Source organism: Gopherus evgoodei, chromosome 6 (genome assembly GCF_007399415.2).
Source record: "Gopherus evgoodei ecotype Sinaloan lineage chromosome 6, rGopEvg1_v1.p, whole genome shotgun sequence".
NCBI classification, from domain to species: Eukaryota; Metazoa; Chordata; order Testudines; family Testudinidae; genus Gopherus; species Gopherus evgoodei.
Window position 1 is genome coordinate 131,376,931 of NC_044327.1, and position 144,179 is coordinate 131,521,109.

General features: G+C 47.6%; 2 protein-coding genes and 1 long non-coding RNA gene across 5 annotated transcripts in view; 1 reads left to right on the forward strand and 2 right to left on the reverse strand.

The window, feature by feature from the left end:
- Positions 1-220: 220 nt before the first annotated feature.
- On the reverse strand, positions 221-64,843 carry NOL6 (nucleolar protein 6). 3 transcript variants are annotated; one of them, XM_030566216.1, is made up of 27 exons: positions 64,586-64,843; positions 62,130-62,351; positions 60,401-60,517; positions 59,721-59,900; positions 58,632-58,800; positions 57,441-57,575; positions 56,698-56,861; positions 55,859-55,979; positions 55,324-55,382; positions 54,932-55,033; positions 51,490-51,605; positions 50,766-50,943; positions 50,000-50,122; positions 48,697-48,845; positions 47,691-47,766; positions 45,627-45,767; positions 44,619-44,736; positions 44,230-44,384; positions 38,103-38,266; positions 36,303-36,455; positions 34,665-34,762; positions 28,050-28,174; positions 27,528-27,617; positions 11,207-11,407; positions 9,164-9,283; positions 3,002-3,103; positions 221-737 (listed from the first exon to the last, which is right to left on the reverse strand). In XM_030566216.1, the coding sequence occupies exons 1-27, from the start codon at positions 64,619-64,621 to the stop codon at positions 585-587; spliced, it is 3,567 nt and encodes a 1,188-aa protein (XP_030422076.1). In that variant the 5' UTR covers positions 64,622-64,843; the 3' UTR covers positions 221-584. The 3 variants fall into 3 exon arrangements, with proteins under 3 accessions (XP_030422076.1, XP_030422077.1, XP_030422078.1); XM_030566217.1 differs by lacking the exon at positions 9,164-9,283 and having other exon boundaries at positions 64,586-64,809; XM_030566218.1 differs by lacking the exons at positions 221-737; positions 3,002-3,103; positions 9,164-9,283; positions 11,207-11,407 and adding an exon at positions 19,623-20,582 and having other exon boundaries at positions 64,586-64,810.
- Positions 64,844-76,562: 11,719 nt separating this feature from the next.
- On the reverse strand, positions 76,563-90,208 carry LOC115653254. The gene is made up of 5 exons (XR_004000891.1): positions 90,125-90,208; positions 89,930-90,039; positions 85,449-85,677; positions 77,002-77,127; positions 76,563-76,929 (listed from the first exon to the last, which is right to left on the reverse strand). It is a non-coding gene; the product is annotated as an uncharacterized LOC115653254 (long non-coding RNA).
- Positions 90,209-107,910: 17,702 nt separating this feature from the next.
- UBE2R2 (ubiquitin conjugating enzyme E2 R2) overlaps positions 107,911-144,179 on the forward strand; it is a 109,721-nt gene continuing 73,452 nt past the window's right edge. Inside the window, exon 1 of the mRNA XM_030565761.1 lies at positions 107,911-108,120. Within this exon, the coding sequence (XP_030421621.1) occupies positions 107,944-108,120 (177 nt within the window). The 5' untranslated portion in view covers positions 107,911-107,943. The remainder of the gene's footprint in view (positions 108,121-144,179) is intronic.

The window sequence follows — 144,179 nt, forward strand, 5'->3', positions numbered from 1 at the left end:
TTTGTTCTTGCATTGTAAGACAGGGAGAACAGAGGCTCCCAATCCACGTTCTCTATCCCATTCATTATTTTATATACTTTTATCATGTCCCCGATTTCTCTCTTTTCAGTACTGTAACTCTGGATAATCTTACTCCCTATATAAATGCACAGTTTGGCAGTGGGGAGGAGACGGAGTATGTGAAGTGATCTTATCAGAGAAATGCTATTGGAGACAAAAATAAAAGCAGTTATTATAAATACCTCTTTATTATACTAGGAAATGCCCTTCTTGTTTTACATCCCAGCAGATATTTAAGACATGGAAAATGTATATAAACATTCACCATGATGAAAAAATAGGAACGTTTATGAACAATTCATCTCACCTTGAGATGATTTTGGAGAAGGTATAAAGAGGGGGTGTCTTATGTCTATAGAAAATACTATCCCTTTTCAAGTGCTGCAATGCTTCTATGAATGAGATGTGTACCACATTAACAGGATTAGAGATATTGCTCAAGAATTTTCTTCCCCTGAACAGATTTATAAACAGAAAGGGTTACAGATATGGTACAGGAGGCCTAACAAGAGCTCTTGATGGTCTTAGATAGTCCATTTCTCTGTACGTGCCTCCACTGATCCGACCAGACCTTCGCCCAGGATCTCAAAGTCTTCCAGGATGGCTTCCACATTGGGAACGGTGACTAGCTCCTCACTGCTTAGAGATGCCATCATTCTTCCTTTCATGTTGGATGCCTGTAATACACATGCATATGGGTTGGGCTAACTGACATCTGCATTTTTTTGCCCAGCAATGCTGTATTCTTCTCCGGAAGTTAAATCTCTAATGCAGGTCTGCACAACATACAGCCCGCGGGCCGATGCGGCCTGCGGAGGCTTACTGTGCAGCCCGCGGCGGAGAATCAAAGGGCTCTGGGCTGCCTGCAGCCGCGGGGAGCCCAGATCCCTTTAAATCCCAGCCACAGCCGGGATTCAAAAGGCTCTCGGCTGCCGGCAGCGGTGGGGAGCCCTTTAAATCTCAGCCGCGGCTGGGATTCATAGGGCTCTGGGCTGCCCGCAGCAGCGGGGAGCCCAGAGCCCTTTAAATCCCAGCCGCGGCCAGGATTCAAAATGCTCTGGGCTGCCCGCAGCGGCAGGGAGCCCTGAGCCCTTTAAATCTCAGCCGCAGCCGGGTTTCAAAGGGCTCTGGGCTGCCCACAGAGATTCCTGGCCGTGGCTGAGATTTAAAGGGCTCAGGGCTCCCCGCTGTCACGGGCAGCCCAGAGCCCTTTGAATCCCGGCAGCGGCTCCAGCGGATGGGCTGGGGCTGGGATTTAAAGGGCTCGGGTTCCCCTCAGTGGCAGGAGCTCTAATGCAACCCCTACCCACTCCTACTCTTCCGCAGTGAGCCCAACGTGACAAGTAAATGCTACCACTGTCCGGTCCCACCACTTCTCTTCCAATCCTGTCCCCTTTTGCTAGCACTGCATTCACTTTTAACAGCTCCTGTTATAGTGTAAACCAGAAGGCTGCAAAAGCGTCCCCTTCAGAGCATACACAACCAAGCAGCCCGTCAATATAGCAACAATGCAATTTCCAATCACAATTACCCCTAATACGTGCATGCTGAACACTGGAAAATTACTCACTGACCATCCTAGGAGGTGGGGACAGACGCAGGCAACCAAAGCATAGAGGGTGCCTTAAAGGTCAATGGGTCAAAGACAACCTGTCTGATCTGCCTTTGCTTTGATCTGTTACTGGGAGTTAAGAACCCGACCCAGCAAGATGGAATTATCTCCCTTAAGTCAATAGAGCTATTCAGATGTGTAAAGCTCGGCATGGGCTTGGGGGCATCATCTCATTTCATGGCAATCAATGACCAGATTTCAAAGCAGCAGCACTGCAGGGCAGCAAGTGCCCCAGGCGCAGAGAGAGGAGCTACACAGGCCCTACGAATTAAAGGGATGGCAGAACAGGCAGGGTGGTTGCCAGAAGAACTGTGGGCCATTAATCACAAGTTTCTTTGCGTCTTTGGTGAGTTCCTCATATAAAGCAGCATGAATCACATCCACGCCTGTGCATCAGACCCACCTTTACCATCCCCCAGGCACTCTTCAAGCTACGCCCTTGCTCCCAAATAGCTGTGCATGTTAAACTGTGTGGTGCAAACTCAGCATGAACTCTGGGATCCCAGTGCTACCATCCTGGACTGGTCAGTGGGGCTACAGACACTTGGCACTTCTGAAAAATCAGGCCCGGGGGTGTCAAATTGGGCAGCCAAAAAACACAGGCTTCCTTTGAAAATGACGCTCTTTGCCTCAGTTTCCCTGTCAATGGAGACAACACTCACCTACTCTCCACGAGGGCTAAGGAGGGCATGTGTGTTAGTGTTGATCAAAGGATGTGTGTATTGGGGGATATTATTGCCTATCGCAGTGTTCAGCAACCTTTCAGAAGTGCTGTGCCGAATCATCATTTATTCACTCTAATTTAAGTTTTCACATGCCAGTCATACATTTTAATGTTTTCAGAAGGGATCTTTCTATAAGTCTATAATATAGAACTAAACTATTGTTGTATCTAAAGTAAATAAGGTTTTCAAAATGTTTAAGAACCTTCATTTAAGATTAAATTAAAATGCAGAGCCCCCCGGACTGGTGGCCAGGACCCAGGCAGTGTGCATGCCACCGAAAATCAGCTCATGTGCCGCCTTCGACACCCGTGCCATAGGTTGCCTACCCCATGCCTAGTGGATAGAGCTCTGGACTGGAACTCAGGAGACCTGGGTCCTGTTCCTGATTCGGCCATTGGCTGGATGGCCTTGGGCAAGTCACTTCACCTATCTGTGCCTCAGTTTCCCCGAGTGTGAGATGAGAGGATACTGACCGCCTTTGTAAAGCATTTTGAGACCTGCTCAGAGACACTAGGTGACACTATTGTTACTACAATCCCCTCCAAACTTCCCACAGCACTGCAACAAATAACAAGAAACTAAAAGCAGAGGGTCAAAAACTCACCTTGAAAGGCTGGGGCTCGAAACTGGAGGGTTTCCACAAAACTCCAATCACCTCCCCGCCGTGCAAGTCATAGAAGAACAAGGCCAAGTCTCCAAAGGCCTCCTGGAAGAGGATTTGAAAGGGAGTCATGTCAGGCGTCACAAATTACATGTCACAAATCCTGTGTAATGCTCCCCAGGAGGGAGATACACCAAGGACACTGGCTCACAGCCAAGTAGGATCCGGTGAAAGATTCTTGCAAGTGCAGATTCTACAACTGTTTCATGGATCACCACATCCCAACTTCAATTAAAATGACCTGCTTTCCAGGGACTGGCCACCATGCTCCCCTGCACCTGTCCCACAACAGAGCCATACCAACTCCAATGCACTGGAGCTTGTCATGCAGGAGGGGGGCGAGATCTGCTAGCCACCGACTGCCGTAATAAATGTCACTACGAGGCAGCCACACCAGGGAAACCACTACAATATGTAATAGCTCCCTGCAGCGTAGGGAAGGAAGAGGGGACTGCATCCAGCAAGCAGCCCCCAACTATCAGGGTTTTCCTTTGGCTTCCCACAGCAGCATAAGGACAATATAAAAGGCGTTTAGAGCCCAGTGAAAGATCAATATGAGACTTCAACCTGTCCCAGAACTAAGACCTATCTCCTACTCTCTGGGCTGGACATAATAGAGAGATGCAGTCCACAGGGAGTACAGTTCCCAGCAGGCCGTGCTCCCCTGGATTGGAGGGAGGACCATATTGCAGAACCACATGGTTTGCAATTAGCCTGCCTGCCATGCACTGGCCTTCCTTGCTACCAAGTTTCTGCTCTAGTGAGGTTAACTTCTTTCTGCTGCAGATCACTCTAGAAAGTGGGGTGGGGAAGCCAGCTCATAAATGGACACAAATCAGACATCAGGAATTGTAACATTCAAAAACCAGGAGAGCATGTCAATCTCCTTGGACACTCAATAACAAGACTTAAAAGTGGCAATTCTTCAACCAAAAAAAACTTCAAACACAGACTCCAAGGAGAAACCGCATAAATGGAATTAATTTGCAAACCAGACATCATCAAATCAGGCCTGAATAAAGACTGGGAGTGGATGGGTCATTACAAAAATTATTTCCCCCCTGCTGATACTCGCACCTTCTTGTCAACTGTTGGAAATGGGCCACCTTGATTACATTGGCCTGATTAGCCCTACAAAAGTGATTTTTTTCCCCCTGCCTTGGTATTCACCCCTTCTTGTCAACTGTTAAGAATAGCCCACTTCCACCTTAATTGAATTGGCTCGTTAGCACTGACCCCCCCCCACTTGGTAAAGCAACTCCATCTTTTCATGTGCTGTGTATTCATAACTGCCTAGTGTATTTTCCACTCCAAGCATCCGATGAAATGGGCTGTAGCCCACGAAAGCAGATGCCCAAATAAATGTGTCAGTCTCTAAGGTGCCACAGGGACTCGTTGTAATCACTAGATCGGTGCACTAAACCTAATGCAGCTCCTTCCTGCAGTTCCTGTCCCCCCACAGCCGAACTCCCACACCAATGCTCCAGGTGCCCTGCCAGTCCTACACTGAAATTGCAGAACAATCACAAGGAAAGACTCATCCCCAGCAACACAGCGCCTTGGCTCACGGTAAACAAGACAATTTAGTTTCCTTTTAAAAGTCTGCCACCAGAACTGCCGTAATGCTCTGTGGGGCTCTGCAGGGACTTGCTCTCATGGCATGAATACTTCAACAATGTGAATGACCCATCAAGCCCATCCTCCCCCAAGCCTCCTCAGGCGGCTGCCTGGAACAAGGGTTCAGAAAGAACGCTCGCAAACAATGATAAAAGCCCCAGCTTGATCGCCCTGGGCCCATACAACCCAACTCTCACTGCAGCAGGCGTGAGGGGAGAGGGTCGACAACTGAGCTAAGTAAACAACCTCACGTGAGAGTCTACCTGAACGCATGCCACCAGACACGTGGGGAACAGGGATCAGCTCTCAGACACAGTGACAGGAGGAATCATAGAATATACTGAGAAAGCAGGACAAATCAGCGAGTTATCTTAAGTGCCTACACACAAATGCAAGAAGCCTGGGAAACAAGTAGGGAGAACTGGAAGTCCTGGCACAGTCAAGGAATTATGATGTGATTGGAATAACAGAGACTTGGTGGGATAACCCACATGACTGGAGTATTGTCATGGATGGATATAAACTGTTCAGGAAGGACAGGCAGGGCAGAAAAGGTGGGGGAGTTGCATTATGACTGCTCAGAGCTCTGGTATGAAACTGCAGAAAAACCTCAGAGTCTCTGGCTACGTAGACTCTCTCCTCAAGCCCTATTCTACCAGCACTCCTAGAGACACCACTGATTTCCTGAGGAAACTACAATCCATTGGTGATCTTCCAGAAAGCACCATCCAAGCCACTATGGATATAGAAGCCCTCTACACCAACATTCCACACACAGATGGACTACAAGCCATCAGGAACAGTATCCCCGGTAATATCACAGCTAACCTGGTGGCTGAACTTTGTGACGTTGTCTTCACCCACAACTATTTCACATTTGTGGACAATATATACCTTCAAGTCAGCGGCACTGCTATGGGTACTCACATGGCCCCACAGTATGCCAACATTTTTATGGCTGACTTAGAACAACACTTCCTCAGTTCTCGTCCCCTAACGCCCCTACTCTACGTGCGCTACATTGATGACCTCTTCATCATCTGGACCCATGGAAAAGAAGCCCTCGAGGAATTCCACAATGATTTCAACAATTTACATCTCACTATCAACCTCAGTCTGGACCAGCCCACACAAGAGATCAACTTCTTGGACACTACAGTGCTAATAAGCAACAGTTATATAACCACCACCTGCTGACCACTATACTTACCTACATGCCTCCAGCTTTCATCCAGACCACACAACACAATCCATTGTCTACAGCCAAGCTCTAACATACAACTGCATCTGCTCCAACCCCTCAGACAGAGATAAACACCTACAAGATCTCTAGCAAGCGTTCTTACAACAATACCCACCTGCTGTAGTGAAGAAGCAGACTGACAGAGCCAGAAGAGTATCCAGAAGTCACCTACTACAGGACAGGCCCAACAAAGAAAGTAACAGAACACCACTAGCAATCACCTACAGCCCCCAACTAAAACCTCTCCAGCGCTTCATCAAGGATCTACAACCTAGCCTGAAGAACGATCCCTCACTCTCACAGATCTTGGGAGACAGGCTAGTCCTCACTTACAGACAGGCCCTCAACCTGAAGCAAATACTCACCAGCAACCACACACCACACAACAAAAACATTAACCCAGGAACTTACGATTGCAACAAAGCCCATTGCCAACTCTGTCCACATATCTATTCAGGGGACACCATCATAGGACCTAACCACATCAGCCACGTCATCAGGGACTCGTTCACCTGCACATCTACCAATGTGATATATGCCATCATGTGCCAGCATAATGCCTCTCTGCCATGTACATTGGCCAAACCAGACAGTCTCTACGCAAATGAATAAATGGACACAAATCAGACATCAAGAACTATAACATTCAAAAACCAGTCTGCAAACACTTCAACCTCCCTGTTCACTCTATTAGAGACCTAAAATTCGCAATTATTCAACAAAAAAACTTCAAAAAACAGACTCCAATGAGAGACTGCAGAACTGGAATTAATTTGCAAAATGGACACCATTAAATTAGGCTTGAATAAAGACTAGGAGTGGATGAGTCACTACACAAATTAAACTATTTCCCCATGCTAATTTCTCCCCTACTGTTACTCACACCTTCTTGTCAATTGTTTGAAATGGGCCATCCTGATTATCATTACAAACAGCCTGCCGACATACTGTTCTGTGTGTGCCAACCACAGAAGGAAAGCAGCCATGTTCTTTGGGCTGCATTAAATAAAAGGCTGCCAAATTGTTGGGGTAGGATGTTACATTTGTATTAAAAGGTCATAATATAGTATATATCAAATGTATTAATGTATGTTTTAAGTTCATCCTGCCAGCCATCCTTTTTAAATAGCAAAAAGAAATGACCCTCTGGGGCACTAGTAGAAACACATCTGACAGACTGCCAGTGTCTGTACTGAATAAGGCAGGGAAAGACCAGAACAGTCTTTATGACTGATTATGGTCCCCTTTTGTTTTAGAATAAGTTCTATTATAAAAAAATGGGGTCTTGTTTCCTATATGCATTACAAACTAGACCCTCTAGTCTTTTGTTTTCTGTTTTAAGATCTAATAAATAAAAAATAGGATTCTAAATTGTGTTTATGTTAGTTAAATTTAAAAAATGCTGAAGATCCGAGCCACAGTGTAAACTATTTTAATCACAAAACTTAGTGAGATTTACTTTATAATGCCTTTCTTGCTCAATATACAAACACTGCTGTTTGTAAATCAAAAAATAACACCAATTAAAAAGTAACCCGTCAAACTATCAGCAAAATCCATTGACTTCAAACAAAAGGACCATTAAAAACAGGGTGCTTTGCCATGGGGCTTTGGGTTAGTCTTACCACAACTCCAAAAGCATAGGATCACAATCGACAGAGCCCAGCTCCCCATTGCGACCAATCTGGCTGGCCACTAAATTAATGCAGACTCTGGACTGGTAACGATAAACATCGACTGGCGGGACTGTGTGCACAGTGTGTATGTGTATATGCAACTAAAAAGGATATGCTAACTGCTGTATTCTCAATAAATGCAGTGTGTTGCCTTCTCCCCTATAAAAAAATCTAGAGTACTTTGTATGAGCATAGCAAAATGAATCAGCGAATCACACAAGACAGAGGTGGAAGAGCCCCATTGGACCATCTCCCTGACAAAGAAAGAGCTGTTCCATATAGTATTGCTTACTGGTGCACTGTTTTGTCTTGCGAATATCTTGCATGACTGAATTTTCACTCCTTTCTTTGGAAGATTGCAGAAAAATGGTCTGTCTCCCTACAGAGTCTGTGGAGCAATTTCTAGGAGGGTGTTGCAAACAGTGGAGAATAAAGAGTATATCAAGTGACTAATACATATCCTCTTAGCTGAGGTTAACCTCAGAGAGAAAGTGGGAGAAATATTGGAACTATATATGGGCGAGTATGTGTACATGCATACACGCACCCATCGGCACATCTGCCAGTATACTACAAGTCACTGACTTGTTTTGCAACGTGACAACAGAATTTCCTAAAGCTACTTGCCAGATTCACCAGTCAGAGAGGCCTTTATTCAGAACAGAAATATTTCCTTTCTTCTAGAGGGAAGGGTCCACAGATTCCATCATATCCAGGACAAAAACCTTCTTCATCCCCAGAAGTCTATTTTTTTCCTCCTCTCATTATGCATGAGCACATTTATTTGCCCACCATTGCTTTAAGGCAGAAATAAAGTTGCTTTGCAGTAGGAAATGTTCTGATTAAAATTTCTGAATCTCACTATGTTCAATAACTGTTAGTTAATTCTTGGAGAATTTAGTGCATGGAAGCATCTCAAACCTACCAGGATCTTCAAAGGGCTGGCCACGCCTATCCTTCCCTGAGAGTTCTGGTTCTGCCGCTTGGCAAACCGTTACAAGAGAAGACGCACTGCCTGGGGGTCTGTGGACCTGCCCACCAGAAGAAAGGTTTTTCCTTTTTTTTCCTGCACACAGAAGATCCACAGACCCCTTACAGTGGGCTGTCCAGGAGCAGTCTGCAGTCAGGGAGGGTTTGATATAACAAAACTCTATGCAGCTGAGTAAATAGACTTTTAATCCGTGGAACCACAGCATGCAGAATCCTTTGCTCAAATACTGCTTTTGAGAAGCTTGTAATACTTTGTAAACTTATGCACGCTACAAAGAGAGTCCATAAAATCTTTCAGTCCAGGAGGTAGCCACTGAGGAGCTCTGAGTTTCTGGCCTTGTAAACTTCTGTTTTGCACCATTGTATCCACCTGGACATGAATGAATGGAATAAAACAATGACCTTTCACCAACAGATGGAATAAAAGAAAAGGAGTCAATGATTTTCTGAACTCTTCTGTATCTTTGATGTAGATCTTCAACTCTCCCCTAACATCCAGGGTTTGCCAAAGGTTTTCAGTCGGATGTGGACAGAAAGAGGGGAAGGACTCTTTTGTGACCTCTGGAATACTGAATTTACCTTGGACATGAAAGATGCATTGCTTCTTAAAACTTTGTCCTGATGGAAGATGCAGCACTGTGGTTCTACTGATGAGACTCCCAGTTCTGAAACTCTTCTTGCAGAAGTGAGGGCTGAGTGCTATGAGGAAAACCACTTTTAAGGAAACAGGGACATTTATCACAGAGGTTCAAAGGGTTCTTAGTAAGCCATTTAGCACTAAGTTTAGGTACCAAGGGGGAATCCTGCAAACTGGAGTGGGGCTGACACGAGACGCTGCTCTAAAAAATCTGGCTGGGATATGATCTTTTGTTTTCCTGTTGTCAGAATCAACCTCTGCCCTCTGCTTTGTAGCCTCTGAACTGCGTTGGGGAGCACTGCAAATTGTGGAAAGGCAGACAGCAGCAGCCCTTCCAGCCACAGAAAGTCTGCATCCATGGCTACAGGTCAGTGAATCCTTCACCTGGGGCAGAAAGTGGGAATCTCTGCATTGAATTGGGAAGCAAATGGGTGACCGAGGGTTCTGAATATTAAGTCAAAGACCTCTGGATGAAGACTCCACTTCTCTGGCTCTCTCCTCTGTCTGCTCAACCACTCTGCCTTGGTGTTTAACTCTCCTCTTATGCCAAGAGCTCAAAAAGGGACAGAGGATTCTTTTCTGCCCACGAACATAACAGGCTGGTTTCTCGTAACATGGCCGTGGATCTGGTGCCTCCTTGTTTGCTGACAAAATCTACTGTAGCTGTGCTTGGACATAGTTAGAACATCTCTACTGCTCAACTCTGCGGCTAGTGCTTTCAGTGATAGCTAACTATGCTGAGCTCAAGCCAGTTAATACTACGTCAAAGCTCCTTCTCCATCCGTGCCTGTATGAATCTGTTCTTTGAACGAGCTCCCGACATCGACTGGAGAGAACTGCGGTGACCGCTCCGAAATCTTGGGGACGTATGAGTCTCTTGACTTCCAGACACCAGGAGAGGGATTTCCCAAAAAAGCCTACCCCCTGGATAAGCAGAAGAGGCTTCAAAGTCCCTCCTTAAGAAGGGGGTCCATCTTACCATCCATCTGGTCTTTGAGGAGGAAAATCACCCTCAGCTGGGATCACCATGTCTTGTACTAGGGATGGATCTATGAACATTATTGTGCCTCTGGGCCAGTCTCCATTGCCAGGAGACTGGTGTCACACCTGCTAGTCGCATTCTGCAACATGATCTTCCATGCAAAGCTGGGAGCCATTCACATGCCTGTCCCAAACCAGAGTGCTTCTCACACAGCAGCTGACGAGACAGGGCTGCATGCCCACAAAGCACTTGCTGCCCAGATCGAATGCTGCTAAAGCTGCTGCCACATGCCCACTGGGTGGCTGACAGGTGAAGTGACAAGGGCTTTGCCAGCGTGCACTGGTGAAACATGCTGCACTGTTGTTCTCTGTTTATGCACAGAGCAGGCTTCCCCTCGCTAACATGCCTGAAACCAACCCTGGAGAGACCATCCTCCATGAGCGAATAAGAACTTCAGTTCCCAAGGCTGGTTCAATCCTTAGTTTCCCTGCTGAGACTACCAAGGAGCCAATTAGTGCCAGCTGCAGTGGTTTCCACGTTGTGGACACCTGTGGCATCAGACTCATGTCACATAGGCTACCCAACAGCCATCATGTGCAGAATCACCTAAATGTGGACACAGCCATTCCCCTGTACTCCTCTTTTCTATCAGGCGCTCGAAGAGAGCTCTCTTTAGTGATCCCACTGTTCCAGCACCCACCATGGCCAGGTCAGGCGGCCAGAAACATTAAATTAACTGAACCACGAAGACATGGTTAGGGTCATCATTTGCACTGGAATTGCGAGGTCCCTACGCAGGGCTCCAGGTGCTATCTGCTATGGCGATTCTTTCACCAGGTGACATCCCCACTCCAGTGGAATAGAGATGCAGTCACTATATGCAGAAGATGGAGAGGTTCCAGTATCCAATTCCTGCAGTGAAAGCAATCTGCACACAAGATACCCACCCAGAGCAGCTGAGCATGCGTGCACACCCACCCCTGAGGCCTGCAGCCACACTTACCCTCAGCTCCTGGAGGTAGTACTGTACTGGATCATAACCCACCACTGGGAATGCAAGGGTCCTGACCAGAGCATCACTCCTCAGCATTCCCCGGCTGAACGACTTCGCCGGTGGGTCCACGCCCTCCAGGTGCCTGGGGATCTGCTTGGCATTCAGGTGGATAAGGATGTCATAGAAATCCAGCGGTGGGCGGAAGATCATCTGCAGCAGAGAAGGAGAGGGAGATAGGGGTAACACTGCTTGCAATATGCAGGATACAGTATAGGAGCCGTGGATCTCATGCCCAGGTATCCCGGAGGAGGGAATGATACCCCACCACGTTCTCAGCATCATTAACTCTTCAATGTCCCACTCCGGGCCAGCATCTGTTTCAGTACCTTTGCTGAAAGGGCTTTTTAATCAACCCAAGTGGTTACAGTTAGGGATGCAAATAGCGTTTTAAAAAAAGTAACTGTAGAAACTATTAAAATTATTTAACCGTTAAGGAGTTCACACCAGAGGTGGGGAACTAGGAGTGCGGTTGGGAGAGGGGTTTGCTGCAGCATCCCCATATTTGATGTGGGGCTTCCCTGCCAGCCCCATGTGTGCCCCGGGTCCCGGTTGCCAGGAGTCCTGGGCATAGGGCCCGCAGCCGAGTTCAAACGTTAACATGTTACCAATAAAACCAAGGCGTATCAGTTACCCGGTGAACATTTTACATCCCTAGTTAGAGTCGGGGACTGGGAGTGTGATCTGGGGACTGGAGCAGGAAGGAGGAGTCAGGACTTCTGGGCCCAACTCGCAGCCCAGCTACTGACTTGCTGAAAGACCACGGACAAGTCACCGAGGGCATGTCTGTGTCAGCCGACTCAGGCTCAGGGGGGCTCAGGCTGCGGGGCTGTTTCACTGCTGTGTAGCCAAGCCAAGCTCTGGGACCTTCCCACCTTGCAGGGTCCTGGAGCCCAGGACCCAGCCCGAGCCCTGAAGCCACACTGCAATGAAACCGCCCCATAAGCCCGAGTCAGCATGGACCAGCAGCAGGCGTCTAGTTGTGCAGACACACCCTTAAATCTCTTCTTGCCTGGGCTTCCCCATCTGGATAGTAGAGTTAAATTTTATCTACCCCATAAAGCATTTTGACAGCCCCAGAATGAAAGATCCTAAGAGCCACAGACTATGGTTACAAAGCCCGGGTCAGCGGCATGCAAGATAGTAACTCCATGCATGTCACTGCAAACGAACCAGATTTACATTACAGGGGGGAACAGAGCAGCCCTCACTAATAGGTGCAACCAGGGCCGGGAAAACCCTCCAGCAGAGTCAAGCAATATGTGGATAACGCTGATGGAAAGATTTAAATCCAGTGTCTCAAACACCATGGGAAGCTAAGTCAGGGTTTCTCTCGGTGTAGGACAGCCGCTGTGCTACTTGCTCAGGACATGTCTGTGGGAGTCATGACAGATTAACATCCTTTCCATTCCCTCTCCCTTTAGATTATTCGTCAGCAGGCCAGGGAAGAAACCCCAGCATCCTAAATGCATTCATTTCTGGTGGGTTGCATGCTGCAGCCTCCTCTCTGAAAAGGGAATCAGAGGTTTGTGCCAAGTTCAAACAGAGCGAGCAGTAAACAATTGAAAAAGAGGATTCCTGGAGCCATGCTCAGTGTCGCCTCCTACCTCTCATCAGCCTGGGATTTTCTCTCTGCTGCAAGGTCACTTGAAGCCAGCCACGGTGATGGGAATAAAATGCACTGCCTAGCTGCTCTTGTGCAGTCTGAACTCTCTCACCCACCCACAGTTTGCGAAGAGCCAGTCGCAATCTGGTCACATCGGTTGATCAGAGCAGGGGAGAGGGCGGCTGCTTTCCACACCAATCTGGGCTCCCAGGCCTGCTGAGAGACCAGGCCACTGTGTGCTGGCCAGGCGGTGGGAAGAGGCCAGCTGGGCTCTGCTTCTCACTCCCCAGCCCATTGAAGCCCAGGACCCTCAGGCAGCCCTGGCCAGAAGATCTGACAGTAGCCTTCTTAGGGACCAAGCATATCCTCTCCCATCCTGGCTAGGAGGCGGGTGGACCCCACGGGGCTTCCTTTGTGTGTGAGACGAAGGTAAGGCCCAGGAGACAGAAAACTGATTGGGAGAGGGAAAATGTCAGGGACCTTCAGGGGTGCAGTAAGGAGGCACCCAAAGATCATGGAGGTCAAGGGTGACATTGGCTAGGGAGACAAAGAGGATGTAGAGTGGTGCAGACTCCCAGCATCAACAGGCTCCCTGCAGACGGCATGTGGAGCTGAACTAAACTGAAGGGAATCTCTAGGGCTATGTAACACAATGAGACATTCCCCACTCTCATAACTCCCTAGCCACTGTGCCTGGGGACGTGGGGATTCCATCTCCGGCCTTCCACCGCCCCAGTGCTGCAGCCAGGCTGTCAGAGGACAGTTGAGTCTTCAACCACGCAGACGGGTTTATTATTAACAGAGCAGAGCGATGCTGGACGGATAAATATTTGGACAGAGAGGAGATGTGGGGATTTGGCCGCTGCTGCGTTAAAATGGAAAAAGCAACTCATCTGTGGAATAAATGATGTCGCCAGCCACTGCCCCATCAGCATAGGAACACACAGGTTGGGGAACGCTGCTCAGGAAGGCGTGGATGCTGGTCAGCAGCCAGGCTTTGGGGAGGGTAACAATCAGACAGCCCAGAATTCTTAGCGGCTCTGTGGCCTAGCCTGCAGGGCCAGGCGAAAGAGTTATTCAGACTCAGCCTCCCCCCGGCCCCGCGAGAAGCTGCTGCAGAGCATCTGCCAAGGTCCCTTTCCAGGTGAAGGGCCTCCAGGCCTTTGGCTTGCTCCATTTGGCCTGCTCTGCCCTTAGGGAGACGGAAGATAAGAGAGAAAGAGCTTGGCGAGTGGTCCTGTCTAGAGAACAGGGCCCTGGGAAGATTTGGCTTCTGCAGGAGCAGAGATATGATGGGCAGGAGATTTTGTTCAGTGCTACCTTGCAAAGGAGCCTGAACAGCTAGGATGCTAATGGAGAAAAGCAGGGCGCTGCCCTGGCACAGTCCAAGGCAGAGTGAGACAGAGGAGGTGGTGCTCAGCCTCACAGACCAGTCTGAACCACAGCCCCAAGTGTCTCAAAAACATGAGAAAGGTCAGGCTGCAGCACGGCCTGGTTACTGCAGCCACTCCCTGCTCTGCATTCCATCCCTTCTGATTCAACCGAGAAGGCTGCAGCTCACAGCAGCATTTTACAAGGCGTTTTTCCTCCACGGCCCTGGAAACCGTATCCTCTGATCTCCCCAGAGAATGTTACAGCTCCAAGGGTAGACGAGCAAGCGTCGCCCACGCTGCCCTGCTAAAGTACCTCAGGGCTGGAGGGACCACCTCTAAGACAGAGAGATGAGTTCCATTTTCATAGCCATTAGATCCTCAACTTTCCTGTTGAAACTGCCAATGAAGGAACCAACTAAGGTCAAGCCCCATGGCTGGGGCATTGTGATGTTAAGACCCAGCCACAGGGAACTCAGTTCCACCAGTTCCTTTCACTAGCCACAGCTCCGGTTACCTCTCTGCTCTGTCCTCAAAACATGCAGCTGAAGTTTTGGTCTGAGAGTCATATCAACCACACACAGCTAATTTTCAGGTACTGCCAGATCCCTCCAAGCCACTGTCCAAAGTAAAGGAAGCTAATTTAAGCCAGTCTACACACAAAGTTGCACCGGTTTAACATAGTACAACATCACACTTTTAGTTGAAATAGCTTCAATTCTGGTGGGCAGCCAAGCCATTAGCCTGATGAAACAGATTAGCCACACTCTGGCTCTACCTTTTTGTACGGCTGCCCTGTTCAGTAATGGAGAAGCCAAGCTACAGGAAGTTGGCAACTATAGCAGCCAGCTCTGCTAATCTCTTTGGGGATGAATAGTCCTTTTGATCCACTCAGAAGACCACATCATCCATCCACGATCTTCTCTTTTTCTGCCTCATGTTCCTCTGCCATTAACTTTCCTTCCAGTGCCGATAAATATGCATCACGCACTGAACCTCTTAAAAATATGCCCTGCAATTCAAATCTCTCTTTTCATAAGATTTCTAACTAGCATTTCCTGATTTCCAACCATCTCCGATACTTTTTCCCTGGTTGTGCGGCCTATCCAGGATATTTTCAGAATTTTTCTATAACACCATAAGTCGAAGGATTATATCTTCTTTATTCACGATTATTTGAATGCCCATGTTTCACAGTCATCATTTAACACAGACCAAAAGTAAGTTTAAAAGTCAGACTTCAGTCTTCAGATTTCTCTCTCTCATCAGATGTTTATTTTTCCAGGATGTCTTTTTTTCTCTTGCTATGTCTGTGCTAACTTCAGTATCCAATCTTCCATCTTCTGTAATAATGCTTCCTAAGAAGTAATATAGTTTCTCACTTGCTGTACGGTTGTGTCATTCACTGGAACACTGCATGTTTTCCCAGGATCCTTGCATATCACCATAGTTTGTCTTGTTCAGAATTCTTTGAGGGGGGTCAATAAGCATGTGGAGAAGGTGGAATCCAGTGGATAGATTGTATTTAGATTTTCAGAATGCCTTCGACAAGGTTCCTCTCAAAAGCTATTAAGCAAAGTAAGCTGTCATGGGATAAGAGGAAAGATCATGGATTGGTAACTGGTTAAAAGAAAAGAAACAGGGTAGGAATAAATGGTCAGTTTTCAGAATGGAGAGAGGTAAATGATGATATCTTCCAGAGGTCTGTACTTGGCCCACTCCTATTCAACATATTCATAAATTATCTGGAAAAAGGGATAAACAGTGAGGTGGCAAAATTTGCAGATGATACAAAACTACTCAAGATCGTTAAGTCCCAGATAGACTGCAAAGCGCTACAAAAGGATCTCACAAAACTGGGTGACTGGGCAACAAAATAGAAGATGAAATTCAATGCTGATAAATGCAAAGTAATGCACCTTGGAAAACATAATCCTAGCTATACATATAAAATGATGGTGTCTAAATTAGCAGTTATCACTCAAGAAAGAGATCCTGGCGCAGTTGTGGATAGTTCTCTGAAAAACATCCACTCAATGCACAGTGGCAGTCAAAAAAGCTAACAAAACGTTGGGAATCATTAAGAAAGGGATAGATAATAAGACAGAAAATATCATATTGCCTCTATACAAATCCATTGTACTCCCACATCTTGAATATTGCGTGCAAATGTGGTCACTCCATCTCAAAAAAGATATATTGGAATTGGAAAAGGTTCAGAAAAGGGCAACAAAAATTATTTGGGGTATGGAGCATCTGCCATATGACAGGAGATTAATAAGACTGGGAATTTTCATCTTGGAAGAAAGACGACTAAGGAGGGATATGACAGAGGTCTATAAAATCATGACTGGTGTAGAGAAAATAAATAAGGAAGTGTTATTTACTCCTTCTCATACCACAAGAACTAGGGGTCACCCAATGAAATTAATAGGCAGCAGGTTTTAAAGAAACAAAAGGAAATATTTATTTATACAACGCACAGACAACCCGTGGAACTCCTTGACAGAGGATGTTGTGAAGGTCAAGACTTTAACAGGGGTCAAAAAAGAACTAGATAAATTCATGGAGATTAGGTCCATCAATGGATATTAGCTGGGATAGGAAGGGATGGTGTCCCTAGCCTCTTTGACAGAAGCTGGGAATGGGCGACAGGAGATGGATCACTTGATGATTCCCTGTTTTATTCATTCCTTCTGGGGCACCTGGCATTGGCCACTGTCGGTAGACAGGATACTGGGCTGGATGGACCTTTGGTCGGACCCAGTATGGCCGTTCTTCTGTTGTCCACACTAAACTCTAGATCAGTGGTTCTCAGCCATGGGTCCAAGGCCCCCTGGGGGGCCACCAAACAGGGCCAGCATTAGATCTCTGGGGCCCAGGGCAGAAAGCCAAAGCCTTGCAGCATGAGGCTGACGCCCATACCCTGAGATCTGCCACCCAAGGCTGAAGCCGAAGCCTGAACAATATAGCTCTGCAGGGGCCACTGTGGCATGAGGCCCCAGACAACTGCCCTGCTTGCTACCCCTTAACGCCAGCCCTGGCTTTTACATGCAGAAAACCAGTTACTGTGACACAGGTGGGCCATGGAGTTTTTATAGCATGTTGGAAAGGGCCTCAGAAAGAAAAAAGATTGAGAACCCCTGCTCTAGACTATACTCCCCTGCTATATTCATTTATCATCTCCATTAACTTCATCAGACGTTCTGAATCCCCAACAGCACTGTGTCAATCTGCATAGCAAATTTTAACAACCCATTTTCCATTCATCTTAATGCCCTTTCCTGTTTCTCAATTAATTTAATAAAACAGTCACTATAAAATGTTGAATAAAGTTGGTGACATTATACAGCCTTCTCTCAATCTCCATTAGATTTCCATTTCCTTCTCCCATTACAAACACCTTCTGACCCCAGTATCACCGTTGTATCACTCAGCATTCATTTCCATCAGTCCCTACAGCTCTTAATAGCCTGAGCTATTTGTAGGGGAAGATTCTGTCAAATGCTTTTTGGAACTCAATGGAAGACAAGTATACTGGCTTCACCATTTCAGCTGATCTTTCTAAGATGAACTTCCAGTTCATAATGGTGTTTATCGTGTCCTTTTCGTGTTTGAAGCTGTATTGATGTTCACTGACTTAATCACTCATTCTTTGTACTCAGTCTTGAACAATTCACAGGAGTATCTTAGAGGCCTGTGATACCATGCTGATTGTTCTGTAGTCTTTACAGTCCATAGCATTGTTCTTTTTGGGGATGTGGATATACAGTGAGGTTGTAAAATCTTCTGGAAGTTTTCCCCATCTCAAACATCTTTCATAACCTCTGGAAGGGGTTTCAAACCTTCACCGCTTATGGTTTTTAATAATTCAGTCAATATTACATCACATCCTAGTGTTTTTCCATTCTGAAGTCTTTTTACTGCTTCCATGATTTCTTTATCCATTCCTGGTGGAGTTGGTTGATTTCTACTCAAGGTTTTTCAGGCCTATCACCAGCATATAATTCCTTGATATATTCTCACCATCTATCGTTCTTATCTTTAGGGTCTGTCAAACATTGTCCATTTATGTCCTTAAGGATCATGTTGATCGCTTTTCTTCTGTAATTAAAGGCTCTTATCTTCTGATGCATCTTACTTTATCTTCATCCAATTGTTCAATTTCTTTGCATTTCTCATTCAGCCATTCAAACTTTGCTAATCTGCATTTATGCTTTATCATTGTATTAAATCTTTGGTATTCTTTTTCTGTTGTCAGTCCTTGTGCTTCTACTTTCCCTCTTTCGACCATCAGAGCAATAATTTAATCTGTTACCCATGTTTTTTTATTAGCTAGTAACTTCTTCCCAACATGTTTTTTTGCAACTTCTTTTAGAGTACCTTCCAGATACCCCCAGTCGTTTGATGCTTGGTTCTGCTGAGCCACAAACATTGCTTTATGGGGGTCATTTTGCTCAAGTCTTTGCACCACGGATATACTTAGTCCCAGCATCAGAAAGAATTTAAGAACGTAAGAACAGCTGTACTGGGTCAGAGCAAAGGTCCATCCAGCCCAGTATCCTGTCCACTAACAGTGGCCAATGCCAGGTGCCTCAGAGGGAGTGAACCTAACAGGTAAGGATCAAATGATCTCTCTCCTGCCATCCATCTCCACCCTCTGACAAACAGAGGCTAGGGACACCATTCCTGACCCATCCTGGCTAATAGCCATTAATGGACTTAACCTCCATGAATTTATCTAGTTCTCTTTTAAACCCTGTTATAGTCCTAGCCTTCACAGCTTCCTCAGGCAAGGAGTTCCACAGATTGATTGTGCGCTGTGTGAAGAACTTCTTCCTTTTATTTGTTTTAAACCTGCTGCCCATTAATTTCATTTGGTGGCCCCTAGTTCTTGTATTATGGGAACAAGTAAATAACTTTTCCTTATCTACTTTCTCCACATCACTCATGATTTTATATACATCCATCATATCCCCCCTTAGTCTCTTTTCCAAGCTGAAAAGTCCTAGCCTCTTTAATCTCTCCTCATATGGGACCCGTTCCAAACCCCTTATCATTTTAGTTGCCCTTCTCTGAACCTTTTCTATGCCACTGATATAGTGAAAAGAAAGCTGAACTGGCAACTAGATAAAAATTGACTAAATAAGACTATATATTAGAAGGAAGCTGCCACTTCCAACCGGCCCCAAAAGAGTCCTTATTAAAATGAATTTTCACAATACCAAAGACCAACAGAAATGTTTCTTTTTTGTTTTTTTGGTGTTTTTTTTTTTGTTTAGTTTAACAACTAAAGCGATAGGGAATGGATCACTTGATAATTAGCTGCTCTGTTCATTCCCTCTGGGGCACGTGGCACTGGTCACTGTTGGAAGACAGGATACTGGGCTAGATGGGCCCTTGGGTCTGACCCAATAGGGCCATTCTTATGTTCTTAACAAACAGGGTATTTTAAACATAACAACACTGAAGAGACCCCAAAAGGAAAGTTAACTAGAAACTTATTAAATACAAAAATGAAACGAACTAGTCTATTTTCATTGCACAAGCTGAAAGATATAGAGAAGCTATTAATGTCAAAAATACATTTGACTCAGCGTTAATATCCTAAGATGTTATTTCCAACATTGGCAGAGGATATTTTCCTGGGTTTTTATTTTCCTTTAATACATAGATTGAGATTTTCAAAACCGTCTCAGGGCTTCAGACACATTTCTTCAATTGATATTTATGGTGAGTTTCTCTACATTCCTTAACTTACTTTTGAAAAATCTCAGCTGTGGATTTTTAACCTGGCTGAGGCCTATTAAGCAAAACAGGGGTTTTCAAAATATATGCCCCAGTTCCTACTCCCTCTGTACCCATGAACGGTGCAGACATTTCCCGCAATGGAAGTTAATATTTTATTGATCATTCACCGCACTGAAACTGCTGGGAAATGAATGGTGGTACCAGCATTGCGGAGTCTGGGAAAGACACAGACTTCCAGAATTGCTGTTAGCTCCGTTCTAATGGCAGCAGCTCAATTTCTTCATTTTAAAACTAATACACTTCCCAGCACCCTGGAAGTCTGGATTTCATATCCCAGTTTGATTTGCTAGGCACTGCCAACCCACCCAAGAACATAAACCAGGTCAGCGCAGGTGTATCATGACAGATTTGTGGGGTCAGGAATTTGTTTTTTCTCAAGCTACTATGAAAAATTTTTTGCTCTCAAGTCTTTGTAGTTCCTGCCTGTTGACCTTCACAAGTCGACATGGCCCATTGGTTAGAGCCGAGAATTGAAGGATTCAGCTTTGCCAATGACCCACTGGGCGAGTGAGTGCATCTTTCTTTGCCTCTGTTTAACCACCTGTAAAAGGGGACAAAAACCTCTTTCAGGTTTTGAAAGACTTAATTTCTGTTTGCATGTTGCTCTGTTGTTATTCATTACAAGCTACGCAGGCAAGACAGGCAAAGAGCAGGAGGGCAAACAGCGTCACACAGAAGGGAAGTGACAGAGCTGGTGTCATGAACATCTCCCCAGTGCCCAGAATGAATGGGTGACATGCAAAAAGCATCACTTAACTGTTCCACAGTTGCTGAATAAGACACGGTGGTGACATCTCTGTGGTGACGGCAGCACAGCCTCCCCTTTCTATCCTTATCCCCACCTTCCAACCACTCCTATGGTCTTAATACAACAGTTTGCCCTGCCTCCTCGCTAGCCCATGTGTGGGGCTTGTCCTGACTCCTGTCAGTACAGGGCGCCATCACGAGCCTCTCTCAGGGAACCAGCCGCAGAAGCAGGGGCCGGAGCAGAACTGGCATGGAGCCAGGGGCAGCCAAAGAGAGTCAGGATGGCAGGGAGCCTACACGGAGGAAGGAGGCAAGGGGGGAGAGGGGTTACATGAGAGAAAAGCAGGTGAGAAAGCAGAGAGGGGGCAAGGCAATGGCTGGTGCTTTATCTCAGCTGAGTCCCTCTTGGTAGGGCCCTAGGACCACGCCTATATAGCCCAGCATGTCAGAGCTGGGTGTGTCCCTTGGGCAGCCATTCTGGAAACCACACCACATTCAGACACAGATTTATGAGCTTAGAAAAAGCTCTACCCTCGTGCCAGGCCTGAGGAGCTCAGGATCCACATATCCCTACCCCGCACGCTGCTCTCGGCAGTGCCAGAGTCCCACCCTGGAAAGACAAGGCAAGCTTCACAGGCACTGCCATGCCCAACTCCTTTTCCACGATGCCTTTTCTTTCCAGCTGATTAATTTAAGATAAAAGCCAGCCCAAGCCAGAGGCAACCTCCTCATGGAAACAAAACAGCAGCTAACAAAGGTGGCTACTGAGAGTTATTCTAGGCAGCTTTCCACCAAGCTCGACAGGGAGAGACGTCAAGACACACGAAGAACCAAACTCCCCCGTGAGAGGGGCCCAGGCTGCACAAATACCCAACAGCAGCTGTTAATCCCTGACCCAGTGGAATGCAAGGCCTCGCCCAAGCTGCCGGGAGCCCTGCCAAGGGCTGGCTCCATGGAACACCTCCACCTGCCTCTGCAGCAACACAGGCCAATGGAGTAACACAACCAGCTGTTGGGAGGAGGGGGAAATAAGGGGTATGTACACAAGGGGATTACAGATGGAGCACGAGTGATAGCTGGAGTCCCAGCTGCCCGAGCCTTCCCACATAAACATCAGTGTGAGTCACTCATGACTGTCTGACGTTTCCACTGCCCAGGGTGGAGCATCCCAGGCTTGGCTTCTGCCCCACGGCAAATTTTGTGTGTGTGTGTGTGTGTGTGTGTGTGTGTGTGTGTGTGTGTGTGTGTGTGTAAAAATTTCAACAAGAATTCTCAAGAGTACAAATTCCCCAGTGTTTAAAAAAAAAGGGGGGGGACTGGTTTTTATTCCCTTTTAATTCTCACCCCCACCAGCTCTAACATCAAAGTAGATGAGGAGCACAATGACAAAATTGTGGGAAGGAGATGGCCAGCCCTCACGCAGAAGGCCCTTTGGTGATCCAGCAAAGAATGGCCGTCCAACCTAGCAGTCAGCAGTCCAGTAAGTGACTTGGCACTTTCAGCCATTTTTTCCCCTACACTTCCTCTCCCCTCCCCACCGCCCAAACCGACAAGGAAGTTAAGTGTAAACCTAAAAAAAAAAAAAAAACGTTTTAAAAGCAGCCTCTAAGTTTGGGCATCTCCAGAGGCCCAATTTCAGAGGTTCTGAGCATTACACCTTCAACAAGAGCCACTGGTGCTCAGAATCTCGGAAATACCTGGCCTTGTACGTCTCAAGTTGGGCACCCAAAATGGAAGTGCCCCAAATTAGCAGACCCCTGGAAAAGTGCAGTGTCCACAAAACACCAGGGACTGAGGTAGGAAACGTATAAGAGTCAGAAGTTCACAGACATTGATGCCACAAGTTAACATAACCCCATACAAAAGTCCATGGGATCACAGATGCCCCCTTGCGCGCACACACAAACCTGGCAGTCCTTACGAGCAGTGAAGTCAGAAATAACTGGGATATACTTATATACAGCTTAAGAGCACAGACAATAAGAAAACAATATGTATGCTCCAGGCTGCTGGAGCTGCTGTTGTCACGGGAACCAATTCCCATGCTTTACATCTCCATTCTGCTGTGTTATTAACGCTATTATTTTGCACTTAAAGCCTGTTTCCCTTGCGGTTTCCTATTCACTGCAGAAGTAGACTGCCAGCTCTCACGCTACCATTTAGAAGAGTAAGAGGAGCAGGCAGGATTAAACAAAAGCCACTGTTTGCGAGAGAATCCTTGGAACTGCATGCTGTCCCTGACCTGGTTCAAAAAACAAAATTTAATTTAAAGCTTTACCACAGCTTATTAAAATCCAAGATCAATTTGCACTCAGGAAGAGGATTCCCCGAGCCTCACATGGCGGCTACAATAATGCAGTCTAGAAAAACAAGCAACATTTGTTATTCTTACATAAAATTAAGCCGCAATCAGATAAACGCAGACACCTATGTCTATGTAAAGCTTTTTGCCTCCCAGTGAGTTCACAGACTCTGGGCCGAAGTCCCTGACCACCATGGGCATCCTCAGCCACAGAAGAATCATTTATTTTTGCTTTCATATTTAAAAAGCTTGGTGTCTATGGTCTACCAATGCAAGTTTGTGAGTGTTTTGCCAAAACAAACCTGTAGAGCCCAATCCTACAAGGTGCTTAGGGCCATTAATTACTCCTTGTTTGGACTGCAGTAGTGCGCAGAGGTTCCATCTCAGATCAAGCTAGGAGCTGTACAAACACTTAGTAGCAGACAGACACTCTCTGCGCTGAAAAGCTGACAGTGCAAAGTGGCAGGACAGGCAAAGTGCTGGAGGGAGAAAGAAAGCGCTGCCGTCCTCATTTTACTGAGCCCAGCTAGAGATTAAGGCCCAGGTTTTTAAAGCTGCTCAGGCGTTGCGGCACTTAACGCGATGCTGATTTTAACGACACCTAAATAACTTTACAAAAAACTGGGCCCAAGGCCACCCAGGATGTCTGTGGCAGAGCTGGAAACTGAACCCAGATTTCCTGAACGCCAATCTACTGTCTTAACCACAAGGTCAGTCCTCCTCTTAAGCCCTGCTAGCTTCAATGAGAGCTGGGGGTGCTCAGCATCTCCTAGCACTAGGCCCTGGAAGCTTGTGCTCCAGCAGGCACACAACAACATTAAAGAGGAAAAAAAATAGAAAATGGTTGGGGCCAGGTCCTGCTCACAGGCACAGGCTCAGACTTCCAGAGGTCCTCAGGGATTGCTCCACTCGGGGCTGCAACACCAACAAACTGAAGTCCCACTGAATCCCCGTGACAATGCCAATTTTGAAAATGAGACTTGGGGCTTGCAAGAATTAAGAATCTGGGCCTATTCTTAGCACTGTGACCAGTTTCGTCAGAAAAGTCATTAAAGGCTGCTCATGATCAGATGCCCAATATCTTCCTCCAAAATAACAGCCTGCCGGCTCAATTAACATTCTCCCTTTACACCACGGTATCCAAAATGCAGGTAATTCTACCGGGTAAATCTCTAGATAAAGCACTGGCAACCAACAAATTAACTTACTTTGAAAACAAGAATTCAAGGAATAAGCAGCAACTAACGGGGCTTCCCACAAGGGGCTGCTCTGAGACGGGATGTTTAAAAACAGACCTGCTCTGGAAATGGAAAGTAGGGAGAAGGGACCAAACGAGAACTCACAGCGTCAGTAAAGGACTGCAGGGTAAAAGGAAGGGCTGCCAAGAGAGCATCATGTGTTTAATGTTAATCCAAGCAGGCTATGATGTGGAATAAACCAGAGGGTTTAGACGAACCTCAGCAGAAAGAGGTGCTGGGAAGAAAACAAGTGCGGATAAATGATGAAGAGAATGGAATTAACAATTCAAGTTGGTGAAGACACTGAACCACATTTTCGATCTATGCCAAGGAACAAAATGACATCGCTAACACAGGCAGGGAGTCCTTATAAAAAAATAGCTCCTATTCTCCAGGACATTCCGGATGGGTGGACCCATGTGCCTGCACAGACCCCATTGACTTCAACAGGGATCTCGCCACACAGGGAAACCAGAAGGATTGGGGCCATAGCTCTTCACAGTAGTAGATAAGAGGATCTGAGCCAATCAGTGACGTGCACTCTAAGAGAACGAGCGAATAAACGTATTGCACCACGGATGGTGATATTTGAGGAGACAAGGAACTATGGACGGTAGCAGCATAAAAACAGAAAAAAGGAGACTCGGACCAGATCTTCAGGAGAGAGAAAGTGCGACTCTGGCTATTACTATCATCTCGGTCTAATCTGTTCTCAGCAACTGTTCAATTTCTTAGCGTAGACAAGACTTTAATATCACTGTTAACTAATTTTGCTGCTGATCATTCTAGCAGAAACAGACAGCTCCTCTGGGCTTGTAGGAGGAGTTCAGAACTGTGGGCCGAGCTTAGGGCAGAGTTTCCCCGCTTCCCACACATACATGGGCACAACCCAAAGCTCAGATCTCCCTTAGACTTCTCTCGCTGCACTCAGCTGTACTGATCTCAATCTGTACCTACAGCATGGTGCGCTGTACTCCAGTCTTTCAGGCTAAGCACGGTCCAGTGAGACAGGTATCTGTTTAAGTACTGTTTTGGCTGGGACAGTCCCTCTTTTAAGCCCTGCCCTGGCCGTCCTGACTTTTTTGACAAAAGCAGGCACTTGTCCCGTTTGCTCTTGCCAAGAGTAAATGGAACAAATGCCCACTTTTGTCAAAGAAGTGGTTTGCGGAGGAACATGGGAGGGGGTGGTGACCGTGATGCCAGCTCCGTGCAGAGCTCAGGTATGGGGTAGGCACAGCTCCAGCGAGCAGCAACATCAGCCTCCTGCAGGGAGGGGGGCTCAGGTGAGTGGCTCAGGTCAGCCCTCTATGGGAGTAGGGGGAGAGAAGGACTCGGACCACGACGGGGAGAGGAAGCTCAGGGTAACCCCATGCAGTGGCCCGTTTTCTCTTTGGGAAATATGGTTAGCCTATGTTTAGGAACATTTGATTTCTGCAGGAAGCGACACTGGCCATTGAGCGAGGGGTGCTCCTCTTGCCGAGTCATTCCCAGACAAATGCCCAAGCCTGGTCTGAGGGGGTGCTATTTTTCTGCTAACAGGTTAAACCTGAAATCCTTTTGTAAGAGTCAGTGCATGAGCCCAAAGTCCGGGCCACATTGTCACTCCGGTCATTACATTCTGCCTCCCAAAATTCCACTTGCCCTTTCAGTTAGAGGCACCATCCTTCCCTTCCCGTTCTGAACAGCAGTGTCACGCTGCTGTGCTCGAACGTTAAACTGTTGCCACGATGCGCCCCAGAGGTGGTTTCATTTCAGTGGTGGAGGAAGCAATTCTGTATTTTCCCTGCCTACCACACAGGAATGCTGGTGGCTTAATCCTCACCTGAGGCACTTCAGACTCCTCTGAGCAATATTAAGCACCTCAAACACATCAGGGAACAGCTATGAAAGATCATTACTGACCCCACATGGCTCTGGCCTAACATGAAGAGTTTTTCATTTACGGAACAGCTGTACGGTACATGTAATCATCCTCACTTTCCCAAATCCTTGTCTCGGAAGAGGATCAGCAGCCTGAAGCAAGCGTGCCCTCTTCTGGGCTCTCTGGAGAACGCCCACTTCCACAGCAGTTAGTTTTCAAAATACAGCCCCCGCTCCACGATGCTAAGTAACTCAGACTACAGCATAATGAGGAGGAAGAAGGCGGGGGAGAGAGAGCTAAGAGGCTACCATTAAAGAGGCCCAGCACCTCTACGGGGAAACTCTACAGAGCCCAACAGAGATCAGACTTGGCTTTCTTTTTCTCAACAATATCTACCCTTGTCTTGGGTCTAACAGCAGGTGGAAATTTTTCAACCCAGACAGATTTTCATACAAAAACAGACCTTTCCCAATTTTTGGCTAAACATTGTTGACAACTATTTTAGGGGTTTTCCTCCCTCCTGCCCATAAAACATCACGTCACCCGATGAAATGAACAGGAAACAAGTTTAAAACTAACAGAAGGAAGTACTCCTTCACACAAAAAGCACAGTCAACCTGTGGAACTCAATGCCAGGGGTGTTCATGGAGGATAGGTCCATTAAGGGCCATTAGACAAAATGGTTGGAATGCAACCCCAGGCTCTGAGTCATCCCAGAAGCTGGGATGACAGGGGATGGATCACTCGATAAATTGCCCTGTTCTGTTCATTCCCTCTGGGGCACCTGGCATTAGCCACTGTCAGAAGACAGGATATTGGGCTAGATAGACCATTGGTCTGATGCAGTATGGCCATTCTTATAAAGCACAGGGAGGGGGTTCTCAAACTTAGGATCACAACCCTGTTTTAATGGAGTCGCCGTGGCTGGTGTTAGACTTGCTGGGGCCAAAGCCAAAGCCCGAGCTCCATCGCCCAGGGTCAAAGCTGAAGCCCGAGGGCTAAATCCCTGAGCAGCGAGGCTCAGGCTTCAGCCCTGGGCAGAAGGATTCAGGTTACAGGCCCCCTGCCTGGGGCTGAAGCCCTTGGGATTCAGCCCCTCTGCCTCGGGTGGCAGGGCTCGGGTGGGCTCAGGCTTTGGTCCCGTCCCCCCGCTACTCTGGGGTTGTGTAGTAATTTTAGTTGTCAGCAGGGAATCGTGGTGCAATGAAGTTTGGGAACTGCTGGCATAGGGAAAGGATCTGGGCAATAACCCCAGCTGCAGAAACAGCTAGCGGCCACTCATCCCTGTGCAGCCCCTCCAGGGCACGGGGAAGGCTCAGGCACACGCTAAGGAATTACCTTCACATCCTGGCTCCCAAGCGGGTCTGTGAGCTGCTCCTCCAACACCCGGAGCGATTCCAGCGCCAGCACGAGAAGGCGCTGCAGGATCTGAGGAGGGGCAGAGAGTTGAAGGGTAGAACCAAGGAGGACCCAGACATCACACAGCCCCTGCACTGAGATACGGACACCTCACTAGCTGCAGGGTGAAGTGCCCTGCTTTAATGGGGGCAGGGAAGACACTGTCCTCAGCCATACAACAGTGCTACAGTGAGGGGCATGAGGAAGGGAGGGACAAGGGCACAGGTACTGGGGACACTGCTCAGGTGCAGGGGGTAAACAGAGCCTACACAATACCTGCCTCCTGGGTAGTGGCAGCTCTACAGCAGACCCAGCAAAGAGGCACATCTGGAATAACCCTGACAGAGAAGGGAGATGGGAACCGGAGCACCCCAGTGCAGGGTGAGCAGAAGTTACCCGTCTGGTTGCAGGCAGGCATCCCAGCGTAGCAGGAACAGCTGGGCAGGATGATGCCTGGCTCACCTGTGCAGAAGGCCGTTCTTTGGTCCACACTGACCTCCGCTTGTCTCTGGGGGTGGCGATGAACATGACGGGGAGGTGAGGCCGGGCAGCCACAAACTCGTTCCTGATCTCGGTGTAATCTGCATCTGGGGAACAAACCCAAAAGCAACATCCAAAACTCTGTCCATCAGCCCTGCCTGGGTGCCCCCCACGTCCCCCTTCACCCCCAGCAGCCCTGCCCAGCACACACAGCATGGGAAGCCACCGCTCTGCGCTCTCACCATAGGAACGTAGGACTGGCGGGTCATAGAACCCAGTCTAGTGCTATCACGGACAACCCAATTCCACAATCCCCTGGATAAACTTACCAAGCTTCATTTTAAATCTAGGTTCCAGAACCTCCCTCCTCTGTTGGTTAGGAACCTTCTTCTCATTTCCAGCCTAAATTTACTCAAAGACAGTTTATCCCCCTTTGCGACTTGGCCAACACTGTCCTTTAGCTGACACAGCTCTCCTCTCACCCTAGAGTTTTCCCTCCCTGATGTATTTACAGAGGCCCCATGGCCTTAGTTTTGCTGAGCTAAATAAGCCAAGCTCCTTCAACCTCCTCTAGTAAGACAGGCCTTTCATCTTTCTTGAACATGGGTCTTCAGAACGGGTCACCAAACACAAGGCTGAGCAGGGAACAGTCTGGGACGCGGAGCAGGGAACAGTTTGGGATGCGGGCAGCAGCCTAATCTGCATTTTCTGATGCGCTTAAATTGGTCAAAGCCAACAGATGAAGTAGGGAAGCAGAGTGAGGAGATTGTGGTGGTGTACAGAGCAGCACCAATTAAATATGAAGTCCACAATCCAGGTCAGGATGATTCCACTGACAAGACCCCAGGATCACTCGCTGCCTGTCTGAGGTCAGGGATATGCACAGCATTAACACACACTAGCACTGAAAGCTCCAGTACCCCTGACCCCACAGTCAGTGTCTGATGCCAGCTGAAATAGTTTAAGAAATATAACAGCCTCAGCCAGCACTCCGTGCCGATGACTAGGGGTGCCACTGGCTCCCCTGTCTCTGCATCCAATGACTCTGCTCAGCAAAAGGACCTGGTTACAAACCTGCCCCTCCCAGGCTCACCAGACTTTGCATAAGAGGTTTCAACCCAACACACATTAAAACAACCTTGTAACAAGCCCCAAAGCAGACACTAAACTCTGAAATATCGAGAGTCTTTCAACTACTGCAGAATTGCTAACTAGGAACAGAGGCTTGGGAGCAGGGGAGATCCCCTGTGCTCCCATCAAGTGCGTCTACACTGAAAGGGAAGTCTGCGATTGTAGCATAAGTAGGAATGTCTGCACTAGCTCAAAGTTAGCCAGTTCACGTAATAGTAGTGTAGATGTGATGGCAGGGATTCAGCACAGGCTAGCAACCAGAGTACAAACTTAGGGTCCCAGGCAGGTTTGTACTCTGGCAGCTGGTCCACAAAGCCATGTCTACACTACTACTGTTACCCAGGCTAGCTACACTAAAGCTTGCACAGGTATGGCTATTTGCGCTACCATCGCACCTGCCATGTGGATATATGCTCAGGGCTCCTGCAACCAGGCACGGTCCTACTCCGGGGGTGCACAAGATCTTCAGAAAGTGTCCTTGGTTTCTTCTTTATAAGCCCAGCCCTCAGGTCCCTCTCTTGGGCAGGCACAATAGAGAGCCTAAGAATGGCCAAACGGGTCAGACCAATGGTCCATCTAGCCCAGTATCCTGACAGAGGCCAAAGCCAGATGCTTCAGAAGGAATGAACGGAACCAAGCAATTTCAAGAGATCCATCCCCTGTTGTCCAGTCCCAGCTTCTGGCATTTGGGTTTAGGGACACCCAGAGCATGGGGCTGTGTCCCTGACCATCTTGGCTAATAGCCACTGATGAGCCTATTCTCATGATCTTATCTAATTCTCTTTCGAACCAAGTTTTACTTTAGGCCTTCACAACATCCCCTGACAATGAGTCCCAAAGGTTGACTGTGTGTTATGTGAAGTTTTTTTTTTAAATCAGATTTTTTTTTGGTAAAATGCTTTTTGAGGAAAAAACCTATCTAAAGATAGTTTTAATTAAAATACATTATAGCTCAAAGATATATCACCATAGAACAAGGATTATAAATTCTAATTCTATAGTATGAGACAAAATATTCATGTAATGTTTAAGAAAAGTTTTGTAAATGACTTCCAGTAGTTCATGGATTAGGGACCCAATCTTATGGGGTTCCACAGGCTTCTGTACTGATTTCCATGCTGTATTTTGCAGAGGTTTCATCCACTCATTTCACGAGGTTGGCAAGTTCATCTTTGCTGCCTGCCAGGCCATAAATGTCACCAGCAAACTGAAGATTTGAGATTGTTCGCCCCCCAGTGCTGACTGTGTATCTGTGATCTTCTAGGGTATCAGTCACTATGAGCTCCAAGTAGATGTTGAACAGTGTGGGCGAAAGAAGGCAGTCTTGCCGGACTCCAATCATTGTTCAAAACCATTCTCCTATTGTGCCATTGACCAGAACTGCACTGCTGACCTTGGCATACGGTTGTTTAATGGTAAGAAGAAGCTTACAACCAACATTTTACTTCTTCATGGTTGCCCAGAAAGCTTCGTGCCATACTCTGTCAAACTCCTTCTTGAAGTCAACAAAGACATGGTAGATGTCCTGCTGATGTAAGTACTTCTCACACAGAACATGAAGACTGAAAATCTGTTCCATGGTACTTCTTCCAGCACGAAAGCCAGCCTGTTCTTCATCAATGATATTCTCCGTTTGCGGCTTCAATCCGTTCAATAGGACTTTCAACATCACTTTGCTGGGATCATAGAATCTTAGGGTTGGAAGAGACCTAAGGAGGTCATCTAGGTCCAAACCCCTGCTCAAAGCAGGACCAAAACCAACTAAATCAACCCAGCTAGGGCTTTGTCAAGCCAGACCTTAAAAACCTCTACAGGATATAGAGATTCCACCACCTCCCTAGGTAACTCATTCCAAAAAAAAATAAAGGATTTTTGGCTAATCAAGCTTATGGTTCGGTAATTTTGACACAATTGCAGGTTGCCTTTCTTTGACAGAGTGATGATTAGTGACTGTGTCCACATGGAGGGCCACTCAACAGTCTGCCAAATCTTGTTGAGTATATCTATTACTATTTCTCCTCCGAATTTCATCAGTTCGACTGGGATGTCGTCAATACCTGTAGCCTTCCATTCTTGAGTGATTTCACAGCTGTCTCCGCTTCTTTATGGAGTATTGGAAAGTCATCCTCCTCTGTTGAATCTGGGCTGTCTAGGACACTAGGATATCCATTTGTCTGGTGGTTGTATAGATCAGAGCAGTAATTTGTCCATCTACTGATGTCCTTTTCTTCTGTAAGATTGTTCCCTTCTTTGTCTTGAATTGCATTAGCTTTGGTCCATCTTTCTTTCATCAGATCTTTCACAATCTGGAAGGCTCGTTTGCTATTTTTATTATTGATACACTCTTCAATTTTAGAGCACTCTTTTTCAATCCGTATCTCTTTGGCCACCTTCATTCCTTTCTTGATCTTTCTGCCAATTGCTCTGTACTGATCAGCTCCCTCAGTGCTGCTCTTGAGTTCTCTTCTAATGTCTCACGTTTGTAGTATTTCATTTGTGACACAAGGTTTTGTTTTCTTACGGAGTTTCCCAAGAATGTCCCTTGCTGCCTCATTCATTACAGCATTGAAATTGTTGGTCATTGTTTCTATGTCTTCCTCTAGAGCAAGCAGCGGAGCAAATTTTCCATTGATCATTGCTTGGAATGACTGCAATACTTCAGTCTCTAAATTTTTCTGAGTGAAATTTGATTCTGGTGAACTTTGGCCTGACAATTTTCCTTAGCTGCAGCCAAAAGTTTAGCATCACAAAGTCATGATCATTTCCAATATCAGCACTAATACAAGTACTGTAGTGCAATCTCTTATCATGAAAGTTTAACTTACACATATGGGATTAAGCACAAACAAAAAAAACTGCATTCAAAAATAAAACAATGTAAAACTTTAGACCCTACAAGTCCCCTCAGTCCTACTTCTTGTTCAGCCAATTGCTCAGACAAACAAGTTTGTTTACATTTGCAGAAGATAATGCCGCCGGCTTCTTGTTTACAATATCACCTGAAAGTGAGAACAGGCATTCGCATGGCACTCTTGTAGCTGGCATCACAAGACATTTTGTGTGCCAGATGCACTCAAGAGTCATATGTCCCTTCATGCTTCAAACACCATTCCAGAGGACATGCATTGATGCTGATAACGGGTTCTGCTCAATAACCATCCAAAGCAGTGCAAACCGACGCACGTTCATTTTCATCATCTGAGTCAGATGCCACCAGCAGCATGCTGATTTTCTTTTTTGGTGATTTGGATTCTGTAGTCTCCACATCAGAGTGTTGCTCTTTTAAGACTTCTGAAAGCATGCTCCACACCTCATCCCTCTCAGATTTTGGAAGGCACTTCAGATTCTTAAACCTTGGGTCAAGTGCTGTAGCTATCTTTGGAAATCTCACATTGGTACTTTCTTTGCATTTTGCCAAATCTGCAGTGAAAGTCTTCTTAAAACGAACAACATCTGCTGGGTCATCATCCGAGACTGCTATAACAACATGAAATATACGGCAGAATGCAGGTAAACCAGAGTAGGAGACATACAATTCTCCCCCAAGGAATTCAGCCACAAATTTAATTAATGCATTTTTTTTTTAAACGAGCATCATCAGCATGGAAGCATATCCTCTGGAATGGTGGCCAAAGCATGAAGGGACATATGAATCTTTAGCGCATCTGGCACGTAAATATCTTGCAATGCCAACTACAAAAGTGCCGTGTGAATGCCTGTTCTCACTTTCAGGTGACACTGTAAATGCTGCCCACTTCTTATTCTCTCCCATAAATGTCTTAGTGATTGGCTGAACAAGAAGTAGAACTGAATGGACTTGTAGGCTCTGAAGTTTTACACTGTTTTGGTTTTGAATGCAGTTATGCAAAAAAAAAAAAAAAAATTAAAAAAAAACATTTGTAAGTTGAAATTTCACCATAAAGACATTGCACTACATTACTTGTATAAGGTGAACTGACAAATACTATTTCTTTTGTTTGCCATTTTTACAATGGAAATACTTGTAATAAAAAATAATGTAAAGGGAGCACTATCTACTTTGTATTCTGTGTTGTAATTGAAATCAATATATTTGAAAATGTAGAAAATCATCCAAAAATATTTAATAAATGTCAATTGATATTCTATTGTTTAACAGTGTGATTACAACTGCGATTAATTTTTTTCATCGCAATTAACTCAAAAAACTGATTCGTGATTAATCGACAGGCCTAAAAATAATACCAACACCTAGCTCTTATATAGTACTTTCCATCCACAGATCTCAAAGGAGGTCAGTATCCTCACCCCCATTTTACAGATGGGAAAACTGAGGCACAAGGAGTGGTGATGACCAGCCCAGTCACCCAGCAGGCCAGTGGCAATTGAATCCAGGTCTCCCAAGTCCCAGCTCAATGCCCTATGTCCACATAGCATTCCAGGTAGCAGTGCTAGCAAACATGTCTCACAACGAATAGACTAGAGCACGGGTATTGCCTGGAGGCAAACTACGTCCAGGAGGAAAAGAGGTAAACTCCTTGGATATCAGGGACAGCTACACCAAGAGATTTAAGCAATAAAACACAAAGAACCTACCTTCCCCCTTCCCCAAACACCAGGGGGATTAAGACATTAAAACCTACAAGGTAAAAACAACAAGAAACCAGCCCACATCCCAGGTGCTTTGAGTCCCAGTTAATCTGCTGCTTGGGTTCCCAGCTAACCACTCCAACGAGGAAGGCATTCCCAGCCAGAGGGAGCTTTGGTGACTGGTCACAGGATACAGAGGCTTTCAGCTTTTGCCTCCAAACTGGCCCAGATCAGCAGCAGCTAAAAAGCAGCTTCTCCCAACAGCTGCTGGGTGGCGGCAGTGAAACGAGGGCAGGTGGTCTCGATTTGGTTCCTAGCAAGGTAGCTGCTCTCACCCCCAAAATGCCAACCCAACCAGACTCTGAATAGGCCAAGACCCTAGCCTTTCCCCTCTTCCTGAATACATACATAGGGATCATCCAAAGACCCTTCCAAGAGGGTTTAACTGAGGTAAATAAGACAGCTTTCCTCACATGGCCAGTCAAAGCATCCATCTCCTGCCACGGGAGATCTCCCAATGGAGAAGTCTCCATGGCAGCCACAGTGCAATTAGGGCCAACAGGGACAGTGATTCTTCTCTAACCTGTCCACAAGGAAGCGATGCCCATCAATCTTATTCCACAGAGCCTGCCCACCAGCCCAACAGACGCAGGGCACTTGGGTCACAGTGAGCCCCACAACATTGTGGTGGAAGGTTCCATATACCCCAACCCCGAGCCGCCTAGCCCCCACACAGCGCCACCGATTAGCAGCACCATCTGCAGGGCTCTCACTGAGAACAAGGCAGGCCAGGATCCACTGGTGTCACTCCTCTCCTTGCGGCCATACCTGAGTGAAGGGCAGCCAAAGGACGTGCTGCACAGCGCCGTCGGCTGCATGGGGCCCCAATCGACTCACCTTTGAGGTTGGCGTTCAGGTTAACGATGAGGGGGCTGTTCTTCCAGTCGAATGCCGTGAGCAGGTGAAGGAAGCGAAGGAAACCCACCTGAGGGGAGCTGCGGGCAAGACAGAAACCACTGTGATGGGGTGAGAGAGAATGTGCCACCTGCACACAGAGAAGCTCCGAGCCAGTACATCAACGAGCCACGCATCTCCTGTGTCTGCCTCTTCCACGGAGAGGGAGTTTTGTCTAGTGGTTACAGCAGGGGGGCTGGAGTGAGCCACTCTCATAGTGGGCAAGTCATGTCACCTCTGTGCCTGTTTCCCTCCCCATAAAACAGGGGACAATACTTGCCAGCACCACAAGGCAACAGACAGGCTTAATTAATGCTTGTAAAGTACTTTAAGAGCCTCACACAAAAAAACACTCCCTAGCAGTGTGTGGCATTATAAACAGCACAACTTATGGGGAGAAATCGGATTCCGAGTGCAGCTACAGAGCAACCAAGAGGTCTCACGGCTCCACACAGGGATAAAACTAATCGTTATTTTAAAGCCCTGTTGGGTCCTGTCAAGACCACTTGCCCAGTGCAGGATTGGTCTCTACGGTACATTTAGTAGTGTTTTGTTCCATTTAGTTTTAAACATGCCAAGTTTCCCTGGCTAACTAGCCAGACTTCTGCTGCCAGCATGAAGCTCCCAACGTATGTGTGGAAGCCATCTCATCAACAACACCATGAACCCAGGAGTCCTGATACCCATGCCCATCTAGAAGCAGGACTGGAACAGCAGATGGGAGTAACTGGGGTTCACGCTGTCCCAGACTCATGTTCAGCTGCGGGAAAGCAAGAGTGTGACCCTAACCGAGGATGGTTAAACCCCAGAGGAATGATTAGTACCAGGGGAACTGCACAGACGTTTATTCCCATAGCCCCCTGCTGTGGCTGCATCTCCAGAGACTCCCATCCCCGACCTGGGGCACACATCCCCCTTTATCTCACAGCCTTTCTGCAGCCAGGCCCCTGTCTGCTGATACACCCTCACTTCCGCGCTGCAGCAGCCTGGAAGCTGGGCTCTGGGCTTCCATCCCCTCAGCCTTGGCTCCTGCCATGGCACCAAACTCAGGGATTTCTCTTTGGGCTTCCCCTCCTGGCAGCTCCGGGTAGCCCAGGCTCGGGGCTTCTGCCCCCTGCCAGGGCACGGGGCTTCCACCCACAGCTGCAGCCAGGGGCTGGGGTCTCTGCTTCTGCCCCACCCCCCCAGTTCCAGGGCCCCTCCAGCTCAGGGATTCCTCCTCCAGTGGCTCCTAAAATCATGAAATTGACCAAATTTGAAAACCCTCTGGACCCAAAGTTGACCAGAATGGACCTTGAATTTCGTAAGTCCCTACTCATCGCCCATGGTAGCTCAGGGCTTTGGACCAGTCACCCATTCAGCTTCTCAGGACTGAACTGGTCCCCAACTGCGCGTCATTAATAAGCCATTAAAATCGCAGTGAGTGTGCTGGAGTGGACTCCCAGCCCTGCCCCCCTCCTCTCCCAGCTGCCTGGGCAGACTCCCAGCCACTTGGGCAGACTTACCCAAAGCACCCCAAGAAAACAAGAGGGAGTTAATCCAACACAAAAAGCAGTGAGGCCAGGGCTCCCTGGTTCTCACCTCGGCGGGGTGAAAGGTGCTGGGTGCAGGAACAGAGACGCCACCAGCAGATCCATGCACTCATCGGAGAGGCTGTCACTCAGCAGCTGGGCACGGACCCAACGCTTGGCTAGCCGGGAGGTGCCGCTGAAGGCGGGGTGTTGCTGCTGGAGCCTGCAGGGAGAAGGAAGAGAAGCAGCAGCATCACCTCGTTATCCCAGTCACCCAAGCCACCCCAATGGCCTGACTGCAGAGCTGTAATGGATGGATCGTTTGCTGTGAGTGCACTGCAGGCACTGGGTTTGCTGGGGTTTTCTGTCGAGGGAAGAAGGAACGGGTCAGTCTCATTCGCTCCGTAGCCTTGCTGCTACAACTGCTATTACTTTGCTACTGAGCAACTGCCCAGACCCACCGGTCACCGTAACTGGAGGGGAAGGTCTCTCAGATCTAGCAGAAAGCTGCCAATCAGTTCCCTACCCACAATGCACTCCTCCCACCCTCTGCCCCCCACAATGCTCTGCCCGTTCCTTATAGATGTCGAGAGCTGGAGGACCAGTTCCCTACTGTGACACTGAGCCAAGAAGGGTTACGCAACTAGCAGGCTAAACGACCCAAATGCAACCTTTAAAGACATATTAGAAATGTATGTAAATAGTAATTAGGGCCATCCCTTATAAATAGCTTACATAGCCCTGTCCAATAGACTAGAGCAAGCCTACATTGTTAGAGAATTAGAGGTAAATGCTAAAAGGTATTCGTATGTGTTTACTTATATCTTGTTAGAGATTAACAATGTAACCAGATGGTTCCTGTCTGTTACTATAGTCTTGATTCAGAGATTAGAAGGGACTATTAACATTTAGATGGAACTTGGGTGTAATAATACTACTACTATAAACTTCAAAGAGAAATATAGACAAACTACCTATGAACTGCTTAATGGGTAATTATCTTATGCTGATGAATGCAACTAAGTACCTGTGTGTACATAGGAAATAGAAGGTTTTACCTCAAAAGCTGCAATGCTTCACCCAAGGAATACCGGCTGTCAAGAGGTTACCAGCCTGCCAGAGATCTGTAAAAGAACTCTAGGGCTCTGATCCTGTATCTCAGATCTGCTTAAGCTTGGTCAGGGGAAACTTGAGTCATGACACAGAGGTCTCCAGCTCTAGTCTGAATTGCCCTGCTATTTCTCATGGAAGAATTTGAACAAACTCTTTATATGGACTGTCTATTCGGACTATAACCTGATGAACTGGTTCTGGAAAGAATTTTTTGCAATTCAGCAGCTCATCGTCTCTACTATGAAACTGACCTAAGAACTTTATTCATATCTGTATGCACAATAATCTTTTAACTACAATACTCTCACTCTTTTTAAAATAAAATAAATCTTAGTTTAGTTAATAAGAATTGGCTGTAAGCACGTATTTGGGTAAGATCTGAAATATTCATTGACCTAGAGGGTAATGTGTCTGATCATTGGGAATGGTAGGACTTCTTATACGATGAACAAGATTTTTCATAATCCTCATCATATTTGACTTGGCTGTCTGGGTGGGAGACCAAGGCTGGGTTACTTTAAGGGAGTTGTGGTTTTGGCTTCTGGGTAGCCAGGAAGGTATTGTAGAAGCTGTTTTGTTGCTGGCTTGGTGATCCTAATTATAACAACCACTAGTTTTGGTGATCGTCTGTCCCATTCTTTGCAGTTTGCCCTGATTAAGCAGTCTCAGCGTGGCCCCTCCAGGCACCAACGGTCACACCTATAATGCACACCATAATGCACTCCTCTCTCCCTGCAGGGCACACTCTCTTCCTTACCCGTGCAGAGAGCTGGTCAGGTAGGGCAGGTGGAGTGTCTCCAGCTCCAGCTGCTGAGACTCCTCTGTGTCCCGGTACTTCAGCATCCCCTCCGGTGTGACCATCTCCTTCAAGATCTGGGGCTCCCTGTGGTAGGCCACTTGGAGACGGAAAACATAGCCATCCTGAGAGACAGCGGGCAGGAAAGTGAGCCATGGTGGGTGGGGGCAGGAGCCCAGAGCAACATACATAGGCTATGCCTTGAACTTGTATCCCCAAGGCAAAGATGTAGAAAAAAAAAAAGTTACTTATAGTATCTGGAGGTTCTTGGAGATATGTCATGCCTCTCCGTTATCCACTGTGCTCCACATGCTCGGAGCTGGAGAATTCTGAAAGCAATGACTATTAGTCTGCATACACCCCCTGGCTCACCTGGTGCCTCCGACCAAGGAGATAAAAGGCGGGGCGACCACCGCCCCAGTTCCTTCTCCACCATGAATCACAGAAGATCCAAAGCAGAGGGGAAGGAGGGTGGGTAGCGGAACACAGAGAGGAACCATGCATCTTGAAAAACCTCCAGTTATTACAAGGTAAAATAACTTTCTTTTCTTTTTTGAGTGCTGGGCCCTCTGTGTATTCCACTGTGGGTGACAGACAAGCAGGACTACGAAAGGAGGAAAGGGTGAAATAGTGGATAGCAGAGCCAAACCAAGGCCCGCCATTCCAGACGATGCACCAAACAGAGGAATCCGCTACCAAGACACAGCATCTCACAAAAGCGTGAAAGCCACTCGAGCTACCCGCCTTGCAGATATCAAGTAAAGGCGCTTACTGAAGCAATGCCATAGCCATTGCTTGCACACTTGTGGAATGAGCTCTTACCCCATGAGGAAGGGGGAAGACTAGACAGCCAGTGGGCTGTATTTTGCTCTGCTGAGATCCATTTGGAAATTCTTTAAGAGGAGATAGCCTGACCCCTGACCCTTTCTGTCTAGGAGAGTTTTGGATTGGTTTTGTTCTCTGCGGGTAAAAGGCTCAGGCTTACTGAACATCAAGGGATTGGAGCCTCCTTTCTTCTGAGGGCATGAGAGGTTTTGGGAAGAACACAAGTAGTGAACTTACTGGTTCAGGTGAAACACAAACTGCTTTGGGGGTGAATTCTGGGTGTAAATGTAATGAAATTATGTCCTTATGGAATACAATGCCCCAAGCTCACCAGCCCTCCTGGCTGAGGGGATGGCAACCAGGAATGCAACCTTCATGGACAGGAGAGACAAGGCGCAAGAAACTAATGGTTCCTGACTGTTTGAGAGATGAACAGGTGCCTGGTGGTGTTCCCACTCGGAGTCAAAAGATCATTCACCACAGAGTCGTGTAGCTCCCGCTCACGATCAACAGCACAATGTCTGCTGGGAGACTCCACTAGCACGTTGTGGTTTCCTGGGAGGCAGACTGCCAACGCACCTGCTCCACTGACCACTTCTGTGCACAGGGGAATAGACCTCGCTCCTCCCCTTTGGTTGATATAAAGGACTGTTGTGATGTTGTTCAACATCACAATGGCACAGTGACCTTGAATGAGCGGGAGAAAAGCTTCATAAGCCCTTCGAACGGCCCACAACTCCAGAACACTGATGTGCACCCTGGACTCTCTAGATGTCCAACGTCACAACCCAACGGCCCCCTCCCCTAGGGAGGCCCCTGGGAAGGTAGATCAGTACTGTATACTGCTAACGCTGTTACAAGCATCGTAAACCTTTTGGGGAGGGTTAAAGGTGTGAATGGAGAATGGAAGTTTCCTTTGCAGGTTTACGGGGGGGGAGGGAGAGGAGAAAGAAGAAAGCAGAGAACGGGTTAACTCAACGCTACAACTAGCAAGCTCAGTCCAAATATAAGAAGCTGACTTCAGCCCAAGGCCAGCTGCTACCTGCCAAGACAGTCCAAACCCCCTGCCCAGCCGTAAGAAAGGAAAGTTGCTTAACAAAATGCAGGGGCTGGGAAAAGGAGCGAGACAGCGAAGAAACAAACAGAACTGTCTCATGGCCCTGAAACCGGTGTGTTTTGGGGAAAGTTGAAGAGACTACAGAAAGCCAGTTTGGACTGGTACAAAGAGCACCAGGAGCAGATTTCCCTGAACGAAAACCCACCCAAGGAGCCCAGGACTTAAAACTCTCTTGAGAGCTGAAGCAACTTGGAGAGCGCAGCGGATCCTTGGATGGCCTGGGCCCACGACAGCACTCCCCATCCACCTCCCGCTCCCCCTCCCCACCTCCCTTCTTCTGACGTGCATGTGAGAGTATGAAACTGGGTAAGGGATGGGGGCATTAACGCTTTCTTTCTTCCCCTGAGTGACGTGGGAGCATTCCCAGCACTCTCTGCTGTGATTTTACTATTTTATCGGTAAAGCTTTAAAATTTAGACACTTGGTGTGCCTCATCCTTTCCTCCCCACAAAAGATCCTGTGGCCCCAGCCTGATCAACTGTGGCCCAGGCAGATAGATTTTTGCTATCAGTCACACCAGCGCTAGACAGTTGTCCTTCTGGGCTCTCCAACCCAACGGGATGTGTTGGTAATGATCCTTCTGTCCAGAATGGAGGCAAAGAAGGAAACATCAACACATACCTGGCGGGGATTCTTCCACCATGACAGGGATGGCATCACTCGGACAGAAACAAGTCACTATGACGTTCACGGACTGCCAGTTTGGCGAGTACACTGTTTGAAGCCACACTTGTAGGCAACAGAGATGGCATCTTGAAAACAGCATGAAATAATCACACGAAGCCATATGACCTGGGAGAGAGAAAAATCTTGACAGGTACTCGGGGGCTGCTTATGACCTGGTCAATAAGATTGGTCATAGCCTGAAACCTATCCGTTGGCAGGAAAGCCCTTGCTGTGACTGAATTTAAGGATGCCCCAATGAAGTCTAAAGTGAGCATGGGGAGGACGACAAATTTTTTGGCATTTACATTGACCCTCAAAAAGGAAGAAAGAGTTGCAAGATTGTCGAATGGATGCGAAAACCTCTTAGCATGACCTGGTGACAAGGAGCCAATCATCGAGGTAGAGGAAGAGAGTGACACCATGGTGTCGGATACTGGCTGCTACTATAGAGAACCCCTCGGTAAAAACTCTGGGGGTGGTTGCAATGCCGAAAGGGAATACTCTGTATTGAACGTGGCCAGAGCCCACCACGACTCTGAGAAAGCATCTGTGAGTGGGGCTGATGTCCATGTGAAAATAGGCATCCTTCATGTCAAGGGCTGTAAACCACATGTCCTTTTCCAAGGATGGAATTTCAGATGACACTGTGACCGTGCAAAACTTGAGTTTGTGAATACAGCTGTTGAGACGGCAGGTCGAAAATGGGTCTCCAACTGCCTAGGAAATACATCGAGCATAACCCCCTCCCTTGGTACTGAAGAACCCACTCTATCGCTCCGCACTGTAAGAGGGACTCCACTTCTCATTTGAGAACATTCTCGCAAGGGTGGAGGTGGGGAAGGGGGCTTTGGAGGGGGTAGGGACGTACATGCCATCATATAGCCAGAATGGATGACATTCGCATGCACTTGTCCATTGTTATTGCACTTCAGGTATGGGAAAAAAGAGAGCTAGACAATGACCTCCAAAAGCATCCACATGGGTCAGGAAGCATAGGATTTAAGTAGTTTGCAGCCCCCACTGGATTGGGATGAGGAAGCAGAGGCCAAGCAGGGCTTTTGAACCCCTGCTTCTTACGGGTTGGGTCAAAAGGCCTCTGATGATAGAACTGCTGAGCCATCGGTCTAGGCTTGTATGGTTGCCAGTGGAATTCTCTCTTTGGGGCAGGTATATATACACTCCCAGGGAGTGGAGTGCAGCCCTGGAGTCCTTTAGCATGTGTATGGACTCATCCATCTCCTGATTAAACAGAGGAGTCTCAAAGGGTACACCCTCTACAGGTATTCTAGACTTCCCTGGGAAACCCAAAGCATGAAGCCATGACTCCCTGAGCATTAGGTGGCAATGATCATTCCCCTGAGAGATGTATCAGCTGCATCTGCCACTGATTGGCAACAAATTTGCCTTCTTCTATGAGGGCCTGCCAACTAGCTCTATCTTGCTGTGGAAGCCTGTCAGCAAAGTCCATGAATTTTGAGTAGTTCAGGAAGTTGTACTTAGCCATTAGCGCTTGGTAGTCGGATGTTCTGAACTGGAGGCCAGAAGAAGAAAAGACCTTCCTTCCCAGTAAGTTGAGACGCTTGCCTTCCGTATCAGTCAGGGGAGACTGTAGGTGTTGTTCCCTGGATCTCTCCTGGACCACTAAAGAGTATGGGGCAGGATGAGAACACAGAAATCCCGATACTTTGGCTGGAACATAGTATTATTTCTCTGCCCTCTTGGGGGTACAGGCACAGTTAGCTGAGGTACACCAGACTGCTCTAGCTGGCTCCAATTAACAGGGAATGCTATTTGACTGGGGCCAGAGGACTGGAGGACATCCAGGAACTTGAGGTTCAGGATCTTCAATACCTTAAGAGGAATCTGAAGCTCCCCTGCAATTCTGCGAAGAAGCTCTTGGAAGTGCTGATAGTCATCAAATGGGGGTTGGAGACACTGGAGTCACCACCTCATCTGGAGACGGAGACATTGATGGCCATCTCATCAGTTCCCATGGAGCCACCAGATCTGGCGCATACTCCTCAGTTGGGCCGGGGAAAGTTCCGATTGCCCTCTCAAAGGGGAGGGAAGAGGAGACTCCCTAGCAGGCCAGACCAGCTCTGCAGAATGGTACTGCTCCCCCAGTATAGCCAATAGGATGGACCGAATGGGGGTTGCGGAGGTTCCCATGGCATGGAGTACTGACAGTTCCAAGGTAGGTGATGAAGTGGAGGTTTGGTCCTGAACTGGTCCAGCCCTTATGACTAGGAAGGTGTGTCTTGGAGGAGGGAATCTCCTGATGAGAAGAAAACTGATTCTGGGTCCAACAGAGGTACCAACAGTGCCACTGGATGGAAGTCATAGCCAGAAGATGGAATGGGAGACCGGCTCCTCCCAAAGGTCAGCTCTCCTGGGAGTTGAGGGAGGGACCCAAAGGAGGGGAGACTTGGCCTGGAAGAAAGAATTTGTTTTCTGGAGGAGCGTAGGTCTCAGCTCTTCCTGTAGCAAGAGGACTACCATCTGCCCGAACCACCAGAGTCACAGTAGAGACCATCTGTGCCACTGCCATGGAAGTCAAGGATGGTACTGCAGGTAACTGATGCTCTCAGGGATCCATCTTCCATTGGTGGCTTGTGTTTGCGAGGTAACGGTGCTGCCAGATCGCCATCTGGTGCCAATGGGAGCCCTAGACTTGTAAACTTTCTTGTCACGCTGAACCAGACTGCGTTCTTCAAAGTGGATTTGGAGGAAGACTTAGTCTCATGCTTATGAGAATGCTCCCTGCTCTCCTGAGAAAACCCTAATAAGAGATCTTCCGAGCAGAAGGCACCCTTTGCTGAGTCAGGTCTATGTATAGGGAGGCTGCCCCAGCCTGGGTCTGATCAGCCGAGAGTCCTGTGCATAACCCATTACCAGAAACAGGGAAGGGCCGGGGGAGGAGTGGAAGCTGAGCTCCCCAAGCCTGGAGAGAGACTAACTAAAAAACAGAAAAAACTTTTAAGCTCAAACCCCTAAAAGCTACTTACAGCTATCTCGCTCTGTGCTCACCGATAAAGGAATAAAGCTGATGCTTCAGAGACTGGACGTTATGACCACGACCATGCGGCAATGAGAAGGAACTGGGGAGGAAGCTGGTCCACCCTACCCTTTATCTCCTTGGTCAGAGGCACAAGGTGAGCCAGGGCATGTGTGCGGACCAACAGACGCTGCTTTCAAAGTTCTCCAGCTCCGGGCGCACGCGTACCCCCCGTGGAATACACGCAGGGACTAGCCTTCCAAGTAAAGGAGCTGCACGCCAGCCTCATGCCTGGTGATCCCTGCAACCTGCCAGCCAGAATCCCAGTTCTGCAGCTGGTGGCGTCAGGTGCTATACACACCCCACAGCCCCCTTGGCTCCCTCGCAGGAAGCCAGGCACAAAAGATCCTTGACTCCTGAGACCAGTCCATCAAAGAAGGATCCCTGCCTGTCCCCGCCCCCACCCCAGATTCCCTTCTCTGTACCTTGTACACATCTGTGTAGGTGGCCGCAGGCCGGCAGAGGAGCTGGTGCTGCTGGTTGAGGAGCTCGGCCAGGCAGAGGTGGAAAGCGGCTTTGACACGTTTGATGGCTTCTTTGTCCTGCGGCCACTGGCCGCTCCCTTCCATATGGCACACGACTGAGGAGTTAAAGCAGCAACAGGAACATGGTGAGCCCGGGGCAGCAGTGAGAGACCAAGTCACAATGCAGAGGGCTGGGCGGCTTAGTGGCTAGAGCAACACACTGGGAGCCAGGACTCCTGGGTTTGGTTCCCAGCTCCAGCACAAATGTGGGACTTCACATGTAACCTTGGGCAAGTTATCCCCCCCCCCCAACTCCCCCATGCCTCAGTTTCCCCTCCTTGCCACCCTACCTTTCATTGGGGCTATATATGCCGGGCAGGGCTTCTCAGCCAATGGAAGCAGAAACTCCTTATCTTTGATCCTTACATGGTGCAAATAATCCGGTTTCATGGGGGTTGGAGGGAAGACCTAGGACACAGCCAGACTGGAGTTTAATGGGGTGATATTGGAGAAAGCAGGGTGCACCCAGCGAGGCAGCACGTCCCTCCCAAACACGGTGCCATACTTGTGCCAACCATCACATGCAGCAAGAGCACGGCCACGCAAGCAGCCATGTGCATGACACCAGCACCGCACAACCCTCGTGCTCCAGGGCACAGGTGGGTCATCGACCAGGGAAGCCGCACAAGAGACAGAACAGCAGAGGAGAAAAGCCACTGGGTCTGTTCCTCCGTGGCAGCTCCTAGGTTGCTTGTGAGCAAGCATACATACAGCGTCCAATGCTCCTCAACCAGGGCCTAGGAGAATTACTGCAGTACAAATAACAGAACCAGGAGGAGACAATTCCCTATCGTGGTATAGTCAGAGCACCATTCTCATAGCTCCCAAGGTGCTGGATCGCCCACCCCTGCAGTGCCACCATCCAAACTCCAGCTACCCAGGGCTGGCTTGGGGCCTAGCGCTCCCTATGGCCACATGCAAGACCCAGGTTGGCCTCCTGAACCAGTTCTTCCGCTCCCCAGCAGGGACTAGGAATGCTGTGAAGGCCAGGGGCTCATCCTCGGGAGGTGAGAAGGGGACCAAGTGCTGCTCTGTAGCAAGGCTGGCTCCTCCACCCAGGCTGGGTCTGAAGCGACAGCCATAGCCTCAAGCCCCCTTCCAGTACCTCACAGCAGCCATTCCCTGCCTCCAGCCTTCCACTCCCAGCTCCTGTCTCCATCACACGTGGCTCCTCACCATTGGTAGGATGTTACCCAGCCCCCCACCCCATGCTGAGTCTGCTGGGGGAAGGGGGTGAAGGGGGCACAGTCATTCCCATTGCTCATGCTCACTCTCCCCCCCACACACACACAACTCACGTCCGTGTATCTGAGGGCCGGGTGGGTCCCCTGCACAGCCGTCACCGTCAGTGGCAGCCCCTCCAGATTCCAGAGCTTGCGGCTCAAGTCGTCACAGGAGCGGATGATGCTGACCATGGCCTCCTCCCCAGTCCCTGCAGGCTGACAACACCCCAGACAGTCAGTGCTCAGTCCTCCCCCTACCCCTTTGCAAGTGCAGGTGCAACTGAACCAACCAGGGACCCCTGCCCTCCACCAGGCTGGCATCCTCAACCACGGCAGCAGGGAGCTGCAACCCTCCTGCTGCTTCTCCCACTGCGCAGCTCTGCCAACTGACCAGTTCCCCCACCAACTTCTCTGCATCCGGCCAAGCGCAATCACCAGGCTAACACCACCGGGGACACAGAGCAGTCTGCATACCGGCAGCTGCTCTCTGCCACCACAGGGAGGGAAAGGAGTACAAGGAGCCAAGCACAGCACTGCTGTGGGCTGTTCAACAGTTGCCATGTCCCACCCCAGAAGTGGCTGCTTTTCAGTGGCAGGGGAAGAGATCTCTATAAAAGGTACTAAAGGAAGCACAAAGAATTATACTGTACATACTACGGGAGAAGCTGAGGAAGTAGCAAGGCTGAAACACACACCCACATACACCCCAGTAGAGAACAAATTAGAAATGTCCAGGGCTATGCAACACAGGTGCAAATAAGGGAAAAGCTGCCAGGGGTAGGCACCGTATCATGGAGAAGGAAGGCACCAGTCCTTCCCACTGCACAGCTCGGCTGCTGCATTCCATTCCGAGTACCACACCACTACCACACGACTAACGGGACAGGCATCTGCAGAGTATAGCATCGAGGAAGGAGAGGAAATGTCAAGGGTGCCTAGATAGCCCAGAGAGGGCACACAGTCAGCAAAGAGGAGAGAGGAATTTCCATCCATCACCCTCAGAAGAGGACCTGGACCAAACAAAAGAACAGGAAGAGAGAGATTTCAAAGACGCAGCTCAGAGGGGCCGTGTTAAGGCAGATGGATTCACAGCTGCAGGATGCCTGATTTTTTTGAGAGCAGCAGTGCCCTCTGCAAGACCAGTCGGTAATTGTAGATTGAGGTATAAAAGGCTGCCCCAACAAAGGGTAGGACCGTTTGTTCACCCATTCTCCGCTGTCTCCCTCTCACTGGCCAATGTTCCCTGGCCTGGCTAGCAGGGGACATGCACATAGGCAATACAGAATCTGTGACCTCCATGACACAATCTTAGCCTTAATGATAAAATAAACAGCTCCATGCAAATCTGCTTTGGATTATGGAAGTCAGAGATGGGTCCCATCAAATCCATCCCCCAGAGTCATGGCAGGACCGCTTCCGAAGGAGCTTTTATAGCTTTTAAGGCAAGCAACAGGGCTGGGTGAAAGTTTTCCATCTAAACTGTTTTTCAACAGACAATCTGATTTTTGATTAAAACATGTTTTTTCCACAAAAAGCATCTGCTTTCTGTAGAAAATTTCAAATTTTGATGATAAAAATCAAACACCCCAAAATTAGGTTACTCTGTCTAAAATGGAGGTACAAAATAACTTAATTTTGGGGCACAGACAGGGAGCCAGAAGGAGGTTGGAGGATGGGAGAGAAGGGACTGAACAGCTGGAGAGGATGTTAGCCGCAGAATCTTGGAGACAGTGGAGGGGAAGGAAAGGAGGTTACAGGAACCAGAGCAAGGCAAGCTAATCGCAGACCTGGAGAGGACAGGGGAAGAGGTGACGGGGAGCCCCACGGCTAGAAAAGCAGGATGATTCTGGGTCAGGATCGAGGGCGTCAGGAGGCGGTGTTTGTGTGGGGAGCCTCAGGGCTGGAATAGCAGAGGAACTGCCGGAAAGGATTATGAGACCGCCACAGAGCCAGTGGCTCAGAGCCTCACTAAGCATTCAGACAGGTACATTTCCTGTCCTTTTGTTAACCTCAGCATCTCACAAGTAGCAAGCCAGGAGTCCTAGGCCCCAGAGCTACACCCCTCACACCCTGGCTCCTTCCACAAACCCGCGAGAGAAACCTCCTGTGCCAACCCTGGGATTTTAGGCAAGGCCTCACCTCTGGCCCAGCTCTGATCAAAGACTCCAGCATGGCTCCTGAGTAGCAGATGGAGGATTCAGGAATATCTGCATGTCTACAGAGACAAACCAAAGCAAGAGGAGTTGTGAGATGCATGAGGCCTCACCCTCAGAGGTCCAACCTCCTGCAGAAATACCCCCCATCACTGGTGAGGGCCTACTGGAGCCCTGGGAATTCATCCCCCAAGGAAGGTTAGGGTTATGAGATGAAAGGGAGGTCACCTTGTTCCTCCCCCGCCCAAGCCAGGAAGTTATCAGGAACACACCCAAAGGAGCCTGGGTTCAGAACTGCTGGAAGAGCTCAGGGAATTACAGGCTTGCTGGGTTCACAGCCAAACCTCCCAACCTGCCAGGGGCGCTGCAGCTGCTGTTCTCGGATCTCTGCAGGGCAGGGCTGGAAGGGATCAGTAGAGCCAAGGGAAGCTTTTAGTTCAGGGTGAGGGTCTCGTTTTTGGATACTAAGACTAAACTGCCAATTGCAGATGTGCAGAGCACTGCGTGGATAAACACCCTGCACGGATGCAGCACCTGCCATCTTAAGGTCTCAGAGAACTTTACAAGGAGGGTAAAATCCCCCTTTTAGAAATAAGGAAACTGAGGCACAGAAGGATGAGGCGACTTGCCCCACCCCCCACCTCCAAGGTCCCACAGAGCCAGTGGCAGAGCGAGGAATAGCATCCAGGAGTCCCCACTCCCAACAGCCTTGGTTGTATCGATGGGGTAACGGCGGCTAATTGCCGGCATCCTCCTCGAGGCTCAAACCTCAACCGGTTACCCCTGTCCTGAGCCCAGTAACTTGTGTCTGAGAACAATCTAAGTCTTGATGTGACATGAGGTGACCCCCATCTGCACCAGGGCTGGTACAGCCACGCAGAGTGAACCCAGTTCCAGCCAGCAGCTAACCCACCAGCTGACGCCCCGCCGCTTCACAGTGCCCCTGACCAGGCAGAGCGGCAGTCGCTCCGGAGCCACCGTTCCCTACTCACAGCCACAGCAGGTGCTTGACAATCTGCTCAGGGATGAGGCGCTTCTGGGACATGGTTTCTGCGCCCCACACCACGGCCTCGCAGATCGAGCCGTCCTGGAACCGCCTCAGCTCGGACTTCTCCCCCCAGAACTTCCGGAACTCGGCAGCCTGCAGAGAGAGAGGTCAGAGCACAGCTCAGGGGAGCAGGCCGCGGGTTCGAATGCAGCCCATAGCAACTGCAACCACCAGCTGTTACCACCCCATGTCTGGGGGCCGACTGGGGGAGTCAGGCCAGTTCCCACTAGACGGGCATCCAAAAGCCATCCCTCTAACTGGCTGCAAACTTTGTTAGCAAGACCCTGGAGACGGAACTCCCCCCATGCATGGAGGTGGGGCCCCTCCAGGTCAGGGAGACACATGGGCAGGACATGGATGCTCAGACTGTGCCCTGGGGCACAGCAGCCACTAAAATGGACTGAGCAGAGTCAGAGTCAGACACACAGGGGGCTTGGTAGGCGGAAAGAGCCTGCCAGGGGGCGACCACAGCCCCCAGCTCTATTCCAGTGATGCTCCAGGCCCCCGTATGCCCAGGATCTGGCTAAAGCTGATGCAACAGAGACCCACCAGCCCATGGGACTGCTCGAAGGCCTAAGGATTTTCCCTGTTATTATGTCAGAGTTGGATCCGCTCCTGATCCACCAGGGGGTGGAGGAAGAGATCAGGTGCAGGGTCTCGGTTTAGCTCCATCGCTCCTCTTCCGGACTCAATCCTCTGAGCGCATTGTCCCCTCTTCGCATCTCTCCCGTGGCGTCCCCTCCTCCAGCACAAACACACACTGCATATTGCTCCCTGCGCCTTAGGTCTGCCTGGCCTATCGCCACCCACAAACCGATAGTGAGGGCTCGGTTCCCCTCTCTGCCAGTCATGGTGTCTGATTTCCCTTCCGGCAACGTGGTGCTTCCTCCCAGCCTGCCCCTACGCTGGGACGGTGCTCCCTGTAAACATCCTCAAAGCCGCCACGCCGTCCTCCTTCCGGCCCCTCTTTAACTCGCCCCTGCTGCAATGCCGACAGAACCCTCAGCAGCCCGTGTGCTGGGGCTGCTGCTTAGCATGAGGATCGCCTGCCATCACCTGCCCCCTGCACCCACGTCGCCCTGCTGTCTCTGGTACTTGCGTCGTAAGCGGCTTGTGCCAGGGGACCGGCTTTGTTAGCCCTTTGTACAGAACTTAGCACGACATAACCTTGAGTGAGGCTTCCAGGGGCTCCTGCAATGTAAGCACCACCCCACCCCAACCCCAGGTAGGGGCAGCCTCGTCCTCACCTCTGGTCGATCTGCCTCTGGTCCCTTCTCCAAAATACTAGTGGCAAACTCAGAGGCGAGTAAGAGCCCGAACGACAGGTGTCCGGCGTCCTTGTGCTTTGGGGGCTCTGCGCTGATAGGCCACTGGGGAGAAACAGGGAACACAGTATGAATGGAGCCACCTTTGCTAGAGCAGCACCTGCCCAGGCACCACCGCCCCTCTGCTGGGTACATCCACCCCACCGACCTGCTCCCTGGAACCCCTGCCCTCTGGGGAGCTGAACTCTGGAGTCAGGCAGACGGGGTGGCGACGTACCCAAGAGCCCTACCCTGGCCCCCACCAGCCTCTGCTGAAGCGCTGACTTATCCAGATCAGCTACAGCCCAGCAATGCAAGTTCTCTCACTACCCCCATCACCAATGGGTCTCAGTCCCTGTCTGGGAGGGACCCCACTGAGAGAGTGAAAGGGGGGCGGGGGGGGAATGCAATCCCCATGGCCTCTCTGCTGAGACCACCAAGCCAGGACAGCAGGGAACCGGACGGAGCTCCACCCATCTCAGTCAGCAAACAACTACAGCTTTTTACAAGTTTGGTTCAGTCTGGAAGATAGCCAGCCCCCTCTGGGAGGGGTACAGGGCAAGGACACTCCTTTCCCACCTCTCCCCAGGCAGCACAGCAAAGGAAGGAGACAGGAAGCCCAAGGGGCACCCCAGGAGGGGGATATTAGAGCCTCCTGTGTAATGCAGCAGCTGCTTCTTTGTGAAGGGGGTGGGGGGTGGGGGCTTACCTGCGGTGCCTGGGGCAGGGAGTGTGTCAGCAGCAGCACCCTCTCAGACAGCCCTCGCGCCAGCAGGGAGGTAACGAAGGGCAGGGCCGCAGCTACGTAGTTCCCACCTCGATCCATCAGCTCATTCAGCAGCTGCATCTTCTTGCAGGCTCCCTGCAGCTTGGAGACATGCTTCAGGCTGCAGCAAGGGAGGAGAGAGCCTCAGTCACCTTGGGAAATGCCCCTGGGCTTCCCCCTGCCAAGCCACTTCAAGGCAGCGATACCTGCAGGATGCTCCCAAGGTAGGCGGGATGCTGGGAGGGGGGCACAGGCATGGGCTACACTCACAGGATCGAGGGCACACAGCATCATCCAGCTGGCAGGGTAAAGTCTGATACAGCGTGGACCAGCTAAGCTGGGATTCCCAGCTCTCCCCAGTGTGTATTAGGAGTTCCCAGCCCTCGTGGCTCAGGGGAGATCAGACCTCGAAATGGCCACCGAGGCCAGCCAACCCAAACAGCTGGGTGTGTGCATAGCACGCCTGTCTGAGGCAGGGGAGCAGGGGGTTGCCACCCTGACCTGCAGGGGGAGGAGCAGGCAGCTGGGAGGGCAGATGATGACCACAGAGATACCCGGGCTGCATCTGCACTGTGCTTTTGCCAGGATCCCGCGCTGAGCCTGGTTCAGCCAGCTGCCCTCTGACCAATCCCCCACACCACCCCCAAGCCACGGTGAACACACTCACTGGAAGACATGGTCAAAGGTTCTGATCAGGGGCTTGGGGGTCATGAGCAGCAGCTGGAATCCATCCACTGTTCTGTCGTCCAGAACTTCCATTGAGCGCTTGGCTTCAAACTGGACCTGAGGGAGAGGCAGTCGTGAACTGAGGGTAGGGGAGAGTTCATTCCACTGGCAGGCTGAGAATAGGTCCTTCAGTGCCTGAGAGCACCCTGGCTCCCCAGTCATCTGCAGCCCAGCTGCGACCCACACTCCATTCCGATCTGGGGGCAGTCCATAGGGAGTCCTGACTCTGAGCCCAGCCAACCCTTGGCCCTAGATCTCACTGCTGGGCAAGAGGCATCCTATATGAAAGGACCCCAGGTTGGAGCCAATTCAGCTTAGTAAGGAGAAGGCACAAGGCTCCAGTGCTGAGCGCGCAGATCCACCTCTAAAGCGTCAGACTCAGTTCCAGGGCTAGAGCCAGGAACAGCCATGCCTGGGGAGCGGGACTCGGATCCATCATCACCTCCAACGGTGTCTCTGCGTGGCCAGCTCAAAGCAGCAGTTCTCCCTCCCGTGGCTGGTTATTTTGGGCCCCCGACTTTAACCTCTCATTGCCCTGGAGGGTGGCAGTATGTTCTGTGCCTCGGGGAGTTCAGGGCTGTTAATCTAGAGACGTTCATCAGCCCTATATACGCTTTAAAAACCTACAGAGAGAATTTTAAATAACGACCCTTTGCCCTAGCGGCCCAAAGCAGCTTTCACAAAACACTAGTAACAGAAAGGGATCAATTCACTCACACCACTGAAATGCAGCCACCTCTGAGGTGGAGCAAAGCAGCTGTTTAACTGGACTACAGCAACACAATATACCTGAGCACAAAACCTTCAGCACTTTGGTAATTCCAACTAGGATAAAATGCTACCAGATGTCACCTCAGCAACACAAGCGAGGGTGAGCACATCACCCCCATCCTCTGCTCTCTACGCCGGCATCCCCTAGAATTGCTAATCATGTTTAAGGTCTCGGTCCTTGTCACACAGTGCTCCATGGCTTGGACCCAGAGTACCTAAAAGACCATTTACAGCTCCAGGATGAAGACCGTGGCTGACAACTTCACTCCTCCCGCACAATGAAACTCTTACCAATAAGGGTAAAGCTCATCTGTGTGGGAGACAGAACCGTTTCTTGGGATGATTGGAGACTGCCGAATGAACTGCCCCAGGAGCTAAGGACTATCACAAACCTCGCCACTTTCCACTCCAAGTGCAAGGAGCAAGTCTTTGATCTGCCTTTTCCAACATGAACACAAGAATGGCCATAGTGGGTCAGATCAATGGTTCATCTAGCCCAGGATCCTGTCTTCCGACAGTAGCCAATGCCAGATGCAATGAACAGTGATCCATTCCCTGTCATCCAGTCCCAGCTTCTGGTAGCTGGAGGTTTAGGGACACGCGGGGCATTGGGTTGCATCCCTGACCATCTTGACTAAAGGCCACGGACGGGCCTATCCTCCCTGACCTTGTATAGCTCTTTTTTTAAATCTAGTTATGCTTTTGGCCTTTACAACATCCCCTGGTAACGAGTTCCACAGGTTGACGGTGTTGGGGGAAGAAATACTTTCCTGCGTTGGTTTTAAACCTGCTGCCTGTTAATTTCATTGGGTGACCCCTGGTTCTTGTATTAACATAAAGTGGTAAGTAACAGTGCCCTATCCATTATCTCCATACCACTTATGATTTTTCATCTCCGTGCCTCTCTGTCTCCCATAGACCCCCCAGTTCAGACAGTCTGGCCTCAGGCACAGGTGCTGGAACTAGGAGGGCTGCCGCACATCCTAGCTTGAAGTGGTTTCCATTATACACAGGCTTTAGAGTTTTGATTCAATGACTCTCAGCACCCCCACTATACAAACTGTTCCAGCGCCCTTGATTCAAGAGACAGTCCCTGTCTCTGGGGGCCATGAGCTGCTTGCAGTGTATGCCCACGCAAGCAGGTAACTGTACTTGCCACATTTGGCGCAACACACTGGATCACATCCACTCTACAGCTGGACTTCTGCCTACATTACTGTTACAGGCCGCTAGGCTCAGCGTACAGCCCACACTATCATTTTTAATCAAGCACACACACACCACACACACACACACCAAACTACCAGACAAACTCACCCCAAGCGTCACATAGTCGCTCCTCTTTCACCTGGAGAAATCCCTTGAAAAACCCCTGCCCGCTAGCTCCTCCGGTCGCTTTGGAGCCAGCTTCTGAACCCCCTGTTCTCCCTGAGTTAGCCCCACTCCCTCATCAAGGGGTTAAGGATCAAAGGACAGCAGGCTAGAGCCCCGTTAGCAAGCGTGCAGCCGCCTGGCTCAGCATACACAGCAAAAGGTGCATTTAGCGGCAGCAACAAACCAAAGAAGACACTCCACCACACACATTCCTCCCTCTTGGACAAGGAAGAGAAACCAGAAAACACACAACGTGCTAGTCGCATTGCTTAGTGCGCTACTGGAAAGCTCTCAGTTGCTACGGTGAAGAAAGTGACATGAAAACCGACATAGAATAGGAGAGAACACAACGGTTTAGGAGGAAGAATCCTACATCCCTGGAGGGATAAGAAGGTAGGTCAGGGGTCGGCAGCCTTTCAGATGTGGTGAGCCGAATCTTCATTTATTCACTCTAATTTAGGGTTTTGCGTGCCAGTTATATATTTTAACATTTTTAGAAGGTCTGTTTCTATAAGTCTATAATATATAACTAAATTATTGTTGTATGTAAAGTAAGTAAGGTTTTAAAAATGTTTAAGAACCTTAATTTAACATTAAATTAAAATGCAGAGCCCTCTGGACCGGTGGCCAGGACCCGGGCAGTGAGAGTACCACTGAAAATCAGCTCGCATGCCGCCTTCAGCACACGTCATTGGTTGCCTCCCCTAAGGTAGATGCTCATATTCGGATCCCAGCTCCTTTGAAAAGTACCCAGGGTCTCCAATGCCCACAAGCAGGCAGAGAGCCTAGTTCCACACGGTCTCTGAAGACAGCACTATAAGCTGCATAGCTAACTCCTGAGCTCATGTCCCAGCATGCTCTACCTCTCCCTTGATAGGAAGAGCCCCACCTCCAAAATCCTGTTCCTCTGAGGTCTCCCATCCCAGCACACACAGGGCCTTACCCCGCTTAGCTTTCTGGGCAGGACACAGCACAAGCGGCCAGTGCACAAGCTGCATCCTTCCTACACTTGCTTGTCTGTAATACACTATGGCTAGGATAGAAAAGCTTCCGACTCTGAAGGGGGAAGGCGCATCCCAGGCAAGTGGACATTGGCTCCTGGTACCAGACAATAGGCCCGTGCAGGACAAAGCCACTTGGCAAGACCAGCCTGGAAACAGCAGGCAGCGAGCGCCTTGGGGAGGAGAGAGAGAGAGGCGGGACTCTATGTGGATGCCCATCAGTAACACTGCCGGTACCTGCTTGTACTTGCTAGCGGTCATGTCGGCACAGAGATTCACCAATCCCGAGGGGTCCACAAAGACCACGTCGAACGCCTGGTGGAAGTCGGCCAGGGTGGGCTGGAAGAGAGTATGCGGCTTAGCACCCACTGAGATACGTGCAGCAACAGACTCTGCGCTGCCCCGCCCCTTAGAGTAACAGCGACTCGCAAACACGGAGCACAGCCATCCACCTGCGCAGCACAGTGGGCAGGGGGGTATTTGCATCACTGGACAGAGAAGACGAAGGCATGGCAATTAAGTGACTGAGTCAAAGCTGCGTCAACAGCGGAGCCAACAACAGAACTCAGGAGTCCCTACCCCGCCCTAGCTACCAGGCCATGCTGCCGGGGGCCACACTTGCTCCTTACCAGCGAGCTATCTGTGTCCTTCAACAGGCTGATCCCAGCTGCACTCAGGTCTGTGGTAGCTGCGAACAAAGAAAGGGTCAGTGCTTGTGCTGGGGGGAGTCTATCCTACCGCACCCCGGGACTGGGCTGTAAAATATGCTCACCATACAGCCATTTAACTCTGAGGGTGAACCTCTAGGCTGCATTTTGCTGCAAGTTTCCAGACCATCAAATCAACAGAACTGTTGTGGTTTCTCAATCTCTCTCTAGAGATCAAATCACAGGGCATCATCCTGCATTTACCCCGGGGTGGGGGCTACAGGGGATCTGGCTTGTCTTGCTCAGGATTTCCCTATCTGCCATAGGACATTTAACTGGGGATCCTACAGGGACAGAGTCATGTCTGTCCTCCAGGCCCCTCCAGCCCAGCCAGGGCTGCACGGTGCACAGTTTATGCACCAGCCTTACACTGTTGGGTTCTAGGCTCAGCTGTGATCCAGGCCAAAGGTGCTGCCAATTCCACCTTCCCTACCCCAAGAGCCACCGGGGAGCTCACCTAGGAGCTGCAGAACGCTCCTCAGCACCTGGTAGCCGCTCATCCCCTGGCTGATCTTGTGCTTGGCCAGCAGGTAGGCAACAAGCATGGAGGCCATGAAGCCGTTGAGACACCCAAAGCCCTGTTGGGAGACAAGACACAGAGCTAGGGCAAGCTCCAGGCCTGCCCTGGAGTCACAGGCAACTCCCAGAGCTCGAGAGCACACAGCCTGATTCCCTGCAGTGCCAGGCTCAGCTGAGTAATGATGCCAGCTTCTGCTACCCTTCACCCAGCAGTGCCAGCCCAGGTGCCCGTCTCTTGGACTGCTCCGGGGATCTAAGTGTCTGTCATCTCCCATGGCTCCAAAACCCCTTCCCCAGGGAGCCAGCAGGGGTACGTGCCAGGGCTAGGCGCTGACGCCAGAGATTGCCACTGGACCCTGACTGCAGACAGAGGGCGGGCTGAGGCCTTGCCTGTCCCAGGGAAATACCCTGCAGTCCATACTTCCCCAGCCAGGGGAGCAAACCAATTGCTTGGAATAGTCTGAATCGAGCATCATGGGGATGTTGAAGGACCAGGGACCAGACAGCTCAACCTCAATGGAGCAGTGACCCTGCAGACCCTCCATTCCCAGCTACAGAGCACCGACGTGGGGGCAGGAGGGAGTTATTGGAGATCAGCATGGAGCATACTAGGCTGGTGCGCCTCACACATACCAAGGGCAGAGCGGGCCGGTGACAATGCGCCCCCGTCCTCTCCCCACGCCTCATGCAGGAATAGAAGAGCCAGACCCCACACACCACTGGGATCGAAGGGGCAGGGCAGAGCTGAGCGGGCCAGCGCACCCCCAACAAGGCTACCTTGTCAAGCTCCCGCTGATGCAGCCAAACTTTGAGGAGGACGACTCCATCCCTCATGCCGGGGAAGTCGGCAGCGGCGCCGGCGAGGAAGTGCAGGCTGGACTCCAGCCCCGTGTCACAGAGGATGGAGTTGTTGTAGTGAGGAGTGGGGGGCTCGGCGGCTCCTGGGGAGGGAACAAGGCAGCCCAACCCAATCAGACGAGTTACTGGCACTTTCAACCCAATCCAACCCTCCGCATCCTTCTCAGCTAGAGGCTCCCAGCGCCATGAGGAGCTGGCTGCCTGCAGCAGGGGCTGGCTGCAAGCTCCAGCTGGTGCTGCCTTGTAGCCTCCCCTACTTGCCTTCCCAGCTTTGTGGGGTGGGAGCAGCAAATTGCTATTTCCCCATCGGTGTGGGGGAAGGTCTTAGCCAGACTGCAGCAAGCAGGGAAAGGGAACGGAGCAATGCAAAGGCAGACCCTCCGGTGACTTGATGCCACCATCTGGGGCGTACCGAGCAGGATCCAGACAGGCTCCAGCAGGGAATGCTGATGGGTGCAGAGACCCTGCAGGGAGGGAGAAACCCACATACAGACTCCCTCTCTCTGCTGCAGGCTCCATCAACCCTACCCTGCAGGAAATTCTGCTCCCCTCCCCCAATGGCCTCTATCCCAGGATCAGCCACGCACCCACCTCCCACTGAGCTGTCTGGGTGTCCCAGGACACCCCAAGTCACAACACAGCTCTGCATGTCCCAGCCCTACCTTCTCCGGGGGAGCCCTGCTCCAGGAACCAGGCCGTCCGGACGTTGTTCTTGCTGGGGTACAAGCGGCTGGGCTTAAAGAAGCCGGCGGCAGGACAGGCGTAGAGCCGGACCGTCACCAGCTTCTCGTCTTTACCTGCAAGCACCATGGGGAAGTGAGGTCAGAGAGAGCGAGAGAGAGTGACACGGGGGGGGGGGGGGAGACCCAGGAAGGGGCCACCACCCCCTTCTCCTTGGAGGGACAAGAGCACCGGCCTTTCCCTTTTACTCCATAGAGCTCCCAGCTGGAGGAGACATTATCGGTAACGGAGACGATGAATCAACAGAGCTGATAACCCCGCCTAGTCGCCCCTGCCTCCAGCCACCCTGAACTCTCATCCCCGGGAGGAGTCGAGGGAAGCCACAGAACAACGCATCTCACTCCCCTTTCCTAGCACCCTCTCCCTTCAACCCCCAATGCTCCGTCCATCGCCCCTGGCTCTCCCTTTGCCTGACTCTTGCAACCCACGGTCGACGCGACACCAGGCAGCGAGCGCCACATCCAGCAACGACGGCCCATCCTAGGATTAACCTGGGCCTTTTCCAGCTGGCCTGGAAAGCACTATGGGCACAGAGGGTGCTGCACAAACACTGAAATATGGGGGACCAGATGGGGTGCACCAGTGCTGCATGCAGTGGCATTTCACTGGCATCCCTACTGTTCTCCGGCCCTTTGTTAATCCAGCCAACCAGACTCCTATCTCCGGGAGGACCCAGGATGACAGTGGAAGGCCCATTTCCCACCCCCAAGTGCTTTGCCCAGGTGCCTGGGTTACTGCCAAAGCCGTTAGCCCCTAGAGCAATAAGCACCCAATAGCGTCTCTGCACAGCCACTTCCTGTTGATTACCCTAGTCTGCGAGGCCAGGAGTTTAAGTCCACCTCCCAGAGCGATGCACATCAACGGCGTCTCCAGGCCAGTTTTCTCCCCAGCCCCGTGTCCTGTGCACACAGGTACCGGTGTCAGCCCTTGGACACAGCCCTGCCACTGATGTGGAGGGGTTTGCAGCATACACACAAACCTGGTATTGCTTGATGTGATGGCGCCACCCGCTGGTCGAGCTATGCAACTTCACTGACAAGGTGAAAAGAGCCCCAGGGATTAGGAGGCCCTAGGGGAGTGAGGGATGGGTGGGGAGTTCACAGACTTGGTACCTTGAGGCTGCAGGAGCAGGATGGGCTTGAGATGGTTGCTGTTCATGTACGTGAATCTCACGCTGCCGAAGAGCTTTTCCTTGGAGAGGTGCTGAGCAATGTGGGCCAGGTACAGAGCTCTCTTCCGGTGGTATCTCTGGTTCAGGTTGTCTTTGTCCTGGAGGATTGCCTGAGCAAGAAGGGGACAGAGGAATCATCTCTGATGCTTCCAGAGCCCAGTTCAGCCCAACACACAGGCCCCTCCCTCCACTGCAGACATGCAGCCACCTCTGGGGTAAGAAGGTGACAGCCAGAGAAACAGCACTGCCGAACACAGAGCCATCCGCTCCAGCTCTAACAGTGCCAGCAAACTGCAACCAGCCTGCCAAGCAATAGCGGACCACATGCCTCCTGCAGAGAAGAGCAGAGCTATTCTGCTGACTCACCCTGACAGCCAGCCCAGGTGGGTCACTTTAGCTGAAAGCCAGGAACATAAAAGGCAGAGTGGTTCTGAGAAATGAGCTAAAAAGAGGGACAGGACATCCCGCATGAAAAGTGCTCTTATGCGAGTTCTTGGCATATAACCTACTGCAAGTGCAGGTGAATGGTGCAAAGGCTTCACCTGCTCTTCGAAACAGGTTCAGGAGCAGGCCAAGGGCAGGCCGCATGGTGGCTAAGGAAGCCAGACTGCATCTAAACTCATTGACATTAAAGAAAAGGCCCAGTCCCTACCCAGGCAGAGGATGCAGACAGGAGAAGGGGACAGGTTGTTTCTTCAATTGTGCTGGAAATCAAGCAGCAGGAAGCTTTGATCTGGTTAGACTGAGAGGAGGGGGGACAGTGGAGTCCCCTTGGCATGAGGTCCAACTCCCTTAACAACTTCTGGCACAAAGCAAGGCCTAAGACGAAAATCACCTGATCTAAGCCCTGAACGGTAAGCCTGGCACATTAGTGAATCCAGGGGCTGCATGCACTGGGCATCTTTACCCTGTGATAACACTCAGCATTAAGCTTCTATAGGAGAAGACACAGGCCATGGAGCACGGGAGGTCACAGGCTCAGCCATGGCACCACACCAACCCCACGCCTGCCAGGCACACTTGAACTCACCCGGGGCATCGTCACTGCCATGTCCACGTTGATCTCCGGCTTGATGCATGTGCCCAGCAGGTAGCTCCCCACTACTGTCACTGCGGCTGGCGGCAGGAAGCGGAACTTCCCCTTCACGCTGAAAGGCACCTGGAGAAACGGAACCTTCACGTCCTCTGGGAGCCAGGACTGGTCGGTGAGCTGTGAAAGGTAGGGAGGGGTGAAGGACAGCCCATGCTCCAGCTCCCAGCGGCGGCTGAGCTCACCTAGGTACTAGCAGGACTCTGCCAAGTGAACTGGGACTCTGCCACCCACCAAAATACTGCTCAGAGCATAAAAGGGGGAGTGCAGGACCCTGAACCAAAGGCCATAACTCAGTGGCTAGAAATGGATCCTGCAGGGATCCCTCCGTTCCACAGTCCTCTCTCCTGTATTCTCTGTCTACATATCCCAGCCACGATATCCATGTACCTTACAGCTACAAGCTGGGCACGGCAGGATCTATGAATCCAAGAAACATGCGCCAGAGGGGAAGAGGCAGTACATCCAGCAGGGGTTGGGACGGCTGCACCACTCGGCTGAGTCGTAAACACGAGGCGTAAAACGCAAAGGGCAAAGCCGGCTGGAAGTGGCTCGTTGCCAGCACAGCTCATTTGTAAGAGGACAGCCCCATCACCTCCCCTGGCCACCCCAGGACATACATCGGTTTCCGGGGTCTCTGGGACAGCACTCAACAGGGTGTTGATTTCATGGAGGAAGGCATCGATCTTCTGCTTCTTCTTCTCCTTTAGCTTCACCTCCTTCAGCAGCTCCTCAATCTGCAGAGAGAAGGGGGGACCACGAAGGGCAGCCTCAGCAATGGAAATTGATGCGGACTTTTATCCTGCCCTGATGGGGATTCCCAGTCTGGACCAGAGGGCAATGCTCTCTGTAGGGTGAGACAGGGGAACCCCCAGTTCCTCTCAATGACTCCTCTATGCCAGGGAGGTTTCTCCAGCACCTGGACATACGGGGAATATGGTAGCATGATACCAAATACCAAGTGTTACTCTCCAAGCGGGATCCTCCACTGGCCAGTGGTGGTTCACGTCGGTCCCTCTGCTGCTGCTAATTCCTAAGCAGCACTGAAACTTTGAAGTGTCCGTTCCGCTCTTGTCTGATGCCTAGCCAGAACAAACAGATGCAACTGACATGGGTTTCACTGTGGCTGGGAAGGGAAAGAATCCCTGCTACAGCAAAAGACACTGCAGCATCCAGGAGCTAGGGGTAGGTGTGGGCTTGCCCCCGCCCAGCCATCAAGCTGGGGCAGAACATGGCTCAGAACTGCTCCTCTTCGACTGAGAACATTTGAGGTCAGAAGAGATGCTCAGATCATCCATCCTGACCTGTCTATCACAGACTATTACATTTCACTCACTCACTCCTATTCTGAGCCCAATAACTTGCGTGTATACTTTTCAGTTTTCCAGCCAGGGTTCACGTGGGGTTTTTGAACCTCAGGTCTCCAAGACAGTAAACACAAGGCAAACCGCTGGGCTGTTTTATCTGGCTCTGTGACCACCTACAATTCTACAGCAAATGCACATTCCCACATTTCCAAATAAAACGTCCAATGCCTCCCCACCCCCAACAAGCAAATGTATCCCACCCACACGAGGCATCCCAGGGCGCTATCCACAATTCCAGGCACACGTACAGCACTCACTCATAAAGTCAGACCAACGTCCAAACAGCAGCCAAAATCAAGGGCCTCCCCAACCGCCTTCTTCCCCTAAATGGAGGCCCTGATCCTGCAATTAGATCCCCTAGCACTGAGCCACATGACACTGCAGAACCCCAAAAGGAGAAGCAAAATCCAAAGCTTGGGACCGTGAACTTCAGTCGATGCTAGAAACAGGCAGACAGAGAGAGCTCAGCAGCTGTGCTTCTAGCAGGAACAGTCTTGTGATATCACCGTGAAAACTACCATCTCAGGCACAAAATCTATTCAAAAAATTCTCATCCCCCCCCCCCCACCCCCCAAAATTAAGGCTTTTTGGACCAAAATTTTCACACATTTTTCAGCCAGTGCCACTGTCCACCCATCATGCTGCGGGTGAAGAATCAGAGAATCATTTGTTCACCCGCTGAAAATGAGATCGCCCCAGATGAACAAACCCATCAAATTTCTTCCCAGTGCCCCTGCCAGGGGCTCAATGTTGTCATCCCCATTATACAAACTGGAGAGAGATCAAGGGACTCACTCAAGGTCATAGTACGAGTCGAGGTCAAACTGGGACTGGAGCTTGGCAGTTCCCAGTGCCATAATCCATCTGCTGCTTCCCAAGCCGCCCCAGTCCCCAACACACACTCCCGACTGGAAAAAAATCAGGCTACCAGGTTGAATGCAGCATTAAGTAGGTCCTATTTGACCCCCTGGCTTCTTCTGACCTGCAGACGGAGAAGGCTGGAATGGAAGAGGTTCTCGGTCTCCTTCAGTTGGTTCAGCTCCTCGTTGGTGGGTGGCTTGTACAGATCAGCCCGGCTGAGTTTCACCAGTTTCACAGCGTCATCCGGGACTGAAGCCCTTTTCCTTCCCTGGGGTTTGCCTTTCTTGAGGAGTTCCTGTTTCTCCTCCTCAGCCTCCATGTCTCCCTCCACACTGTCAAATGCCTGTGATGATATAAACAAGCCGATTAGAAGCCATGCAGATCTGATCACAAACGCCACTGGGAGAAAGCCTGAGTCAGTAAGAAACCTCAAGGTTGGGTGGGTCTCAGCCCAGTTCTTAATGGGTAAGTTACCTTAATACCCAAGCCACCTCCAGGACTGGCACCAACAGACCCCCTATATAGTAGTCTCAACAGAAAAGACGAGGACTAAATGGGCCATGGAGACTGAATGAAATTCTCTGCCTTAAACAAGAGGGTTGAAGCAGAGCTAGCATGAGATGGGGAAGCTGGCACTGCCCCAGGAAGGTAAGTTACATACCCAATCAGACTATGAAATGTTTTTTACTTCTTACCCATACTCCTGCCATCTGAAAAGTGCCTTACAAACAAAAACACCATTGAAAGGTCAATAAATCCATCCCCATTTAAAGAGGGGGAAACTGAGGCACTGAATTTAAAAAAAAAGTTGCTTCAGACAATCTTCCCTATTACTGCTACAGTAGAACCTCAGAGTTACAAACACCTTGGGAATGGAGGTTGTTCGTAACTCTGAAATGTTCGTAACTCTTGAATAAATCATTATGGTGGTTGGTTCTTTCAAGTTTACAACTGAACGCTGACTTAACGTGGCTTTGAAACTTTGCTACTCAGAAGAAAAATGCTGCTTTTAACCATCTTAATTTAAATGAAACACGCACAGAAAGTTTCTTTACCTTGTCAAATCATTTTTTAATTTAAACTTTCCTTTTGTGTTTTTAATAGTTTACGTTTAACATTGTACTGTATTTTCTTTCTTTCTGTTTTGGTCTCTGCTGCTGTCTGATTGTGCACTTCCAGTTCCAAATCAGGTGTATGTTTGACCGGTCAGTTCATAACTCTGGTGTTTGAAACGCTGAGGCGCTATTGTACATGTAGAAACTGTGATCGTTACTCACATTAGAGAAAAACAGCAAGGAGAGGTTTTAGCTGGTTTTCTTTCTGCACTGGCCAGCTGTGCATGTTGTGTGCCTGTATTTGGATACCACGGTGCTTGAGCACCTCACACACTTTTAGTGTCTTTATCCACACAAGCCGATGAGGTAGAACAGAGTTGTCATCCCCACAGTACAGATGGGGAACTGCGGCACAGAGAGATTAAATCACTCACCCAAAGCTCACTCAGGAAGCCTGGGCAGAGTGGGGAATTGATTCCAGGTCTGGGGCTAGCACCCTAATGGTTGTCTCATCCTTCCTCTGTACAGTACTCTGGGATCTTTCAGAATGACAGGTAATTTTGCATGGACTAGATGACCTCCCAAGATCCCTTCCAGCCCCAGCTCTTTGTAATATGTAGGCCCACATCTAGAAAGGCAATGTAAGTTACTACCCATTGCACTCACTTACCAGGATGTTTAATAAAGAGCAGAAATAGAGAGTCAAGAAAACCAGTGCTGGGAAGAATTTGGCTTCCTTTGTCTAACAACTAATATACACACAGTATCAGCTAACACCAAGGAGGCACTGCAGCCTCACCACACAGCTTGATCTGGGACTTTTCGCGGCAAGCTCCTCTGGGCAAGGATTCGCTTCCTTTGCCCTGGCACAGCTACCGTGACAGTGCTGCATGTGCTGGGAGCGCTAAGTAAACTCCCTGAGTTGTATTTAAACACCCTGACCCCATCTGAGCTCCAACCTCAGGATCCCAGAGTGTCCCGCAGCACAACTCGCAACTTCCTTAAGGGTGACTGAGCACAGCAGTCCAATAGCGGGGTGCGGGGAAAGAGGGGGTTACTCGGTTCAGGGGCTGGGGGATTTCTCTGTCCCGTGCCCGGATTCATTCACTCCCAGATACCTCTAACCCACGCCTGGCCGGGGCGCCTCAGACCCATTCGCGCGGCTGAAGAATGAACATTTCTCGTTTAAGGTCCAGGCTGCAAGCAGTGGCAGCCGATCCTCCCCCAGGCCCAGTGACGGGGCCTTTGACCCCCCCCCCGGCCAGGCGGGGACGTTAATCTGCCGCCTCCCACCACCACCCGGGCCGTGTCCCGCCCGGGTTGGGACCAGACCCCGCTCTACCGCCCCCCAGCCGGAAACGTCTCCCCCCAATGGGGGGTGTGGGAGGCCGCCAGGCCCGAGCGTGGGAACGGGCCCAGGGCGGGCTGGGAAGATGGGGGGCGGATCCCCGGCCGGACGGGGGTTGGACCCTTCCTCTCCGGCCAGGGTAGAACGTGGAACCCCGGTCCCCTCCCGCCTTACCCGGTCACCGCCGCCCGCGGCCGCTCTCGGCTTCATCTTCCCCCTCGGCGCTCGCCCTCACGTGGACAGCCCGTCTCGCCCCACGTGGAACTCAACCACTCCTGCTGCCGCCGACTCCCGCCCCCTTAGCCGCTTCCGATTGGCTCAAGGGGTGACTCCTCTTCTCTGATTGACTAATTTGGCCACCCGGCGCTTTGTTTTCCTCTTAGCCCCGCTCACGGGTGCCAGCAGCCAGCAGCACGTTTGCCTGAGAGAAGACAGACACCTCCCCCCTATTTACGGCAATTTTGCGACTTTGGGGAAAGTTTTTCAGCAGCCAGCAGCGTTGGCCTTTGTGGCGCTTTACGGCAGTTGGGTGGCCTGGCTGGGTAGGGGCTGGGGCCCAGGCCAGTTTCGCTTAGGGGTGGGGTGATGCTTGTGGGCTGCTCTGGGCCCCCTTTGAGCCCCCTGTGGCTGCCCTCCAAGGGCTCACCCCAGATCCCTGTAGCCCCTTCTGTCCCCCCAGCCAGGCCCCTGGCCCATCTGTGAGCCGGGCCTCCCTGAGACAAAACAGGGCCTGGGGGAGCTCTGGTGAAGAGCACCTGGCCCCCGCTGGCATAACCAGGCAAGGTTACACCAAGAGGGTGGGGACAGGGTGGTCTGCTCTTCAAAATGGTGCCCCCCCCATGTGCCACGACGTGGCGTGTGCCCAGGGAGCGAGGTCTTGCCGTTCCCAGAAGTGCCAGAGTGTCAGTGTTCTGGGAATGCCTATACTTCTGCCTCACCTCCTGCAAGTGCCCACCCTTGTGCTGTAGAGCCAGAGAGTTGCCGCCCATCCCACTGGGCTGGAGGCTGCCCAGCTGGAAATGCCAGCAGCTCTGCTACAATCCTTTATCTGATGCCTCACCTCCTGATAGAAGAACTATAGTCCTGGGTGCCATTGGGAGTGTTGCCAGCTCTCAGGATGAATGATTTTATCATTCACCTCATCATATCTGCAGTTTTTCTGGAAGCCCGTGTTCCTGGAGGCAAGTGATTACATGGGACTCTCAGCTTTCCTTTAAGAAAAGCAAGCAAGCAAGCAGGTTCCTAGCCTTCACAGTTGCACAAAAAAGGCTGAAAATGTGAACCAAGTCACCCTAATAAAGGTTCAAAAGGCAAAGAAAAAGAACCTCATGATTTTTAAATCAATATTGTGATTTTGGGAGCCCAACATGATTTGTTAATGCTTGGAGTTGGCGATCCTGCGTATAGCCCCACCTGTTTGCTTCAAGCTAAAATTTAGTTGTTATTTGGGACCAGAAAGAGTATGTCTATACTGCAAAAGAACACTCATGGCAGCAAGTGGCAGAGCCCGGGGTCGCTGATTTGGGCTCATGGGTCTCAGGGCTACAGGGCTGAAAATAGCAATGTAGATGTTCCACTTGGGTTCTGAGACCCACCTGCCTCGCCAAGTTTAACATCTACACTACTACTTTTAGCCCGATAACACGAGCCAAAGTCAGTTGACCTGGGCTGTCATAAACAGATAGCTAAGGGTTAATGTCTCTTTCACCTGAAAAGAAGTAACCTGAAACACCTGACCAGAGGACCAATCAGGAAACAAGACTTTTTCAAATCTGGGTGGAGGGAAGTTTGTGTGTGAGTCCTTTGTTCTGGTCTTCCGCCTGTACTCCCTCTCGGCTATGAGAAGTGATTTTTTCTGTCTCCTGCCTTTCTAATCTTCTGTTTCCCAGTTGTAAGTACAAAAGATCAGATAGTGATTTATATGTTGGGGTTTTTTTGTATTTACATGTCTATAGTTGCTGGAGTGTTTTGAATTGTATTATTTTTTAATAAGGCTGTTTATTCATATTTCTTTTAAGCAATTGATCCTGTATTTGTCACCTTAATACAGAGAGACCATTTTTATGTATTTTTTTCTTTCTTTTTATATAAAGCTTTCTTTTTAAGACCTGTTGGAGTTTTTCTTTAGTGGGGAACTCCAGGGAATTAAGTCTGTGCTCACCAGGGAATTGGTGGGAGGAAGAAGTCAGGGGGAAATCTGTGTGTGTTAGATTTACTAGCCTGACTTTGCATACCCTCTGGGTGAAGAGGGAAGTACTTCTGTTTCCAGGACTGGAAATAGAAAGGGTGGAATCCCTCTGTTTAAATTCACAGAGTTTGCTTCTGTGTATCTCTCCAGGAACACCTGGAGGGGGGAAGGGAAAAGGTTTATTTCCCTTTGTTGTGAGACTCAAGGGATTTGGGTCTTGGGGTCCCCAGGGAAGGTTTTTGGGGGGACCAGAGTGCCCCAAAACACTCTAATTTTTTGGGTGGTGGCAGCTTTACCAGGTCCAAGCTGGTAACTAAGCTTGGAGGTTTTCATGCTAACCCCCATATTTTGGACGCTAAGGTCCAAATCTGGGACTAGGTTATGACATGGGCTCAGAATTGCTGCTGTGGATTTTTGTTTTTTTTTTGCTGTGTAGACATATCCAGAGAGCCACCTGGAATTTCCCATAGGGGCCCCTAATTTAATCCACGTGAGATCCTGCAAACCAGATTTATGACACATACTAGGTCTCAATCATTTTCATCAGATTTTCATGGGCTAACAAATGTATTGGACTCAGATTTTCAATTCAGTATAATCTGTAATGTGATATGGGAGGCATTTGTATCCAGAGGTTAGGTAAGGTTCAGGTTTGGTGCTAAACAAAGGCATCAGGTTGGGTTCATAGTGGATGGTGCCAAATTCTCACCAGAAAGTCTTATGAGATCTTGGCCATATACTGTATAGGAATCTTGCAAGATCAGCTGCAATTTGCAAGATTTTCACCATTCTGGGCAATATCTAAACTGGATCCAAGAAACAGGACTTTTCTGGTTTTGCATCTAAACTGGACTAGAAGCTATATGTGACCCCATAGCAGTGGATTTGATTTTGGCATCTCAGATCCAAAATGCCTCCCAGAATTCCAAGCACAGAGAGGAAGGATGGCTCAGTTGTTAGGTCCTAGCCTAGGAGACCTGGCTTTAATTCTTTGCTCTACCAGAAACTTCCTATGTGATCCTGGGTAAGTTCCTTAGCCTTTCTGGGTATGTCTACACTGCAATCAAAAACTCCTGGCTGTGGCTGACCCAGGTCAGCTGGCTCAGGCTCGCAGGGTTCAGACTGCTGGGCTAGAAATTGCAGTGTAGACATTCAGGCTTGGGCTGGAGCCCAGGATCTGAAACCCTGCAAGGTGAGTGGATCTCAGAGTTCAGGCTCCAGTTAGAGCCCAAACAACTATGCTGCGATTATTATCTCAGCAGCCCAGGCTTTGCAAGCCCAAGTCAATTGGCCCAGCCTCTGAGACCTGGTGCCACAGTGTTTTTATTGCAGTGTAGACATACCCTGTACGTTACCTTCTGCATCTTAGTTCCCCATCTGCGACATGGGAATACACTGCCTTTCCTCAGAGGAGTATGGTGAAAATAGATGTGGTAACGATTGTGAAGTGTTCAGATGCTATAGTATTGGGAGTCAGGTAAGATTTCTGAGTTGAGGAGATTGAGCCTGGGCCATCTCAAATTATGATAGAAACACACAAAAAGTTTAAAATTAGAGGGGAAAGAATTGTTTCTAACGCATACAAAGCTTGAGTCACAAAAATACAGTTGTTACACTGTGCCCATCACTGCATATTTGATACCATGTAGCTGGAACTCAGGATCAGAGTCCACTCAGCAGAATTAAAGTCTGGCATTATATGATTAATATGGGTAGACATCCCATATCTAACCTGCAGGGAGCACAAAGGAAAGGCTGCAGCAGCAGCAGCCTGACTTGAGTTGGCAAACTCTCAATAGGGCTGGAGCACACTGTGCAATCTGGTCCAATTTGCCCACAATGGGTTTTTAGTGGGGGAAAATACACTGTTAAAAATGAATTCATTCTGAGTTAGAGAAAAGACTGAAATAAAAGTCCAGATCTAACCACCTCTGGACATAAGAGCCCAACCAAGCCCTGTGCTCCAGCGAATAGAGTATAGAACTAGGAGGCAGAGACTCTGGGTTCTAGTAGCAGCACTTCAGCTGGCTTTTTGGGTGGCCTTGGATATCTCACTTAACTTCTCCATGGCTTGGATCTGCAAACTGGAGCTGTGACACTAACAGCACTAACAGAGATGAAGGACCAGTTCCAGGGGCAGGCAAGCAGCATGTTTGCCCTGGGTGCCAACTTCTAGAATGCTGATGAATAGGAGCCAGGACTGGGAATCAGAAAACTTGGTACTAGGCCCATCTCTACTATCAACTGCAGCGTAAGCCTGGCCTAGTCATTTTGTTGTTTTCTGTCCCGCCCATTGGTTATTTAGATTATAACTTTGTGGGGGGCAGGACTGTCATGTGTACAGAACACTGGACAGGGAACCTGGGTTCTATTCCTGTCTCTGCTGCTTCCCTGCTAGGTGACCTTGGGCAAGTCACTTGAGCTTTCTGTGCCTCAGTTTCCCCATCTGTAAAATAATGAGATTGACCTCCTTTGAAAAGTGCTTTGAGACCTACTGATGAAAAGCATTAGGTGAGAGCAAGGCATTATTATTATTAGGTGTTTGTACAATCCCTAACACAATGGGGCCTCAACCTACTGCGTCAGGCCAATGGTCTGTCTAGCCCTGCATCCTGACTTCTGACTATGGCTAGTGCCAGATGCTTCAGAGTCAGGGGAAATGAATAGAACAGGACAATTTCTGTCGTCCAGTCCCAGCTTCTGGCAGTTGGAGGTTTAGGGACCCTGGAGCATCGGGATGCATCCCAGCCTGTTTTGGCTAAGAGCCGTTGATGGACCTATCCTCCATGAACTCATCTAGTTCTTTTTTTAACCCAATTATACGTTGGCCCTTCACAACATCCCATGGGAACAAATTCCACAAGTTGACTGTAGAATTAAGTCATTAATAACATAAGCATTGGCCAGGTATTTTGAGGTGACAAAAATTCCATACAGGCTAATCAGATAGGATTTTTTTCAGATGGCCTCCTCTCTGTATAGTGAACCAAAGCAGGTCCTTAGAGCCAAACTCCACCGAGTTTATAATCCAGGTCTTCAAACCAGATCCACATTTTCGAGCATGAGTCCTTCCATATTGCACTTAGATTTTGCTAAAATCGATTTGTGGAAATATTAGAGGAAGTGTCTCCAATCAGAAAAATATTCAGGCCTATTCACAACCTATGATAAGGCACCATGAGACAAGAACCTAGTTTTCCACATACAAAATTATTATTAATTTGTATTACAGTAATACCTACAGGCCCCAAATGAGATATTGCTAACTCAGGCTTGTCCAACATATAGCCCATAGGCCAGACTTAGCCTGTATGATATATCTATGTGGCCTGCATGACACATTCAGATTTTTTTTTTAAAGTAAGTTTCTAGTTCGCATTCCTGCAGAGGGAACCTCCTAAACATGAAACGAGAACAAAATGAGTCTGCAGGCAGACTGAAACAGGTTTTCAGGGTGGCTCTCGGGGCTACCCTGTTTATCATTTTTATCAATGACCTGGAAGAAAATATAAAATCATCACTGAGAAAGTTTGAAGATGACACAAAAATTGGGAGAGGGGTAAATAATGAAGAGGCCAGGTCACAGATACAGAGCAACCTGGTTCACTTGGTAAGCTGGGCACAAAGTAAACAGTGTGTGTTTTAATACAGCTAAATAAAATAAATAAAAAATAAAATAAAAATGTAAATGTATCCAGTACAGGATGGAGAACCTTGCTCCTGGGAAGCAATGACTGCCCAAGATGAAATTGTATTAGCAGATCTATGTTAGAAAAATTACCAGGTCAGGGGTTTGGCTCAATCAGAGCCAGCCTCCAGGCCTCATCGGTCCACATGAGGGGATGTCATGGAGAATCTCAGTCTTTAGTCCTTGCCTTTGTAAAGAGCATTGAAAATGCAAAGCAATATAACCTGATGTAAACCGAGCGCTAGAGTTGGAAGTTTATCAATGATTTTCCCTAAAGATCTCCGTTCACTCATATTCCCGACTGCAGCCACATAGTGCTGCCTTTTAAGGAGAGAGAAATCCTGGTCACAGAGCCTTCTGAGTTTTGTGGGGACATCAGCTCAGTGTATGGCAGTGGGAAGCTACTGACATCACCCTGGTCTACAATCTAGCTCAGCAGGGTCTTCAGGGCAATGGCAACTGTTTGAGTAAGGCGGGAGCAGGTCTGCAGTAATTAACGAATTAACACAGGGAAACATGCTTCAACGATTGGGAAGAATGCATCTATTTGGTCTATACCAGTGTTTATATTCTGTATGTGCACTGACCTTTACAGCTCTGATTCAGCATATTTTGACCTGCATTTTTTTTTACCACTCCTTGATGCTAGTCTTACGTAAGTCAGTTTCTGACTCTATTTTCTCTAACCTTAAAAAGAGATCCTGGTAGTTTTAAATCTCCTGCCAAGTGTTCGTTGCTTCCTAGCCAGATCGTTTGGGTAGTATTGCCATGCACTGTTTAAAAGCTGCTGTGTTTCACCCTATTCTAGCCTTGGGCAGTGTCACTGCTCTGTCTCAGTTTACCCGTCTATAAAATGGATATAATATTGCCTACCTCGCATGTGGTGCGAGCATTAACCATGACCAACTGACACAGTGCTGGACACCATATATCCCTGTCTGTACTGATTGCAAAGATGTGGTCAGCATCGTGTTAGTTAACACAGCTCCTTGAGTCCACGTTCTAACTTGATGTCATGTTCTAGTGAGGGCAAGGCCTTGGCGTTATCCTTGTTCTCCTCTTTCAGCCTCATCAAAGAGGCACTCGTGGAAAAGGAGGAGCTGGATTCAAAGAGCCAAGAGTTATGCTGTGTCTACACTGGCACTTTTGTCACTCAAACTTTTGTCATTTGGGTTGTGCGAAAACACACCATTGTAAGGTGCCCTGTGTAGACATAGCCCCGCTGCTTCCAGGAGAAGACATAAAGGATTTGAAAGGCTGGACTTTGTTCTTATATATCCTTTGTCTTTCACCGTTCTTTAGATGGCGCCATAGCACTGACGATATGGAATGGCAGAAGTGGGCGATGAATGATGATATTCACGTATATTATAATAATACTTAGTATTTATGTTCGTGATAGGGTGTAAACCCCACACAGAGGCGGATTATGGTTCTGTGGAGCCCTGGGCCGGAGCAAGTGGGGGCCCCTCCCCACCCTTTCCCCTTGCAGTCCTCGCCCTGCCCCTCCCTGGAGCTCCTGCTGGGGAAATGGGGTCAGGGCACAGGGGCTTGCCCCGCTCCACTGTGCACTCCTGAAGGTGTACAGAGTCAGGGAGTGCCAACCAGGGCATGACAAGCCCCTATGTCCTGACCCCACTCCCAAGCCGGAGTGCTGAGTGAGCAGGTCAGGGTGCGGGGGCACCCATTTTTCCAGGGCCCCTGTGCACAGGCCCTATTGGCTTAGTAGCTAATCCACCACTGACCCTTGAAGGTATTCAAGTGAGCCTGAGAGGCCAATTATGGTACCTGGCTGCACCTGGTAGGAGAACCAGGTTTAACTAATCATGAAGCCCAGCAGGGTCAGAGTGGGCTGGTTAGTATAAAGTCAGGAAACTGAAGGTGGAAGAGAGCTTGAGAGCTGGGGCTTGGGGTGGTACCTGGCTAGTTTGGCTGAGAGCTGGGGCTTGGCACTCTGGGGTGGCTGAACAGAGCTGGAAATACAGATGGAGAGGGGAAAGGCTTGTAGTTATGTTGGAAAATGAAGGAGGAGAAGCAAGGGATGAGGAATAGCTTCAGAGTAGGAAGCGGGGGTGGGAGGATAGAAGAAGAGGAAGCAAACAGATGAGGGGGGAAGAGGAAGAAAAGGAACTGATATCTTCTTTATCTAATTCAAAGATATGAGATGTGACTCCTGTGAAAACAGCGGGCTAGATTAGGTGAAGTATCAGCTCTATTAAGAGCTAAAAGAGTGCAAGGTGGAGATCTATTAGTAGAATGTGCACATGAAGGACAAGCTAAGAAACTTCTTAAACCTATGATTTTAGGGAAGACTAAAGTAACTTTCCAGCTACCTAAATGTATGATGGAAGCCAAAGGGATAAGGTATGGGATTCCCCAGGCTGCAGATGAAATGAAAAGTGGTATAGTGAGGACCAAGTGCTATTTGTATGATTCATTAGCAGGAGCCAGGAAGAATACAAAAACCATCCAGTCATCTCAATACCTGATAACGCTAATAGAGATCTACTCCTCTAGGTTAAACTATATATCCTGGCCCTTGGAGATGTTAGAAAGGTCTCAGTCTTAGGCAGGTGGTGTCTGTCTGTAAGGGGTAAAGAAGACGTGGTAAATGTGGAGGGGAATGTTTGTTTGAGCCCTGTGTGGATGAAACAAAACTAAAATGCGGCAATCATGGAAATAAGCACAGTGCTGCATATCAAGTGTGTGTGACAGCAGAATGGGCTAGAGAGATACAATTAAAACTACCCACAAAATATCCTATGCAGAAGCTACCAAAACATATTCACAGCGGAATCGGGAGACGGAGGAGCATGTCAGTGAGGGAAAAGAGCTACTGGTACAATGACATGAAGATCAACAGTCCTGGACTGAGGTGTCCATAGAAGAGGTTTTAGAACTAATGGATAAATTAAACAGTAAGAAATTACCAGGACCACATAGGATTCACCCAGGAGTTCTGAAGGAATTCAAATATGAAATTGCAGAACTATTAACTGTGGTATGTAACCTATCATTTAAATTTGCCTTTGTATCACATGACTGAAGGATAGCTAATGTGGCACTCATTTTCAAAAAAGGCTCCAGAGGTGATCCTGGCAATTATAGGCCAGCAAGCCTGACTTCAGTACCAGGCAAATTGGTTGAAACTATAGTAAAGAACAGAATTATCAGACACAAAAGTGAACACGATTTATTGGGTAAGTGTCTTTTGTAAAAGGAAATCATGCCTCACCAATCTATTAGAAGGCTTTGAGGGGGTCAACAAGCATGTGGATAAGGGTGATATAGTGCATCTGGACTTTCAGAAAGCCTTTGACAAGGTCTCTCTTAAGCAAAGTAAGCAGCCATGGAATAAGAGGAAGGGTCCTCTCATGGATCAGTAACTGGCTAAAAGGTAGGAATAAATGGTCAGTTTTCACAGTGGAGAGAGATAAATAGCTGAGTCCCCCACGGGTCTGTATTGGGACTAGTGTGGTTCAACATATTCATAAATGATGTGGAAAAAGGGGCAAACAGTGAGGTAGCAAAGCCTGCAGATAATACAAAACTACTCAAGATAGTTAAGTCCAAAACTAACTGCAAAGAATTTCAAAGGGATCTGACAAATTTCAAAGGGATCTGGGTGACAAAATGACAGATGAAATACAATGTTAATAAATATAAAGTAATGCACATTGGAAAACATAATCCCAACTATACATACAAAATGATGGGGTCTAACTTAGCTGTTATCACTCAGGAAATAGATCTTGGAGCCATTGTGGATAATTCTCTGAAAACATCCATTCAACGTTCAGCAGCAGCAGTCCAAAAAGCTAGCGATGTTAAGAACCATTAGGAAAAGGATAGATAAGAAGACAGAAAATATCACAAGCCAAGTATATAAATCCATGGTACATCCACGCCTTGAATACTGTGTGCAGTCTGGGTCACCCCATCTCAAAAAAGATATATATTAGAATTGGAAAAGGTCAAGACAAAATAAATGATTACGGGTATGGGACAGCCTTCATATAAGGACAAATTAAAAAGACAGACTTTTCAGCTTGGAAAAAAGGTCAACTAAGAGGAGATATGATAGAGGTCTATAAAATCATGACTGATGTAGATAAATGAGTAAGGAAGCGTTATTTACTCCTTCACGTAACTCAAGAACCAGGGTTCATCGAATGAAATTAATAGGCAGCAGGATGAAAACAAACATAAGGAAGTATTTCTTCATACAATGCACAGTCAGCGTGGAAGTCATTTCCATGGGATGTTGTGAAGGCCAAAAGTATAACTAGGTTGAACAACTAGATACGTTAATGGAGGATAGGTCCATCAATGGCTATTGGCCAAGATGGGCAGTGATGCAAAACCGTGCTTTGAAGTGTCTTTGGCCTCTGTTTGCCAGAAGCTGGAAATGGGTGACAGGGGATAGATCATTTGAAGGTTGCAGTTCTGTTCGTTCCCTCTGAAGCACCTGGCATGCCACTTGCAGAAGACAGGATACTGGCTAGATGGATCATTGGTCTGACCCAGTATGACTGTTCTTATGGGTGAAAAAGATGGTCTGAGAAAAATTTAAACTCTTTAGTCATGGGAAATGAAACTATAGCTGGATAGTTGTCGATTTGGAATTATACAATAAAACAAAGAGCAAGACCATCAAATATGAAAACCAAGATTTATGAGTTTATCCATGGCAAATGGAGGCAGAGTGGGAAGGGAACAGCCTTTTGTATCCCTGAATTTGGAATTAAGAGATCTATTAGACTATCCAGTTTTATGGTCATTGTGATGGCCAAACTGACGAGCCGACTGTTGGCATTGACCTGGATACGGGATGTATGACCAACCCTGATTGGTATCCTATCAGTTGGAAAGAGAGCCTGGAACAGCAGGAATGACTTCGTCAGTGAAATATTGTTCCCAGCTATGGAGCTAGTACAATTAGATATACACATAGTAATAGTATGGATGCTGGCACGTCAGGGCAATGAAATGACAGACAAATCATGAAAAATGTGTGGGTTTTTTTTGTTTAAAGAGAGAGGCTGATTATAAAGATCCCTCTGAGTAAATAGGACTTCAAAAGTTTGGTAAAGAGAAAACTTAGGAAGGAATGGCAAAAATTGTGTACCAAAGAGGAAAAAAAAGATGAAGGTTATATGAAATTTGTCCTAAACTTGAGAGTAGTGGCACACTTAATAGCTATGACAGAAGTGAAGTAACTGTATTTAGAGGGGAGGGATAACTCAGTGGTTTGATCATTGGCCTGCTAAACCCAGGGTTGTGAGTTCAGCCCCTGAGGGGGTCACTTAGGGATCTGGGGCAAAATCAGTATTTGGTCCTGCTAGCAAAGGCAGGGGGCTGGATTCAATGACCTTTCAGGGTCCCTTCCAGTTCCATGAGATAGGTATATCTCCAATGTACATGATAGAGCACTAACAGCTCACTCCAACCCAAATGGGAATTTATATTTGCTAAACAAGTTCAAAGACAGGTTCTGCAACACATTTTGAAGGCCATGAAAGAGTTGAGCATCTGCTGTGGCAATGCAGGGAGAATGACATAGACACCTTATGAAGAACTGAGGTGCCTCAAGGTGAAAGAATATAGTCTGAAGGACTGGTGAGAGAGTACTGGGAAAGTGAGGTAGCATCACAAACCCCATTGCTTTGCGTTTATAAGGCTACAGGACTGGGTGAGAGGATGTAGACTTCTGCTCATGCGAAAACTGCGGTAGATGGGGGTCAGAACCTCACATACTGAGGCTGCTGCCCCACAAAATGACAAGAAAACATGAGAATGACCATGCTGGATCAGCCCAAAGGTTCAACTAGCCCAGTATCTTGTCTTCCAACAGCAGCCAATGCCAGGTGCCCCAGAGGAAATGAACAGAACAGCAATCATCAAATGATCCATCCCCTGTCACCCATTCTCAGCTTCTGGCAAACAGAGGCCAGGGACACTTGAGCATGGTGTTGAATACCTCTCCATCCTGGCTAATAGCCACTGATAAATTCATGGAGAATAGGTCTATCTAGTTCTTTTTTGAACCCTGTTATAGTCTTGGCCTTTACAACATCCTCTGGTAAGGAGTTCCACCGGTTGACTGTGTGTTGTGTGGAAAAAATACTTCCTTTTGTTTGTTTTAAACCTGCTGCCTATTAATTTCATTTGGTGATCCCTAGTTCTTGTATTATGAGAAGCAATAAATAACACTTCCCTATTTACTGTCTCTACACCCGTCATGATTTTATAGTCCTCTATCATATTCCCCCATAGTCATCTCTTTTTGAAGCTGAAAAGTCCCAGTCTTATTAATCTCTCCTCATAACTAGTAGGGACTGCTGAAAAATTACCTCTGATTTCTGGGGATACTTAACTAGGGCCCGATCCTGCAACCCTTACACATGCAAGTGATTCTTACTCACCGAAATAACCCCATTGAGTCCTCCAGGTCTACTGCTGTGAGTACAGGCTGCGGAATCATCACATGATTCTAAAGGAACGTATCCCCTATCCCCTCAGTAGGAACAGTTGCTAGGGTGGAGGGATACTACACACTGTACAGTTGTTGTTGTTCCCAGCTTTGTATCCCTTTCTCCAGATGCTACGCTGAACCTGACTAAGGTTCTCCATCTCTTCTCCCTGGGAAGATAGCCAGGTTTAAACATGGTTCCACATCACACCCCCAAAATTTCCAATGGAATTTTGTCTCACCTCTGCTATGTCAGGGACTTTGGTTGATCTGGTTGTGATGCTGGCAGACAGGTGCTACGTCATACCAAGGCTCCTAGGCCCCAACTGATACTGATGACTGCATAGCTGGAAACCAGTCCACCTCACCTGTGGGTTAGTATTATTAAAATAGGTATTAGATTTATAAAAATGTGTTTCGTATTTAGACTCTCTGAAATGCTTGCAAGCTGCTGCATGCAGTAACCTCACTTAGAATATCTATATCCCACGTTATAAGGGAATATTTAAGTGTTTGTTCTGTGATTAAAAGTTTTTTTCTTAAATTGGAAACCTCTCTCCCCAGTGAGGAGAGATGCATTGCCAAGTTTCCCATGCTAGTTTACCACAGAAGGTCTTAAGTCTTGCCCACAAGGTAGTTCATTGAAACCAAATGAGCCGTGGAACGAGGACAAAAGACTTTGTTGATGGCTCCTACTACAAGCACGAAGAGGAGACATGCATGGAGACTTGCCCCATCGGAGAACCTTAGTCAGGTTCACAGTTTGAACTCTGGGGGAAGGGAATACAAATCCCTGACAGGAAAGCTCTGCATCTTTATGCCGTTTGGACTCTGAGGAGCAAGGATTATTAAGCACAAGCAAAAGCTCCCTAGGGTTGGTCTGGGTTAGCCCTAAAGGACACACAGCTTACATATTACAGAAGCTTCTATTGCCTTTTATAATCTAAGACTAACTCATTTGTATGTATGTTTACCGGCTTTAACCTTGTAAATAACTCTCATTTCTTTTTCTTAGTTAGTTAATTTATCATAGGATTGGCTACAAGAGTTGTCTTGTGTACAGGGCCTGCTCTAGCAATTTTGCCGCCCCAAGCACGGCGGCACGCCACGGGGGGCGATCTGCCGCTCACCAGTCCAGCGGCTCCGGTGGACCTCCCGCAGGCTTCCCTGCTGGGGGTCCAGTGGTCCCGCAGCTCTGGTGGACCTCCCGCAGGCGTGCCTGCGGATGCTCCATCGGAGCCGCGGGACCAGCGGACCCTCCGCAGACACGCCTGCAGGAGGTCCACTGGAGCTGCCTGCTGCCCTCCCGGCAACCAGCAGAGCGCCCCCCGCAGCAAGCCGCCCCAAGCACATGCTTGGCGCTGTGGCCTGGAGCCGGCTCTGCTTGTGTAGGATCTAAAATGAAATTGACCTGGGGTAAGAGACTGGTCCTTTTGAGGCTGGGAGTAACCTGAATATTGTTGTGATTTTTGGCGTCAGGGACCATCTGTCACAAAGGCAAGTTTGCCTGGGTGGCAGGATAGATCGGAGAGCCCAAGGGGAGAGTCTGTGACTCCATGTTAAGGTTGTTGTAGTGCCAGAGGAATTCACACTTGATACTTGGTTTATGAAATCTAAGTTCAGAACTCACAACCAGTTTGGCGTGGTGTGCAGCGCTTCTTGGCAGTTCTGCCCTGACGTTTATACTCACATTCCTGAGCCCCTCCAGACAGCTTGAAACCGGTCACGTAAAACAAGATTCACTGGACAACATTTCCCTATGCCATAGACACAGGTATAAAGATGTAATGACCCAAATCTCTTCTCATTGACACGGGTTTAAACAGAACTGTCCTAACCCTTTCAGAAGGGTCTATGAAAACATTTTTTGCTGCTCCCCTGTCTTAACCTAACCAAGTCCTGTCCACCACTACCACATGGCTATACACAGGGGTTTTAAGGAGGGTTAACAAGGCAATTCTTTGCAATCACACATCTTTAATGCAAGGCCAGATTCTGATATCCTCACTGAGTAGCAGTGAGACTTTAATGGGACAATTTGTTGAGTAAAGCCCTCCACAGCATGAGTAAGGGTATCAGAATCTGACCCACAGTCCACTCATTTGCTGTTCAAAGTGGGAGAATTCTGAATCTTCCCCCAGCCTCAGGCTGCAGCTGCCTGCTCCTTTCTGTCCTAGTGCTTGGTTTACACTAATTCGTATTGGCAGGGCTAGCTTTTCAAGGCGGAATGAGATTGTGCACCCTGTCTCCAGGAGGCGCTGCACACATAGTTACAAACCAGAGAGCAGGAGAAGCCCCCTTTGCCAGCTTGACAGGCTGGACTGGTTAGAGGACCAAAATGGCTCCCAATGTAATTGGACTGCTCTAGGTTATGACTGGACTGGCCTGCCTCTGGGCAAGTCTGCAACCTGGAGCTGCCTGGATAGAACTGGTATAATGTGCTTAGCCAGATGACCTTTCAAAGGGTAAAAAATCAGGGGCATAAAAGTCAAGGCAACGTGATGAAAATGATGAGCTTCCTGCAATCTGCCAAGTAAAAAGGAATGCCAATACCCGCCTAGCACATTTGATTGCTCATTGTTTACATGCTGCCATGCATTAATCAATTATTTGTATTAATAATAATAATAAAGTGCTTCTATAGTGCTCTTCATAAGCAGATCTCAAAGCACTTTACAAAGGCAGTCAGTGTCATTATCTCCATTTTAGTGCAGCATTTACAGACTTCAAGCCAGATTAGGGTTTTATTGCACAAGGCACTGTGTAAATGTAGAGTGACAGACAGCCTCTGCCCCACAGAGCTGAAAGTCCAACGTGACATGGAAACAGAGATGGGAAGTGATCCACCCAAGGTCTTGCTGCAGGCCAGTCGCACATCAGATGTCCTGAGTCCAAGGAGCAGGCCTTATCCACTAGCCCATGGTGCCTCTTTGCAGCTCTGCTGTGTCTTTCAGTTGAGGATCTCAGAGCAATTTACAACTTATTTAACTGACTTCCCAAATCTCCTTCATGAGTCAATATCCCCACTTCACAGGTGAAGAGACTGAGGCAAAGAGCAGCGAAGAGTCTAGCCAGTGGCAGAGCCAGGCATCCTGACTCCCAGCTTCATTCTACCCCCACCCCCTCCAATATGTCTCACTTTTCCTGAGCTTTGATTTTCTTCTATCCTTTGCGCACTTGTTTGTGCTGTTTTTAAAAGTATCCCTTATTTCATAACCTGCTTAAATGCTGCCAAGCACAGACAATATTTTGTTCCATTTCTCTTGACTAAGGAATTTGGAGGTTTGATAAAGGGAAGGAGACTTTTTGCAGCCTCTAGCTAGATTCCCCCCCTTTGATCTCTTTTGCTTTCTTTCTGTTTCTCACATGGTTGGCTGATGCTCTTTGACTAGGAATTCCTGCTGTCACCATGCTGCACCATGGCCATTTTTTCCCTTTCATTCAGGTTCTCAGCCACGCAGCACGTTGGGATCTGTAGCCTCCTATTAAAGAGGACTGCAAAGGGGAACAGAAGAGGTTTGTCTCTCCCTCCCCCAATCTTTTATGTTTATGATGTAGAAAAAAGACCTAGCAGTTATTTGTGTGTCTTTTACAGGTGGACAAGCCCACTTCTTTTCCCTTGGCAGGTCACCTCTAACTGGGAGAGTGGCTGCTGCTCCATTTTGTGGAAATTAGAGGCAGCCCTTGGACTTTTGGCAAATTGTCCATAAACCCCTGGCTCTGTTGGGTGACATTAGGAATTCACCTGCTCTGTTCTCTGCAGTGGTGAAGGCCTGGCTCCCAACCAGCAGATATACAAACCAGGTAAATAAAGGTGAACTAAATAGAATAGGATGTGATTCCCTATATCGCCTTTCATATCCAGACTGGAGTCTCATCTTACTAGCAGTGGGGTAAGTTCAGAGTAATGGGATAAAATCCTCAAGCTTCAGTGCAGTTACACTGGAGTAACTGATATCAGAATTTGGCCCCAGGCATCCCAAAGCCCTTTACAAACAAGGAGCTGGATAGCAGCAATGCAGCACGTGAAGCCAGCACTTGGTAATCTCTTGCCTGCAGCCTTGGACCTGTGAACCTGTTTTGTTCAGAGGGGAGTTGTCAGCCAGAGCACCAATTATTTCAGCAGAAAAGACCAGAGTCACTTTTCAAGGGTGGAGGGTGAACTCAGTAACATCTTCTCTTCTGTAGTTTTGGCTCACTGCAGGCTTTATAAAAAACCTCAGCATACCCAGCTTTTCCTCTCCTGCACTTCAAAGCTGTGGTTATAATTCTCACCCTGCACTTCCTATGCTGCAAAAGGCAGGATGGAGTAGCTACTGGCATCCCAGCCATCAGCAGCTGCCAACGTGGTCCCTTAATATGCCAAGTCACTAGCTCTTACGATTAAGACGGAAGAAGCCCAAGATGGAAACAGCTGCTCTGTTGTCCCAGACAGTATGTCACCACCAACCATCACATGCAAAGCACCGTCCCGCCCTTGCCAAGTTCCACCTGTGAAAATGCACACATGCTTGCACACAGCCCCTTGTGCCCACCCGTGTCAGTTTCACTTTCTGTGCTTGGATTGCAAACATGATGGTCGTGGAAATATTTCTGTTGCTCATTGATGGTGAGAGGTGGATCTAGTATTGCCCTTTAAAACAATCAGATTGACTACATAGTACAGTCCCATGGCATGAAGATGCCAACACCTCCCTCCTCCCAATTTCAGAGCCAAAATCAAGCATCATCCATTGATTAGAAAAAGGGATTCTTCAATATGTGCATAGGCAGTCCAGGGGGCAGGTTAAGGCACAGGCACATGATGCTTGCACTGCAACCCCAAAGTCTTATTGATCACTGCCCTATTTCCACCCAGTATGTGCAACAATAGAAACTTCTTCTCCATCAAACCGGACCCTACACACAACCTATGGCATGCAGGACCGGGAATAGAAGGCACGGAAGGCAAGTGCCAAGACCTGGCAACCCATGTGGAAACATGAGTAAGGTGCTAATATTACTCCTCCATTTGAGATGAGACACAAAACCAAGGTCCTGACCACTCATGGGCATTAAAGGGCCCCTGGCACTTTTCCCAACAGGTGCCCTGGCCAAATTCTAACTCGGGTATTTGCATTTTGCCTATCTTATTCCTCTCTGCAGTTTCAGTAGGCTACGGCATGGTTTCTCACTTCCTGTCCTATACTGGCATGTAGTGTTGCTGTTGGTCTCAGCCCAGAAGATGCATTTAATTCTGGAATAAACCATTCCTCTAAGATTTGTAAAGTGCTTTAGGATTCTTCAGGATGATAGTTTTTTGTCTAGGAATGATTAATAATCACTTTGTATAGGTATAGAGTATACACCTGGACAATGGGATTAATAATAATTCCTAAACACAATACTCTTAAAGTGGAGAGTATTTAGCAGTATTTTAAGGGAAAGAAAACATTACGAGAATACTGTAATTATTCCCCAAATGTGTTATATTTTATATAAATGCACAACTGAGGCACCCAGAAACTATAACTTTGCCTTATAGTGACACCACAGAGGGGAAAAATATGTAAAAAACCAATTTTTAAAAATCAGTTTCAGCTAATCCATCACCAAAAACACTTAAGTGCCTTTGGTTGCACATCAGCAAGGTCCTTAAGTAACAGAAAGTGGACAGTACTAAACTGAGACTCGGGAGACCTGGGTTCAAGTCCCTGCTCTGCCACAGACTTTGTCTGTGACCTTAGGCAAGCCATTTAGCCTCTCTGTGCCTCAGTTCCCCATCTGTACAATGGGGATAATAGTCCTGCTCTAACTGCCAGCGGTGTTGTGAAGACAAATGTATTATAGATTGAGGGGCTAAGGAAATCAGGACTCAATAAGTACCTGAGATAGATGGGAGTGTTCCTGCTGAAGTCAATGGAGTGACTCGTGTAAAGTTAAACACGTGCCCTCCTGACTCAGGGCGTCATTTGGCTAGAACGGATAACCTGGTCCATTGTGTCTTGCACAGGGGCTGCCTTTGTCATTTCCTGGGGGGTACTCGACCCCCACTCTGCCCAGGTGATGCCCCCACTCCACCCCTTCCCCCAAAGCCTCTCCTCCTGCACACCACTGGACAGCTCATTCCAGCAGGTGGGGGGCACTGGTGGGTGCTGAGCACCAACTAATTTTTTCCCATGGATGTTCCAGCCTCAGAGCCCCCGCACACACATGGAGTCAGGGCCTGTGGTGTCTTGTCTTCCCTCTGCTTTTCACACCAGAAAGCAACAGGAAGCCTTTATCTTCTCTACAGAACCATAGCAACGCTGGCTCACCAAATCTCACACTCTTAGCACAAGTCTTACCGTATTTCTTGTTTTCCTTAAAGCCCCACTTCCTGGAGTTCAGTGATTATGAAACTCTCTGCTTCTGTAATTTGAAGTAAGTTTCTAGCCCTCAGGGTTGTGAAGTAAAGCTTGAAAACATGACCCCTACAGCCTTAAAAATCAGAAGGCTCCTCAAATACAGGGAATCCTCAAATCTTTTTTTTTTTTTTAAGTCTCGTGAATTTTAAGCCAGTCTCATGATTTGTGTGGGAGGAGGGTTCAGGCAGGATTTTGAAGGTCTGGGGTCAGCAACTTTGAAATTACATTACAGAGAACAATCTGACCTGAATTAAGTGGGGATAGGGGAGCTAACAGATGGCTCCAGGGAATTTGCTAGCAAGGTTTTTCCTTTATTTTTTGGATTTGTTTACTTTGTGACAGGACTTTTCACCTTTTCTCCTGCATGGTCAGTTTGTTTTTCTTGTTGTTGGTGGGGGCGGGTCTCTTGTCTTACCCACCAACAGGGTAGAGCAAAACATTTTTAAAACATACCATAAAGCTGACCAAAACACCATCGGAGACTCAGAGGGAGGGATAGGACCTGAACCTACTTTTAACCCATTTCTTGAAATTGTTTGGTTTCTAAGTGCCTGCTATCCCTTTAAAAGGATCCTCTGACCTGTTTGGGTGAGGATTCCACTCAAATAAAACTCCACATTCTCTGCAGATCAGAATGTCATTCTGTTTCCCCCCAAAACAGGCTTTTTATTGGTACGTGCAACTCCTACAATTTAGATTTTCTTGGAAAGAATCAAGAAAATGCAAATCCTGTGTTTATTTATTCATGCATTAAATCGGCTGCTGCCAAATTGGCCAGCAATCTGAGTACACTTGCTCTCTGACTCACTCCCTTCTCTGCAGGCAAAACCTGAACTGTATTTTGCTTGCTACGGTGAAGGCCTTTATTGCTGGCTCCTTGCTCTCTGCTTTGCTGCTGTTTGCTGAAACATAATGAAAACAGTAGAGAAACTGTGCTGTGTATGTTTGTTGTGCAACAAGCCATCCCAGCCCCAGTGCCTTCTTCTTCCAAATATTAACTGCGCTCTTGGCAGCCGTGAGGAAGAGGGAATCTTGACTTGCTGCCACCTGCAGCCTGAAAACCAACTCCAACAGCACAAATGTGCTAGAATATTTACATCACTATAGAAACCTGACACCACTTTCATTCCCAAAGGATCCCAGAGCCCTTTGCTAAGGATATATAGGCAGCACCTCTGCAATGCAACCACTTCTGGGGGGAGGGTGGCAGCAAACAAGAGATGAAAGTCAAGGGATAGAGGGAGAAATTTGGGCAAAAGCATAAGGGTAACCCCCTGCTTCTACTAAAAGTGCCACGAGAGGATGACTGTAACAAGGCCTCCCACCAAAACTGATTGCGGGGTGGGGGGAGAAAGCACCTGATGGGTGGAGCTGGGCCAGCCAAACCAATCCCTTCAGATGCAGAGAGGCAGGAAAGGAAGCTTAAAAGGCAAGCCCTGCAGTTCAGTTGGGGGAGAATTGGTGAAGGAGACAGAGTTGTCCTGCCCGCTGCTGAGCCCCCACATCTGAGGTTGAGCCCTGCAGTGCCGAGGACCCAGAAGAACTGCTGGGTTGGACAACTGACAGGAGCACAGAGGAGCTACTGGGACTGCTGCTGGCCATGTGCCCTGGGGAGACGGAAGACACCCACAAGACAGAGGCATACTGCAACAGGGTCATAGGAAGTAACTCAGGGACATCAGCAATAGTCCAGTTGTGTGGCCAGAATACTGGTCAGTGTGTTTCAGTGCGATCCCTGCTGACCCCGTGGTGGAGCCTTCCGCTGCTATTAGGGCCCTGGGCTGGGACCTGGTGGAGTAGGATGGGCCTGGGACCCCCTATCCCCTGCACCTGCCCCACCCCTGGGGTGGCAGCATTCCCATATTAGGCTGAGAGACCTGCATTTGTCTGCCTTCTGCCTGGGCCAGGAGAAAACTGCCTGTTGCTCAGCCCTGTCCTGAGGGCCTGAACTCCTCAAACTGTTTGTTGCTCTGCCGTGCTTGAGGGCCAGAGCCTCATCAACTGCTTGTTGCTCTGCCTCGCCCATGGGGTCAGAGCCCTGAAAGCACTAATTTCCCCTGAAGCTTTGTTGGATAGCCATGCGGTAGTGAGAAGGCCTGGCCCCGCCACCCTAATGGGGAGGGACAACCACGGACCCTTACAGTGATAAATAATACAGTTATCTTATACTTAGCACTTTTCATCTTCCAAATGCATTGCACCCATCCATAATGAATCCTCACCAATCCCCTCTGAGGGAGGGGAATTATTTTATTCCTGTTTTGAAGATGGAGAAACTGAGGCAGAGAGGATCAATGCCTTACCCAAGGTCATGCAGGAAGGCAGAACAGAAGCTTGCATGAGGCTGCATCTATCTTTTGCAGAATGTACAGAAGCTCAGTTCTGAAGCTCTCCCCTGTAGAATCCAACCATTGGAAATGCACAGCTCAGCTTCTTCAACTTAGCTGGATGACGAGGTTGAGCCAGTCTTACTGGGATTCACGCTCATGGTCCAAGAATCTCAGTCTTGTTGCTTACACCATGGGCACCTCCCTCCAGGAAAAGGATGGATACAAATTAGTATCTTGACTTCAGATTGAAATAACCTTCTCTCCTCAACCCCACAAGATTGTGCTGACGTTATCATTCAGTGTCTAACCTCCCAGTGACTTGACAGGAGCAGGAGCAGGCCCAAGTCGATAATGAGAATGCATCAGAAGGCCCTGGTGCAATCAGGAAGTGAGCTGCCCTTCGTCCGGGAGATGCCCACCATCTCTACACAGCAGCCAGTACCAATAATCTTGCCCTCAGCACCGCTGTGCGGCGCATGCCCCTCTATAAACACAGCCCACAGCGGGAGCCTGTAGGCGCTTTGGTCCAATCACACAGCTCAGTGAGGTGCTGTGGTCTAGGGCACTGCGTTTGGGACTAGGGCTGAGGATTTTCAGCCTGAGTTCTAGTCCTGACGTTGACCTCCTCTGAGGCCGTGTGCAAGTCAAAGAGAATTTGCCAGTTGAACTTTAGGCCCCTGAAACTCTAGTAGTGGTAGGGTGACCGGATAGCAAGTGTGAGAAATCAGGACAAGGGGTGGGGGGTAATAGGATCCTATATAGGAAAAAGCCCCAAATATCAGGTCTGTCCATATAAAATCAGGACATCTGGTCACCCTAAGTAGTGCGCAGGTGCTGGGTGGTGTTGGTGGCCTGTGGTATACAGGCAATCAGCCAAGATGATCCCTTCTGGCCTGAAACTCTAAATTAGAGATCTAATTTTCAGTGGTACTGAGCACTGGCAGCTCTTAGCAACTCATCCTGGAAACTGCGAGTGTTCAGCACCTCTCCTCATCAGACCAATGAGGGTTTTAGGAGCCTGACTTCAGGCATCTAGATTTGAAAGTTACAGCTTTACCTCCCTGCACTTCCATCTTCCCCTCGGGTAAAACAGGGACCAAAATACCAACCTACGTCCCAGCAGCTGTTGTGAGGCTTAATCAACCCCTGTTTGTAAAGAGTTCAGTGCCATTATTATTAATTTGTGCTGAGCAGGGCAGCAAGGACGGCCCTGAGAGGGCAGCTTCCCCTGCTGGAAGCAGTATCTACGTTTCACTTCTTCTCCCTCTCTGACTGCAGCCTCTGATAAGCTCTTGGGAAGTTCCCCTCTGCGGGCCAAGCTAGGACTTCGGAACAAATAAAGCAGAGGCAGCCCAGAGCACACGGGAAGAGGACACTTGGAAAGCTCTAGTTAGCTCTGTTTGGCTGGACGACTGTTTCAATAAATGCTCGTTATTACCTGCTAGTTCTTTACGTGAATACGGAGCCTGACTTCTGTATTCAGTTCAGATTTCCAGTGACTTGGCATGAGAAGAATATGCCTCAAGAATATTGTTACCAAAAATTAGTACCATTTTTGGGGATCCTGGGAGCGAAAGGGGAAGAGGGCAAATCAGTCAAAATCAGGGTTTAATTTGTGCCAGGGCTTGCCAGGGCTGAGCCCTGGCACCTCTGGGCTTGGCAGTTCATAGCTACCACACCTCTGGGTTTGGCAGTTCATAGCTACCACACCTCTGGGCTTGCCGCATCAGTTATGAAAGTAAACAGATTGCTTGAGCCCCAGCGCCTCTTTCATTACTAATTAAACACTGGTCAAAAGACATGGAAACAGCATCCAAAGTGAAGCTGAAATCTGTACAGGTGGCAGAGGCCAGACCAGGGCTGCAGATGCCTAGCTCAGCAAGGTTAGAAGGAACTGGAATGAAATGTCCTTGAGGAGACTGTTGGCTCAGAATATGTCTGACCTGCCTGTGCCACCAACATCCAGAAATCTTTGAGAATGCTCATAGAAGAGTTCCCTACTATAGCATGCTAGGGACCTGAGAACCAGGAGCAGGAATCCAATCCATGTGGCATCTTCAGAGCCCAGATCAGCAGTAATTCACACCCGAGGGGTGCCTAGGCACAACGGTGTGCGCCCCTTTACATTCTTCACTGAATGAACAAACCCCCATCAGGCCACTGTGCTTTACTAAATCAAGGAGGAAAATGTCACCCTTATCGCAGCCACTGATTAGCTTATGCCCCGAATAAAGATTAATAATAAGCATGCACTGAATCTTCCTCTCACCACTACTTAGCCGGTTGCCTCACGATGCAGCAGAGAGTTCCACAGTTTATTATATTTCTCCTGGGTTTCTGTAAATCACGGAGGTGCATGGCACATTAGAGCAGTGGCTCTCAACCTCTCCAGACTGCTGTACCCCTTTCAGGAGTCTGATTTGTCTTGTGTACCCCCAAGTTTCAGCTCACTTAATAATTGCTTGCATACAAAATCAGACATAAAAATAAAAAAGTGGCACAACCCGCTGTTACTGAAAAATTGCTGGCTTTCTCATTTCTACCGTATAATTTATAAAATAAATCGATTGGAATATAACCATTGTACTTAAATTTCAGTGTACAGTATACAGAGCCGTGTGAACAAGTCATTGTATGTATCAGGGTCTATGCACACTCCGTCTCCATTTGGGGCAGGGCAGGGCGGTGATATCACTGGGATTAATCCCCTGGTAACCCTCGGGGTGACCACAGAGTCAATATGGTGGCCCTCAGACACAGGGTAGCACAGCCTAATGGCTAGGGTCAATATGGCAGCTCTCGGAGTGTGGGGTTAACCCTTTCTTCTCCAGTGTGGTGTATGCACACCCCGACACATGATGAAATTTTAGTTTGCACTGGCTTTGCCAGTGCTTTTTATGTAGCCTGTTGTAAAACTAGGCAAATATCTAGATGAGTTGATGTACCCCTGGTTGAGAACCGCTGCATCAGAGAACCAACAGCAACTGCCTTCCTGGCCAGAAGACCTTGCAATCCAGGACAACAGCAACAACAGAGGAAAGGAGACAGGGAAGAGGGAGCATGAGCAATAGGACGATGTGAGCTCACCAGGGAAGCTAGTTCATGTCTCTTGATGGTTCATTTTGATTTAATTTTTGGAACAACAGGTGTTTGTCACTGTAGAGCTTCATGGCTGGTGTCATTCCACGGGCTTCACAACAGCAGTCCTCAATCTTTGCCATACAGCGACCACATCTTACAACAGAAAAAAGTTTTCAGACTTTCTAGCCAGGAAACTAACTGGGACCTTCTAGCATGGTCATGACCCCCCGCTTGAGAACCCAGAGGAAACACCAATGGGTCAAGTTCATTGCTGGCATAGTTCCACTGAAGCCGATGGATTTTCATTAGGACTGGAATGGGCCCATTTGTCGAGACTAGCTCCTAGCCCCAGGGAGCTTATGCTGTAAATTGAAGGGGTGCAATACACTCAAAGGGTGAGGGGCAAGGGTTGGAAAAGACAAAATAGTGGCTGATTAGCAATGGAAGGTGACAGAAGATGGATTTAAAGAGATAGGAGGGGCCAAATTCTGCTCATTTACACTGGTGTAAATCCAGAGTGACTTTGTTAGTGATATACACCAGCGTAATGAGCTGAGATGCAGACAGGGATAGCGCTCGGAGTAGCCATGGTATAGCGGAGGACAGTGTTTCCAATTGTGTTGCTATGCAGGGAGTCTGTCATGGGCACGGAGCCTGGCGGAGGAAGGAGCAGCACTTGGCGAGTGATGTAAGAAGATAGCGTTAGGCTGAACTAACTCAGCCAGCCAGTCCTTGAGATAGGATAATTTAGGATGAATAAGTCTAATGTGAAACCCTGATAAAGGAACAGCTGCTTGCTCTGAAGGGGAGAAGCCTTGTCTGAAGGCCACACGATAAGGGACAAGCAGAGGCCAGAAGACAACCACTTCAGAATCTCTCCTCGCTTTCTTGTAGGGTGACCAGATAGCAAGTGTGAAAAATCGGGACAGGGGCTGAGGGGTAATAGGAGCCTGTATAAGAAAAAGACCCAAATCAAACCGGCACTGAGCAGCTAGGGCAGCACTCCAGTGTCCTAGAGGGCAAGATGGCCTATTTCAGCCTTTCTGCCACTGCTGAGATTTCCAGTGGGGTCAGTGCTGATGGTGGGTTTGATGATGAAAGCACTGCACTGGTAGCAACGGGACCGAGCCGACCCAATCTCTGAACAGCCAGTGCCCAGTTGCAAGTTTTGATCACCTGGGCTGGGTTCAAGACCGTACCTAGAAGGTTAAAAGTTCTATTTTCCCGTTATCTTCCCTGCCCTAGTAAGTAGTAATGAGGCCATGCTCTTGTTTAGCACTTCGTATCTATAAATATCACAAAGCACTTTACAGAGGAGGCAAGTATCATAATCACCCTTTCACAGGTGAGGAAAGTGAGGTGAAGCAACTCACCCAAGGCCAAACAGCAGGCCAGTGTCAGATATTGTAATAAAAACCAGCCCAGGTGTCCTGAGTCCAGGTAATATAGGATGTGCTCATTTCCTTCCCAGTAAGAGATGAGTCTGGATTAAACAGAAACATTCGCAATATGATGAACAGGAGCTATGACACCGATTCCTGTTAACAAATGATAACGCCTAGGCTTACCTGCTTAGCAAATAGTTTGGAAATATGCCTCCCAGGGAGAGAATTTCCAGGAGAGCCGCCTGCTTATAAACATTGCAAATGAATGGTCCTGGCAGTCTCAGATAAAAGACTATCCTAATGTGTTTATTATTTATTAATCATCAGAATAATAAGAGTAAGAGCAGGGTATTTTCATAGCCCTCTTTCACCAGCTGCTGAATCACCCCAAGTCCTGCTTGAATTTTAAAAGAACAAACTAGATTTGAAAGAAAAAAATTGTTCTGCTTGTCTCAATTTGAATGGACAAAACAAAATGCTGAGCAAATATACCATAAACACCAGGCTCTTACCCATCACCTCCAAGGAACCAGAACAGGAGAGAAGGTAGAAAGAGTGAGAGGATCAAAAAGGAGGTGCAAGGAACCACAAAGTAACACTAAGGGGAAATATGATACTGACAAAGTGTAAACACCCAGGTGTGACAGCACATGGGTAGGGTGGGCAGAGAGAGTATAAAGAGGAGCAATGGGATGAAGTTAAGCACCAACAACATAGGCTATATATCAAGACAAGTTTCCTGAGGGTGAGATTATGTCCCAGTCTCCTGAGGGAAGTATTACAAGTCCCCACATTGAGCCATTCAAAACTGGCCTGGAGCAGGCTCTTGAGGGGACAATCCTGCACTCAGAAGAAACTGGGATGTTACTAATCTTTCCCATCACTAATTTCTATCACTAATTACTGATAATACAGTAAATATACAGCTCAGACCTGATGTAGCACTGCTCTGCCACAGACATCATCTGGGACCTTGGGCAAGTCACTTAAACCCAAATCCTCAAAGATATATTGAGGCACTTAGCTCCTATTGAAATCAACAGGAATTAGGCATCTGAATACCTCTGAGGATCTGGGCTCCAGCTTTTTGTGCCAAAGTTCTCCATCTCTAACCCAGAGATGATAGCACTTCCCTGGGATTTTTTGAGGTGCTCAGAGATCTACTGATGGAAAGAACTATATAAAAGCTAGCTATTCTTTTCAAAGCTGCCCAGACTGTATATGCTCCATTGCTATGTGGAGGACTTGAGTTCCCAGGGCTCTCATTTTAGCACCTTTTACTAGAGTTGCACTCAGGATAAATAAATAAATAAAAATTAAAAACAGATGCCAAGAGAGGATCTAGATGTATTTCAAGAGAAGCATTTTCAGAGTTTTTAATTCTTTGCAGTATTTTGAGATCCTTGGCAAGTCCTTGGCCTCTTCTTTGTAAGGTATAAGAATTACCTTACCAGTCCATAGGAGTCTCAGTTACTGATGAAATCTTTCCGTCCCTGGGGTCAGTGCCACTCCCTCTCTTGGTGTGTTTTTCCATACACAAAAAGAGCAAATGGATGCTTTGTCAGAAAGACCCTTAATTCAGACTGAGAGCAAGAAAAACCAGATGTGTGGTCTCAGGCTGGGAGGGAGGGAGGGGAAGAAGTGAGAGAGTGAGCATGTGTCTTTTCACAGTTTGCACTGGACCAGCCCCTGTAGACACTAAGGTGCAAGCAGGGAGCATGGTGCTGACTGGCTCTGTAACCTGTCATGAGGTAGGATGAGGATAGCCCATGAAGGGCGCTGAACGTGAACAGAAGTAACTTCGTTATGATATGATAAAGAGGACGCCAGCAGAAGGATAGATGTTGAGAGAATTCTTGCACTCTTGACACTGGATCTGTAAAATTAGTTCTCCTATGGATGGGTGGAGCTTACTGCTGAGCCTTCACTTTGGTTTCTTTTCTATGGATCTCCTCACATTTATTTTGGGAACTGCCATGTCAGGGCCAAATTCAACCCTGGTGCAAGTGGGACCAACTCTATTGACTCAGTTTTGTCTAGAGTCCACAACGCTCCTACTTAAAAATTAAAAGTGAATCAATAGAATTTGGCTTGCTAATTAAATTAATGTCCTAATAGCTGGAGGGGAGCTGTTTCTATTTAGCTTTCAAAGCATTACTAAGGATTTGAGCTTCTGGGATAGCTAACCCTAGCTGGATGCGTTTACAGGCAGTGTCTGGTTACGCTGCCGCTGGAGGCTGGCCTACAGAGTAACAGCCACTGGGGATTGTTCTTTAGCTCAGCCAGCAGAAGCAGTTGTTTCCTAAATCAAAGGTCCTAGAGGCTCTGTCCACACTGATAACCATGGTATTGGTATATACACAGCACATGGTTTCAAGGCATTGAAGCAACTCTTTCAATGCATTCTGCTTTGCTCCTTCTGCTGTCTTCTTTCTTTTTGCAAAAGGCTGCTGCTGTTTTTTTTTCCTGTTAGGCAGGGCCGCCCAAAGGAAGGGGCAATTTGTCCCAGGCCCTGAGCCCCACAGGGGCCCCCATGAGAGTTTTTTGGGGGCCCTGGAAAACTGTCATGGGGCACAGGCCCCCAGAGCTTCTTCTGCTCCGGGTCTTCTGCGGCAATTCGGGACCCACCGCCAAAGTGCCCTGAAGACCTGCAGCGGGGGGTCCTTCCACCCTGGGACCCACCGCCGAAGTGCCGAGTCTTTGGCGGCAATTCAGCGGCGGGTCCCTGGCTGCTGAAGGCCCCAGGCCCCCTGAATCCTCTGGGCAGCCCTGCCGTTAGGGAGAACAGTGGATGATGGGAGAAACCAGGCCTTGCCTTTCCTCTGGGTTCCAGTCCAAGGACCTAAGCAGCCAGGGTTGGCTACACAGACCCATTGGTGCCTCTCTGGTCCCTTTCCTATTTTGCCTTCTCTTAGGCCTTTCCCACGGCCTCTTCCGCATGCTGCCAGGGTATCAGCCCCTCCTTGCAAGCCTCTTTCTCCCCAGGCTCACTGCAAAGCTTCTCAGCATTTTCTCTAACCCAGCTGGTTCTGCTGCAGGGGCATTTTCTCCACTCTTCAGGCAGGGCAGTCTCTGACCCAGTAAGAATTTTCCTACTACCTGCAGGCCCCTTGGCCAGCACAGAGAACCCCAAGTAGACTCACTTCCTCCAGCTTTCCTTCCCCACAGCCTTGTATACCCTGTTGCTGGCCCTTCTACCTGACAAGGAGCCTTGACACCTTGCACAGATGTAGCAGGTTGAGGCTGACTGAGACCACAGGTGCTCGTTAACCAGTTCTGGCCCACTGTGGGATTGGCACACCCTTCCTGCCTCTCTTCCCTCATTGCCCTGTACCTGCTGTCAAGCTACCTCCTGTCCCCAGAGAGAAAGAGGGGAGTGGGAGGCTCTGTGATTGGGGATGGGATTCCAGAGGCTTTCATTCTAGGTCACTGGTTTGAAGGCAGCCCCAGTTACCAAAAGTTGTAAGTATCACATGAAAAGCAACAAAGAATCCTGTGGCACCGTATAGACTAACAGACGTATTGGAGCATGAGCTTTCGTGGGTGAATACCCATTTCATCAGATGCATGCGTCAGATGTCATGCGTCTGACAAAGTGGGTATTCACCCATGAAAGCTTATGCTCCAAAACGTCTGTTAGTCTATAAGGTGTCACAGGACTCTTTGCTGCCTTTTACAGATCCAGACTAACACGGTGACCCCTCTGATACTTGAAGTATCCCATGGTCGCTGGGTGACCCAAGAGAAATTTAGTTTGGTGTGTCTCAGTCCTATTCCTAGGGACCTGGGGCCCATAGTACAAAAACCACCATCAGAACTGAGCCAGTCCCAGGGCTGCCCAGAGGATTCAGGGAGTCTGGGGCAAAGTAGGGGAGCTGTGGCACTTGTACTCACCCGGCGGCGGTCCGGGTCTTCGGAAGCATTTCAGTGGCAAGGGGCCCTTCAGTCTCTCCGGGTCTTCGGCAGCACTGAAGGGCCCCCCACCACCGAAATGCCACCAAAGACCCAGACCGCCACCAGGCCAGGGCTCACGGGGCCTGGGGCAAATTGCCCCACTTGCCTCCCCCTGGGTGGCCCTGGCCAGTCTCAGCTGTGTTCCTGCTCATAAATGATTATATCCCAGGTATACCTGCTTTGCAGATGCAGTGTCCATCATCATTTTTTAGCCAACACTGGGGATTGAACCAGGAACTTCTATAGATAAGAGCATGAACCTCTGCCTCTTGAGCTAAAGGCCAGATTTTTAAAGGTTTTTAGATGCTTAACTCCCATTGATTTCAGTTGGAGTTAGGGGTCTAATTACCTATCAAAATCTGACCCTAAATCCCTTATTTGTCAGCTATAGCAGACATATTCTTCTGTGGGTCAGGCACTTGGAATGTAACATACACTGAACAGAGGGTTACACACACTTTTGGAAATGCAAGCCATTGTCTCAGGACTTTCAGGAGAGACATCAGGACATAAGTATCCAAATTGCAGGGTACTAGAAATCACAGATAAAATAGTATTCTAATGTGTTTATTTATTAATCATCACAATAATATGAGTAAGAGCAGGGCTTTTTCATAGCACTCTTTTGTCATTTCCCCCCCTCTCCATGTACCTCATGAATTTTAAAAGAGAAAGCTACAGTTGAAAGGAAAGATAATGTATAACATAATTCTATTCAAATTAAGAGAAGCAGGAAAAGGGATACATCAAAATAAGGAAGAAGAAATTAAAGACATTTTTTGTTATTGTTGTTCTTCTAGTTTTTTCTTTGGCTTTATCTACCAATTTCTCTCAAACGTACAGACTCTGGGGTCCCATTTTGGCATCAATAGGTGCACGTGATTTCCATTAACATGAATAAGTGTTGAGTACTTATCATAACAACATAATGCTTTTGCATTTCTATAGTACCTCCTTGTGTCTGAGGAAGATTGCAAAGCGCTTTGCAAGGTGGCTTGGTATCATTAGCTTAGTTTCATGAAAGAGGAAATTAAGGCCCAAAGATAAGTTGAGAGTAGGACCCATGTCTCCTGAGTCTCAGTCCCTTGTACTAACCACTAGACAAATCTGCCTCCCAAATACAGTAACTCTCCTATTGATGACAAAATCTACAGTTATGGTGGAAGTCATCAGATGATGCTGTTAAACATCATCTTAAAAGTCCTTTTTCTTAGCATTCGAGCAGTGTTAAGTCTTTGAAGAAATGTTGATAGTTTAGTGAAAAGGGTTCTTCTGGGAAAGATGTTGCAAACCGCAAAAGAGTTTACTCTGTGCTTTAATCTCTCTAACTAGAGTCAGTTCTTGGAGCGGAATTGTTCCCTGTGCACCAGGCTTGGGTATGTGGGCTGAGATTCCTGAAAGAAAGATTTGCCTATATGCTGTTTGTGACCACCTCTGCTCCAGGACTGGTGTATACAGTGTAAATAAAATAAGTTGAGTTAATAAAACACCCAGACTCCATATCACAGATTTCTCCTCCAATAGGAAACTAACCTGCAAAGCCTCAAAATCTGCCAACATTTGGCAGATGAGCAGCAATTATCTCTGGACCAATCATCAATATGAGTCTCACGCAGTTTCTCCAGGGTCTGTAGGAGGCTCTCAGAGAATCTACAGAACTAAGCAGAGTTCCCTACCCTCTGACTGATTCTTCAATCACAAGAGTACTCTCTGTGCTGCCTGACATGGGTGAGGCACTTGGGGGGATGAGGGGTGGAGGATTGAGTGTGTAAAGGTTGTGCAAATGCAGCATAGTTACCAGGAGCCCAACCAAACATCCAAAAAAGCAAGAGAGGACATAATGGGGAAAGAGGAAACAGTGTCATTTGGAGTTTCAGGGAAGAGGATGTTGACAACACTACAAATATTTGAAGGGTATAAATATCTAGGTGACAAATCAGCAAAGAATCCTGTGGCACCTTATAGACTAAAAAACGTTTTGGAGCATGAGCTGACGAAGTGGGTATTCACCCACGAAAGCTCATGCTCCAAAACGTCTGTTAGTCTATAAGGTGCCACAGGACTCTGCTGCTTTTACAGATCCAGACTAACACGGCTACCCCTCTGATAGGTGACAAATGTTTTGGGGAGAGCAGAGTAATGTGATGAAACCGAACACATGAAAATGTAAACTAAATAACTGGAAAAAATTTCTGGAGGTGACACCTATTAGGCAAAGTTATAGTCTCCTAGAGGAAGTAATAGATGCCTCATTTGAGTTATTCAAAAATGGATTGGCTAAAGGCTAAAGCTGTGCAGAATATGGTGCAGGCAGGGGCCAATCATTCGCTGGTCAAAGGACAGACAAGCTGTGATCCCTTACCAATCTTTCTCACTTATAATTTCTATCACTCTGTTAACTGATGGAGCAGTAAAGAGATGCTTTAGCACTTCGCATTTTCAAAGAGGCTCGGTCTCAACCTGTTCTGTTGCTAAGAAGAAGATCTGATTCTCAGTTTGGCATCTTTCACAAGCGTGGCACTAGATCTACACAATGTCGCCATCAGAATTTCAACTCTTATTGTCAGGCCTAACAGGCCTTGGAGCTGGGTTAGCATGGGAGTCTTGCAGCCAGCACACTCCAATCCTTCACCCAGCAGATCATGGACAGTCGCTGGGACCGGTCCCCATGAAGGACACTATACCTACTCTGTGATTGGGAGACCTCCAAAGTTTCTGATTGCTTTGCTTTGCTACAAAGCTGTTGCCCCTATTTAAGCCAGAAGAGGAAGCAGGAAGTTGTTTGCACAAGTGGGTTCTACTCTGCTAAAGAGTCCTTCCCTGGTGTTTATTTGTTTCTGCCATCTAATCCTGACCTCCTGGTGACCTGACTCTCCCTGTCTCCTGACATCTGTCTCTTGGTTCTGGCCCTCTGGTTTGTCACTGGACTCTGATCCCCTGGCATTCCAAGCTGGTCTGGTTCTGGCAATTGGCTCCTGGCCCCTGGATCATTGGCCTGTGCTTGATGTTAACCCCTCGATCTGGCCGCTGATGCCCTGGCCTTGCTGCCTGCACATAGTGACAGGTTCTTGGACTGTTCATTTTAGATTAATTATTTATATACCAGGATTCTTCTTTCCTGGTGAGGTATTTTTCTCTTTCCATGCCTTAGTGTCTTTCCCATTTTGTGCGCTCGTCTTACACTTTCAGTACACAAAAAGCAAACAGAAACGTTGTCGAAACGACTCAAAGTCAGATTGAGAACAAGAAACAAAGTATGGTCTCCATGACAGGGCACTCAGTGTTCGTGTTGGAGTGTGTGTATTTCTTCTAACAATCTGCACAGTAACTGGACACCAGATGGCTGCCACTCTCTGCAGCACATAGAACCCTCAGATATATAAAGGTGGGAAAGGGCATAAATGTAATAGCTAAATGTTAGTGCTGGTTGGACTAAAAAAAATTTCCATAGAAAATGTTGACTAATGCACATTCATATACAAATTTTTCATTAACAAATTCAAAAGAAAATTTCGACTTTCCAGTGAAAAATTTAAAACTAAAAATTTTTCTGTTGATAATAGAAAATTTCGATTTGAAAAATGTCATCACACTATCTAATAGGAGTTGTAGTTTGGGTGTCTCCTGTCCCCATTTTCCTGTATGAGTCAGGCTCCCTAGCTGGACTACATCTGCCATGATGCATTATGCTTTCCCTTCTTGCTGTGCTAGTGCATCATGGGAGATGTAGTTTGTCTGGGGAACCCAGCCCACAAGGAGAATGGAGTCATCAGGCACTCAAACTACAACATCCATGTGGCAGCCATTCAGAACTGAAACAGTTTCAGTCTTTGGCCAAAAAACCAAAACAATTTGAGGTATTTGGTTTCTTGGAGAAGAGTCTACATTTTCTGTGGAAAGCAGACACTTTTTGTGAAAGATCCTGTTGTATCAAAATCCTAATTTTCTGTGTAAAAGCAGCTTTGATGGAAAATTTTTAGCCAGTCCTCTAAATATATCAGAGCTCTCTCTATATTCTGCCTAACACAAGTAACCCTGTTACTACATTCTAGAATGGCAGTAGGCACAGTTAACTCATGGGTAGTTGTGAACACAACTTTTCCATCAATCCCAGCAACAGGCTAATTCAATCAGCTTTTGTTTGAGGCTGGCTGCAATGAAAGGTGCATTGATTATTGTGGCACTGTGTACCTCAAAGCAGCACCCATATTCACCCCTCTCATATAATTATGATATATTTAATACAAAGCATGCCATGTAAGATATCATATGAAAAGTCATGACCTTCTGAAACCCATTGTTCTGTCAGTGTGTATATCATTTGTGTGTATGAAGCTATGAGGTTTTGCTGTATGGTTGTTACTGAACTATGTCGTAAGTTAGAGAGTCTCCACTTCTGGTTCTCCAGTGACAACAAAGGAGGTGACCCACTCCTAGAAGGGTGTTAAATGACCACTAATCAGCAGGAGAGTTGTAATCAAGGGATTTACAATGCTGTAAGAGGGCTGGGCAAGCATCACACAATGGGGTATTGCTCAACTCTGTGACTCAGCAAAGTCCACCAGGACATGTCTGGACTAGTGTGTTCCAGAAACCTGGACTGAGGATATAAAATAGGGGACAGTGGCATCATGCTTTTGCCTTTCTCCTTCTCCACCTATGCTGGAAGCAACAAGAATGCTGGGAAGACAAAGACTTGAACTGAGGAGACTGGTCCCAGCTTAAAGTGGAAGCCTTTGTATTAGAACTAAGTATCAGAGGGGTAGCTGTGTTAGTCTGGATCTGTAAAGGCAGCAAAGAATCCTGTGGCACCTTATAGAATAACAGACGTTTTGGAGCATGAGCTTTCGTGGGTGAATACCCACTTCGTCAGATGCAACCTGCATCTGACGAAGTGGGTATTCACCCACGAAAGCTCATGCTCCAAAAGGTCTGTTAGTCTATAAGGTACCACAGGATTCTTTGCTGCCTGTATTAGAACTGTAACCTATCTACGGCATCCAATGGGAGGAAAAAAACTGCTTCATTCAAATACTGCCTAGTCTAATAAGGTTCAGGATTTAGATTGCGTGTTTACTTTTTATTTTTATTTTGGTAACTATCTCTGATCTTTTATGCCTACCACTTACAATCACTTAAAATCTATCTTTCCATAGTTAATAAATCTGTTTTATATTTTACCTAAAACAGTATGTTTTGATTGAAGTGCTTGGGAAATCTCAGCTCAGGTTACAAAGGCTAGAGTGTGTCCTCACCACATCAAGGGAGGGGCAGACTGGGTATTGAACTTCTACTGTTCAGGCTTCTGACCAGGACAAGATGGTACAGTTCTGGGGGCTTGGGAGATTTGCTGGTGCCTCTCTCTGTGCAATTCATGAGACGCTCAGGAAGGGTTCATGCAATTTAGCTAGGTGTGGGGCTCCACAAGCTGTTTTACTGAGTGATGATAATGTCTGGAGAGATTTACTGCTTGCCACTGGCAAAGCATTGTGAGAGACAGCCCAGGCTGGAGAGTTATGGGGGCACATGGTACACCAATTCCAGGTTGTACCCTGGGGATCCCGTCACAATTATTGCAGAGATAGGGACAGCTCAAGCCAGAAAGAACTACTCTAGACAGTTCAGCTCAATATTTCCCCTAAGGCACAAGTGAAGAAATGAGGCTCTTTGATCTGTTTCACAGCGGTATGGGAAACAAAGCTAGGCTAATTAGACAAAATGTGCAGGTAATCAAAACCCAGCATCCAGGGCGCAGGAGGCAACATGGCTTTGTGGACTAGACCTTTGGGAATAACAGTTGTGAATGGGAATTAGGATCTGACCACTGGGAATGGCAGTTGGAAAAGGACGGGGGGGAGGGATAGCTCAGTGGTTTGTATATTGGCCTGTTAAACCTCGAGTTGTGAGCTCAGCCCTCTAGGGAACCACTTAGGGATCTGGGGCAAAATCAGTACTTGGTCCTGCTAGCGAAGGCAGGGGGCTGGACTCAATGACCTTTGAGGATCACTTCCAGCTCTACAAGATAGGTATCTCTCTCTCTTTTTATATATATATAGAAAGAGAGCGAGAGAGAGACTTGGGTCGTTGGAAATCACAGTGGAGAATAAATTAGACTGAGGCAGTTAGGAGTAACAGTTTAAATGGAGCAGTTAGACTTGGGTGGAATAACAGCTGGGAATGGCAATTAGAAGGGAGCAGCCATCATAGCATCAGTGATCGTTGCTCTTTCACTACATCAGATGGGATCACAGTAGATAGATGTGAAGCACTCTCTCTTCCTGGGGGCCCTGGTTCTGCAGCACTTCCAGCCTTGGCCTAGGTCCTCAGATATTACAGTGATGAGGACAGTATAAGAACCTACATAGAGCCAAATAGACTGCAAGCCCAAGAAGCTGGGACTGCTTCAGAACCCAGTGCAGATCCTACATGTTCTAGTACAATGTATTCCCAATTGCTTTGGACCCTGAGGGATTGAATATTATGTCCAGGGCACCTGTGTATTATATTGAGAAGCCAAGGATGTATTTGAAAAATAAAGAAGTAATAATGTGGAACTGAACACTTATCAGCAAAAATGTCCGTCATCACCTCAATGTCCAGTCTAATCACTGCAGAATATACAGCATCTATCATAGGCACTGCAGGGAGACCACACTGACAGTTTATGGGTATGTGTGCACTTGATGGCTGCCACTGGCTCTGAAAAGTTTGAGAATTGGATTAAAGAAAGACTCTTACTACTGCAAACACTTTCATGTCAGTGGCAGAGCAAATGCTTTGGAAGACAGTGATCCCGGATTCAATCCCATCAGTAACTATGTTCAGTAATTAGGTGCATGAGCAAGTATATCAGGGACTTTAAATGGTTCAGAAAATGTTGCACCTGAGTATGATTGCTCTCATCAGTGTAAATCAGGAAGAACTCCACTGCAGTTGCACTGGTATCAGAAAGAAAAGACTCACATCCATTAAATTGTGACCAGGGGAGGGGCTGTCTGTCAGCCTGGGAGTGGGAACTCAAGTTTTCTGGTGGCCTAGAGGAAGGCTATGCAGGGAAGCCTGGGTGAAATGTATCAGGCATTCCTGTTGCTTGTCCTCCTGCAGCTGCTCCTTTAGCTCAACAGCAGAGAATTCATTCAAGGACATGAGAGACTTGGATTCTAGCTCCAACTGAGATTTCCACCAGACTTTGATCTCACTTATTCACAGTGCTGATACAATACAAGTATGGATCTCATTGGGGTATAGGCCTCGTGTTTAGAAGGTAACAATAATGGACCCAGAACCAGTATTACAGGGTGGCAAGCAGGGCAATTCCATGAGACCACATGCCACAGGTGGCCCAGCAAAGCTAAGTTGCTCGGGCTTCAGCTTCAGCCCCTGGTGGTGGGGCTTGGGCTTCTGCAGGACCAGCATTAGACTCACTGGGGCCCAGGGCAGAAAGCCCAGGCCTAAGCCTAAACCCAAGCCCAAGCCCAAGCCCAAGCCCTACCACCTGAGGCTGAAGCTGAAGCCTGAGCCCTGCCACCCAGGGCTGAATCCTTCAGGCTTCCACTTCAACTCCGCATGGCAGAGCTTGGGCTTTGGCTTTCTGCCCGGGGCTCCAGTGAGTCTAACGCTGTCCCTAGATGGACCTGTTTAGGCTTAAACTTTAGCTAGAATGACAACTTTTGGCTTTAACTGCTGATCCATGGAAGGGAAAATCAAATATGACAGCTCATTACTTGTTGAACAGGTGATCCCATGCCATGTTGGAATTTTACTGGATTGTATAGGGGAACCCATGTCTGATACTGACTCCTGAGGGATTCTGTGTGGTGCAAAGATGCTCTTATGTTTGCCTGTCACTGTAGAAGTTTTTGTGTTTCTCATGTTCTCTAGCTCAAAGGAAAAACTGTAGTAGCCCACTACAAGCACACGGTTTTGATGAGGCACCATTTTTGGTGGGTGAGATGGCAGCTTGTGGAGGATTATGAGCGCGACATGTGAGGCGGTCTCACAAATTGGACATTTGAGAACCTCAAAGCAGCCGCAAGTCCCCCCTCCCCGCTCCTTTGAGGCTGGGCACCAATGTCAGCCCTGCAAAAAACACCCTGTGTGCAGGGGGCTGTTCGGGACATGGGGGAGGAGGGGGTGGATCAGTGGTGGAAGAAGGTGTGGCTGGAGTGATTCAGTTTCCACTGATCTCCCACTGCTGCAGAAGCCAGGTCAGGAATTAGCCCCTGCAGCAGCAGATGAATAGGGAAATCACAAACTGCCTGTTCTCAGTGCCTCTACCTGCATTAGTGGTGGTTCAGGGATGAACCTGGCCCCTAATCTTTTCCTGTCTTCTTCTCTTCTGCCCACTACCACAGGGAAGGAGGGACCCAAACCTTCATAGCCAACCGTCCACCCTGGACCGCCATATTCCTGTCTACCAGCTTTTCTGTGGGAGTTCCACCGGCCTTTGACCTTGGTCCTCTTCTCCCGCTAGGCTGTATCTCTGGCTAACCTCATCTGCAAAGATAAATTCCACAACCTTCTCTATAATGATGATCCATTGGATCCCCCACTCGCAGTCCTGGTTCCGGAGGAACTGTCAGTTTCCCAGAGGGCCGAAGAGCTCACTCTCCCCACCATGGCCCCGATGCTGCAGTTCTGTGGTTGACTATTGGGAAGGGGAGGGGGTAACCCTACTTGCCTGCCTTCTGCACACCCTTGGCTATATCTAAATCTTTCTGATTCTTCCTGCATAACATCCTTAAGATACAGCATTTCTTATCCAGCCACACTGCTAAAAATCTCATACAAGCTCTCATCATCTTGTGTCTTATCACTGCAACATCCTTCTCTCTGGCCTTGACAATGGCAGTCTTGCCTCCCTCACATCCATACAGAATGCTGTTGCAAAGCTAATTTTTCTAACCCATCGCTTGGATCCTCTCACTCCTCTTTGAAACCCTCCACTGGCTCCCACTTCTCTATGGCATAAAACATCAACTGCTTGTCCTCACTTTCCAGGCCTTTCATGGACAATCCCCACCCTACCTATCATCTCTCATTCGCTATCAAGCTGTCCATGATCACCTTCAATCGGCCCATGACACCAGCCTCTGTCACTCAGTTGTTACATTTTTAAACAAGCTTTGTGTTTGCTAGGCAGCAAGAGAGAATACTTGTGTGGTGCTTCCCATGAACATTCACAAAGCTACCAGCTTCAATTCCCTTCTCAAAATGCTCCTTTGCTATGAGGCCTTCAAAAATCCTAACAACAATTAGGCTGTAGGTGGGCTGCGACAATCACTGTCTGTCATGCTGACCAATATTTTCTCATTGTTTCTTTGTACTCCCCCGTCTATTTGTATCCATCTGTTGTCTCTTGTTTTATACTTAGACAGTCAGCTCCTTAAGATCTGGATCTTGTTTTTATTCTGCTTGTACAGCACCTGCTACAATGTATCCTGGTCTATGATCAGGGCTCCTTGGTGCTATGATAATACAAATTATAAATAAAAATAGTAAAATGTGGCCACTCTCTTCAGCCATCTCATCCATCCTCAGATGACTATTGAAGAGAATCCTGGTCCTGAGTGCCAGACAAAGATTTAAGAGTCCATCTATAATCCAGGCTCCCCAAAGGCCTACCCTTCCCCAGCCCCATCAATCCACAGCCAGAAGCCGCCCTCCCACTGCCCTGGCTTCTGTGGGTCTCCCACCCCCACAAGGTAGGAACTCACTCAGCATTCCCCAAAAGGCAGTTTCACAATTCTCCCTCCCAACATGTGAATCTGTCTGCTGCACAGGTGAGAGAAGGAACCATGCAACTTAACTGAATCCAACATCACCTTATTCTAGCTCTGGTTGGCAAAGAAGGGAGGGTGTGTCAGGAATTCAGTTGGCTCCAGGTGTGGTCACCTGGCAACCCAGTGAGCCTGGCTAGGCCCAATATACTCTCACTGAGCGTCTGTGCTCCGTGACTGGACAGAAAAGCCAGCGGACCATCATTTAAACTTTTCAGCAATAGTAGCACAGGGCCTGTGCAATGTATTCCAGGCTTACAGCTGTGGTAGAGCTGCTTCCTGTACCTTGCTCTAACCTGCTCCAGCCCCAGTCTCTACCTTCCTCCAAACCCTCTGGGTCTTGACTCCTGGCTCTGACCGCTGGCTTGTCTCCCGACCATGACTCTTGTTCCGTCTTCTGGCTCTGCTCCAACTACTCACTCTGACTCCTGTTCCAACCAGAATGTCACTCTGCCTATGCCCCAGCCTGTGCCAGGGTGTAGACGATATATTTATTAGTTACCCTAATCCCATGCAACCCTCATTCCCATAGGAAAGTAATCAGTGGTGGTAGGGATAAGAGGAAGGGGAAACAAAAATAGGGACATAGGAAGTGCCAGACTGTATCAGACACATAGGCCATCTCATGCTGTATTCTGTCTTCAACAGCAGCAGCAGCTGCTTCAGAGGAAGGTGCAAGAACCCTGTAGTAGGCAGTTGTGGGATAATCTACCCCACATGAATGGTTCAGCCTAGTCGCTACTAGAGATGGTATAAGACAGGGGCGGGCAAACTTTTTGGCCTGAGGGCCACATCGGGTTTTGTAAATTGTATGAAAGCACCTTCGCTCAGTAACTTGATTTATTAGCAAAACACATCAATATACAAGACTACTACTACATCTTTCAAATCTATAGTATTGCCAAAAGTGAACTGCACACAACCTTTTTTTTAAGTCTCAAACACTCAAGGCTTTTTAAAAAAAACATGGCTATTGTTAAACATAATTGGCACTATAGCTTAACAGAACAGCCCCCACCTCCTATCTGCTCCCCTCTCCCGGGACTCCTGTCCCATCCACACATACCTGCTCCCTGTCCTCTGCCCGGCCCCAAACCCCTGCCACCCCATCCAACGCCTCCTCTCATTCCTGATGCCCCCCCGGGACCCTTGCCCCCATTCAACCCCCTGCTCCCCCCAATCACCCTGACCCCTATCCACGCCCCCGCTCCCTGACCCCACCCCGAACTCCCATGCCCTCTATCCAACCCCCCTCCCCTCCGTGCCTCCTTACCGCACTGCCTGGCTGGAGCTGGGCCATGTTGCCGCCATCACACACCTCAGAGAACTGGGTCAGGCTGCCCCAGGAGCTCACAACCCCGCTGCCCAGAGCATTGCGCCGGCGGCAGGGTGAGCAAGCTGAGACTGCGCGGGAGGGAGGACATCAGGGGAGGGGCCAGGGGCTAGCCTCCCGGGCCAGGAGCTCAGGGCCTTGGCAGGATGGTCCCACAGGCTGGATGTGGCCTGCAGGCCGTAGTTTGCCCATCTCTTGTTTAAGACCTCAACCATGAGATTTCCTATCCATTTCAGTACTTGTTTAGCATTGACTAGATGTTCTTGTTATCTATCCAAAGGGCCAGTCTCTCTTTGAATCTTGCTAAATTTTTGTCCTCAGTGACATCCTGTGGCACTGAGTTTCACAGATCAATTACATGCTGTGCGGAAAAAGGATTTCCTTTTATCACCTTGGAATCTACCTCCTTTCACTGAATATCCCTTTGTTCTCTCTCTCTCTCTCTCACACATACCTATAGTATTTAATTCCTGCCCCATAGCCCAGCCTCCACCCCTTTTACTTGGCCTCAACATTAATCGCAAAACCATTTCCTCTTCTTCCCTTCCCTCTTCTACCTCCAGAGGTTCGTACCAGGACCCAAGCCCCTGCTGCTAGGGGTGATGGAGCCAGTGCTTGTATGAGGTATTTACTCCAGAACAGTTCTGGATAGAACGGGGTGAACCAGGGCACTGATGTGGTCAAGCAGCAGCCCTGTACTCAAGTCCACCATGTATATGATATAGAAATATTAAATATCAGTTTCTGTTTTGAATAATGGCTTCTTTTGATTTTCTTGTATAATTCCCAGACGTTAGGTCATTCAAAGGCCCCTATCTGGAAATATGCCCTTCGTTTATTTCACAATGAACCTAACAATTAAATAGAATGGAATAAGTTAAGGATTCCCAAACTTTTCTGTAGTATGGACCATCTCTTAATGGAGACATTGTCTTGAGGATGCCCCAGCCATATGCTGTCATATGGAGCAAGTCCTTTCCCTTTGATGAATTATAGAATGTCAGGGTTGGAAGGGGCCTCAATCTCAGGTGGCTGAATGTCACTTGTCCCTCTAAGAAGTTGGACGCCGACCCCCTGCTCAAAGCAGGACCAATCCCCATATATATATAATATATTTGTGGTAACTATAGCAATTACATACATGGAAAAACGTAGTAAAGTATTTTTCTTTAGTCTGAGCAAGACAAATGCCAGACACGCTCTAGTTTTGCTCTTAGGTTCTTTCCATAAGTTTTGTTTTATCTAGTTGGAACAAGGAGGAGAGGCAGATTTCTTTGGACCACCAGCATATGTTCTTCAGACCACTAGTTGCCTGTGAGAGCCAGTATTGCCAACGCTAAATGTTTACCAAAAAATCATGTATGGAGTGGTGGGTTGTAGCCATGTTGGTCCCAGGATATTAGAGAGACAAGGTGGGTGAGTAAATATCTTTTATTGGACCAACTTGTGTTGGTGAAAGCAACAAGCTTTTGAGCTACCCAAAGAAGAGCTCTGTGTAGCTTGAAAGCTTCATCTCCCTCACCAACAGAAGTAAGTCCAATAAAAGGTATTACCTCATCCACCTGGTCTCTCTGAAAAAAATCATGACTCAGGCCCCAAACACATACAATATATTTTGGGGTTAGTTTTTGTTGTCTTCTGTTTGTTTTAGCTTTTAGGATGGAGTCGGGTCACATTTTCAAGTTTTCTCTGCAACCATGAAGGCTAAAGCTTATTTTCTTTTTCAAATGAAAGCTGAGATTCTCATATATTGCCATACCTCCTGCAGCTGGGGCTTTAAGAAAATCACTAATTACTGAAAGACTCATGACAAAATCATGAGAGTTGGTAACATGGTGGACCACAGTTTGGGAACCTCTGCTAGGCAGATGGGAATTTCTGCCAATTATAGCCACCAGTATAGCTGCACCTGTGCACACTGCTAGTGGCGACATACAAAACATTATTTGCACTCATGACCTTTACCCTGGTGCCAAGCAGTCATTAAGTTTCATTGTTGCAAACAGCGGCTTTTCCTGCCTACTCTAGGGGTTGTGCTGATGCAGCTATACTGATGGCTGTGAGCAGGGAAAACACCAGTAGATCGCTGGATCAGTTGAGACCAGCGGTTTCCAAACGTGGCCCACAGCATTGCCCACTCTTTTAATGTTACCTCTGGCTTTGACCAAGACAATCCCGTGCTGACAAGGCCACAGAGACTGGGCCAAATGTCCCCGAAGCCCCAGGCTAAGGTAACGGTTACCCTGCAAGTGATGTAGCAGGCTGCTCATACAAGCACCATAAAAAAAGGGAAACCACTTCCTTAGGGTGGGGGATGATGGTGGCAGGGCAGATGCCAGGTCCAAGCAATGCAAGCCACGGTGGGAGAGAGCCATGAGAGGCAGCATCCCCGTGCAAGCGGTGTGACCTGGGGGGGCTGCCCCAGGGCCGTACAGGATGGCAGCAGAAGGGTGACCCTCAGAGATAGGGTGGGATGGAGTGTTCGCTTCTGCCCCCAACAAATCACTAGGGCTCCAGCCAGGGGAGGCAGAGGGGGAAGGGCCTGGTTCTTTAAGAGGGGGCGGGGTAGCGTGGGGGGGGTGTGGCGAGAAGAATGGAGGGCAGGGGGCGGGGCTTCGGCGGGCAGGGGGCGGGGCGTAGAGGGGGGCGGGGCCCGGCGCGGAACGGCGCGCTGAGGTCAGCGGCGAGCGGCGCCGTCACAAAAGGAAGTGGCGGCGGTGGCCGAAGGGGGGTCCGGAGCCGGGCGCGCGAGCGAGCGGGAGGGGAGCTGGGCCGGAGGCCCCGCGGCGCCGTCCCGAGGCAGCGGAGCGGAGCCGCCCCCGCAGCCCGAGGGCGCGGGCGGAGCGCGGCGCCCAGGCCCCGGCGGGCGGAGGGAGGGAGGCAGGCGGGGTCCCCGGGGCGGCGGGGGGCGCCCCGGGCCCGCTCGGCGCCGCGCCATGGCCCAGCAGCAGGTGAGCAGCTCGCAGAAGGCGCTGATGCTGGAGCTGAAGTCGCTGCAGGAGGAGCCGGTGGAGGGCTTCCGCATCACCCTGGTGGACGAGTCCGACCTCTACAACTGGGAGGTGGCGATCTTCGGGCCCCCCAACACCCTCTACGAGGGCGGCTACTTCAAGGTAAGGGCCCGGCGCCGCCGCCCTCGGCGCGCTCAGCCCCTCGGGGGGGCCGGCGACGGCGCTGTGAGGTGAGGGGGGCCCCTGCCCCCTTCTGGGGGTGCGGGCGCTGTGAGGTGAGGGGGGCCCCTGCCCCCTTCTGGGGGTGCTGGCGCGGTGAGGTGAGGGGGCCCCTGCCCCCTTCTGGGGGTGGGGTGGGGGCGCTGTGAGGTGAGGGGGCCCCCAGTGTCCTGTGGGTGGGGTGGGGGCGTGGTGAGGTGGACCCTCTGCTGTGGGTGTGGGTATTGTTAGGTAAGGGGCTCCCTTCTGTGTGTGGTGTGGTGACGGGCCCCTTCTGTGTGTGTGGGGGGGATGCTGTGAGGTGAGAGGCTGCCCCCAGCTCCCCCTTTATGTGTGTGTGTGCGGAGGGGGTTAAGGTAAGGGCTCCATGTACTCCCAAACGCCTCTATTGTGGTGGTGGTGGTGGTGGTGCTACTTCAAGTGTAATGGACCCACAAACCCTTCTACTACTTCAAGATAAGGAGACTCCACTTCCTCCAGCCTCCTCTATTGGGAGTGGGGGTGGGGTTGCTTCAAGGTAAGGAATGCATGGGTCTTGACACTTGTTATGGAAGACCCAAGCACTTTGGGAGTGGACTCCTCCTCCACCCTGTATAGGGGGCTGTTTTAGGGACCCCTGACATGACCCTCAGGATTCCCTGTGCCCCTCTGAGTAGGCCCATCATCTCCTTGTATGGTGGTCCTTCAAGGTAAGCTATGGGCTCAGGTTCCTTGCCTCTCTCTGGTAGGGGAGTTGGGGGGATGGCCTGCACATGTATGGATGAGTTGCTTCAGGACAAGGCACCTGCTGCCCCACCATCCTGTATGTGGGGGTGTGCATCAGAGTAAGGGCTCCCCCCCACTCACTCTCAGAATCAACTGTCCCCTCCTTCTGGGCCCCACAGTGTTCCAGATTGAAGTACTGTACTCCATGAGGGAAGCTACTTCAAGGTAAGGGCCCCCCATCCACTGGTTGCTTTTCAGCATGTATAAAGGAGTCCTCTTCAGGATAGAGAACCTCTATCCCTGGGACTCCAGAACTCTGCATGTTAATTCAGAATAAGGGACCTCCATCATTGAATCCCCATAACCTTTGTAATGGGGAACGCCTCTCTCTGTTGCCTAAGAACAGCCTGTGGGGAAGCCCTTTCAATCCCCATGGAAGGGTATTTCAAAGTAGGTGATCATTCTCATCCCCAGGTTGTTGAGGTGGATTCCTTCAAGGTAAAGGATCTAGGGGTTTCTGTTGTCCCCAGTGATTCCCCTATATCTTTCAGCTCCCCTATACTTGTATAAGGAGTCTTCTTTAATTTGAAGAACCCAGAGTGATCTGTCATCTCCTACACTGGCAATGGTGATTTAACATTCTGTATAAAAGGGGGCTGCTTCAGTATGAGGGTTCTGTCCTCTGTTTAGAATGGGAGCCATTCTTTCTCCTGATGGTCCTCCTGCGAGCGTTCCTTCATCCCCTTTGCAAGTAATGTATCTGTGACAACACCATGTAGAAAGACAGCTACTTCATGATAACCCCTATGGCATTCTCCCATCCCTTCCCTCCAAGCTGTCCTTGGGCGACAACATGTATGAATGTGACTGTTTCACAGTAATGGGTTGACCTTGGTGTCTCTTCCCCTCCCTCCTCCCCAACTCTTAACTTCTTTCAACAGCACCCTTTATCAGGATGGATACTTCATGCTAAGGTTCTCCCTGCTGCAGGAATGCCTTGGATCATCCTGTGTTTGATTTACCTGTTACCTCACAGTGCATCCCTCCTCCATCTCAAACTTGGAAGAGGGGCTAAAAGGGCTATAAATCTGCTTCAGTGCAGAAGGCAGAGAAATGCTTTCAGTTCCTCTTTTGATCTTCCTGTCTTTCCAGCAAACTGCATAGCTATTGTTTCTCCTCTTGTGACTAAACAAGTCCTTTGACTTATGAGAAAGGAACTAAGGGGAGAGGGCTCCAAAAATGTGGAGACATTGGGGATGTTAGAAGATAACTGCCCTGATGATGGTATGAGGAAGTAGTTAATCTTCTATTTGTTACAAATAGCATCTTTGAGGGTTGGCTGCTGCAGATGGTACCCTGACAGTCAAATGTGGCCTGTCAGAATTTTGCAGTGTTAGTGGCCTCTGATATGTCATCACCTGCTGTAACTTATTTCCATGAGATTCCCCCTTTCTAACAGTGACTCCAGTCTGCTCCATTTTATGCCCACTAGCTGGTGTCCTTTGGCTCCTAGCAAGTTGAAGAAAAACTTGAACATATTTACATCTGGTTCTTTGCACCTTCACTGACTTATTGTCTCTCTGGGTTGGGTGTTGATACTTTCTTTTGGGAAACCAAAATATTAACAGCCTGTAGCTTTTTGAATAAATCTGAGTCACCTTTCGTTTAGCCTAATTGTTTTGAAAGAAGAGAATACTTTTGGCACCAGTTGCTTTTCTTTTGTAATGGGTATGGTTGACTTAGTCATGACAGTGTTTGTATTTTTAGCCTTACCGCCATTATTACTTAGGAAGCAGCCCCAGTTTTGGGCTAGTAACTGGGTCAGCTTTGCATCATATAAGGTGGGGTTAACCTTTCATACCTATACTTTGGAATTGAGTAACACTAATAAAACAGGCAGGGTGGGTCTCAAGTATTTTGTATGTTTAGTTACTTGCTGGGTCCTGAATTTGTCTTTGGGCTTTAAAATGCTTGAACAAGCTGATAAGTGCATTTCCAAAGAATACTTTTAAGCTTAGGTTTCATCTAGGAGGCCACACTTGACTACAAGTCAAGTAAAGCAGTGAATGATTATGGCTCTGATGCTCTTCCCCTTGCTGTACTGTATCTCCTGTAGCTTTTCCTGGGGAGAGAGTTGTGTTATGTTTGGCACAACTGACCTATTATACAGGTCTGTGGTGCTGTATTTAAAAAAAAAAATTTCTATATATAGATTTATTCCACTCTCATTACCATAGTATCAGTGTGTTTGGCAGTAGTGCTGAAAGTAATTTGACTAACATTGTCATATGTGATTTGTTCTCTCTCCTTTTCTCCCTAGGGGAAGACTTGTATGTGCTGTGTAAATGTTCCTTGTTTTGTCAGGGTTTTTTTTGGAGGGGAGGAGGGAGGCATTTCTTTTAAATACATGCATAGCTCTGCTTGTTTGAGAAGGCAGGTCAAAGAAGTGCACCTTGCACTTGGAGCAAAAGGTGGTGAGGTTGGTGATATACCTTGCTTCTTATGGGAATTCCTGAGAGAGCTTGACCATCTCCTGCACAGGTTGGCTTTACATTACTGTACACAAATTCCATAGTACCTCAGGAATGAAGTTACTGACAAAGGTTGTCATCCTGGAGCTTTGGCAATTGTTCAGATATGCTGGGCCCAGGCCACTGAGTGCCTTGAAGATAGGGACTGGGGCCTTGGACTTAACTGTGCTCTATGGGATGCCAGCATAGAGAGAGGAATGGAGACTGGATATGCTTGTGGCAACCCGTGTTGCTGAGGAGACTAGGCACAGCATTCTGTAATAGCTGAGTCTCTTGGCCAACTGGAGGTATTAAAAGTATTATTGATTGATGCTATGTGAGATCTTATTGTTGGCAAAGAATCCAGGAGCAGTCTAAACTACTGCTGGATTCACCAGGTGTGTGTGCACCTTTGCAGCTATGGAGTAGTCTCCCTTGGTTGCACTCCTCAGAGTGCTTTCCTCTGCCCACCAACATAATGTCCACCTTGTTTGGATTCAGCTTCAGATAGCTGTTCATTTACCAGCTGATCCTGTCCAAGCATTGGGCTATCTTGATGAGTGGCATGGTCAGAGTGGTAAAGGGTAGCTAGAATGATCATCTACGTATCATTGACATGAGCGCATGTTGTCTTGTCAGTTCACCTAGTGGCTGCATATAGATCTTCAAATAAGACCAAAGAGATGATCCTTATGAGACTTCCACAAGTGATGGGTCTAGTGGTGGAGATGCAGCTTACCACTACTCTTTTAGTGTTTCCCTTCAGGAAGGATTTAAACCATTTTAAAGTATAGGATCTCTGTCACTTCTCCCAGGCAGTGCAGAAGTATTTTAATGTTAACAGTGTTGACTGGTGCCGAGAGGTCCAGTAGGAGGAGAATGGATGTCTCCATCCTCTGATAGCAAGAGAATTTGTCACTGCCATAAAATCATTTTCCATCCTGTACCCTGGCCTGAATCCAGATTGTGCTGACTGGAGGATGTTCCCTTCAGTTAGATAAACTTGTATTAGGCCCTTGGATAGAGTTTTGTTACACTGGGAAAATTTTGGCTGGAATAGCTATACTTCTGTAACTTACTGGTAAACTCTTCTAGTGTAGATGTAGCTTATACTGACAGAAAAGTGCTGCTGGTAACATAGCTTGTACCAGTTCCCCAAGACACACAAGTTATACCAGCAAAACACCTTTATGGCACTATAAGTGCATCTACACTGGGACTTACACTGGCATAGTTGTGCTTAGGGCCCTACCAAATTCACTGTCCATTATGGTCAATTTCACAAACATGGGATTTGAAAATGTTTAAATCTGAAATTTTACCCTGTTGTAACCAGTGGGGGTCCCGACCCAAAAAAGGATTGTGTGGGAGGTGTCGCATGCCTGTTATGAGAAGGTCATGGGATTGCCACTCACTTCTGTGCTGCCTTCAGAGCTGGATTCTGAAGGTAGCAACTGCAGAGTTTCTTCCAGCTGCAGCAGATTCCCAGAGGTGATGGTGGGTCTGATCTCTTCTCTCCTCCTTCTCTTCTTCCCCCCCCCCCGCCCCCCAGCAGTTGTGCAGGAGATGGACAAGTCCTGTCCGTCCCCTGCCTCACCAGAGCTAGGAGACCCCTTAGCTGGGATGCTCCTAGGGACGTCAGATTTCACAGGGAAGGGTTTATTTCATGGTCTGTGACATGTTTTTCATGGCCCTGAAATTGGTAGGGCCCCAGTTAAGCTGGTATAAGTTAAGTGTTGCCCACATATAGGTGTTCTAACAGCTTGTTCAGGAATGGAAGTTTTGATACTGGGTAGTAGTTGCCTAGAACAAATGTACCCAGATGGATTTCTTCTGTGCTGGTTATACTGTTGTCTGTTGGAGGAAAGGATGATTCCTTCTGAAATACCTCTTCCTCATTCAGGATTATAACTGGCACTGGTCGGCCTTCTCTCTTTCACAAGCGGAGAAGAGGTCTTGGGTTGAAATGCCTCTAAGGTATCTAGTAATTCTTGAAAGAGTGTACTGGACTCCAGGAATTCATGTGGGCTCTTATTTGGCTAGTACAAGGGGAGCAGACCCATGTTTGAGAAGCATTCCTGCAAGTGCATATTCTTTTCCATCAAGTAGGATATTAGTCCTTTGCAGTGCTTGGTACTATGTTCTGATGTGGCCTGTCAGGATTGATAAAGGGTTTGCCATCCTGGACAGCTCCTTAAGGTGGGATTTGGCAGCCTCATTGGAGGCTAATAGGAAGGTTCTCCTACCTTGTAATATAGCCTCAGTATAAACTTGGAGAAAATCTGTTTCAGTCTGTTTTTCACCATCGGTGCTTAAGTTTCTGACTTTCTCTTTCTGTTACAAGGTATAAAAAACCAAGGAGATCTGTTGTGGGTGAAGAGGAGCTGGGTGTGTGGTGTGTGTGTGTGGTCAAGGTTCACCAGATTAACTCCTTGCCTTGTGGGTGGAGTGCTGTCATCCATTGGCATGCTTTGGAATCCAGTTTGCCTTTTATTGAATCAGGGTCATGGGTCTTTCTCTGTTTCTGGGAGCTGGGAAGACTCTTAACACCTGTTTTTAATGAGATGATCTGTCCAGAAGACAGTGGTGGGGTTGTGGTCATCTTGATATTGGCATCTAATCTGAAGATCTGGTCCAAGGTGTGACTGGCTATGTGGGTTGGACTGAAGAGAATCTGAGAGGGGCAAGTGAGGAGATGGGATTTGGGGTTTTGAAAAGAGTATCAGACACGTGTGTCCCTTTAATCCTCCCCAAAACTGGGAACACAAGGTAATATAGGAAGCCTAAGAAAATGTGGGTGTAACTTTCTGCTAAGTTATATAAGCTTGTTTTTTGTGTTGAACAGTGTTTCTGTATAAAACAGGCTTGTGGGCAGTAATTAAAACTGGGTCTATAAGTACTACCCTGATGAGGGATGATTAACATGACAGCATTGGGGTAGGGCAAACCTGAAAAGGGGAATGTATATAATTCTTGGGATAAAAATATTTGGGAAGTTGATAAGATGCATCCAGAAGCAGTCAGGTGAACCTGAATTCAGTCACACTAGTCAAAATTTGTAGTTAAGACACCCAGGATGAGTTGCTTATGTAAAGGGTGTGACTTTCATATGTTAATAGAAACAGTGGGTAGCACAGGCATTAAAAATAGTACATAGCAAATAATAGACTAATATATTTAATAGAAGAGCAAAATTTTAAATTTAAAGGGACACAGTTGATTTAAAAATCACACTTGTCTGCAAAGTTATCCCTCAACCCATAAATTGTTATAATCATTCTTGCTTTCTCCTGGATAGTCAAATTGTTTTTTCCTCTTTGTGGATCTCTGTTATAAGAGGAGAGAGATTATGGTTAAAATAGGGAAATATTGTAAAACTACAGCTTGGCTGGAGGATTGAGGGGGCAGGTTTAACCTCCTAGAACTGTTTTATATTTCTTTTAATAGATGCTGCCAACTTGTGCTCTAGTCAAACTTTTCTAACGACATTCCAGATTTCAGGATCTATTTTCAAGTATTCCAGAGTCAATTGCTTTTAACTTTTTTTTTTTTTATCTGGAGTTGACATGTCACATTTAGTAGTACAAAAAGAGGTAGAAAAAACATATATCTAATTGTTTGTACACCGTCTCCTTCAAGTTACCCAAATCTTCTAGTGCATACTGTGTGGGTGTTAAAGTGCCTGGGGATGCGTATTTTGAAAAATAGACAAACTCATGGTGAAGGAAATTCAAACAGTGGTGACAGCTTCAAACACTTGTTTTCCACTTCACTTGATGACTGAACTTCTTCTAGCAAGGAATTCAGTGTTCCTTCATAACACTTAGATAAAGCTAGTATCTGAACTTTCCTTTGTACTATCCTCTTAACAAACAGGCATTAGTGCCCAATATATCTGCTCTTCATTTTAAACCTCTTTTATACTAGCATATTATTCTCAAAGAAGCTGCCAGTCAATGATTCACTTCAAGCTTTTCGCTTCCTAATATTAGATAGCAGTTCGCTTCTTATATTCTGATCAGTTGCAGGGTTGGTGCATCCAGCTTCAGCCACTACCAGTTAACCTTACCACTTATTCAGATTGAGGCCTCCCGTTCACGCTTTCTTTGACCGCTTAGTATATTTGTCTCCAGTCTCTCTCTTTTGAACAGTTTGTGACTACTGCTGTGATTTTTCTCCACTGCTCCAGAAAAGCCTCATGTATGAAATACTACATCTAATATCTTGTATAATTTATTGGGTTTTGAAGCTAGCTGACTTCTTGCTGCTTTCTCTGACACTCAACCACCTTTCTTCATTGACCAATTAATAGGGAAATTTGTCACAGCAACATTGTGGTCTTCCATGCATATTTGGTCTTCCACACTTAAAAGTAGCAACTAGCACAGTGTGCTAGTGGAACAAGGTATTAAACCAGCCAGGATAATGGTGGGAAATATCTGAACCCTCTGTCCTCCAATTTCCTGGTAGAGGAGCTATCCTGATTCACGGATCTCCACAGATAATGCTGAAAGAGCAAATTATGGCTGGTGGTCCCAAATAGTTCTAACAGCAATTCCTTCTATCTACAAATATGTTCCCGGGAACAAAGGATCTTCCAGTTAACAATTGACTTGAGTGGTGACCATGAACCAAAGTAAAAGCTGTTTTTAATGGTGATGCAAGTATGAAATCATAATCTAAACATTTTGTTAATCAGATTAATTGAATTTTTAAGGAACGTTGGCCGAATACATCATGACAAGGGAGTCCAAAGTTCTGTTTGATGTACAGCAAAAACCATTACAATTTTCAGTGACTTGTGTTGGGGGAAGACAGAAGTGGGTGCACTTAACAGGCAGTGTGCAAAATTAAAGACTACTTTTTCTTAAGGCAATTCATTATTTCACCAGATATTTTTCAAGAAGCATGGCTTGGCAAATGTAAATAAAAAATGTGACTGACCTTTGGCTGTCTTTAGTAATCAGTAGGCAAAGTAACTTATAGCCATTGTTTTCCTTGATTCTTGTAACAACCATGTACTGTTCTTCAGAATCCTATACTGTTGGGTCTTGGTTTCTTTCAGGTGATTTAGATTTGAGTTCTGTGTTATGTTTTAATACGTGGGTATGTATGTCTTCATTCTGGGCAGAGTTAGATAGAATAAATATTCTTAACAGTTTAGAGTGAGTAGAAAAGAGCACTATATTTAGAGATCTGAAATTGTGGACTACTTTCCAGAAAGCTTAAAATTCAGCAAATAGAAGATCAAATTCTTAACCATTCAGTCTACAGCCTGTTGGATTATTTAATGGGTAGAATATTAACATAAAATATTAGTGTTGTGGAAGAATTGTGCTGTTGGTCTACATGCACAGTAGATAAGGAAGTCTTAAATTGTCCTCTATAAAGCTGTTCCCTCTAACCACACTTCAGTGTCTTGCAGTTTCAGTTTTTGGTTCCTATACATCATGTGATACTCCTAGTGTGCAAAGAATTCAGAACAAAGGGATGTAAATATTGTACAGTACTGAAAGGTTGGAATTGCCTGCTGATCATTAATGCTTTAAAGCTTGTGGTGTTGCAGTGTGCTATCACTGGAGTGAATAGTGACAGGTACGCTGTTCCTGTGTACAGGATTTTTTCAGTTCTTGCTGTTCTAGTAGTAGTGAAGCTCCACTGGTACTAGATACAGTTGGTAATCTGAGAAAGTACTGATTGATACGGTTCCAGGGTTAAGGTAACCTGTACACTGCTATTTTGTAGGGACTTCAGTTGTCTTAAATTTTTTCACCATTTGGGCTGAAAGTTTTCAATTGCCTGAAAATAATTGAGGAAGTTAGTGCAATCTTCAAGTACGGACAGCAGTGGAAACAATTGTGACCTCCATTGAAAGTTCTAGCACTTTTAAACTTCAGCATGGGTGGCTAGTCATTTGATCAGATATTCTTTTCTGGGGATTAGTAGAAATGTCTCGATTTTGGCTGAGTTATCAAGATTCATGTGAAAACTTGTTGACTTTTAATAAAGATCTTCCAACATTGTAATGACACTTGTGTGGTTGCAAAATGAAGTACTCAAAGCTAGGAAATGCCAACTAAACTCTGCCTCTTGTTATACATTGATACTCTCTCTGATCATGTCATTTAAAGCTATCCATAGTACCCTTTCTGTTCCTTACGTAGTTCACATGATGACATGCATAAATGAGAAATAGTTGGTGAATGAGAAACCCAAAGGGCAAAGATCTGCAAGATCCAATTTTTTTAAAGTTACAAATTCATAAACTTCCTTGAATTTACTTGACTCTACACTAGTAACTACATTTGAGGACCGTATACATTGTGTATTTATTTGTATTAGCATAGTGCAGGAGTCGGCAACCTTTCAGAAGTGGTGTGCTGAGTCTTCATTTATTCACTCTAATTTAAGGTTTTGCGTGCCAGTAATACATTTTAATGTTTTTAGAAGGTCTCTTTCTACAAGTCTATAATATATAACTAAACTATTGTTGTATAAAGGAAATATTTTAGAAGCTTCATTTAAAATTAAATTAAAATGCAGAGTCACCTGGACTGGTAGCCAGGACCTGGGTAGTGTGCCACTGAAAATCAGCTTGTGCCACCTTTTGGCACACATGCCATAGGTTGCCTATCCCTGGCATAGTGCCTAGCATGCTTCTCATTGACCAGGACCCCACTGTGCTAAGTACAGTACAAACACAGTTCCTGTACCCAAGAGTTTACAGTCTAAGGGTATGTCTACATTGGCAAGTTTCTGTGCCACAAGTTATACCACTTCTTTATTAAAATGCTGGAATTAAACCGCTGTTGCATGTCCACACTGTGCTCCTTGTGATGCTGGAGCACATCCACATTAGCAGCCCTTGCAATGGCAAAGATAGCAGTGCATTGTGGTAGCTATCCCACTGTGCAACTGGCCTCAGGATGCTTTGGGAAGGGTTTTCAGTGCCTCATGGGGGCAGGCACAGTGTAACATGATGCAGGTTGCCCAGTCCCATTGTTCCATGGGCATCCTACTACATTGCCTGCTGATTTTCAACTGGTGTGTGTGTGTGTGTGTGTGTGTGTGTGTGTGTGTGTGTGTGAGGGGGGAGAGTGACAGGGAGTTTGTGTATGGGGAGGAGGAGAGTGTCAGCATGCTGTCTTGTATGTTTAGACAGTGGCAGGAGCAACCAGTCCTGGGGGAGGGAGAGACCCTGACATCTGTCCCCACCTCCCTCCCTGGACTCTCTGCACAACTCTCCCTCTCACCTATGCCTCTGTGTTCAACAGCATGAGTGTTCCACATTAATGCTTTGCTTTGTGTCCCAGAGAAGATCAGCACAGCACACAACAGCTGTCAGAAATGGTGCTTTGAAAGGGGAGGGGTGCATGTCTCCGGGGCAGCTGAGTTCAAAACAATGAGCAGAACAGTCACTTGAGGCATTATGGGACAGCTCTGGAGGCCAATTACAGCATAGAAAGCAATCAAGTGTCTACACTGGCCAACAGAGCGCTGGAGCCTCTGCGCAAATAGCCTTACGACTCTTGTTGAGGTGGTGTCACGGAGTCCCTGGGCGATGCCCTGGAACTGCTCCCCACAAAGCCAGTCAGGACTTTGGGGAGCCTCCTCTCCCTTGGAGCAGACTGTCTTCAGGGCAGGAAACTCACATGGCTTCACCTTTCTGGGTCTGACCTTAGCGCATTCAACATATGCCCCTCCGTGTGCTTCCCACAGCAAGTCCACCCAGGCAGGGTCCTGGGGAAGCCAGAGGGTCCTGCACGCACCCCTACTTTGCAGTCAGACATGACTCTCTCAGCCAGCCAGTAAAAGAGGTTTATTAGATGACAGGAACATGGTCTGAAACAGAGCTTGTAGGTACAGAGAATGGGACCCATCAGCTAGGTCCATTCTGGGGCCCAGTGAGCCAGACAACCCCGTCTGCCCTCACTTCCCCTCCCCAGCCAGCTCTAAACTGAAACTGCCCTCCAGCCCCTCCCTCTCTGCTGAGTTCCTTTCCGGGCCAGGAGGAACCTGACCTCCTTGTTCTCCCACACCTTTAGCACCCCCCTGCAGGAGGGAAGGGCCCAGGCCATTATTTGCCAGGAGACAGTGTCGGCCAGAAACTGAGGCACCCACACAGTATTCAGAGGAAACATTAAGAACAGTCCCACTTCGTCACTGGTGGGTTTTTTTGCAGCGCTGCAGCTGAGGAGTTTCTGCGCATGAAGTGACTTGGCAGTGTGTACACATCTGCAGTTTGAGCACAAAAAGCTGCTTTATGGTGCAGAAACTTGCCCATGGTTTTCATCCTATTTACCATTGTGGGTCTCATCCACACAACATATATTAATACCTGGATGGCCTTGAGGTTATCACATGGGCCACAGCTGCATGCTGATAAGAGCCCCAGGTTGAGAACCTCTAGTCTAGGACAAGTAAAAGATAGATACGAACTTGGGAGTATAAGAAAACAATGTTAAGTAAGCATGATAGACAGTAGTCTCAGCACGCCAGCAGCTGTAATGAGGGAGGTATTGATCATGTATGTATAATATCAAATGATCATGTAACAAACTATAGAGAAATGCAGATACAGAAATGGGCAGTTAAGATTGTGTGGCATTTCCTGACTTGTGGGCTTCATTTTACATCCTTAACATACCAGCTAAATTAAAGAATGTTAGCTACATCTGTGTAGACTGGTGGTTCTCAACCAGGGGTTTGGTACCCCCTGGGGGCCACATGCAGGCTTCATGGGGTCTGCCAAGCAGGACTGGAGTTAGACTTGCTGGGGCCCAGTGTGGAAAGCCAAAGCCTCACTGCATGGGTCTTAAGCCCAGGGTTGAAGCTGAAGCCTGACCAATGTAGCTTTGCGGGGACCTGTGGCATGGGGCCCCAGGCAGCTGCCCAGTTTGCTACCCCCTAATGCTGGCCGTGGCTTCTATATGCAGAAAAACAGTTGTGGCAAACCTGGGCAGTGAAATTTCTATAGCATGTCGAGGGGGCCTCAGAAAGGAAAAAAGTTGAGACCCTCTGGTGTAGACTGAGAGAATACTCATTTTTGCTCTGTGCACGGAGTTGATAACTAGTTATATGGTGGTAGAATTCTGTAACCTCCATTTAAGACTAGCAGTCAAGACTAGCCCCTAGCACCTTCTCTCAGTAACTTGATTTATTAGCAAAACACATCAATATATAAGACTACTACTACATCTTTCAAATCTCTAGTATTGCCAAAAGTGAACTGTGCACAACTTTTTGAAGTCCCAAACACTCAGGGCTTTTAAAAAAAACAAACCAAAAACCATGGCTATTGTTAAATATAATTGGCACTGTAGCTTAACAGAACAGTTTGAGATACTAAGAAATCTGACCTGAAGGCTTTGTGTGTGTGGTGTGAGCTCATTCACTGGCTTAAAAAAACCCCACAAGTGCCACAAACAAAGAATGAAAATAGTGGGTGTTTATGGCAGCTGCCATAAACAATGAGGAAGATAACAGGGTGCAGCTCATATTCCTCAGGGTCTCAAGATGGTAATCTCAGACTCTCTAATTGAATTACAATACTAACTATAGTTCAGTGTCTTTTTAGGATCTTACCTATGTTTTGGAACACAGCGAACAAAAAACACTGCTTAAACAGTTAACCTAATTTGCTGCTTTTTTTTTTTTTAATTTTCCCCTCTCTCAGGGACAAAATTGAGTCCATTCTAGTGGATGCATGCTTCCAAGAGGCAAGTAAAGTTCGTCCAAGTAAAGAGGGGTATCTGTGTTTAAGAGCATATCAAAATTTAAATATATTTTCCTTATGCCCTAGTCCCACCAAGGTCTTTGAAAAAGTTTCATATTATGGAATACCAGCCTATTTGCTAGATGGCATAAGAATACTGTACAAGATATACATTTAGTGGGGCAGTGCAGCTAACCATTTAGGCCATGACTTACACCGACTTAAGTGGCAGTGTGTTTGTTGCTCAGGGTTGTGGAAAAAAATTCGCCCTCTGAGCGACATAAGTTACACCAACAGAAGCACCAGTGAAGACAGCGCTATGTTACCTGGAAAGTTGCTACTGCTGTTCGTGGAAGTGGCTTTATTGTGTTGATGAGAGAGCTCTTTCCTACTGTAAGCTCACTAGTGTAGCTGTGGCCTTTGACTAAATGACCTGCTGTATTTCTGTGCCGGTGTAGGTTTGTCCCCTACTGTCAACTTTCTGTTAGTCTGATTTCCGAAACCCCACAGCAATGGGGGTTATTTCTTTGGGAGACTCTTCTACAGTCGAAGGCACATCACTATCAGATTTCTTTAGATATGGTCACTATAGAAATATCTGAAATGTGACTCTTTTCTACATCCTTGAGGCTCTTCTAAAGAGAGGTTATACCACTGTGACCATACTGGTGCAGTTTCAGCAATACAACCCCTTTAGTGTGGACTCAGTATCTGTATAAAGGTGCTCATTCGAGTATTCACCTTCCTTCGTGGGAATAAGTTATACTAGTATAAGGCACCTTTGTACTGATGTAACTGCACCCAAAAACCCGCTCCTCCCCCCCACCCCCCCAACACACTCCCGTCACACTCCACCTCACCCTCCCATTTGAAAAGCATGTTGCAGCCACTTGCATGCTGGGCTAGCTACCACAATGCACTGCTCTCTGTGGTTGTTGCAAGAGCTGCTAATGTGGCCACACCAGTGCGCTGTCATTGTGGACAGACTACAGCACTTTCCCGATTGTGCTCTATGAAGGCTGGTTTAACTCAAAGCGCTCTACATCTGCAAGTGTAGCCATGCCATCAGTGTAGGCAGTGTACTCTACTGAAACATTACAGCAGCATAGCTGCATTGGTGTAGTGCTTTGAGTGTAGACTTAGGCCATGGCTACACTGTCGCTTTACAGTGCTGCAACTTTCGCACTCGGGTGTGAAAAAACACCCCCCTGAGCGCTGCAAGATACAGCGCTGTAAAGCCTCAGTGTAATCAGTGCCGCAGCGCTGGGAGTGCGGCTCCCAGCGCTGCAAGCTACACCCGTAAGGGATGTGGTTTATGTGCAGCGCTGGGAGAGCTCTCTCCCAGCGCTGGCGCTCCGACCACACTCACACTTCAAAGCACTGCCACGGCAGTGCTTTGAAATGTCAAGTGTAGCCATACCCTTACCCTCACTCTTGGTGTCAAGTGGTTGGATAAGTGTCCTGTGAGGCACCCAAATGCCTTTGAATTTTTGTACACCCATTCTAATGCTTTCTCTTGTATGGAAAGGCTAGTGAACATTCAAATGTTGTTGCATATGAAGACATTAATTGTTTTCAAACTGAAGCTGAAAGCTTCATCTCAAATTGATCACTTAATTATTGTCTTCCACCAGTTATAATGATTTTAAGGGTTCTCATCCAAAGCACACTTGTGGGTGCTGTAAAAAAATTCTCCTTCCACTTAGATTTCACTGACTTCAGACCAGCTACAAACAAATGTTATTACATATGGCCGTGACTGTAGCCAAAAAGACTTGAGCGTTATGATTGCAGCAAGTTGAATTTGGATCTTTGATGTCAACTTGTTAGGGCTTAGATTATAGTTAGAAAACTTGTCGTCTGTCTTTATTGTGCTGCTTGCACTAAAGTAAGGGCTCCCAAAGCTTTCCCTTTCATGCATTTTGATGGACCACATGTGTAATGCCCCTTCTGTGTATATTTAATGAATCCCAGGCCACTGGGCTGAATGTGGCAAAGCTTGAACTTTGGAGGTGTAAAATGGGAAACAGAATTATTTTGTGGAGTGGCCTAAATTCTTGTGGCTATAAATCAAAGTAGCTGCTTACTGACATACAGTGCTATTATATCAATATTGCATCAGTGCCTAGGAACCCCAGTTGTTGATACTGACCTCATTGTGCTAGGCACTGTATACACACCCACAAAAGATGATGTATGTAATATACAAGTTATGTAGTATAGTAATAAAAAAAATAAATAAATTCACTCACATTTAAAATAACAAATGTATAACACCTGTAATAAACTCCTCCACTCCTGAAATCCTCCTCCTTGCTGAAAGACGGAGGGGTGGGAAGATTAGACTGTAGCTTCTGGCAGACGAAAAGTGAAGAACAAGTTCCGAAGCAGAAAGCCCTGCTTCTGCAATCCCTAGCATGTATCGTGGAAGTGCCAGCTCGGCTGCCTCTGCAGATCTCAACCGCGGCAGTATTGCTGCAGGGAGGCAGGCAATCTCAAGGGAAATGAAGATCCAGCCATTCAAAGCTTTATAGGTAAAAACTAATGTTCGTATCTGAAACTTCTGCATAGCCAATGTAGATCCCAGAGCACTGGTGTATGTCTACAAAAGCTCTTGTACTGGTGACAGAAAAATGTGGGATACTATCAGAAATGTCAGTGTAGACAAGGACACTGAGCTGCCATATTCTGCTCTGGTTTCCATTTAAATGGTCTCTGCTAATAGCAATCAGTCATGAGCTCATAAAATTGATTACTATGGCAAGTCCCCATTGAAGAGATCTTCTCACTAAGTACAGATACTGGAAGAAGGGAACAAAAGTCTATTGCGCTTAGCCACATCTATTATGTGGGCATCCAGGAGCAGCTCAAATTTTAACATGTCTAAGTTGAGCATCAGTGTTCCAAATGACAGTAACAATCCCTCAGTTAGAGGTACCCATACATCTTGACTATTCCCCAGCCCAGTAACATTGGTCTTACACAATTTGAATGACTGGTATTTTATCCTTTTTTTAACATAAAGTGGAGTAGTGGGGTTCTGTTCAAAGTCAAGCAAAAATCCTTCTATTTTAAGGATAGTGGTTAGTTTAAATGCTGCAGCTGTTAGAATCTCCGTGGTATTTACATTGTATGTTAACATAATGTAATGAGTTCCCTGTATGTAGATGAGCACCTATTGTTCTAGTCTTCAAAATAACCCTTTCAGGGCAGGGTGCTGTATTTGCTCCTTTGCTTCTGCTCACATCCACTGTAGAACAATAGTACTTATCCTTCTGGAGCACACAAGCACACTGTGTACAATGAACAATTGCTTTTGATACACTACATTTCATTAGTCTAAAACTGACTTCCAAGAGACCATGTCAAGAGAACACTCTGGAGATATTTAAGAGTAGGTTAGATAAATGTCTATTAGGGATGGTCTAGACAGTATTTGGTCCTGCCATGAGGGCAGGGGACTGGACTCGATGACCTCTCGAGGTCCCTTCCGGTCCTAGAGTCTGAGTCTGAGTCTATGTTGGCTCATTAGAGGGGCAGAGAGCATGCTGGGAACTTCTGTTCAGTTTGGGAAAGGCTGTTAAAGTGCCACTTCACAAAATGACTCCCCCTATCATACCTCTCAGTCTTTAGAGAGAAAAAGAAGGGTGAGAGATCTCTTACTTGACCAATGTCAAGTCCTGAAGAAGAGCTCTTGTGTGGCTCGAAAGCTTGTCTCTTACTGGACCAACTTCTGTTGGTGGAAAAAGATGCTTCCTCCACCCAACTTGTCACTCAATAAGAGTAGCCATAGTTAATGTAGTGGATGGAACTTCCTATGCCAGGAATGATAGGACAAAATTGAGCAAAGCAAAACTTTGAATATCAAAAACCATCCTACCATTGATATAATGTAAGTGGAAGTGATCTCCTAAGGGAAATTGTATGACACGTCTATATCTACATTGCACAACATACTAGGAAAATGCACTGTATATAATCTTGCTTTGACGTGAAGAACTGCTTAGTACTCTTCCAGGTCTAGTTCCCATGTTTTATTTGTGTTGTGAAATCATGATGCATCTTGATACTCCCAACCTTTGGATTTTTAGGCTATATAGAGGATTGTGGAACTCTGTAGAACTGACAGATTGGTTCAAGGGGTAATGGAAGGCCTGTAGCTGTGATAGTTGTTGGCTGGGAGCTGGTGGAGTAGAGCTGGCTGGGGCTGGGCTGCTCTGCTTCTGCTGCTGGTGAGTGTGGGAGGGATCCCTTCTCCCAAGCGACATGGCTGAGGCTGGGGTGAGGGAAGCAGAGCAGGTTGCTCCCAGGCCACTCTGGGACTGCAGGGCCCCCAAAAGTACCCTCCCACAGCTCCTGCCCCCCAGACCCCGAGCTTTATCGCATTGTATGTGAACCCACTTTATATCAGGGTAGAGGTGTAATGTTAAAGTATGACGCAACTTTTTTGTAGCCACTATCCTGAATTGTGATGGTCTCAGCTTGGTGTCTGGATGAAAGGGACAACAAAATCCAGAATTCATCTGTTAGTGCATGCTCTATAAACAATGAACATATCTAGAATGGTCTGCAGTTACCACCTATGTTGTGTGAAAGGAAAACCAACACAATGCATCGTTTGAGATCTTTTGGTGGCTGCATTAGGTACTCATGTGAGAGACAGGTAATTGGGTCAAGGGCAGGGGAAAATGCAGAAGCCACGAGTCCGTCGCCTTTGTTAAATATAATGCAGGGCGCTGTACTGAACTTGTTGTTTTCACTAATTTAGTTTCATAACAATAGGATACAGTGTGGTCTACTGCAGGGGTTCTCAAACTTCATTGCACTGCTATCCCTCCTGTGACAACAAATTTCTACACAACCCTGGGGAGGGACTGAAGCCTGAGCCCATCCAAGCCCTGCCACCCTGGGTGGAAGGGCCAATGCCTGAGCACCACTGTCCTGGGTGTGTGTGTGTGTGGGGGGGGTGTTAGTCAAAGCTCAAGGTCTTCAGCCTGAGGTGGGGCCCTGTAACCTTTCTTAATCCAAAATGTGTGGTATCAATTCAGATACCTTACAGAAGTCTATATTTGGAGCATCTAGTAAAATGTTCTTAAACAATCCTCAGTTATCACTCACTTTCCATTCCAATAGTAACTCAGGATGTCAAGAGTTTGCGAAACCCATCAAAGAATTCTTGAACTGCCCTGTCTACTCTACCTTGTTTTCTCAGAAAGCCAATCCGTTATACCATCCCTACGGGAAGACTCAGATCTTCGAGGATTCTAAGCAAGACTTGTCTCCATTATAAGTGAAATCTTAAGCTGGGAAAGAGCCCCCTACTCTGCTTATATTATGCAGTTAATACATTTTGGGCAGAAAGGCATGAAGTTCATGTTCAGGTCTCTGGGCTTTTTGAGACTGATCTGGCCAGAATGACTTTCACTGGAGGCAAAACTCCCATGTTGACTGCCTCTGCAACAGGTGTTGCTGCATTTAGGCATCAACTTTTGAGGATGTGCCAGAGGGCCCTTTGCTAGTTTTAGCAGAACTATATTTTCTACTTCCTTCCCCTTCTACACCTCCCTTTTGAGGGTCAAATGTCCCAATTTGTTAGATATTTCAGGTAACTCTTGTGCTATAGCTTGGCTGACTTTCCTTCTTCCTAGGTGTTGAAGTCTAGTTTACAGTAAGGCTTCTGGAAGTAGAGAAACTGAGTGCCTAATAGAAGAAGATTGGTATGTATGCCCTTGACATGTAGGACTTGAGAGATCGGTGTGTTTTCTTAATGCAGCTGATACCTGACCTTGTGGTTACAGAATCTTTACGTATGTGCTTTACACAGTGTGGTTCTGTGTAATCTGGTAAGTTACAAATTGCTCGAACAGTATTGCTGGTTATAGTTTACTATTAGCAGAACCTGGTGAAGGCATGTTATGCTTGTCTAAGTGTAATTTCCCAGTCTATGCCATAACATTGAGTTTAAAATGCTTGGTCAGAAAACCAGTCTCTACATTGAGAGTGTTTTAAGTAGAAAACTACAGCGTGGATGACCTACAGGTAATTCTTTTCCTGGTTGTAAGGTAGCTGGTATTTCCAAGTTTTAAACTCCTGTGAATTTTGAAACTGATAAGCATAAGCCACTACACATGGTAATTATTTTAGGTTGAAAAATGACTGATTGCAACAGAGAGTTTAAGAACTATGCTATCAAATTAAAATGTTTGTTCCATGTTTTCCTAGTATTAGTAGGTACAGTGCAGGAACATGTGCTTATTACTTCCTGTCTCTTAACAGGTCATTGGTTGCTTCAGTCTATCATAATAAAGTTTCACAGTACAAAATTGTTCCTGAGTTCCCTGATACAATGTTATAATTTTCTGTTCTACAGTCTACTCCTTTATGCAGCCACACTTCCACATAGTAAGCTGCTGAATATATTTTCAAGATAAAAATATGCAGGTAACTATGGAAATATCCACCCATAGAACTCTGAGAGAACAAACATCATTTGTAAAATGTGTGTGCATGGATATTCACTTCTGAGTCGTCTTGGCCCAGCCACATGTTCTGATGGATATTGAAAATAATTTTACATTTCTCTTGGTAACATTATAAAAATTGTTAAAGAATGAGCTTCAGTGGCTTCTTCAGTGTTTACTACAGATACAGATTCATAAACATGGTGTGGTGATTGGATACCTCTTTGGATATATCTACTCTGCATTGAAAAACCCACAGCTGGCCCAAGTCGGCCGACTCAGGCTTGGGTATCTAAAATTGCAGTGTATGCATTCCAGCTAGGCTGGAGCCTGGGCTCTGAGACCATGCAAATAGGGAGGGGTTCATTCCATCAGCACACAGGATGGACTGTACTCTGGGAATTAATCAGAGTTGTGTAATGAAGGAGTCGGTCCTGTGCACTGAATGAGGCAGGAGTCTGGGGGACTTAGGTTGGGGGAGGAGTATTTGATCATGTAATTACAGTCTGTTAGAATGCATATGCACAATGGAACTGAATTAAGGTGGACCAGGCATCAAGCATTTTTCAACCTTTGAGTGCTTGACTTTACTACCTTTAACATTTTGTCTGTGGTTTAATTGCTGTAAATGCATACACCTTTTGTCCTCCATCATGCTCTAGATAGAAAAACAATACCAAACTTTATCATGAATCCATAATTTGGTTTTAATCTTCTGCCTTTTTCCTTGTGAAGCACTTAATTTATGTGCATTGGCAACAAAAACTTGATATCTGAATAAACTAAACGAAGTTTAAGCTAATAGCTTGTCTTTTTGCCATAAGGATGTATTTGTATCTGCCAGCTGTGACATGTTTGTAAAGGCACCACTTCATGTTAAACAACACCAGGTGTTAATTTCGTGGCAGAAGAAAATTACAGAAGGCTAGTCATAAACTTTTGGAATCTCTGATCTGCTATCTGAACCTGTATTTGTACAACGTCTTTGTAGAAGAGAAATAGTGATGGGTGAGTTGTAATGGTTAAGCTCTGTATTCAGATGGAAGCAGGGATTTTTCTAGTGCACTTTTCAGCTGTGAAAGAGCATTCATTCTGTGGAAATATAGCTCTGGGCAAAAGTAGGTGGTAGGTTCAAAATCTATTAGGAAAATGACATCTCTGTTCCTAGTTCAATAAAATAGCTTTATGTAAATGCTAGCATCTGTTTAAAAGCTGCCTTGTTACTTTACTAATGTTAAGGATTTGTCTAAGGTGTCTTCTGAATTCAGCTTGTTCTTAATTTCCCACCAGCGCTTCTATGGTGCAGCTCCGTGGGTGGTAGCAATTTGAGCACTCTAGTTCATACAGAGTCCTGAAGACATTTTTAACAATGTCATCTAGACCTGCTCTAAGCAGAACTAGATGACATGGTGGTTAAAATGTTGCATGGTCTGCACTAGCAACATCAGCAAGCCTGTGGGTAACAATTAATACTTGGAAAGAACTCAAAGCGGTACTGAAGCTTCCATTTAAAATAAAAAAAGACTATGTAAGTAATCCTTATGGCTGTGAAGATAATGCAGTGTTTCCTTCTAAAGTCTATTTTGTGGGAAGATGCATAGTAATACAAAACTTATTTCATTCTGGCTAGGAAGTTTATTCCTTAAGCTAGTATGTTTTGGATAAGCTTTCCTAACCCAATTCTTGATATGTACTGTAACTTTCATCCATAGATCTCAAAGCACTCTGTTAATTGAAATGGATTAAAAGGGCTAACGGTGTTAACATAACCCAATCTCTGTTTAATATTAAACAGTATTCAGCGAGGTCTGGGGCTTGTTATACAGATACCTAAGCCTGGCACCATGGCACAAACACTATTAAAAATCTTTTTAACCTTTTTACTGAAAAGGAAAAGCTGTTTAAAGAATTTGAAATATAAATTATGAAATATGGCTTTCATTTTAGCAACATCCCCTTCTACCTTTTCCCTTTAGTTGGAAACCATCTTCAGAAGGAAAAACTCCCTGTTTGAGTGTCTTAGGTGTTATGAGAGAAAGTAAGCGTCGCTCCAGAAGATGTTTGGGATTCATCAGGAACTGGTAGGGATCCCTCTCTCTCTGGCCTGTTCTGGTCAGGGCACCTCTTAAGATCAGGATGATGAAGGCCTATGGTTCCAGGAAACCTGTGGGGGATAGCCATAATGGTGGAGCTTGGTCCAGTAGCCTTTTGTCTATATTGCCATCTGTTCTTTCTTTATTCTTTTTCCACCACAATATTTTTCTACCCACCACTCCCTTTTGGATCTTTAATCGTCCATGCCCTTGTTATTTCATCTACCAAATAGGCTTAATATCTGACACCAATTTTGGCTCTAATGTCAGGCTCCACATCTGTTGGCTTTAACTTCAACACAGTCCTTGAATCATATTGATCTCTTCTGTTTAGACTAGACTAATTGAGTTTTTGCCTCCCTTTTCCAGTCAACATTTGTTATAAGATACGACATCTTTTTACGTACTTCTTACAGTTGAGCTCATAACTCAGGTACATTTGTAGGCCCAGTTGTCACAATAATTCACAAAGCTGCTTTTATTAACTTTCAAGGCCCTTTATAGTCAATCCCCACCCTATTTCTCATTTGCTGTTGAGCTATTGGTGCTTGCCTCTGATTAGCCATGATGGCAGCACCCACTCCTCACGTGTTAAACTTTGTGCTTTCTCATATGTCTGCCCCACGTGCTTGGGAGAAGATCCCAGTAAATATCAGCAAAGTTACCTCATTGTTAACCTTTGAGTCCCTCCTCAAAACTCCCCTTTGCTATGAGGCCTACAAAAGACTTGACGCCGGTTAGGCTGTTGGTGGGCAGAGACCACTGCATGTTATGCTGACTAGTGTTGTCTCATTGTTCCCTTGTATTCCCCTGTCGGTCTGTCTGTCCATCAGTCAGTCTTTTGTCTTGCCCCCTGCCCTAAAGAGCTTACAGTCTAAACGCATCTTTGTCCTGTGTTTGTATAGTGCCTATCACAATTGCATCCTGGTAGATGACTCAGACTCCCACTTGTTATGGTAATACAAATATTTAAAGAAGGTATTGCCGATGCAGAGGCATTAAGAAACTAATTTTTTTTCCAGAGGAACTGAGAATCTGCTGCTGCCATGGACTTCAGTTGAATATGAGTGCTCAGTAAGTGTGAAAATTAGGCCCTACAGTAAAAGTGCCAGAGACCCATTTTCAAACGTCGCATCTAAAATAGATGCAAATCATATAAAAATTTCAATAAATGCCTAAAGTTGAACAGTGAAATAGTGGCTGGTCTGGGAATATAACTCAAATGTTCTGACTTGCGCTTGTGCTCTGCCTATTTGGATCATGCTACCTCAGGATTATATGAGTTCTTAATGTTTTTACAGGCTTTTAGTTACAATTATTAGTAGAAGGCATGAACATGTAAAGCTTACCTTCTATTGATAGTGACCTATTCAGATTCAGTTGGTCCAGTAATCTTGTTTTGAACTTTGTATGGTACTTTCTATTAAAATGGTGAAAAGAGGTACCAAAAACATGGTGTAGTTGACACTGGCCTCTGGAGCGATGTGAACCTTGGTATATCAGATCTTGTTGAAACTGTGCACTAGAGTATTCCATGCTCTTACTACATGTTCTTTTCAGAATCTGATATTTCAGCTGGCACTAATTTTGATGATTAAAATTCCTTTATCACAATTCCAAAAGGCCCGCTTTACTTCATAGGTCTAACATCAAATTTAAGCAGCTTTCTAAAGAGCAACAGAAACCAAATATTTTAAAAAGGCTAACCCATGCTTTAGATGTCCCTAAAGAACTTTGCATGTGGGATGAGTGCACATATCCCAAGTGTCAGACCTAAGTGTTAAAATTTGTCTGAAACAAGATTTGATAGCAATGTTAACAAAAACCCTTCATTCGGCTTGGTTAAGTTCCCTCTAAGCTGCGCAGCACCCTATTAAGTGCCGTGTAGGCGCTCAGGGCTGTGGCGGGGAGAGATGCCTTTGCTGGAGGGAGTCTTCTCCCTGCCGTAGCCCCAGGACAGCCTGCACCCAAGCCCCTCATTCCATCTCAGAACCCGCTCACCCTCCTGCACCCCAATCCTCTGCCCCAGTACTAAGCCCCCTCCCACACTTCAAACCTCTCAGCCCTACCCTGCCAAATGAATTTTGTGACACATCCCCTCCATATTGGTGCACATAATTCATTCCACACGTGAGAGGAAAAATTAGAGGGAACGCTGCTGCTTGGTGAACCTCAGTGCTTCCAGTGACTAAGGTCTTGTTTAAATGATCTTTTTTATAAAGTACCCCTTGCAAAAGCACACAAGGTGCTGAACAGCAATTATAAATCTGACTTCTTATTCATTAACAAAAGAACATTCTGACCTCGGTGAAATTACTGACAAGGTGGGTAAAAGGTACATTTTAGCTAATACGTTTTTAAAACCGCATAGGCTGGGTGAGGTTGAACCTCCAAGGTTTCTAAAGATGAACCTTTAAAAGCCTAGTCTAGTCAAGCCCCAAATGACACTTAATCACTGACAGGAGCACTTCAGTGCTCCCTTGAATCCTAAAAATGTCATGTTGTGTTGTAATAGTCAGATTTAGGGCTGGTCTACACACACAAAATTGCACTGAAATAACAAGGTATTACCTTTAAGCCTGTTTAGTTGTCTTGCTGCAAGTCAGTGAATGAAAATGGTTACAGTTGATTTAGGCAAAGCTGGTTGACTTTGAGCGACCTTTTTTCCAAAATAACTGTCCACACACACTTTTAAACCCAACCTAGTTATTTTAGTTAAAGGGAGCTGACTTGAGCTGATTTAATTAAGTTTTTGTATGCTAGTCCTTAGTAAATTGTTTCTCATTGTTCTAAACATTGTAATTAGCTTCCAATGCTCCATTCCAATCACGAAGGTTTCCTGAGACTGATATGGCACTGCAGTTAGTTGCTGACATGTCCTGAAGCATGAGTTGGTATCCCTTTAATCCTTTTTATAAACTTTTATCCTAGCTGATGTGATTGTGGATGTTGTTATCCCTATAAATGTCTAATCCTTTTTTGAATCCTTCTAAGCTGTTGGCCTTGGTATTGCTTAGCAGTTATTTCCAGAGGTTGCATATGAATTGCTTGTTTCCTAAGATCAATTTTAATTTTTGTTGATATTTAGTGCTGAAATCCCCAAAATTTTGAATTACAACATGTTTGACATCCACCTCATAACGATACCTTCCTGGTTGTGTAATGCCAAGACCTGCCTTTTAAGTGTCTACAAACTTCCAAGAGGTCTTGTGTGTTTCACCTTCTGGCCTCAGAATTTTTACTTTCTGGTCCCGCCTCTCTTCTCCGTGCCCCCTCCCCCCAATTTCTTGAAGCCTCTCATCGTATACATTAGATGACCTGCCTTGTTACTCAGAAGTCCCCAGCAAAAGGCTTCCTCATCTTCCTTTGGGCATCTGTTAACTCTGAACATTCATACTTTTTTTCCTGTAGACTTGAGAAATGCCCACACTGAGACCAGTGGGACTCTTCAATCTTTTTTCCCTTTGAATTATAAAAAGGAAGGAGAAATTATTTCTTTGTTGGTACAGAATAGTAGAGGGCCCCCAGGGCAAAGTGACCAGGGTTCAGTTTTACTCATGTATAGCTGTTAGTTAGAAGTCGTTACAAAAGATGACTTATTATGGAATTGCTCTGTTTAAAGCCTAGCAGAAGACCCTCCACATTTTTCTCATCTGCTGTTTCCTCCCTTCCCAAACACTGTGCTAGCTAGTGTGTTGAGCATGGCCATTTAAAGGCAAAGTATGCTGCAGGATTTTGTATTCCTTTCTAATATTTTAAGTATTTCTACCAGTTTGGACACAGAGGCTACAAATCAAATACTTACCTTGTGCATTATTTTCTATCCTGGTGATACTGATATTTTTTACAAATAAGTTTCATTTCTGGAAACTGCCTTGGCTAGAGGGTGCAGAAGTCCTTGGTTCTTAACTGCTACTTACCTTTAGCTGAAAGGTCTAACAATAATATGCACTGGTGTGAATAAGGATCCATGGGTATCATATCCACCAGCACATTCTCTAGTAATCGAATGGTGTACACTGCTGTCTTTTTTACATAAGGAACTTAATCTGAAATGGTTATCTAAAATCTTGTCCTGTAGCAAAGCTCTAGTGTCCCTCTTAATTTTTCAGTAACTTCAAAGAATAGTTCATATGTCTGGCTTCATAATGTCATTGGTGAACATATAAGAATATACAGAAATGCCTGTATTAGTTTTCTGTATTTTACTTTTTTTTAGATGCAGTCCTGACTTAATAAGGAAGGGCTTCATTTTAACACTAAACCGTTTTAACATCCTATGGCAAATGCTGACTAATCTGACTTTCTAGTACATGTTTAATTTGCAAACTAAAATCTTGCTGTTGTGGCTTTTGTGTTAAACAACTGAACTGTACAGGATAATGAACTAATGATGCAGACTCACAGGATCATTAATCTGTTTTATTGCTCTAGCTGTATTAAAATCAACTCTAATCACAGTTGAAAAGCAAATGAACTGTGTTTTACCTTTAGGTATAGTTGGACATACTGCTTTGTAAGTTTGTTTTTTGTGCTTCTGTTCCATCTGTAAAATAATGGGCTATTACATATGCTGCAAAGCCAAATACATAATTGATTGTGGGATACACACACTGCAGCACATACCATTATCTAGGCTGCAGGGGCTGTTTTTGTATCTGATTTGCTCAGAATAGTTCTTTATTATAATAAAAGCTAGAGGATTTTCAATGCTGTTATTGGGGGTACCTGATTACTCTTCCCCTATCCTGATAAAAGTATCCATAATGAAATGCTAAATCCCTCATCCAAATGCAGACTGACTTTTTTGAGGATCCAGTGTCCCAGTAAACATCAAGCAGTTAGAACTGCACATGCCATTGCTCACATACTCCTGAGGTCATTTCCCCAACATCTGACTCCTTGGTCTTTCCATATGAGGAAGATCCGGGTACTGGAACCTGGAATCCTGTCAAACATACGTAGTGTTGCTGTGCTCTGTAAAGTTGCTATGTTCCACTTTCTCTGTATCTTTCCTTAGGATCTTTTTTGTTCAAAAGATGCTGCTTAAGTGTAGCTTAATGTACACATCAACAGGTACTTACATGGATGTCCTCCAGACACTTTATTATTCCTTGTGGTGGAAGTCTTCCTTTTAAGGCCATAAAATATTGGCAGTTTCTGATGCAGATCTTGCATACCTGCTTTTTGGGATGGGTGCCCTCTTTGGGACTGCCTTCAAAACTGTGGTATGGTCAAGTACAGCTCTGTTTCTTTCTGAAACAAGAAACAGCAGGTAGTACTCCTAATTTAAATGATCCTACTAGTATATGAGGAAAGGTCTCTAATCCAAGCACTTACAGTGAACACACTCCCACTATGGAAATGCATTTTTTTCTAAAGAGAAAGTAATGCTTCCACCCCCCACTCAAAGAACTTGGTATTTCGTAAAGCAGAGCTCAGTCAATTCGGACAAGCACCACAAATAAGTGCAATGTACAATCTATAGCATGGATAGTGGCTTTTTTGTACCCACTTATTCAAGGAACGTTATAAGCTGGTCAAATTGCTGGGCACAAAAGAGCTTCTCTTCTTCTCCAGTCTCCAATTCAGTTACAGCAACACAGTACTCAAAGAATAAAATAGGGTCAAAACTGACCAGAAAGCAAGAAGTGTCCCACTTTGAGATGGAATTTTCCACTTTTAAATTTACTCTTCATTTTTGCTGAATATATTTGCAAAATACTTCTAGCATTAAAATATTTATACACATTGGGGCTGAATTTTGCCCTGACCCTCTTGTGAGAATTTTGTGACTTAAATGCCATTTGCATATGGCTAAAAAAATCTAACTGTAAACTCTTCAGGGCAGAGATTGTCACTCCTATTTTTTTTTAAATAGAACCCAATACTATAGGGCCCTGATCTGACTGGGAACTCTGGGTGCTGCAACCATATAAATAAATCTGTGAAGTTAATTCCAGTACATGATGCAGTAAAGATTTTCTGGATATTAATGTGCTGCACAAAAATAACACTTGTTCAGTTGTTAGCTGTACAGCTTGCATGGATGCAAATGTAGGCAAATTGATTAGTGTATTACATAACACTAAAATTATCTGAGCTTCTATTTGGCAAGCCTCATGCATACTTCTCTGAGGCGAACAACTAATTTTTTAGTGACTGGGTTATGAGTGAGCAGAATTTTGCATAATGTTGGTTTTGTAGCTTTAAAAGAGAATGTATGTACAACAGAAGTAGATATGGCATCTTTTGTTCTTGTACAGGGGTTAGTGTGTTTTAGATTAAGACTTAATCTAGTAATTGACAAACTTTGAAATATCCAAGACTGAAGCAATAATTTAAGTCTGGTTAAAATGGTTAGTTTGGCCTTGTGTATACCTTATATTTAAATTAGTGAGGGAAAGTCATTAAACTGACTAACTTGACTATTCCACGTGCAAGAAAATGGAATATTCCAACATTGTATGTATCTAAAATAACACCATAACTGTTTAGATTGGTAAGGTATCAGTTGAGACTGAATGCATATCACTTGATTTTGATAAATACTACAGTTTACATATCCGTGGACTAAGAATTTTAGTGTTTGCATAAGTCTTGTTCACACTCTGCCTTGAGAGAGTACTGAAAGAGTGCAAAACTTTATTACAGTAGCATCCAGTGGCTCTAATAGCGTCTATTCTGTGTGCATACTATATGCAGATTCAAACGATAACATTCATCAAAATAATCTGGCAAATACTCAATATAAAATGTTTTCTAATTGGAAAAATACAGATATCAACACTTCACTGGTCACTGAACTCCTGAGTGTTTACATCTATAGAATACTGGAAAAATGGTAGAAAACTGGCTCTAGAGGTTCATTAGATCTGAAGTGGTTACACCACTTTTCAATGGAATGCCTTCTTTAAATTATGCAGTTTGAATCTTTCAGAAGTGTAAGTGTACTGGCACTTCCCTCAGTCATACAAGATACCACCATACTAAGCCACCATTTCACTGTTGCTTGTATTTCTAATTCAGTTTGCTAATTCCATTTCACAGCCTGTTTCCCAGAGTGTGTGGATGCAAACAAAACTTAACACTGTTTGGTAAACCTGTTGTGATGCTACGATGCCACATTTAGAATTCCAGGCAGCAGACCTTCAGTCCTTACTTGGCTGAGTCCTGTGAGCCTAAATAAAAACTGGTTCTTCATTCTCCTGGTGTTAATGCATCTTTTCCTCATGCTGAGGTTATTGGCAGTTTCCCCTAGCAACCAGTACACTGCAGCAGTTTGCACATGAGAAGCACAGCTGTACAAGGCACAAGAATATCAGTAGCTGCAACTTTAGGTACTCATGGGTTGGGGAGAAAGCATGTTTGTGTATTGAACAAAATTAGCACAATGAGATGGCCTTCTGTAGTGTTCTTTGATTTGCTTTCCAGGACTGACTTTGTTCATTTAATACTAGAGTGGAATAATTAACTCTCTCAATTTGAGGTTTCTCATGAACAGAATCTTAGTTCAAAGCCTCTTTTCTAGCACTCATCTTCAATAGTTAGTTTTTTCCCATTCACTGTGGAAAAGCAGTGACTTCTGTTTCTTGTAGAAATATAGGCCTTGATAAGGGACTTGAGAAGTCATCAAGTCCAGCCACCTGTGCAGAGGTAGGACCAAACATACCTAGATTTCTGACATAGATCTTGTCCAAATAGTTCTTAAAAACCTCCGATGACTGGGATTCCATAACCTCCCTTGGAAACATATCCCAGAGTTAACTATCTTTTGATAGTTAGTTAGTTTTTTTCCTAATATCTACCTTAAATTTTCCTTTCTGCAGAAAGTTTGTCCACCTTTCTTAAAATGTGGCATCCAGAACTGGACACAGTACTCTAGCAGGTTCACCGGGGCTGAGCAGAGTGGGACGCTGCCTCCAGCATCTTGCATACAACACTCCTGTTCTTCTTCGAGTGATTGCTCACATCCATTCCAGTTAGGTGTGCGTGCACGTTCGTCGGAAACTTTTTACCCTAGCAACTCCAGTGGGCCGGCAGGTCGCCCCCTAGAGTGGCGCCACCATGGCACCCGATATATACCCCTGCCGGCCCGCCCGCTCCTCAGTTCCTTCTTACCGCCGTGTCGGTAGTTGGAACTGTGGAGCGCGGCATAGCTGTCCTCCACGTCCCTAGCTCTCCTTGTTCTATGGTTGATAGTTAGTAGTTAAGTGTAGTTAGTTATATATAGTTAATAGTGTAAATAATATTGTAGATATTTGTTAGCCGGCTTGGGCCGTAGCCCTCCCCAGCTCCCGGCACCAGGCTCATGCCTGGTTCGCCGGGCTTCAAGCAATGTGCGGCCTGTAAGAAGCCGATGCCGACCAGCGACCCTCACGACGCGTGTCTAAAGTGCCTGGGGGAATCGCACAGGTCAGACAAGTGCCGCATTTGCAAGGCTTTTAAGCCTAGAACAAAGAAGGAGAGAGACCAGAGACTTAGGACTCTCCTCATGGAAGCGGCACTCGACCCGGCAGCTTCGCAGGCCGTTATTTCGACACCGGCACCGGATCGCACCGGCACCGGAAAGACTCCCCGGCACCGACCTTCCCCGGCACCGGGTGCAGAAGCAAGACCCTCTAAGTCTGCAACTCCATCCAGGCAGACTAGAGTGGAGCGCCCGGCACTGACATCAGCCGCGGCGCTACCGGCACCGTCGACTCCAGGCCCGGAGGGTCCGTCGAGTCCGGTCCCGCCGAGCTCCCCCATAAGATCTGGGGTTGAGCTATTGGTCCCATCAACGCCGGAGACCTTCGCCTCGGCACGGGACCTCATTGCCCTGACTGAGTCAACTCAGCCTCCACCCCCAGTACCTCCGGTGTGGGTAGCGTCCAGGGGCAAACCTATGATGTCGGTGCCGCCTTGGGACTCACGCTCGCTGTCGAGGTCCCGACACCATGGTCGCTCAAGATCCCGCCGCCGCTCGCAGTCCCGGCACTGCTCCCCTCGGCGGTACCGGTCGTACTCGCGGCACCGATCGGCCTCCAGACGGTCACGGTCTGGTTCCAGCCGCCGATACCGGCACCGGGGCTCTAGGATCCAGTCCCGCCGTCGATCAGCGCGCCGGTCGGCCTCCCGGCACCGAGCTGGTGGCAGGTCCCGGTCGACCTCCCGACACCGCGTCAGTGACAGGTCCCGGTCCCGATCCCGGCACCGAGGCAGCGGCCGGTACCGGTCCCGATCCCGGCACAGAGTCCATGACAGACCCCGGTCCCGATCCCGGCACCGGTATGGCTCCCGGTCCCGATCCCCGGCACCGAGAACATCTTTGGCGCCAGGACGCAGAGACTCTTACCAGCCACGGTCGGCCCCTCCATGGCCTTCCAGACAGCCGTCGGTGTCATCGCAGGTGGACAGCGTATACGCGCTGGGCACTGACAGACAAGCGGCGCTTTTCCAAGACCCTCCACAACAGGACCAGGGTCTGCAACAGTGGGGGTTCTGGACACCCTGGGCGTACCATCAAGCCCAGGGCCCCCAACAGCTTCCTCCTAGGCCTGCAACGGCAGAGCACAGGGCACTGGAGGCGATGTTGTCTCGCCCCCCTCCCTCCCCGGACGGGGAGGATGGGTCAAAGCAACAGGACCCTGATCTCCCTCCTGAGCCAGAGGCGAGGGCTGAGGCGGACCCCCTGCTGGACACTCTCTTGCCAGGGGTCTCCTCATCGTCTTCTCCCGATGAGGTGGTGGCTGGCACTTCCTCTAATAGCCCTCCTCCTCTGGATCTCAGGGCACATCAGGACCTCCTCAGGCGTGTAGCACAGAATCTGAGCCTGCAAGCTGAGGAGGTCTCTGAGATCGAGGACCCCGTCGTCAGCATCCTCTCCTCCGACGCTCCCACCAGGGTCGCCCTCCCCTTTATTCGGACGATCCAGGCCAACGCCAATACAATCTGGCAATCTCCGGCCTCCATCCCCCCTACTGCACGGGGCGTCGAAAGGAAGTACATGGCCCCCTCCAAGGGCTATGAGTACCTCCATATTCACCCGACACCATGTTCCCTGGTGGTACAGTCGGTGAACGAGAGGGAGCGTCACGGACAGGAAGCCCCAGCCCCCAAATCCAAGGAGGCCAGGCGTATGGACCTCCTCGGCCACAAGGTTTATTCGGCTGGGGCCCTTCAGCTCAGGGTTTCCAACCAGCAAGCCCTTCTTAGCCGCTACGCATTTAACTCTTGGGTGGCAGCGGATAAGTTCAAAGAGCTGCTGCCACAAGAGGCGTGTCAAGAATTTGCGGCGATTCTTGACGAGGGCAAAAAGGTTGCACGAACCTCGTTGCAGGCCTCCTTGGATGCGGCAGACTCGGCTGCCCGTACCCTCGCCTCGGGGGTGACGATGCGCTGCATCTCCTGGCTTCAGGTTTCTGGCCTTCCTCCGGAGCTCCAATACACCATTCAGGACCTCCCGTTCGAAGGCCAGGGCCTGTTCTCGGAGAAGACAGACCCCAGACCGAAAAGTCTTAAGGACAATCGGGTCATTATGCGCTCCCTTGGTATGCACACGCCTGGGACGCAACGCAGACCCTTCCGACCGCAGCAGCAACAGCAGCAGCGTCGGCCGTACCCCCAGTTCCGCCAGCGGCAGGACCTTAATAGGCGCCGCGGCAGAAATGGCAGGCGCAGGCCGTCGGGCAATCAAGGGGGGCAAAACCAAAGCTCCTCTAAAGCCCCACCTGGACCCAAACCTTCCTTTTGAAGGTGCGCCCGAGGGTATAATACCAGTATCTCCCATGGATCCTTTTTCCCCGTTTTCCAACCGCCTTTCCTTTTTCCTCCAGGCGTGGTCCCGGATAACATCCGACCGCTGGGTCTTATGCACGGTGCAGACGGGATACCGTCTGCAGTTTGTATCATTTCCTCCCTCTCGCCCCCCATCCTCGTCCCTCTTCAGGGACCCCTCTCACGAGCAATTCCTCCGCCAGGAGGTACAGACGCTCCTCAACAAAGGAGCTATAGAGGCGGTTCCGGAGAACGAGAAGGGCAAGGGGTTTTATTCCCGCTACTTTCTGATCCCCAAGGCCAAGGGAGGCCTCAGGCCTATCCTCGACCTGCGAGAGCTCAACAAATATCTAGTAAAGTTGAAGTTCCGCATGGTATCCCTGGGGACCATTATCCCATCCCTGGATCCTGGAAACTGGTATGCTGTCCTCGACATGCAGGACGCTTATTTTCATATTGCCATATGGCCACACCACAGACGTTTCCTTCGGTTCGTGGTCGGCCGCCTTCACTACCAATTTGCGGTCCTCCCATTTGGCCTTTCTACGGCTCCGAGGGTATTCACAAAATGCATGGCCGTCGTGGCACATCTTCGGCGCAGTCGCATTCACGTGTTCCCTTACCTCGACGATTGGTTAATTCGGGGCACGTCGGAGCTGCAGGTCTGCAGCCACGTCAACAGGATCACCGGCCTGTTTGCTACCTTGGGCCTCATGATCAACGTGGACAAGTCCACCCTGCTCTCCTCGCAGAGAGTGGAGTTCATTGGGGCCATCCTGGACTCCACCGTAGCCAGGGCCCTTCTGCCGCTGCCGAGGTTCCAGTCGTTGTCGGCGATCGTTCAGCGCTTGCTGGCAGCCCCCCTGACATCGATACGGACATGTCTAACCCTGTTAGGCCATATGGCAGCCTGCACATTCGTGACCGGGTATGCACGGCTCCGCATGAGGCCCCTCCAGTCCTGGCTCATCGCACATTATCGGTCGACAAGGCAGTCACTAGACATGCTGATCACAATCTCCCAGGGGGTGTTGGATTCTCTCAGTTGGTGGCTAGACCAGTCCGTCGTGTGTGCAGGGCTCCCATTCCACCCACCCCAGCCCTCAGTGTCCCTAACGACGGATGTCTCCGATTTCGGCTGGGGGGCCCACCTGGGAACCCTGAGGACACAGGTCTGTGGTCTCCACAGGAGGTGGAACTACACATCAACATGCGGGAGTTGAGAGCGGTCAGCCTTGCTTGTCAAACGTTCTGTCACCAGCTTCAGGGTCATTGTGTCGCGGTATTTACCGACAACACGACGACCATGTACTATATCAACAAGCAGGGTGGCACCAGATCCTCTCCCCAATGTCACGAGGCGATGCGACTCTGGGACTTTTGTATAGCCCACTCCATTCACCTCACGGCTTCCTTCCTCCTCGGAGTACGGAACACGCTGGCAGACCGCCTGAGCAGATCCTTCCTCGCGCACGAATGGTCCCTCCGCCCGGACGTCGCCGTCTCGATTTTCCAGAGGTGGGGTTGTCCCCGCGTGGACCTCTTCGCGTCCAGGGGGAACAGGAAATGCCAGGCGTTCTGCTCCTTTCAGGGACGGGAGCCCGGGTCTATAGCAGACGCCTTCCTTATTCCGTGGACGACCCACTTGTTCTACGCGTTCCCCCCCCGTTCCCGCTGGTCCACAGGGTCCTTCTGAAGGTGCGCAGGGACAGGGCCCGCATGATCATGGTAGCCCCGGTGTGGCCCAGGCAACATTGGTACCCCATGTTGCTGGACCTGGCCATAGCCGACCCAGTTCCCCTGCCCCTTCACCCGGTCCTGATCACCCAGGACCACGGAACTCTCTGTCACCCGGACCTCCAGTCGCCGCACCTAGCAGCGTGGCTCCTGCGTGGCTGACCAGTTCTGAGTTGCGCTGCTCCACCCCGGTACGTGAGGTACTCTTGGGCAGCAGGAAGCCTTCCACTAGAGCGACGTACTCGGCCAAGTGGAAGCGTTTCTCCTATTGGTGCGTGGAGAAGGGTCTCGTCCCGATGGAAGTTTCGGTGGCCAATATTTTGGACTATATTTGGTCCCTTAAGCAACAGGGCCTGGCGATATCGTCCCTACGGGTCCACCTGGCGGCTATCTCCACCTTTCACCCGGGTGGGGATGGCCGCTCCGTTTTCTCTCACCCGACGGTGACTAGATTCCTTAGGGGGTTGGACCGTCTCTACCCTAACGTCCGACCCCCTGCCCCTACCTGGGATCTTAACCTGGTGTTGTCTTGGCTCATGGGGGCCCCCCTTTGAGCCGTTAGCTACTTGCTCCCTGCTCTATCTTTCTTGGAAGACTGCCTTTTTAGTAGCTATTACCTCAGCTAGACGGGTGTCGGAACTCCGGGCGCTCATGGTAGATCCCCTGTATACAGTCTTCCATAGAGATAAGGTGCAGCTAAGACCACACCCTGCCTTTCTCCCCAAGGTGGTCTCAGCCTTCCACGTCAACCAGGAGATCTTCCTCCCAGTTTTTTTCCCGAAACCTCATTCTTCACGCAGGGAGCAACAACTCCACTCGCTTGATGTCCGTCGGGCTCTCGCGTTTTATGTGGAGAGGACCAAACCGTTCCGCAAATCCCCCCAGCTTTTCGTGGCAGTAGCGGACCGCATTAAGGGGCTTCCCATTTCCTCGCAGAGGTTATCCTCGTGGGTAACGTCCTGTATCAGGACCTGCTATGACTTGGCTCACGTTCCTACGGGCCGTGTGACTGCGCACTCCACCAGGGCGCAGGCGTCGTCGCTGGCTTTCCTCGCCCATGTGCCCATCCAGGAAATCTGTCGGGCAGCGACCTGGTCATCGGTCCACACCTTTGCTTCCCACTACGCCCTGGTCCAGCAGTCCAGAGAGGACGCGGCCTTCGGATCTGCAGTGCTCCATGCCGCTACTTCTCTCTCCGACCCCACAGCCTAGGTATGGCTTGGGATTCACCTAACTGGAATGGATGTGAGCAATCACTCGAAGAAGAAAAGACGGTTACTCACCTTTGTAACTGTTGTTCTTCGAGATGTGTTGCTCACATCCATTCCACACCCGCCCTCCTTCCCCACTGTCGGAGTAGCCAGCAAGAAGGAACTGAGGAGCGGGCGGGCCGGCAGGGGTATATATCGGGTGCCATGGTGGCGCCACTCTAGGGGGCAACCTGCCGGCCCACTGGAGTTGCTAGGGTAAAAAGTTTCCGACGAACGTGCACACGCGGCGCGCACACCTAACTGGAATGGATGTGAGCAACACATCTCTAAGAACAACAGTTACAAAGGTGAGTAACCGTCTTTTATACACCTCAGAATATTAGCCTTTTTTGCCACTACATCGCAGCTATATTACTGCATAGCCAGTTAATCCCCCGTGTGTTGTACACTTGATTCCTTCATTGTCCTTGTTGATTTCAGACTAATTCTCTAGTTTCATGTTCATTTTAATTTCTAATCCTGTCCTCAAGTGCTTGCATCCCCTGGAAGCTCAGTGTTATCCACAAATTTTGAGTGTATTCTCTTGACTCCATTATCCAAATCATTAATTAATATATTGAATAGATTGGACCCAGGACTGACCTCTGAAAGGATCCCACTGGGTCCCCCCCTTTCAGTTTGACAGTCAGCTATTGATAACTACTCCGAGCATAGGTGTTGAGCACCAGCCCTGGAGCACCCATGGGGGGAAAAAATAATGGGTGCTCAGCACTCACCAGCAGCCCCACAGATCAGCTCTCCCCCCCCCACCC

What these genes read in the sequence shown, in the direction of transcription:
- NOL6 (XM_030566216.1), bottom strand. Translation starts at nt 64,621, where the DNA reads ATGAAGCCGAGAGCGGCCGCGGGCGGCGGTGACCGG. An exon ending in AGGACACAGATAGCTCGCTG is followed by an intron (nt 55,034 to 55,323) that starts GTAAGGAGCAAG and finishes ACTCTCTTCCAG; the next exon opens with CCCACCCTGGCCGACTTCCA. An exon ending in CGGCCCTCAGATACACGGAC is followed by an intron (nt 44,737 to 45,626) that starts GTGAGTTGTGTG and finishes GCTGTGTCCTAG; the next exon opens with GTCTTCCCTCCAACCCCCAT.